The 117,438-nt window shown below is 46.5% G+C and overlaps 1 protein-coding gene across 4 annotated transcripts; it reads right to left on the bottom strand.

Moving 5' to 3' along the window:
• Positions 1 to 56,784: 56,784 nt before the first annotated feature.
• FBXW11 (F-box and WD repeat domain containing 11) lies at positions 56,785 to 113,861 on the bottom strand. 4 transcript variants are annotated; one of them, XM_063413285.1, is made up of 15 exons: positions 113,727 to 113,861; positions 105,542 to 105,621; positions 103,082 to 103,189; positions 80,513 to 80,575; positions 79,261 to 79,486; positions 75,900 to 76,086; positions 75,030 to 75,120; positions 66,306 to 66,443; positions 65,649 to 65,767; positions 64,858 to 65,107; positions 63,676 to 63,794; positions 63,044 to 63,154; positions 62,445 to 62,523; positions 60,810 to 60,998; positions 56,785 to 57,814 (listed from the first exon to the last, which is right to left on the bottom strand). In XM_063413285.1, exons 4-14 carry the CDS (start codon positions 80,561 to 80,563, stop codon positions 60,837 to 60,839), a joined length of 1,533 nt encoding a protein of 510 aa, XP_063269355.1. In that variant the 5' UTR covers positions 80,564 to 80,575; positions 103,082 to 103,189; positions 105,542 to 105,621; positions 113,727 to 113,861; the 3' UTR covers positions 56,785 to 57,814; positions 60,810 to 60,836. The 4 variants fall into 4 exon arrangements, with proteins under 4 accessions (XP_063269355.1, XP_063269354.1, XP_063269353.1 ...); XM_063413284.1 differs by lacking the exon at positions 103,082 to 103,189; XM_063413283.1 differs by lacking the exons at positions 103,082 to 103,189; positions 105,542 to 105,621 and having other exon boundaries at positions 113,727 to 113,857.
• Positions 113,862 to 117,438: the final 3,577 nt, after the last annotated feature.

The following is a 117,438-nucleotide window of genomic DNA, read 5'->3' on the forward strand; positions in this document are numbered from 1 at the left end:
TGCGGAGCTGTTGGGGTTTTTTTCCCTGAGCACAGAGTATGCCCCAAGCAGTCCCTGCGCCTCACTCCACATCTTTATCCACCAGAATATTCTGGAGTTTAATGGCCTGGACTGCTCCCTCTCCATTTGCTCCTCAGATGCTGCCTTTGTGTAGCAGCTTTGTCCCTACAAACCCCTCCAGCCCCAGACTCCCCTGCCCCTGCACGCTTTGGAGCGCTATTTTCACTCACAATTAACTTTAACAACTTATCACTCATCCACATTGGACTTAAAGTTTTATGTTTAGTTTTATGTAAAGTTATATTCACTCCCCCCGAGCCAACTCCAGCACCTCTTTAAAGTTCAGCCAATTTTCCTTCATAAGCCATTTTCTAATAAACAGTGTCAGTCTACTGCACTTAATCTGTTCCGTATTTTATCTGATTGGAAGCTTTTGAACCTTAATTCACCTGTTTTTACATCAAACCTCCTACCACGGCAGGAACTTGAAAGAGCAACCCCTCTCTACCTTGAGTGGGTCATGAAAGGTAGAAAATCCAAACATTTTCTTTGACATCTTTACCCATTGTTTACATACTGCTTTGCAATATCACAGTCCTGATGCACTAAACAAAGGGAATTTATTTATATTTATAACATACTGACAAGCTTTGTGTAAATGCATTGCAAACCATGTAAAGGCAGCAACATTATGATCACCATTCTGGATTCCTGCAATCTACCAGCTCTAGGCAAATAATTTTCCATTAAAAAAATATCATTGCCCCAGAAATCCCTCATTAAATAACTAACTACCTGGATAGAAGTACACCACCCAGCAGTTAATTCTTATTTTTCATTTCCATGGTTCTATTTCTACAAGGTCTGGGCAGTTTGGTGAGCACCAGTCCTGCCCTGGACCCCAGGATCCTTGGGAAGCCCTTTGCTCCCTTCTGTGCTGTGGGAGAAGTCAGAGAATCCCGGAGTCACTGAGGCTGGAAAAGACCTCCAGGACCATCTAGTCCAAGCTGTCCAACCCAAAATCAGGCCCCAGTAGGGATGGGGTTCACTCGGGCTGTTTCCTCACCCAAAGCCAGAATGCAGAAGGGTCTGAGGGAGTGTTCAAGCCACGATGGTGTTTATTTTGAGGAAAGGTTACTGCTGCTGCTTCTGAGGGCAGTTTTTGTAAAAGTGAAGTGTATTTTTCAGAACACATGGAAAAATGCTGCATTACCCAGCAGAGAAATTCCTTATAGAGGTATCAGTGCTGGGAGCCCCATTATTTCAGCAGTGACAGTCCATATGCACCTATGGACAGAGCTGCTCTGACGGCACTCCCTGTTCTTGGAGGTACCTCAGCTTCAGGAAGCTCCAGAGGGAGCAGGGATGTGCTCCTGACTCTCCATCCTGCATCTGCATTGCCACCTGCACCAGCCACGAGCAGCATTCCCAGCTTTCCTGCCTGCAGAGCCCATGGCCCCTGCCAGCACTGGCTTTCTGGGGACCCAGGGGCTGCTGCTTACCTCACACCTTGCTGTACTGACCCTCAGGAACGGGGGGAGGGCAGCAGCATGAGAGGACACTTATGACATTTTGTTGAAAAATCGTAATCCCAGTGTTGCAGACAGCAATGCAGAGATGGAAAACAGGCTGGGATGGTCATCCAAGGGCCCTCGCATCCCAACATCAGCTGGCACAGGCACAGAATGCCCAGTTTTCCCCCAGTTGCTTCCCTCAACCCCGTCAGCATCGCCTGTGGTGAGCATGTGAACCCACAGCAGGGCTGAACTCAGGTCTGAGATTCCTTCCCCTGAACAACCCTTTCCTGGGAGTAACCTGGAGTTTAAATATGACCCGGGTGTGGCCCTGCACATGGCACGGGCCAAGCCCGCACTCCGAGGTGGCATGGGCCCTCTCTCTGGAGAGGGAATGGCACCAGCCAAGTGAATTCCTGTGCCATGGCAGCTCTGCCTGGCATGAGAGGCAAAGCTGTCACACAGAAAAGCAAAGCCAGTAAGATTTTGGGAAGGAGTGGCTCTGGTCCCAGTTGTGTCCCTGCTCCCCTTATCGAGGTCTTCTGTTTGTTCTCAGGCTATGAGAGCTGACCACGGGCTTTGGTACCTCCTGCAGGGTGAAGTTACCCAGCAATTATTGAAATCAATTAGCAAGCTTCGTTTCCATTTCAACATCTAGCATCAGGAACTTTCCAGGAGTCTGCTTGTTCTCAGGGTCTTTCCCTCCATGTTTTTAATTACAGCCCATGCTAATTTTAACGAGTTGTCTGCCTTCAGTTCTTCGTGACTGTAATGTTCTCCAGCTGATTTTCAAAAATCAGAAAGTTTTAACTTTTCAAGCTGCCTTTTCAACAAAAAACAGCCGCCTGCTAAGCGGCCCGGCAGCTGGCCCAGCTCTGCGAACTGCAGCACCCTGTGCTCCAGGCAGGAGAATTCCCGAGCTCTGCAGCCCGGGATGGATCCAGGCACCGCTGCATTCCAGGCAGGAGAATTCCCAGTGCTCTGCAGCCCGGTATGGATCCAGGCACCGCTGCAGCAGCACTCCAGGGCATTAACCCCTCCTCTGCTGCACTGCACCTACACAAACACACCAGAGTTTCACAGCGCTGCATTTTTCACCTTCCTGGGCTGAGGAGCACAAGAGATATTGATTCCCAGAGATGACAATTCCCAAAATTATTTTGAAAGAAAATTTCTCAGAGTTTTCCACTGAGGTTTATAAAAGAGAAATATGCAATTAGATATCTAATTAATCATAGAATTGTAGAATTAATCCCACAATGGTTTGGGTTGGAAAGGATCCTAAAGCTCATCTCATTCCATGCACTGCCATGGGCAGGGACACCTTCCACTGTTCCAGGCTGTTCCAAGCCTTGTCCAACCTGGCCTTGGACACTGCCAGGGATCCAGGGGCAGCCACAGCTGCTCTGGGCACCCTGTGCCAGGGCCTGCCGACCCACCCAGGGGAGAATTTTTTTCCTAATCTGTGAGTGAAACCCACTCTCTTTCAGTTTGAACCATCTCCCCTTGTCCCGTCACTGCAAGTTCTTGTAAATTATCTTTCCATCCTTACAAAGGAGAGAAAGGAGCTCAAAAGGGAATCCTATTGGATTTAACCAGAGTTGGAATGGATTCTCTATCTGCAGTCAATTCTTGTCCCTTTTTATAAACACAGAGCATTCACCGAACTCCTCCTCCCTTGCATCTGAGGGGAAGCTGCAGCATTACAAATTAATGAATGATTTATTGGCTTGTCATTATTCATGGCTATAAAACATTAGCATGCTCTAAATAAGTAAAAACATTTTTGCAGCTGCTGCAAATGTTTCATTCCTAGCTGTAAGCTTGGCCCAGAGCACGGGGCCTTGTGCCTCAGTGCCAAATTCACAGTGAAGTAATTAGCACGTTAAAAATCCACACCTAATGCAGTGCTCTGCAGCCAAGGTTTTAGCACGAGCAGTGCTGATAGCTACCCAAAAACACAAATGTTTCCCAGGCTGCTCCATCCAGACAGGTAACCCTATCCCTCATCCCAAAGGTGTGGAAGAGCAAGGATGAAGTGTTACAGAATGGGAGCGCCGTCGCACATTACAGATGTGTAAAACAGCTGGGCAAATGATGTCATTAAAAATACTTTGCCACCTCTGCTACTTGCTGTTGTTATTAAAAGCAGACATTAAGTTTCTTTACCCAGTCACTCTGTGTGAACCTGTTGTGTCAAGTGCTGAGGTCCGTTCTGCTCCTAATTACCAGAGACAACCTGCAGCTGCTCCCAAAAACTCCTCCCCAGCTTTGAACTCGCCTTGCTGCAGCACAGATGTGCTTTGCTTCTGAAATGCACATTTTTATCTGGACCACAGAGCCTTCTGAAGAACTCAGAGGTGCTCCACTCTAAAGCCAAGGCCCACGGAGTGTGCACGGGCCACAATGGAACATTAAATGGAAATGAAACCATAAACACTTTCTTTCCATCTCTGAGACACAAATACAGAGAAAACTTCCAGGTCAAGTCTTCAGGCTGCTCCATTTCTCATGCTGAAGTCAACCAAACCTCCACTGAGCTTCTTGGAATTCCAAGGCCAGTTCCTAAAATCCAACAAGAATATCCCAGTGGCTTTCAAAATACACCTATTAATAAAGAGGAAACCAAGCAGGTTTCCTTAGGGAAACCTTAGGGGCCTTATATATTGGCCTTGTCTTAGGTTCTAAGGGTGTCATCTCTCCAGTGTGGGATGTCTAAACACTCCTGGGAAATCACCAAGCTCATCTTCCCTGTTACCCTCCTAACTGCAGTAGTTTTCAGATAAACTCCCCATGGCTCAGCCTTAGCAACACATTTGGTGAGTTTAAAAGGGACAAATCAGGTCTATGTGGAGAACTGAGCCTCCCCTCACAAGTGCATTTTTTTGTCTTAATTTTGTCATGACAGTAGCTCAAGACACCCCTGTGACAGGTTGAGATTATTCATTTACCCAGTGCCCCCTCAGAACCAGCCTACAAGATCCTGTGAGCAGAAAGGAGTTCTCTGCTGGGCTCTCTGTCCAGACACTCCATATTTTCTTTCCAATAACAGCATCGTTCTCCTGGACTGCTGTTAAAGAGGGGGAAAAAACCCCCACCTACATATTAGTAAACATGGATAAAAGTAGACTGTTTTATAATCCTATTACATTTCAATAGGTTTTCTCTAACTCCAGCTGGCAGCACTACAACTGTTTTACTCAAGTGTGCAGCAGGAGATGAAGGCAATGAACCAACCACTCAGTGTCTCTTTATAATGACTGGCAGTAGACCCAAAACAGGCAAAAAAGGGAATGTAATTAGCCTATGTTGGGAATACCAAAGAATGATCCCATCCAGATGGTAAAAGGAGGCATAAATAGGTGTATTTACATTTATTAAATAGGTATATTCTCTCTGCTTTGACATTACAGCAAGATTTTAAAAATTCCTACTGGCTTTGAGCTCATGGCTTCTTACAATGTCTTATAAACACATGGGATCACATCTGCTGCTGCCACACCTCTGCCTGGGCTGGATGATAATTTACATCCCAACAAGAGCTGGAGAAGAAAGGACAGGAGCTGCTTGGCTTTAAATGGCCTTTGGAAAGGATGAGAGATAGAGTCATTTCTAGTAAAATGCCAAGAATGGCTTTTTGGTGGGTTGTTTTCCTCTGTTTTCAGGGAGAATCCTTTTTAACTTGCAGTTTGTGGTTGGCTGGACAGCAGGACAGCAGCTCCTCCGGCCATGGGCAACAAGTCACTGCTCTTGGAAAGCTGGAGCTGCTGCTGAGCATCCCGAAGCAGGAACATCCTCACTGACAGCCCAGCTCAGAGGGCTAAACTCCTACAGGAACAGGGAGGGGGAGTCTCCTGGGCTGGTTTGGATAACCTCTGAAACATTCAGATGCTTCTCCAAATCCCCTTGGCCTGGAAACCTGGCTGGCAAACTCTCCCGGGCAATCTGATTGTTTTTCCTCCTTGGCAAGTTTTCCAAAGCTTCCCAGTTTTGGCTGGGATGGCAATCCCACAAGAATGGTCTTCCTCATGTATTCCAGAAGTTTCCTTTCCAGTCCCACCTCAGGCTGGGGTGTGGCGGAGCAGGCGGAAAAGACAAAATATTAGCCCCTGCTTGATCCCACAGGAACCTGGATGTTCTCCCTGTGTTCCCTGGCTGGAGGCTCAGTCCCTATAAAGACCAGCTTCTCACAACAAACCTTGCTGAAACCATTCAGTCAAGCATTAATGGACAGCCATGCATTTATAATATTTCTACCATTAAGGTTTCTGAGACCATTACAACCAAACTGGGTTGTCTTGAAACCATCCTCTTTGATTTGGGTTTTTAGACTTAATGATTCTGATATTCCCTCTTTACTTCCTTTGGTGAAAGTCCCTCTGCAACCTAAAGATGCCTTCTGCAGTGGTATTTACAGGGGTACATTGCAGATAGAACCTGCAAAGGAGACCAGAGGAGTTTTAAGGTCCCTTCCCACCGAGGCCATCCCAAGATTCTGGGATTCACCAGGACCCCACTGCAGTCCTGCAGGATATTCCTGCAGGATAAACCTGCTGGGGCCACTCACTGACTGAAGCGCTTCACTGCAAGGAGGGTGTACGAAAATTCCCAAAATATTTCTCCATTCAAATCTGCCTGTGTTCCCCATAGTAGTTCTTTGCTTTTTCAAAATTGTGATTCAAAAGCTTCTCACCATGGCACAAAATATCTCAGAGGACTTCTGTTCATATGATAAAGTGCAGGGTTTGTCCCTTTTTCATATGTTTAATTTTTAGCATTTCAGGCCGTGAAGATCATTATCAGCTCCTCACTGATGCTGGCAATCTGTAATATGTTCTCATAGTATTCACATTTATTTTTGAGTGCCAGAAAAGGCATTCTTCCCACCAACTAAAAAACACACCATGTGTTTCCCTGTCTTGGTGCCTTCAGTAGCGTATGAGAACTTGTTAAAAAAAACCTGCCAGCATTAGGGACTCTGATTGCAGGAGTGATAAGAACTTCTTCAAATTCCTTCTCCATACTTGCAAACGTGGGAAATTTGGCAAGCTCCAGAAACAGTTCTCAGAACTTCACAGATTTCCTCACTGACCCCAACAGTTGTTTTTTATCTTTCTGAATTGGCCTTTAAGTTTCTGTAAAGGTATAATTCATGGAGTGATAAGAAAAATTATATAAATTGAGGAATCACTAAAGCAGCACAAATGAGCAGAACTTATTTTAGGGGATGGTCTTGTTTATCTCAGAGTAGAGACGGAATATTTGACATCACCTCCACAAACATTTTATTCCTTCTCTCTGGCTGGCTTAGGACACAAAGAGGTTAAGCAGGAATGAATGCACACTGTGAGGGATGCACAGCAATTTAACCAGCACTTCAACATGTGCTTTAACTTTGAACATGTGTTCAAAGCCCCTGATCTCTGTGGGACTGAAGGACACGCTTAAGAGCTTTGCAGAGCAGGGAATGGTTATGGGATTACACATCCACTTAGGGCTGGTGTGTGTGCTCCAGTGCCTCCCAGCACAGACAGCAGATAAAGAGCCTGATAGCTCAAACAATCAAAGTGCTTAAGTTCTGTGTTCAGAAATATTTTCCATAATACCTGGCATTACAGAGAGGATGTAGGTTCTAATCTGTTCTTATTTTTCCTCAGCCATCTGTTGCTTCTTGGATTTACAACTTTTAAAACAGACTGACAAATTAAGGAAATTCCTGTCTAATTAACATAGAGACTTTCAGCCTTATCTGTGGCTTTTCACTGCTGTTAGCACAGGCAAGACATTCCCACTATCTAACTAAGCTCACTTTTCCCAGCCATTGTCGTGTCCTGTGAACATTCATTTTAGACCTCTGTAGAGTTTGGGGGAAGGGGGGGGTGGATGAAAAAATTTAACAAGGGAAAAATTTATTTAACTTTAAAAGTCAAGCTGAGCTTCCATAAGAACACTGGGCATGCCATGGCAGATGGATGAAGATGAGCTGTTGGTTTGGAGTTGTTTGTGGGGTTTTTTCACTGGAAAACAATGCAGGATAGCAAAAGATGCAGGAACAGAGCTGTTCCTCTCAGGCACTCAGGGAGTGAAAGATGATCTGTAACCAAAGCTAGGCACAGAGGGCAGAACACCACAGCTCCTTCACCTCCTGGTGTCACCCTCAGGACAGCCAGCTCTCCTCCTAGGAAAGGTTCAGGGATTTACTGTCCCAATTCTCTCCCTGCTGCATGAAGCAAACAGGTCAGCCCCTTCCCCAGCTCCGTTCCCTTCCATGGACATGCTCCAGCCCCTTCCCCAGCTCGTTCCCTTCCACAGACATGCTCCAGCCCCTCAAGGTCTTTCTTGAAGTGAGGGACAAGTTTAGAAGAAAACATTTCCACAAAGCCTCACCTGACTCTATCAAACAACAATTAATAAATCTGCCTCCAGTTTCTTCACAATAATCTATTGGCAGAAATATTTAAGGGAATTAAAAATAAGGACACTGCTATGTGTCCATAGAAAGAGGATTTTACATTGAGAATTATGTTCTTCTTAACAAACAAAAACGTGTTCAATCAGGAATTTTGAATAACCAAATGAAAGCCACTCTAAAGAACTGATAGACCAAACATTATTATACAAAACAGTGAGAGGATTTAAATTTACACTTATCTGAAGCAATTAAACTTTTCTAATGTTTACAGCAGAGAATAAAATGTGGTTTTCACTGCAGGATCAAAGAGTACACTGAAAAGAATTACAGAAAAATTTTCCAAAGTGTCCTTGTGACCTTAGAATCAAAACTGATTTTTTGAATGAGTTCTCCATCCCTCTCAACTGAAAAATAAGACTTTGATTCTTAAGTGATTTCAAAGTTATTATTTAATCTGCCCTAAATCCTCATTGAAAAGTCAGAAGAAAACACCAACTAAATGTTTTTCCCTGTACAAAACTGGTGGCTAAAGGCAAAGCACCACAACCTGGGTCATTTGTGTCTCCCCCTGAGGCGAGCAGCCCTGCAGGGCTCAGGCACAGCCTGTGCTGCTCCTGCCCGGGGCACACCAGGACAGGATGCAGCTGGGGCTGGAAATCCCAGCTGGAATGGGAGAACCTGGCACTGCTCAGCATCTCTTTCATTCCTGGTCCAAGATCGCACGTAAGCGATTGCCCGTGGTTTAATGAAACAATGAAACAGCGCGAAAAATTCACACCTCAGTTATCCTCAAAAAAGAGAAGAGATTTCAGGGGCATTGTCTCTATGTAGAGAATAAAAATGACAAATCTCTGGCCATATCTCTGCTCATATTTCTGCTTGTTTCTGCCAGTTTTGGTCCCTCCAGGTTAAAGCAGAAAAATAGAAAGAAAAACAAAGCATCAGAGGGTCTGGTGCGTGTTAAAGGCACTTCAGTGAATGAATGGAGGAGCAGAATATGACAGATTTTTATAAGAAACAAAGGGAAAATGCCATTTAAAGGAGGGAAGGCAAAGCTGGGCTATTTAAAAGAGCTACAAGGCTGGGAAGGTGCATTTAATGCAGCAGAGACTGGGAGAGGATTCCTGGCAGAGACATAAATTACAGGTGTGGACAAGAAGGTCAGCAAAGGGCAAATGTGGTGCAGGAAACTGCCCAAGGCTCAAAGCAAACTCCCCGCTGTGGTTTGCTCCCATTAGTGCTGGGACAACGACAATTTTTCATTAATATTGAAAAAGCAAGTTCACAAATGAGCCCTGAGAGTGTAAAGCAAAGTCAGGAGATTATTTTGGTGACTGTGCTCTGGGAGGTTTTGGTTCTCTGTGTAAGGAAACACAGGTGTGTGAGAGCTGTCACCTAGTCCAGGAACAACCAGCAGATCCCATTGTGTACACACACTTGGAGTAATTCCCATGCTGAAGCTCCTGCCAAAAAAAAAAAAGTCACTACAGCCTCTGTAGGCCCAGGTAATTTTTAGATCATTTTGTTGATATTGCTACAAAAGGAAGGAAGTGTGAGTTTTCCCACAAAGACTAATTTTTTTCCAAGTGATCACTTGGCCAGCAACATGATCAAGAAGTTGTTATTATTTAAACCATGGTAAAGGTGAATATCCCAAGCTGAGACCTCACTACACACAAATGTCTATTGAGTTTATCTGACAGATGCAGAGGAGTCATACAGGGTGGGTGGGGGGAAATTCTGACATGGAAAGAAATAACCTTGTTGTATCCATTCAGCCCCACACTGGCAATAAATACAGTTAAGACCTGCACATTAATGGATAAAGGACAGGGTATCCACTGGGTATCCACTGAGCTTCCCACTCTCATCTCTCCTGTTAAAGCAGAGAGTCACAACTCACTACTGAGTTTTCTCCTTTTGTGCTTTTCCTTGGCAGATGAAGAACCACGAGCTGTTTTCCCCTTGGCTGCTCTTTACAAATAACACAGGCTCAAAACCAGATAAACTCATGGGTGCACCTGGTGGCACATGGTCCCTCACCTTCCCAAAGCTCTGTTGCTCTGAAGGGCTGGAACTTTGCTGACCTGCTGCTCACTGCACTTCATTAGAGAACCTTATTAACCTGCTGCTTTGACTCTCCCATTCACCACTCACAGAGTGAAAATAGAAAGACTGAGCAAAGTACTTTGCTTTTTATTCAATTTTACTTAGATGACAACTTTTCCCAAATCGTTTCTCCAGGCCAATTTACAGCAGTCAAGCTAACAAGTGCATGGAGGGATATTAAAAGAAACCAACCCAGCCTCTTGAGGCAGCAGCCCTGCAGGGTCGACTTTTCCTGCTGCTGCTGACAGGTTGAGGTGAGTGGAGGGTGGCCTGTCCCCATGTCACAGTTCCCAGCAGCAGGAATGATGGTGAGCCCTGGAACACAGCCCCAGGGTGGCATTTCAGCCAAGCAGGCTCTGAGGAGGAGGAAAGCAGCTCAGTTTGTTCCTGAGTTCTTGCACCAATGCTTTCCAGTGCAAGGTATTTTCTGACACCACTGAACTGCAGTCATGAGCAGCCACCTCTCAACTGATTTACTGTGTGAAAAGAGCCACTGAGCAGAAAACCAATTAGCTTCTCACTGCAAATGAGGCATCTGGTGAGCCACTGGGAGGAAAATAAAGTAGTTACTACTCCATTTCATGATTATGTGTTCAGGGACTCTGTCAAGTGCTGCTTCTGCATTGAAACACAATGTATTTCCGCTTTGTACCCTCTGTCTTTTTTTAAAGCTCCCAATGTCCTTCTAATTAGACAAACTTTCACTAAGCAGAGAGAAATTGAATGACACATTCATTCCAGAAGATGCGTTACTAGTGGCTGCAGCTTCTTCATATTAAGCAGATGTTGTTTTTAAAGTTTCCCTCCCTTTTGTCTTCTGTAGCTCCCAGCACAGACTCTGCTGGCTTTGAGTAATCACCAGACTAGTTCATTTTGCCATTTGCAAAACACACAGCGAGTGCACTCCAGGTTCTGGGCAATTAGGAGCAGACACACAGCACTGAGCCATTGCCTCTGCATCATGTTTGTGCTTTGTATTTTTGTCAGCAGCCACTGCATTTGTCAGGGTTTCTCAGCAGCCACACGTTATTCCATACAGCCCTGGCAGGCTCCTGAAAGGAGCTGGATCCTCTACAGGAGATAATGTAAGCTTTCGGTTTGCTTGGAGCAGGTCGCTTTGGGAAGCCTCCAAACTCACTTCAAAATATTTCCTGCCTGTTCCAGAAGCTGCTTTTGAAGTGCAGTGCCCAAGCCGCAGGCGCTGGGGTGCCAGGACGCTGCAGCAGCCCAGGGCAGGAAGCGTGTCAGCACTATTGCCCAAAAACAGGGTGGGGAGGAGCAGGGAGTGGTGCAGACACCGGGAGTGGAAAATCAGCTGACACGGCCCAGCTCTAGGAGCAGATCGGGGATGGGTCAAATGACACCCATTCAACTCTCTAGATCAAACAAGGCTTTATTCTTTCACATTTTTGGCCCAGCATGTGAGAGCATGCTGCAATATCATGCTTTTTAGAGTGGAATATGCAGGAAATCATAATTGAAAGGCCTGGCATTTATGGTATTTTTACGAAGTTCTTTTTCCCCTTTTGCTTTTCATCTGTTTCCTACATTTTTTTTCAGCATGCTTTTCCTTCTGATTTATTGTTTTATTTTTCTATTTTTAAAATAAGAAATATTTCCACTCCAGAGTTTCTAATGTAATGCATATGAAAATTAATAGTGGACAAACCTCAAGCTTTTAGAGGTCTGATCTGGCTGGGAGAAACATCCAGAAGTTCAGAGGCTTATCCAAAGCTAATCTGAAAATTTCCAAACCTCTTCAGTCTAGACAGAGCTATAGGAACCCGCTGGCTCAGGACCCCACCATGGGCTGGGCTTGCCTCTCACTGGCTGCTCCCTCCCTGAGAATCCAGGAGCAACTTTGAACAATTCTATGCTGAAGAGCACACAAGGTGTGCAAACACACACATGGCTCTCGAGACACTGTTCCACAGAACAACAAACAGATTGTTTTGTTCCACAAAAACAACAAACTGGAAATGGCTTAAAACATCTGCCTGAGGCATTTGCTTACCAGAAATGCTTTGGCAGATTTAAGCTCCATGGTGTGATTACAATTTATCATCCCCCTTCATCTGAATCACAGAATCCCAGAATGGTTTGGAAGGGATATCAAAGCCCATTTTGCCCCCTGCCATGGCAGGGACACCTCCCACTGTCCCAGGCTGCTCCAAGCCCTGTCCAGCCTGGCCTTGGGCACTGCCAGGGATCCAGGGGCAGCCACAGCTGCTCTGGGCACCCTGTGCCAGGGCCTGGCCACCCTGCCAGGGAGGAATTCCCTCCCAACATTTCACCTGTCCCTGCCCTCTGGCAGTGGGAAGCCATTCCCTGTGCCCTGTCCCTCCATCCCTTGGAAATCGTCTCTCTCCATGTTCCCTGTAGCTCTTTCAGGGTGGGGAAGCCAGGCAGGAGGGTGAGGATGAGGAAGGACTCACCTGGAACAGGCACATACAAGGTGACACAGCTCACAGCTCAAATTCCACAATGATTATGAGGTTTTACTTCAATATTCTGTCCTAGGCAACATTCACTTCAAAACTCCCTGAGCTCATAGTGCTGAATGTATTAAAACATCTCAGTGAGCTCCACAGCTGATGAACCTTTAAAATTAGGACCCATTATTCCTCAAATAACCTACAGTTAATCACCAGAACTGCCATCTAGCAGACAGCCCATGGCTGGATTCTGAACTGGGGCCAGAGTTCTCTGAGCTTTGGCAACATTTCTGGTTATGCATTAAAGCACAAGGACCTTTTACCACCTGGATTCAAAGGCTGTCTCAAAGGCTTTGGTTAGGATTTTTAGTAGGACTGGGGGAGAAGATGGGCTGAAATGAGAATGTTTTTCTTGAGGCTTTCACGTTCTCCTCAGTGTTCACTTATCAACAATGCTCACCAGGCAGCTGCCAGGTCTGTGAGACCAGCAAGACAAAAAGCTCTGAGTCTTGCTCCAATAATCCAGAAAAATGTCATATACTGGATTAAACAATGGCCAAACATCTCAAATCTGCTTAAACAGATGATAAATAAGACCATTCCTGAATTCATTTACATCCACTCAAATTCAGAGCAAAGGGACTAGTACGACAAATACATGAAATTATTTTTCATTTCAGAAAAAACTCCTGTATCTTAGAAGAGCAGAGGGCTGGAATCCCAGCCCTTCTGCTCATGCTGTCACCCGGAAAGCACATTTCCTCCTTGCTCCTGGCCAAATTCCCTGTATCAAAGGGATTTGCTCAAGCTTTCCTTGGAAAAGAACTCAACCTCTAAAAGAGTTTTAGTTGTATTTAGGCAGTTTTACCCAAAGAATTTGATATTTAATGTTAAAAAAGGAGATCCTTAGGCAGATTCAGATATTTGTCCACAGGGAGATAATGAGATGTTGGAAATGGCAAAATTGACTCCAATTGTATTCTGATTATTTAAACAAACAAACAAACCCACAGAGCTCACTACTACTTGTTTTACTTTTTTTTTGTTCCTTCTCTCTTATCTTGGGCCATTACCTCTTCCAAAACCCAGTCCATACATCAGTTTTCTAAGACGCCTCCAGTGGTGGCGTGTGTGGATTCACTGCTGGTTTATTCCCTCTCCTGGGAACCAGGAACTGCGTGTCCAGCTCTAGCTGTGCTCTGTGCTCTAATGAGGTGAGCTTTAGAGGCTGCAGAGTTCTCCAGTAGTTGCATCTGCATGGAGTGCCATGCATAGAACCCCAAGTGTGGCTGCAGAGTTCCCAGGATCCTGTGGGGATTTACTGAGACAGACATTCTGGAAGAAAAGCCTCTAACACTGGCAGGAAGCCCAGTGGAATTCACTGAGGGCTTGGGTTGGGGTGGGTTTTTTTTCCTAAAAAGGTATTTTAAACATTTTTTGTTTTTCCAAATATCAACTCAACTTCCCCCCTCCTTTTCCTAAGGCTTTTCCTCTGAAGTGGATAACAGCATTATGTCTGATCCTGAAATTACAAACTGAATTATACACCCAGGGCATGGCTTCCCAGAACAGCAACTGGAAGAGCACTTGGCTTTCTCAGGAAGAGGCAATTTGGATGTCTGTGTATACCTTGGAGCACATCAGGTAGCAGAACTGCCTGTCCAGCCATGCTGATCCACACTCCAGGGATCCCTTTCCCAGGTCACTGTGTGGAAATACCCATGAGAGTGTTCCTGCCATGAATGGAGACTTGCTCCCCATGGAGGAAGGCAGGAATCACCAGTTCCCAAATCCTCAGGCTGCAAACATGCCGAGCCCCTGCCTAGGAAGGAAACAGCTTCCATTGCTCTGGGACAAGCCCTCTCCTACTCTGAGCAGTGAAACCACAAGTCCAAATGCTACAAAAAACAGGGCAAAGCATCCTTTTTTTGGTTGGGGCTTTTATGTGGGATGTGACTCCTCTCGAGCTCCACCTTGCAAGATTCTTCCAGGTACCTCCTGCTCCCAGCACAGGGGTGGCTCTGCCAAGGGCTCTGTGCACCAGGAGAGGCTGAGGGAGCTGGAAAGGGGCTCAGCCTGGAGAAAAGGAGGCTCAGGGGGGACCTGCTGGCTCTGCATAACTCCAGCAGGAGGGGATAGTTGGGGAGCCTTTTCAGAATTCACTGGCAAATACATGGAGCAAGACTTGTAGACTCCAAAGAAAAGTTGAATGCAGAGCAAAGGTTTTCACCTTGTTTTTGCAGGTCTCCAGGGCTGTACTCTCAGATCAGAAATGTGATTTCCATGCACAGTTTTAGGGTTTGTGCCTTTTCCTTGAAAAGGAGAATGACAGTTCTTTCACATCCACTTAAAAATATTCAAACTGACAGAAAAGCAGTTTGCAGAGAGAAAAGCAGTGAGAATGAGATGAGTTAACAGCACCAGAGGTATTCACAACCTCCACAGGTACAACATACCCTCATACAATCTGTCCATTGTCTTTAAAACTAAACTGGTATCTTATTGATTGATCCCAGATGGAAAAATCCCACACTAATCTACATCTGGTACAAGTCTGTTCAAGCAAATATTGATGAGGAAGAGCTTTTCCTCTGACTCAAGAGCACAATGGAAGTGTGATTATAAGCAAGGAAATGTGGTACATCCCAGAGAACACATGTTGGGTTTGTGATGGATTGTGTGTGACACTAATCCCCAAACACAGCAACCAGAGCATGGACCAGGCCCTGGAGCAGAGCAGAAAAGGAAACAAGGAGAACCTCTCTGGTGCACTGAAATCATAGACTTTTCACATAATCTTGCAATTTGCTACCTTCTCAAATTCCCCCGCACTCCCTTGCCAAGACAAATCAGGGAACATCCACAGAACCAGGGCCATGCAGCAGAGACCTGGGGTGTTCTTCCCTAAATGGGAAAGTCCCTGAATCTCTGGGGGTTTTCTACATACTGGCTCTTGAGAACTATGAAGTGGATTCCCTCCAAACTGGAATTCATTGCTGCATGTCTGAGGTCTAATCCAGCTTCCCAGGAAGGTGCAGGCTGGGTGACTGTTCTATATAAAGTCAAGGCAGAAATGCAGCCCAATGTCCTGTGTAAAAAAAAGCTTCATCAGATACAAAAAATTACAAGGTTTGGGGAATGATTTCCAAAGCTGATTTTAATCCACCTTTTGCTGCTGGTATATTAAATTCTAATCCTCCCTGATTTATTATGGCTCTCAAACACTTCAGAGCAGACCCTTAGTCCTCTGCCATTTCTGTCCAGGCTGTTGGAACATAGGATGTTGTTTTACAAAGAGAAATTTTACAAACAGAATTTTACAAAGAGAATTCTGCAAAGAGGAAAGGAGATAAAAAGCCACCACACAACACCAGGAGCTGCCATGGCCAGGAAAGCTCTAAGATGCACCTTCCTGACTCCTGTGGATGAGTTTGGTGGCCCCAGCAGTGGGAGATGCTCTGGTCCCTACCACCCATCCCACACCTCTTGACACTACAAACACTTCAAAGTGCCAGAGCAAACTGGTTCTTCTGACAGGGAAAAGGGGAGGCCCCAGAGCCTCTCTCAGTTGGGGAAACTTGGATTTCCCCAAAGCCCCACCTGCTGCAGAGGACAAAGGGGAGACATCTGCATGGGAATATTTAGGAATGAAGCTCAGCCCAAAGCAAATCCCTCTGTGTCGCACTGCCTGCAAGTCAGCTGCTCACCTGCCAGAGTTGAATCCCTCCCTGGGCTTCAGGGCAAATACAGCAAAGTTTGTGTGGCTGTGGTTTTCAGCTTGGCATAGAAACCTTCAAAAGTGCCATCTTGAGCCTTCTCAGAAAGAACTGAATCCAAAGCCCCTGGAAATCCATGGGAATGCTGCCATCTCTGCCCCTGCTTTGGAGCAGACTGTTCCTTTCTAAGAATGGTGCAGGAGCTAAACCTGGCTCAGACAGGGCTGGGAGCCCAGTGGAAAAACCTTGGCACAGCAGAGGGAGATGAGCCCAGAGCAATCATAGCCCTGATGCTACAGGAAAGCAGACGTTTTCCATTGAATTCAGATTTTATTTTGAAAACTACAGAGCATTCCAGGGCACTGGTGAAGCACATCCATTTATATCTGAACTGAAGCTCACTGGCTCTCTCCAGTATTTTTTTGGGTGGAAAGGGAAACTTTGTGGGTCATGGCAGGGTAATCTCTTTTTAATGTAGTCCTCTGTGCAAAATCCACACTGACCCAGACAAAGGCAGACAGATATTAATGGCATTATCTTGTCCAAATACAAAAATAAAACATCTATGATGTATTAATCTGCTTTGATGACTTGCAAGTTACCAGGTCTGCTAAAAGAAACAGAAAAGGTATTGCTGGAAATAAAATGCAATTTCAAATCTTGGTGTAAGTGTTTTTCACCCAAGATGTACTTTGACTTTTCTTTGAGATCCCACAGTCCCTAATAGGGCTGAATCTAAACTGAAGATCTGCTGGAGTTCTGGTTTACAAATGAAACTTACATTCAATTAATAAAGGACACACTAAGGCTGCTATGCAGTCACCAAGCCCATATATACAAATCCACATCACCTGACCACATGGGAATGTTTTTGCTGACTTTAGGGTGGGTTTGATGGAACATAAGGAAAGACAATACTTCAGACAGCCCTGAACCTCAGTTTCCAGACCTACTGAACAGCTTAATTTCAGCCCAGCTCACAGATAGCAACTGAAGCTTTTAATCTATTGCTCATCATGCCTCAGAAGTGTGTCCTGGAGATAAACCTGTCACTAGGAAGGTCTACAGAGGAAGAACTTCACTTTTCCTGAGCCATGGCCAGCATTTTCCAAGCATATGGTATCCAAATGCCCGTTTGGAAAGTGCATTCCCTCTCCTGGGGCAGGCACACACATACACCTCATAAAAACAGATTTACAAGTCAAAACAAGCCCTGGCTCAGAATGCAGATCCTTCCCTGTGGATGCTGCAGAGCACGAGGTGCTCCCCAGATGTGCCTGGTGTAATAAAATGCTCCCTTGCAGGAACAAGGACCAGCTGATTCCGTGGACCTTCCCACCTCTGTGTTCACACTGCAGAGCACAACGTGGCTCATCCCAAGGGTGATGGGGGCACTGCCTGCTGGGAACTCCTCATTCCCCCTAAACCCACCTCCCAAGGCAACCCTGGGCTCTGCACACCCCGCTCCCAGGGGTGAAAACTGTTCTCACATACCTCAAATTGTCACTGAATACAAAGAAAATGGGAACTTCCATTGGGACCCGGTTGTAAACTCCCCATTAAGTCTACTGATGAGACAGAATTGTCCCTCATTTGGACGCACCCACAGCTGGCAAGTATACTCTTTGGGAAATAATAGGAGCTATTCTTCATTCCCTCATTGAAAATAATTGTACTTGTTGTTCACAAAATGAAGGGAACCCTCTTTACAAGTGCTTTTATCCAGCTGCCATAGTGCAATTTCTATTTTGGTGAGTATTTTTTTCAGTTTGTGGCTCACTCCTCAAGGCTTAACTTCAGCATGAAAATGTTCACAAGTCATGACTGCTTCAGTCAGTGCTTTGACCTCTGACTAACACCCTGCTCCTTGCTCTGGAAAATAATGAATTGCAGGGAACCTTTTTCTAAACATAGATCCTCAGAGGGAGAGCAGCCACCCCTGAAACATGAGCACTAACCAAACACACCGGCGTAAATTACCTCAGTGGGCAAATGAGGAAGAGACAAGAGTTGTCAAAACAGAAAGTGAGTTGTAGTAGATTTACTAAGTTTTTCTGCTGTTTAACTAACTCTGCCCTTAGCATAGAGGGAGATATTTTTGGAAAGTCTTATAAAATCCATTCAGCTGTTTGAGGTAGATGAATGTGGAAAAAAAACCTCACAGCTGTCAACTTTATTTTTCAGATCTTTTTCTTTTTTCTTTTTTGGTGCTTGGATAATTCAAAAATGGCTTTGATTTAAAACTCCAGACTTGGCAACAGCAAAATGGTAGCCTTGACTGAAAAACAAGAGCAGTGCTTGAAGTTCTGAAATAACCAACTTATGGATGTTTAAAGCTGACTCCTGAGCCTGACAGGACACCAAAGACAATGCTCTGAACCTTGGCAGGTGCAAAGGCAGCCTTGGAAGGGCTGTATTAGAATTTGGAGGTGTGAACATGGAGTGTTCAAAGCAATCCCAGCTGTGAAATACAGCAAGGGACCATTTAAAAAATAATGTACTGAAATTGGTACCATGTTAAGTCCCACAACAAAATATCAGGGAAAAACATCATGTCCTTGAAACACCACATTTAATTTTGGTGTTGGTTTTTTTTTGTTTGTTTGTTTTGGTTTGGTTTGGTTTTGTTTTTGTTTTTTGTTTTTTGGTTTTTTTTATCTCCACAGAAAAACAGCCTTAGGTGTGAATGAAACTAAAGTTAATAAACTGACCATGCTGGGAATATATTTTCCCTGGCAGGATGAAGCAATTCCTGGACACCAATGGCTGCACTGGCTGCTCATTATCAGCTTTTGTTTGATTCTTTCCAGCTTAAATGGGTCTGTGTGTTAATACTATAATGGGAATGCGTGTTGAACATAAAGTTAACATCACAGGCATTTTTTACTTCTCTAAATTATAATTTACTCAAAATGTACAACCTTTGGTCAGGTACAGCTGTTGAACTCCATTGTTAACCATTGTCCCTCTGTACTCAGCACCAGAGGCCTCACCTCGAGGGCTGTGTCCAGTTCTGGCCTCTCCTGCCAGAGAGACCTGCAGGGGCTGGAGCGTGTCCAGGGCAGGGAACGGAGCTGGGCAGGGTCTGGAGCCCCAGGAGAGGCTGAGGGAGCTGGAAAGGGGCTCAGCCTGGAGAAAAGGAGGCTCAGGGGGGACCTTGTGGCTCTGCACAACTCCTGACAGGAGGGGACAGCCGGGGGGGTCGGGCTCTGCTCCAGGGACAGGGACAGGAGGAGAGGGAATGGCTTCAGGCTGGGCCAGGGGAGGCTCAGGGTGGACAGCAGCAGAAATTTCTCCATGGGAAGGGAGCTCAGGGACTGGAACTGCCCAGGAAGGTTTGCAGTGCCCATCCCTGGAGGTGTCCCAGGAAGGGCTGGAGGTGGCACTGAGGGCTCTGGGCTGGGGACAAAATTGGCATCAGGCACAGCTTGGACCTGATGGTCTGAGAGAGCTTTTCCAACCTCAGTGATCCTGGGATCCTGTGAACTCCACAGCTCAGATGATGAACTCTGACATCTGATTGCCTTTTTCCTGAGACAACCCAGTTAATTCATAAAGTCTTATGAGGGGATGGATGGTGGGTGTGGGGAGAGGAGTAAATCAAAGTAAAAAATAAATTAAATTAAACACAGGGCTTTCAGTAGCCTCCATTCAGTAGCCAAGAATTAGCAAGGAAAACACCATTTCCCATTTTTTAATTGATGGTTATGCCAAAAGGCCTAAGGTATGTACAATCCCAAACAAAAGTCTTGGGGGAATTTCAGCCTCAGGAAACAAACTCTCCTGGGCAAAATGTGATTTCCTGGAGTCAGTAGTTCTATTGCAGAATACTGGATGTTAACTTTGTTAATAAGAAAACATTTTTAAATGAAAAATGACTTGTTAAACCACTTTTATGTCACTTTTTCAGTAACACATTAAAGTAAACAAACCTAAGATGTTAAATAAAATAAAAACCCACTACACCTGCAGAGTTTTACCAGCTCACATTACAAAGTGCTCTCTGAAGTGGTTGGGGAGCTATTTCCATTACAAACAGCAAGTGTGCCTGAAAGTAATTCAAAGAGTCAAATTAGGCAGATTACATCAGAGTGTATTTCCCTGCAGCAGAAGGACTTTTGAAACACCTGCCTGACATATTTCAACCTCTGCAGAGAAATATGACATGGATGGGTTTCAGGAACAGCTACAGCCTGTAGCTGAAGGAGGCTATTTGATGTTTCATGCTCCAAAACAATCCTTAATTATCAAGCCCATTCTGTTTGCAATTTGTACTTTTGTTTTTAAACACAAACCAACAATAATAAGCAGTGACAAGAGGCCAAAAGCTGCACCAGCTGAAATTACAGTAAGGTTTGTACACTTCATGTTAAACACTGAACTACTCCTATCAGTCCCAGCATTTTGTTGCCTGGGACACATTTTAGTTAATTAAATATCTTACCACACACGCAAGGGACAAGATTGCAAAAGGAGAGCGACCAAGAGGTCCAGTTTAGCACCAGAGAGAAGGGCTGAGGACACATAAATGGACCCACTGTTGAAGCTGACCCGCCCCAGATGCATCGTGTCACAGGGTACTTGGCATCTGAAAATTCCAGAGACTGCTGCAATTGCCTTTTCACTTTGCTTCAGTTCTTGGAAAAATGCTGGAACAAATCATTACACAAACATTTGAAGCCAGAGGCAGAGATGACTGATGGTCAGCAGGCATTTCTCAAGAGCAAATCGTCAAGGAGTGCAGCTCCCTCACCACAGACAGGCAGGGGATGGACACTGGGGAAGAGCTGCACGTGGAGTCCATGCCTTAAATTCTCAAAAGCAATGAATACACCACAAGGACAGGCACGGGAGGTACCCACTGATTAGAGAATCATGGAATATCCTGAATTGGAAGGGACCCACAAGGATTATAAAGCCCAACTGCTGGCCCTGCATAGCCACCTCAACAATCCCACTCTGAGCATTGTCCAAATGCCCCTTGAATTCTGGCAGCCTTGGAGCTTTATCCTCCTACAATAACATTCTGATGCTGCCTGTCGGGGTATTTCTTCATCTTGATGTGCAAAGGCTGATCTGTGCTGGACTGGACTGCAGTGCAGGGACTTCCCTCAGGAGGGAAACCAAACCCTGGAGCAGATGGGAAACGCCCATGTGTTCTGGAGGCTGGTCCTGCCCCACCCAGGCCGGCGCTGTGTGGAACAGCATCGGTGGCAGCTCAGGACAGGGGGTGGCTGGAGCAGTGACCTCCTGCTTGGTTTGAGAAGGGCAAGGTGAATTTTGGGGGTTGAAAAGTCTGTGCCATGAGCGAGCTGCTGCTGGGGTGTGGATGGAGTGATGGGAGCAGCAGCTTCAACGAGGAGCCCCTTCAGGTGAGCAGGGGAGCAAGGACCTTTCCCATCACTGTGTGTTCGAGGTCTGCTGTGAGTGAAGGACACAAACCTCAAGCTGAGCTGAAAATTATTTCCTGCATTTCTTTCTCTTACAAGATCATTTTCCTTCATTTTTTTTCTCCCAAAACAAATGATTGAGTGTTGTGAAGCATTCTGTGCTGCTCTTCAAGTGATGCATTTTACCACATCCAAACCAAAACTTGCAAAAGAGTTGAGGTTCAGTGAGTGAAGGCATAGAATTGGTTCGGCGTTTGGCTGAATGGGGAGCAGGAAGGATCCCTCAGCTGTGACACACACGGTGCCCAACAAAAGGACCTTTCCGGGTCTCTTGGCCCCGGGCAATCCCGGAGCTCTGGAGCAGAGCCCAGGAGCAGCCCTGAGCAGAGCGAGCTCAGGGGAATGTTTGGGAGCAGAGCGGGACATTCCCAGAGCAGTTCCGTGCGGACAGCTTCCCCTGGAGCGACACCGGGCAGGCCGGGCTGCCGCCCCAGCCCGCTCCAGAGCCTTTCAAGCGGGAATGCCCTTCATTGTCCCGGTAATTCCTGTCTCCATAGGCTGAGCAAAGCCTTTATTCCTCTTTTTTTAATGCGCAGTGCTCCCCATTAGCAGACGGAGGGCTGCAGCAGTTGTGGGTGAGGGCAGTCACTGCCAGCCTGGGGGAAGATAAGGTTGTTTATAGAGATGTTCTTTTGCTGAAACTTCAGCGATTTACAGTTAATTTCACTTAAAGACAATTACACAAGAAGCTGTGTAAGGAAGAAAGTCTTGCCTTGGGCCTGCAGCACAGAGACAGAAAATTATTTCATCGTTGTCACAGCTCTTGCCAATAGAACAGAAAAATGGACAAAACTGGCACCATTTTTTTTTTCCCAGAAGAATTTCCTGGGCAGTTCGACTAAAAATCCCTGGCAATAACAATGTTAACACAACAAGTGATATAATTTCCACACCTGTCTGATTCCTCTTTAAAAAAACCCAATCCATCTCAATTACTTCTTGAACACTTCAACATGAAAGTTTCTTTTTTCCATTAAAAAATTGTATCCAGTGAGTGAAGTCAAAGATGCAAGTAAAATAAAGGTGGCCTTGAGGGCAGCACTAAAATAGATGTCCTTAACTAAATCACCTGGCTGTCAGTGGCACAAGTCACTCTGGGAGTTTCTGAGCACCTTCCCAGCAGCAGGAGCCCAGAATGTCTCTGCCGGGCAGGATGGACCCACACACCCGCACAAGCCCTTCCCACCCCCGTGTGAGCCCGGCTCTCCTCAGCCCAAGCACAGGCAGGGCAGAGGGAGGGGGATGATGCTAAGCCAGCCTTGAGCCAGGCTTTGCCCTTCTAAGGCTCAGCCTCCTCAGGCTTTAGTCCTTCCCTAAACTCCTGCAAAACTCCTCTTTCCAACTCCTGGCTGCTGGGGGTAGTCTTGTTTCTTTTGGGGAATAACAAGTCAAATTTTGGCTGGTAGAATCAGAGATGCAGCTAAAATCAGGTTTCTGTTTGGTCTCAGTATCTGCAGACACACAGGGCAATCAATGCCAGGGACAATGTCCCTTCAAACAGCCAGAGTCTGAGCCTCCTCCTGAACTAGAATGGGATGATAGGAGGGTGCATTCCAGCAAATCAAATCAGAAATACCTTGTAAACCTTAAATCAGCCTGACAGCCAGGGAGGAGGAGAGTATCCACCACACTTCGTATCTAAGAACTGAACTCAAAGTTAAATTAAGAGACCAACCTTAACTAATCCATAGTCCAGGCCCTAAGGAAAGATGGGCCTGTTGAAGTCAGGCCCCAAGCAATTTGCCCAGGGATAAATAATAAATCAATGTAATTAGATTGTTTCCAAACTAATTAAATTATTTACAGTTTAATGTTGAGTTCAAAGTTGGCTATCCAAATATACCCAGGTAGGCATTATTTTATAAACTTTCTCTTTCTGAAGGAAACATAAACATACATATATAAAAACATCAAGGTTACAGCCCCAGCACTCAAAGCTTAGAAATGCCAGAATCAAGTTTGCATGGGCAAAAGAAAATATTTTTCTCTTAATTTCATTCCCAGAAATGGTGAAACAATTTTTTGTTGAAGTTTTCCAAACAATTCATCTGAGGCAGACATTCAGCATGGAAAGTTTCAGCCCAAACAGTTAAAATCTGGCACAGCCACTGAAAACTGGGGCTTATAATGGGAAATGTGAGGCAAGCTTAATTACAGGCAGCACTACCAGCAACATTTATAATGTATTTAAGACTAAAATTTCATACTGCCTTTGCTCTGTTTTTCTAGGAATATTGTACATGAGTATTTGAACCTTCTTATATACCTTTAAATTTCAGACTGTTTGTGAGTCTGGGGTCTGCGACAAAACTCCAGCGCAGTTCTTTGCATCAGCCCTCAGAAATAGGAGGCATTGCTCAGAAAAAGAGCTCTCACTTCTCTGATAGGAAGTAGGAGAAGCCTTATGTTTTCAAAGGATCCCAGTACCCACACAAGGTTCAGATTTCTGTGGGCATTTTTTAGTTTGCATATTTCAGTCAGGTCTAGAGCTGGTCCAAGATGATGCACTTTTTTATAGCTTTTTTTTTCTTTTTTTCTTTTTTTCTTTTTTTTTTCCCCAAGGCACTGGTTTCCAGATAAAACCAAATTATTAATACAGAATTCTCAGCTAGTCTGCTCAATAATTAATACTCAGAATTTCAAAAGGAAAGGAACTAATTTCAAAGCATACAGCTGGACATCCTGATGTGTCAGGATTTAGCATCACATGGAGAGAGATTTTGTACAAGGGCCTGGAGTGACATGACAAGGGGGAATGGCTTTGAACCAAGACAGAGTGGGGTAAAAGGGATATTGGGAAGGAATTGTTTCCTGTGAGGGTGGAGAGGCCCTGGCACTGGGTACCCAGAGAAGCTGTGGCTGCCCTTGGGTCCCTGGAAGTGTCCAAGACCAGGTTGGACAGGGAAGAAGTCTGGTTTATTAACTTCTTAAAAGCACAAAAATAAATCTTCTATAAATGGTTGACAAGTGATGTTTTGTTCTCCCAGCAATCCAAATGCCAACGACAGAATGAGCTTTTGGTCTAAGCTCATTGAAGCATCCTGAGATGCAGGAGATCTGCTCCCAGCTCTTTACTGATTACAAACTTTGGTTTATTCATTTCCCTTTTTCAGGCCTCTGCTCCCCATGTTTCAGGTGTAAATACCGTTACCTCGTTCTCCTGGTCTTTTCAGGTAGCCAGGAGCCTCCTCCAGGCAGGCTCTGTCTCATTCTGGACATTGTCTTCTGCCACCTGTACAATGGCAGTGAATCCCAGGGAGATTTCAAGGTATTTCTGCTGCAGAAATAAATCCCAGCTCTCTGTGTTCTCAGTTGATTAAATGCTTTCTTTTCAGCAGAATTTAAACCCCATTCATTTTAATTAAACATTTCTACTTTATTTGGTGCTTCTTCAGTTTGCCTCTCTTGAAGCAACCCCCTCAAATTTATATGAAATGTTCTACCCAGCTGAACACACAGTGACTTCTTTATTCCCCTCAGCAGAGCACAGTGACATAAAGGAATCCTGTGAGGAAAGGCATCCATGGCAGGAAAAATAAAGGTTCTTGTAAAGCACTTCTCCAACTTTCCTAAAGACTTCATATTTATGACTTATAACTCAGGGAGGTTTGTTCCACGGGGGCCTTGCCAACGAGGCTGCGCTGCAGCGAGGAGCTCACGGTGACACAACGTCTTCGTGGCGTTTGCACAGAATTTCCTCCATCCATCACCACTGCTGGGGGTGATGTCATAAAGCTGCTAACAACTGTCCATTGTGGAACGGCAAGGGTGCCCTCAGCACACAAACACCTCAGGGATTTGTACAAAACTGCTGCTGAGGCTGAGCTTTGTGCTTTGCAGCATCCTCCTTCATTTGTGTGGAAGAGTTTGTTTACAGCAGCAAATTCCACTCTGCCCAAACCAGTGCCAGCCACTGTGATCAGGAGCATCTCCTGTAGTTCACTGCAGGCAACAAAATTGCTCCAGAATTGTAGTTGACTGGGGGGCTCAGCTCCAGCGGGAGAAGGAGTGTGTGCTGTGCTTCAGAGGAGAGAAAACCCTCCAGTTGTATGAAAAATTACAGAAAACATCCGCATTTCTGTGGGTTATTTGTACCACCATGGGCTGATATTACAGAAATGCAATTCCTCCCAGGAAAGCTGGGCTGGCAGAGCCACTGATACCCTGGCAAGAGCTGCAGCCAAGGTGTCTTTAACTCAGAGTATTTCATTTCATTTCATTTCATTTCATTTCATTTCATTTCATTTCATTTCATTTCATTTCAATCTAACACCAAGATATTAGGCACGTTCTTACTACCCTTCCACCTTGTGTTTTTATACATAAGACACATATGGATCTTTCCTTGGTTGATGGATGTAGTCATTACCTTCCCTCCTAAAAATCTGTGCTAATGTTATTTTTACTGCAGAACCCCAGCACGTTTTATTGTTTGTTTGTTTTCTCAATGCACTGCTCTGAAAATTCAGAGCAAAAAAAAAACCAATGATAATCTCTCCCTACCTGTATTCCAGGGAAGGTTTCTGAAGGAATGAGACTTGACCTAGCTTTAGATAAACAAGAGCTGCAGCACTCAACTTTGTAAAAATGTTCAGAAGCATCTTACAATATTCAGCTGGAATTAAGCATTTTTACAGTATTTTCCTTCATATCTGGTGTACAAATACACACAGATTTCTTCAGAATTTTCTTGTACATGGTGGGGTAACAGTGTCTTAAATCAGACCTCCATCTGTGTAGTGGTTCAGTCACAAGAGGATTTCCTTATGTAAGATTTAACATCCCAGAACAGGAAAGGCTTTGCAGAAAACTTTACTGTGATTGAGAACTATTGAAAATACACCAGCATGGCATCGAGAGCAAGGTAGACAAATCTTTGGAGGATCAAGGCATAGAAGAAAGTGTCAAAGCTGCATTTTTCCTTAAGAAGCATCAAGGTTGCCTGACAGCAACATGAGACATGGGGGATACTGCAGCTTGGGCTCCAAGAGAACAACAATCATGTAATGAGCAGAGAGGGACCTGGGGGTCCTGGCTGATGCCAGGTGAACAAATCTGAGTCAGCAGTGCCCTGGAGCCAGGAGGGACATCCCTGTCCTGGGGGATCAACCAGGGAGGGATTGTCCCACTCTGCTCTGGGCTGGGCAGCCTCACCTGCAGCGCTGGGGCACTGTGGGTGCCACAAGATCAGAGAGAGCCAAAGCTGTTCCAGAGTGTCCAAAGGAGGAGCCGGGGCTGGGGAAGGGTCTGGAGGGGCCACCCGAGGAGCGGCTGAGGGCCCTGGGCTGGTTCAGCTGCAGCAGAGGAGCTGAGGGCAGAGCTCAGGGAAGGAGGGAACGGCTGGAGGGGGAGCTTTGGGATGGAGAGCAGGGAAAGGTTCTTCCCCAGAGGGTGCTGGCACTGCCCAGGCTCCCCAGGGAATGGGCACGGCCCGAGGCTGCCAGAGCTCCAGGAGCCTTTGGACAGCGCTGCCAGGGATGCACAGGGTGGGATTGTTGGGGGGTCTGTGCAAGGTCTGGAGCTGGTCTGATGATGCTGGTGGGTCTCTTCCCACTCAGAATATTCCCTGATTCTCAGCAGTTTTGCCTCCACTGCCCATTTGTTTTGCAGTTGTGCAGCCCCCACTCTCCCATCGCTGAATCAGTCTGCAGCTGCAGCCTGGTTTGGGGGGAACTCAGTAAACGTGGGGCAATTTGGGAATGCTAACCTGAAATTCACATCTGCCAGCAATTACATTTGCTTACTGAAGCACAAAAGAATTCTGCTTATTTGTATTATGCTATAAATGCAACATGGCACCAGAGCCATGGGCAGGGGCTGAGCCCAGGAGCTGCCCCTGCACAGGAGGCACAACTTCTGCCCTGGGCAGTGCCAGCCCTGAGCAGATTGTGCACAGAGGCTGTGGAGTGTCCCTCCCTGGGACATTGCAGATCTTCCTGTGCCCTGAGCTCTGGGATGGCCCTGCTGGAGCAGAGAGGTGGCACCAAATGACCCAATCTGACCCATTCTGTGATTCTGCAATCCTGTAAATCTCAGAAGCCAAGAGAGGCTTCCAGAGTCAGGATCATTTTGGAGGTTCTCAAGGATGGGTAATTCTTCTGTGGGAATGAAATCTGACCTCCTCCTCAGGCAGAGCAGCAGTGTTGGCCAAAAATCCCAGCCAGCCACAGAGCTGGTGGTTAGGAAGGAGCTTTTAAATGGTTTTGAGAGACATGGAAAATGCCACAATTAGGGAACTGTATATTCCTTATGCAAATATTTTTCCTATGTCCTCCCATACCAGGAGGCAGTTGATTTTAGGTTCGTTTTCTTAGGGAAACAAGGTTTAAGCAACTGCAAAGTCTGCTTGCTCCACCCAACAACCTGTGTCATTCATTGCTACATCTCTATCACATTTATTTTGAACTGGTTGTCCTGCAAAAGTCAGGAAAGCACAAGGCCAGACAGAAATGAGAGATTATTTTTGGAACAGAGGGATGAAGTCAAGGTGCACCCTTTATTACATCCCACTCTCAGTTCATTCTGACAAAGCAGAGATTCCGGCTCTTGGAAACAAATCCTTAAGGACCTGGACTGGGTATCTGCTACACATGGAGCCCCATGCATTAAGGACAGGGGAGGAGAGGCAGACTCACTGTTTGCCCTGTCCTTCCCCTTTTGAGAAAGCAGCTCCCAGCAGCAGCCAGAGAGGTACTGGCAGCCAAAAGGTGCAACCAGCAAAACTGAACCCCCCAAACCCTGACAGGAGTCAGAGTTTAACGAATACAACCTACAGCTGAGGGATGCATTTCTGCACCCACACGAGGCAGCACCTGTGAACCCATCCATACACCTCTGAAGGATGGGGTGACATCCAGAGGGACCTGGACAAGCTCCAGGAGTGGCTCAAGGGAACCTCATGAGGTTTTAAAACACCAAGTACTGGTGCTGCCCTTGGGTTGGGGCAACCCTGGGGTCAGTCCAGGCTGGGATGAGCAGCTGGAGCAGCCCTGAGAGAGGGACCTGGGGGTGCTGGGGGTGAGAGCTGGACCTGCCCTGACCCAGAACCCCCAGCCCTGGGCTGAGCCCCAGCATGGGCAGCAGGGGAGGGGGGATTCTGCCCCTGTCCCCTGTGCTCAGGTCAGAGCCCACCTGCAGAGCTGCCCCAGCCCCGGGGCCCAGCACAGCAAGGAGCTGGAGCTGCTGGAGCCAGGCCAGAGAAGGCACCAGGATGAGCAGAGGGATGGAGCAGCTCTGCTGGGAGGAACGGCTGGGAGAGCTGGGATTGTTCACCTGCAGAGGAGAAGCTTTGGGGTGAGCTCAGGGTGGCCTTGCAGAGCCTGAAGGAGCTGCAGGAAACGTGGAGAGACAATTGCCAAGGGCTGGAGGGACAGGACACAGGGAATGGCTTCCCACTGCCAGAGGGCAGAGATAGGTGGGATATTGGGCAGGAATTCTTCCCTGGGAGGGTGGCGAGGCCCTGGCACAGGGTGCCCAGAGCAGCTGTGGCTGCCCCTGGATCCCTGGCTGTGGCCAAGGCCAGGAACAGGCCAGTTGGACAGGGCTTGGAGCAGCCTGGGACAGTGGGAGGTGTCCCTGACCATGCTGGAGTGGGATTAGATGAGCTTTAAGGTCCCTTCCAACCTCATTTATTCTATCATTTTATGATCCTATGACTCTATGATTTCATAACTATTACACACTCCTGGAAGACTGGTTTTCCCACAGAAGCTCATTAGCAAAGGAGTCCATATCACAGAACCCTGTAAGTCCAACAGGAATTGCCCTGCCCTGGTACCAGAGGGAGGGTGAAGGAATTACATCTCACTGCCCTCCCCTCCTTGAAGCAGACAGAGCAGGACTGAACCCTCAACATGATCCTACAGCTGCTGTTTGACAATACAGGGAATTAGAAGCACATGTGGTGTGGGAGCAGTGTAATGTCATTGGCATGTTCCAAACGTGAGCAAAGCAAGACATGGACTCTGAGATTAAATTACAAAGGTGTCAGATTCATGGCAGGGATGAAGGCAACAAAGCAGAAATTGTTGGCAAGATGGAGAAAAGAAACATTACATCAGAAAATATATTTTTTAAAAGAGCATGGAGGAGGACAGATTTCTAAAAACAGCAGAGTTTAAGGGTGAAAATAGCTGAAACACCTGAAGTGCAGACAGGGCACTGCATTATACGTAAAACATGACAGCAAAGAGAAAACTAAGGCAGGTCTTGGATCTGCTTATTCCAGAAGGAGAAGCCTAGAGAATGTTCTGGGCTTCCTTCTTGAAGACAATCCAAACACAGCAATGAAGACTTTGGTGAACATCCACCAAGGTAGGCACAGGGAATGGCTGTGATGCCACCTTGGCACCAGGACAAGGAAGCACTGTCTGAGAAGGGAAAGGAGGAGGAAAGGAAGGTGTGTGCATTTCTATAAAACAGAATCTCAATTAGGTCTACCTAGGCAGATGCTCTTATACACTAATTGGGTAATTACGTTAAATCTGCATAAAACACCTATTTGCTATCACTAAGTGCAAGATAATAGCCTTACAAGTCCCACTGCGCACAGAGAATGGGAAGTCCTGAGGTTACACAACTCCAACAGATGCAATCAAATCCTGACTGCACCAGCCCAGAGCAGGCTCCTGTCCCCTGCCAGCACTGAGTGAAGGGAAGGTTCCCTCAGGACAGGCTGGCTCCCCTCAGAGGGGCAGAGGCTGCCCACCATCAGATCTGCAGTGGACTGGAAATAACCTGTCTTGGGTTGTATAACCGAAAAATGTGGATTCTATTTCATCTGTTGAAAGTAGTTGGGGAGATGTTGTTCTTTACCTCTTGTAACTCCAGGGGGGGAGGAGGGTGGATGCCTTCTGATAACAGACCAGCTGTTAAACCAGGTGGGGCAGTGTTTCTTATTTCTTTCACCACTGCCCACCCTTGGGGATATCTTCTGTTAATGGGCCATTGAGGCTCACCAGTGACTGACACGTTCCATCATCCACTGGGAGATGCTCCACCCAGTGGGGAGGAGCCAACCATTCCTACCAAGATAAAAACGGAGGCCAAGGAACACCAGCTATCAGGTTTTCAACTGGATTCCTGAGGGAAAACTGGACCCATCTCACCATCACTGGACCCTTTTTCTACAGATTTATCTCTACTCCACAGAACCACATTTGTTACTCCAGGAGGTTTTATTTGGACTGCTTCCAACACCCTGACCAACAGGGTGTCAAGTTGTATCTCTGACTCTGTCAGGGTTTTCTAGGATTTTTGTTTGTTTTGCTTGCTTATTTTATTTTGTACTACTATATTTGTATTTTTAATATTCCTAGTAAAGAACTGTTATTCCTATATCTTTGCCTGAAAAGCCCCTAATTGCAAAATTATAATAATTTGGAGGGAGGGGGTTTACACTCTCCATTCCAAGGGGAGCTCCAACTTTCCCTGGCAGATACCTGTCTTTCCAAAACAAGACATAACAAAACACTGTAATGCCCCTGCACACAAAGCACCAGGGCTGAGGGTTCTGGCACTGCCCTGGGGCTGCCCTGGCAGTGGGAGGTGATGACGATGCCCTGGACTGTACCTGCTCCACTCCCAGGACAGTCTGGGCCTAGAGCATGGCTGGACAGGTCCCCACACACCTCCTGGGGATGTCCCTGGACTGCTCCCACCTGGCACTGCTCTGCTTGGAAAAAAACCAGGCATTTTCAAAATAGCTAGTGCCCTACACTCTGACATTCAGACTCTTCTGTTTGTTTCCTCTCCAGTTTGAGGCAGCTCTCCCAGACTCACCGAAAGCCTCACTGGAACAGAGGAATGGTTGTGATTTGGCATGAGGTGCTGTATGATGATACACGACTGCTGCTGTCCCCAGAACTCAGAGTTGCTTAATTATCTTCTATAATTTGCCAGTATTTTGTCTTTGAGCTTCTATTTTGCTGAAGCTCCTATCTCTCTAAGAGACCACTGATTTTCCTTCAAAACACACAACAGAATGGCTTGATTCCCACAGAGACGCAAAGGTATTTCCCAGCTACAAGGCTGTGTTCTTTCCCTCTTGCCTCTCTCCCATCTCACCTTTCCTTTTAGTTTCCCAGGAAAGGTCAGAGCACTGCCTGCTCTCCCCAGCACCCACCTGGAAGAAGGAAGTAGGAAAGGGATCCAACCCAGGCAGGGTTTTCCCCTAGGCAAGAGCAGGGTGTGATGACTGATGTGTTTCATCATAACAAATCAGCTCCAAGAGATTTGTGATGAAACGGTGAGAACTGGCAATAGTGGAAGGAATGAGTATCACAGAAGATCTGATAGTCAGAAGAGTTTTGGACTGGTTACTGTCACAATCCAACAGATGGTCGTGATGGTTCGTTTTGATTTCAAAGTGCAAAAAGAGGCAAGGAGAACTTAGTTTAAGTAAAATCAATGTATCTTCATTGATACCTACAATATGTGATAGAGGAAAAGGGAAAGAAAAAGAGAGAGAGAAAAGGGGGGGTTATAGCTACCAGCAGCCGATGCGAGTCCTCGTGACGCCGGGCCAATGGACCGCCTTGGCAGTCCCTGTGCCGCGCGTCAATAGATCCGTCTTGTCCCCTGGGGAGGCCTTGAAGGTGGTAAAGTTGTGAGGACTTATTATAGTCCTTTTTCAAGGTGAGGGGCAGCAGGCCAGGAATGGGGGGAGACCTTGTGAGTGTTGCAGATTTTCTCACACAATGAAGAAGCAGGGCAGCTGGACTTGGTGGTTCAGCAGAGCAGTCTGGAGCAAACAGCTCCACAAACACGGCCCAGATACCATGCCAGTCCCATTGTTTCTGCATAGGTCTCTGAGGGGACGTCTTGGTCCAGTGAAGGCACCTGCGGGAGAAACCTAGGTCCCATCTCAGTCAGGACAGAACTCCTGTGTTGTGGTTTTAGGGTCCTTGGGGTCTCAGCCTCTGTCCTTATTCGACAGTCGTGAGGCAGATGAGGGATCTTCGGACTGTCTCTTACAGTCACTCAGAGAGATAAGGACCAGTAGCTTCACTAAAAGACAAATTCATCCCAGTTGTGCAATGCTTTTGCTGCTGTGAACCAGGAGCAATTTGCACTGGGCAGTACCTGAAACAGGAAGGCAGCTGCTTCAGCCTGGTGTAACATGAGATGGAGCTTTGAATTTTTATGAACACAGAGAAACAGCTGCAGAAGTTAAAATTCACAGTAATCCTCCTCAGAGAAGTCTTTGGCCCAAAAAGGAGTTTATAAACTGACAGGCTTTGTGCATCATTTCTTATACGTGCTGTCCGGGTCTGCTGCATCCCAACACACAGCAGCACATCCAGGCACGTAAGGAACGGCAGATTTGACAAAAGGATGTAACCTGCAAGTGCTTCAGACATTTCCGCCAACCCCGCCTGACACAGCAGGTGGCCCTTCAAAGCACCTGCAGGTTGGCACAGAGATAACCCAGGAGGTACATGCTTGACAAATTAGGGGAGCGTCAAGCACGGAATCACATCAGAAAAAAAACCAGCCCCCGTCCATGACAAAGTACAAAGTGCAGAGTAGGTCCAGGCTACCAGGGGAGCTCCCTGGGCACTGCCCTGAAGCTGTGGGGAGGCTCAGAGGATGATGCTCACTGGCCATGTGCCTCCCTGGTGCTCTGATATCAGCTGCTGCCAGCAAAGCAGTTGCTCCTTGGCTCAGTGGAAAAGCACAATTTCTACATGAAAAGCACATTTTCTAAATTGGAGGCTGGGCCTCAAAGAGTAGAAAATGTGTCTGATTCCTTTGGGAAAGAGGGAGCCTGGTTGGAAGCCTGCATCATACTGTCAGAGCCTCCTTGATGAATGCTGTTATCAAGATTTTAGGATCCAGCACTAGCAATTCTGACTTACTCTGAGCAGCAACTTGTAATTTGAATAAAACCCGTGGGCTCAGGGGTCTGTGCTGGTGAGGGGCCACAGGCTGAGAGGTGCAGCTTGGCTTTAGCACTACCTGCTCCTCCTGTTCCTTCACATAACTTGAGAGCTCCTACACGATCTTCCAGAGAAGCCACAGAGGATTCACATGGTGTGTCTGGTCCTTTCACATCTAAGAGAAATTTATCACTGCCCTTTGCAGTCATTATCAAAACCTGGATTTAAGCCTCAAGAGTGACCCAGTCATTTTTACTGTTCAGCATATTTGGGGCTACTCTCAGCTTTGCCTAAGTTAATACCTTGCAATGGTTGGTCTGTTCTGGCCTCTCCCCCTACACTGTGCTGTTCACTGGGTCTTTTACCAAGCACTTGCTTCAAGCAATTGGATTTTAGGTGTTGGGAAAAAATCAAAAGAGCAGCTCCAGAGGGCACATTTGCTAGGTCAGAGCTCTGAGAAGTGTTACAGAGACCTCCTGACACTGAAATAGTTTCAGGCATTGGGAACAGGCTTAATTTGGGTAATTGAGTCTGACATGGCTGTGAGTGAACAGGGCTGAAATCCACTTAAGAGCCCCTAGAACAAGAAGATAAGTCAAATCTACCACTTGAAAATTATTTCTTTCATATCTTTCATTGGCAATACCATGAACTCCTAGTTAATGGAGTAGCAGCTGCAAAATGTCCAGGTCACACTGCAGTTTGGGGAAACAGGCAGGAGTTTAATTTGTTACCAAACAAGCTGAGGCTCTGAGCTGTTGTTCCCTTTGTCAGTGGATTCCTGCATCAGACATTCCCTCCGAGCATCCAGCAGGGGTTGTGGCTCCTGGGGCTGGCTCTGAGGCAAGGGGAGCTGTGCTATGAGACAAATTCAGCACGTGCAATGAGACAAATTGCCTTTAATTAACAAACTGCTTTTACATAAGCCCCAGCAGGACATGAAGGGGCATTTTTCAAGGCACCCAAAAGGAGCTGGGTGCCACACTTCTATGGAAAAACCAAAGTATTTAGTAGTGAACTCCTCCCTGGCACTGTGGAAGAGCAGAATAGACCCACAGCACCCAACGTCAGACATCCTGAGCTTCTGAGCATGAAGTTTTTCAGACGCCTGACACAGATAGCTTTGAGAAAGAGCAACTCCTGCTCACAGTGCTCCTCTGTTACACAAGGTGACCTCTGAGAGTCACTCTGAGGTAGACTTACCCATCCGAGATTCAGGGCTTACTGTTCCATCAGACACCCAAGCAGCCCCTTGTTCATTATTAATCCCATTGCCAGAGACACCATTCATCCAGATAAAAGATAAAATTGTGAGAAAGATATAAAATGAATGACCGTGGTGAAGGCTGAGCAGAGTACACCTTCTCTGCTGCAGCCCTCATGACAAAGTCAGGTAACAGGAGCACAAGTTACAAATATTTTTTCCATGTAGTTTTAACCCGAAGATCCCAAACCCATACAGATCATCACTTTAATTGGTAAGAATGTGGTGTCATTGCAGCCTCATTTGAAATTATAACACACTTTGATCATGAAACTCAAAAAAAAAAAAAAAATCCAGCTTGTCCAATCCCAAAAGACTCTGTGTGACATGCCAAGTCTTTTTCTTCTGTTTTTCTTTGGCAGGAAAATTAAGAATTAATTATAATTGATCTATCCTTACACTCTGAAGTTGCATGGTTTCATTACCTCACAGATATCCTAAATTTCTGTAGCCCACAAACAGCTCCATCGTCTCTCTTTTTAATTACAAATTACCTTCCATTACACCAAAAATCTCTCATGGATTGGATGTAGACTGTCTGACAGGACTTACTGATTATTTTCTGTTCCCTCTTTTCAAGGCTTTCCATCTCTTGCAGAGCTCTGAGTGAAACAAGATGCTTGAATTCCTTTCTCTTCCATGCTTTTGCTCACAGAGCAGCTCCTGATTTGGTGTAGAAAGAAGGGTGCACTCAGGTCCATCACTGACTGCAGTGCAGGCAGCCTGGGCCTGGGGTGCACCTCTCTGGAGAAGACAATGCACAGTGTGAAGTGGCAGGATTTATTAAAAAATGATTTATGAACAAGCAATGGACAGCTCATCTGACCAAGCAGGCTCTCACACCCCTGCAGGCCACCACACCTGAAGTCAGGAAAGCAGTCTTCAAAATCCCTCACGCATTCTACCTGAGCTGCTGGACACATAAGAGATACAATGGAAGTAAAAAGAACTGATCTGGTTTAGCAGAGTGATGTTCAAATGTGTTTTTCCTGTCTGTGGCTCCATGAATAATTAACTTTTTCATTCTAGGTAAGGACGTTGAGAGATGAGAGCTCTGTAAGCCTCCTGCTGGCACTGAACCTTGGCAGAGGATGTCAGGGAATGGCTCAGGGAAGATTTGATCCTGCTTGGGAATGCTCTGCCCCTGGTGTTTGGTTCCTCACCCTGCAGGAAGCAGATGTCCCAAATGTCCCCGGTGTCCTGGAGAGAGGCACAGAGAGTGGGGACAGCAGCATCACAGAGGGCACGGCAGCCTTATCACTTCATTAGCTGTGACTGCTTTAAAATTAACCTCTCCCAGCCCTTATATGTGCTCAGGTCAGGAACCAACAAGGTAAAAACCCATGTTCCTTAAATACTACCTATTATAAATATATTTATATATTTATAATATATATAATATATAATATATATAATATATATATATAAAATACTACCTATTATAATACCTATTATAAACATATATATTACATTATAAATATTATAAATATCTATATAAATACTAAATAGAAATATTCAAATACCAAACAGTTTTCATGTTCTGTGTTAGTTATACCTGCACAAATCTGAGTCAGCAGTGCCCTGGAGCCAGGAGGGACATCCCTGTCCTGGGGGATCAACCAGGGAGGGATTGTCCCACTCTGCTCTGGGCTGGGGCAGCCTCACCTGCAGCGCTGGGGCACTGTGGGTGCCACAAGATCAGAGAGAGCCAAAGCTGTTCCAGAGTGTCCAAAGGAGGAGCCGGGGCTGGGGAAGGGTCTGGAGGGGCCACCCGAGGAGCGGCTGAGGGCCCTGGGCTGGTTCAGCTGCAGCAGAGGAGCTGAGGGCAGAGCTCAGGGAAGGAGGGAACGGCTGGAGGGGGAGCTTTGGGATGGAGAGCAGGGAAAGGTTCTTCCCCAGAGGGTGCTGGCACTGCCCAGGCTCCCCAGGGAATGGGCACGGCCCGAGGCTGCCAGAGCTGCAGGAGCCTTTGGACAGCGCTGCCAGGGATGCCCAGGGTGGGATTGCTGTGGGGTCTGGGCAGGGCCAGGAGCTGGATGATGCTGGTGGGTCTCTTCCCACTCAGAATATTCCCTGATTCTATGATATATTTTGAGATTTTATAAAAAATGAAGGAGTTGTTGTGGAAAATTGACAGTGAGATGGGATTGGAAGCCAGTCCAGAACAACAAAAAAGCCAAGGTCGATGTTAAATTGGACAAGATTCTGGGTTATATTTATATTACTTGTTTACCCTTCTAGCTGACCACTTCTCCCTAAGGCTGATTTGCACCTGGAAGGGGCATCTTGAAGATAACACAAACAAGAGCAGAAAGAACATGGAAAAGCAACTGACGTCATAATTGGGTGAAATTTTCAAACCCTGAACTGAGCTGGAAAGGAGAAAAAAAGGATTCAGTCTGTTGTAGAGAACATTAAGGGAAAGGTGGGAGCCGGGGCACGAGGGAGGTGTTGGAGGAAGCAGGAAGGATTGGCTGCGCTGGAGGGGGCTCAGAGCAGCAGTCCGGGCTGGATCGCCGCGCTGTTTGCCTTGGCCCCGCCGCTGGAATCCTCCGAGCAGCACAATTTACACCAGCTGACGATCTGGCCCGGAGGCTGCGGGGCTGAGGAGAGACCGTATCCATCACAGGGCTGCAAACCCACCCCGCCCTAGCAAAACAAGAGGCGTAATCTGGTTCCTGGGCTTGCAGCAGCCAAGTGGAAGAGGTGCCAAACACCTGAATGTCCCACATGTGGGGCTTGCTATTTGGAGGAGAAAAAAACCCCCAGACAATAAAAACAATTTTACTGCCAAATAAAAGTGTCCCCGGTTTCTCTATAGGTTTCCTATAGAGAAACAATGACATCCAGTGGTGAGTTCATTCATCACAGGGATTTACATGAGCCTGAGCTCGGGAAATCCCATGTCATACCTGGCCCAGGGAAGGCTTCCATCGATCTATCCGTTACCCATGTGCTATTCTAGCCCTGGCAGGCTTTAACATTGTCTTTGGTAATCTTAAAAATGAGCCTGCCAGCACAAGGTCTCCAGTAGAGGAGGGGGTGCTGGTTATCTGTTGTGTTATCAGGAGGCTCATTAGAAGACAATTGTGATTTTTGGTCTGTAAGGTCTTGAGATAAAAACACCTACCTGATTGACATTTCCATCCATTCATGATGGACTCCTGACTGGATTTGGTCATGTGTTTTCAAAAGCACTTACAAAGTCACACAAAGTCACTGTTAAATATCTGAACAGTCTCAAGACTGTTCCAGCTGTTTCTGTCAAAGCCACACAAAAACTGGGCTAGGTCAGATCCCGACAAAAAGCCTGATGTTTGGATTGAAGCCTTTTGAGTGAAATGCTATAAAAGCCCTCAATTAAGGCTGATTTTCCTCTCTAATTCCCAGAATCCCAGAGTGGGTGAGGCTGGAAGGCCCACAGGGGCTCACCTGGAGCCACCTCCCTGCTCCAGCAGGGCCATCCCAGAGCTCAGGGCACAGGAAGATCTGCAATGTCCCAGGGAGGGACACTCCACAGCCTCTGTGCACAATCTGCTCAGGGCTGGCACTGCCCAGGGCAGAAGTTGTGCCTCCTGTGCAGGGGCAGCTCCTGGGCTCAGCCCCTGCCCGTGGCTCTGGGGCCATTGCTGGGCCTGGAGCAGAGCCTGGGGCTGGAGCAGAGCCTGGGGCTGCTCTGCCCTCCCTGCACACAGGGACAGACACAGGGACAGACAGGGACAGACACAGGGACAGACAGGGACAGACAGGGACAGACAGGGACACACAGGGACAGACACAGGGACAGACACAGGGACAGACAGGGACACACAGGGACACCCAGGGACACACAGGGACAGACACAGGGACAGACACAGGGACAGACAGGGACACCCAGGGACACCCAGGGACACCCAGGGCTGAGGGCCCCTCTCAGCTGAGGCTCCTCTCCAGGCTGAGCAGCCCCAGCTCCCTCAGCCTTTCCTGGGCATGGAGATGCTCCAGGCCCTTCCTCAGCTCCAGGAGCTCCTTGCCCTGCGGTGCTGAGGAGCCCAATTCATTTAAAACCTTCTCAGGCAAATCACATAGAGGGAAAACTGCTTAGGGGAACACAACAGTCTCAAACTCAATGGCATTTCTGTTAAATCAAGCTGTTTGTACCAGTTCTTGTCTTTGCCTTTGGGGATTATGACTTCTAAGTTGTCCAGTTAAATAGTCCACGATAAAATAATTTCCATTTCATTTTTTGCTAAATGACCCCTTGCTCTCATATTAGGGAGAACAGTTATCTTGAGGAGTGGATTCGTTTTCACAGTACCTTTCTTAAACACCTCACTCACATACTCTCCAACCATTTCTTCTTCCAAGCTAAACAATTCTCACTTTTGCACTCTGTCCTCAGATGTAAACCCCACCCAGTCTTCCAACCATCTCATGACATGCTTTTGGTGGGCTTCCAAACCAGAGAGGTTTCCAAACTGAACCTCCAAAATGTTTGAGGTTTCCCCATCTCTGCACAGCCCTTTCCAAGAGCACACTCCCATTGATCCTGGAGGCAGCTTCGGATCCAAACAAACCATAACGCCGTCAGGAACAAGTCTGGCTGCTTTTTAATGAGCAAATATGCTGTTGGGAAGTATCCTGCAGTGATGGGCAAACCTCAAACACATTGGAGGTTCTGCTTATAAAGCTCTTTGATGTAGAAGTCTCACCCAGTGGCAAACCCTGCTGGCTCTGCATGCCCAGGAGCACCCCAGCCATGGCAGGACAGAGCTGGCATCGTGCTGGGCAGCACTGTCCCCTGCACACCCATGTGGCTGGACTGGAGCAGTGAGGAAAGAATATTTCACTACCAAGAATCAAAGAGAAAATAGCCCAGAAGTCTGCAATTCAAGTTAACAACCACCCCTCCCACCCCACCAAGTCCCACTGCAGTCGTATCTCAGAGCCAGGCCTAACGCTGCTCTCAGGGCTGCAGCTGCAGAGCTCCCCGGCCAAGCCAGGCTCAGATGATGATGAAGCTTTAACTGCTCACTGTTCCATAGTGACAGAGAAATCAGGCTCTGCTGGGATGCAGAAAACTGCTGCATTTTTATTAATTGAAGCTAAAATACTTGAACTGTGAAAGAACAAATTTTGCTGTTGGTGCATGTCACAGTTCATCTGCCCCGGGGACAAGTCCATTAACAGCCAAAGTCACTCAAGGCTCAGCTTCAGGGCTGGTTTTTTACTTCCAGCTGCAGACTCCATTGTCCAGCCTACCCAAGCCCTGTTACATGTAAGTGGTGACCAATGCTGAGGTAAGGCACAGACCAAGGGCTCTCTCAGTGTGTGCCTGCCACCCTCTGCCTCTTCCCAAGATCCTGCACGTGAGGACGCAGGGGATTTCCAACCAGGCAGAGAGCTTTTCCGTTTTGTTGATGGGAGTTACGAAACAAAGACCCTTTTTGTGCTACAAGCAGTATTTAAACTTCAGAACTTTTCTCTAAGTCAGTTGTTTGTTGTGCTTGACAACTCCACAGGACACCAGGCTCTGCTGCTTGGCTTCCCCCAAGCTCCTCATCCCCTTTCTCTACATCCCCAAAGAGATAGAAGTAACATGTACATTAGAGGTTCAGTGCATCATCAAAACACTGTGAAAAAAGCTTTGAAGTAAAAATGAGACTCCCTCTTGCTTTTTTCATGCCCAAGTAGAGGCAGCATTGCGCTCCCCAGAGCCAGAGCCTGTGCTGGGCAGTCCTGAATTAGTAGAGCTGTGACAGGTCAGAGCAGGGCAGGTACCTGCAGCTCTGGAAAGGAGGGGAGAGAGTCCTAAACCTGTCAGAACCACCCCACGCCCGTGTGAGCCACTGCTCTCACTGTGCTGAGCAAGATCGTATTTCTAATTTTAATATTCAAGAGGAACTTTTTGTTTGGCCTGGCTGGGCCAGAGCTCCATTGGCAGTTGCCTGTGACTGGAAGGCTGCTATGTAAGGAATTCAGGCTGGCACCCTGCACCCGGCAGGGAGGTGCTGATTCCCAGGGAGCTCTCCCTTCCCAGGGAGGTGTGGGGACGTGTTGATTCTCTTCCCTCTGCTCTGCTGTTGGGTCCAGGAGCCACCAAGAGGGACTTGCAGGTCATGGCTCTGCAAACTCCACAGGCTCTTGCAAACTTTCAATTTTCTGTCTCTGTGGCTCCTTCTCACGTCAAACGGAGGTCACAACCAGGCCCAAAACCTCCCAGGTATCAGCGATTTTATTTTTCATCTGATACTCTGTGTAACAGGAAAAGCTGTGCAAATAGACTGGAGAAAGTCAGATGCGAATCAAAGTGAACCTTTCACTGTAAGGTTTGAAAAGATGCCTTTAACTTTTTGTTAGCAATAAAAGTTTTAGATTGTCTCTTCTTCTCTGATCTCTGGCCAAGGGGGCTGCAGTACCAAAGCAGAAACACTGCTCACATCTGCCCCTGCACCTTGGCCATCCTTCCCTCGGGAGCAGCAGCAGCCCTGAGAAACTCTGAGCAGCTCAAGACTGGAAGAATTGGTGAGGAGGGGAGGTTGTACCCTGTCCTCCAAACTTTGGAGGGAATAGGAATCCTTCCAGTGTCAGCCACTGCCCCAGTTAGAAAGTTCACAGCACTTCTACAAGAGAACTGAATAAGCCCCACTAAACCTGACCCAGCCTTTGGACCCGCTGGAGCTGGGACATGAAAACCCCGAAGAGCATCAGTGGGATGAGACTGGATCAGCCCTGAGCTTACAGACTGACCTCATTTCTGCTCTCTTAGCCCTTCTTCCTCTTTCTGTCCAAAGTTACTCCAGCAGCTAGTCCAGTATTTCCTGGTCCTGCCATGTCTTTATTTGAAATAAAAGGAAAGGATGGAGCAGCTCTTATGAGTGTTAAGAGGTCTCAGTCCTCTCTTGCTTGTCAACCTATAACTGTCTTTCCTCACACCCTTCAGATTCTCCCTCATGTGTTTCCCTGTGTGACTCCTCTTCCCTTTAGTGCTTTCCCATGTTTGAACTCCTTTACCTTTTCTTGTACCATCCCTTAGTCAAACTCTCAGTATGTACTTTCTTATTAATTATTCCCCCCATTTCTTTCCCAATTCTTTTGTGTCCCTCACGTGCTTATTTCATGGCTACTCAATCCCCACAACTCCTTTGTACCTCCCATCATTTGAGATGCACACAGCTGAACACAATATCCCAAATCCCATGCTGACAGTGCCATTTCAGCAAAAAGCCTAATTATCTGTTTAATATCTCTTTTTCTGTCTCCCTGTAACTCCCAGGTCATGTCTAACAACACTGTTTCCCAAATGCCTGTTTGATTAAGTACTTGCAGTTTCCTTTAGACACATTAGCTGCATTTTTCTAAACTGACTCATGTTTATTTTCTTCTTATTATAGCACTGATCTCTTGAGGCTTCTTTTCTACTAGTGGATGGAAAGACTTCTTTTTTTCCCCTTATTATTGCACAAGAGGGTTTCATGTCTTTGGATGTGTCATAATGAAATGGTTTTGGTAGCAGAAAACGTAATTCCTGTTGTTATTAAAACATAACACAATTCAGGAGAACTTAGTCATTGTGGAACAACAGCGAGCACCATGTCTACCTGCAGGAAGTGCTGAACTCAGAGGAAGTGGGCTGGAGGAGACGAGGAGGAAGGCTTTACAGGCTGAGTAAGACATTAAATTCAGCTTCTCTTACTAAATTAGTTGAGAAAATAAATAAACCACTAATCACTAACAGCTAAGTTTTTTCTGTTACTCAAAAAATTTTGCAGTGATTCCATTTTCTACTGTTGAAGGACAGCAAAAAGTATGGGAGGATAAAGTTGAGTTTTAATTGCACATATAAGCTTTTGTTGAAGAACATAGTCTAAGCTTCTGCTCAGGATGGGGACAGAATTGGTGCTACAGAACTGCTGGGGCACTTGGCCTATAAAGTGGTTGCTCTTTTCTTGACTCGTTTGTGGTCAATTTATTTTGTTCGTAAAGATGGGCTTTGAAGGATTCACAGCCAGTTAAGGACCGTTTTGTATTTTCTCCACATCCAAAGCTCACCTTCCCTCCTAGGCACTCAGTCCTCCTGCCATTTCAATTAACTGCTTGTGTAATCAGAGCTCACTGTGGTATGGTGCCCTTGGCCAGGGCAGGGGGCAGCTCTCACACTCCTGGGTTGTGCCAGGTCCCACACTTCTCTGGAATTAAAACTCTCTATCTGAAGAAAATCCCACACCAAATCAACCACTCTGGTTCCCTCCAGAGCACAGTGGAGTTTACCCCAGATCCTTTTCACCTCCCAGAGCCTGGGACAGATCACACAGCTCCACGGAGGAAGCTGGCAGTGCTTATACCTCAGGTCCTATGGATTTACAGGATCCCGTGGCAGCACGATGTGTTCATGCACAGAACCCAGTGGGCATCCGCAGGTTCTCTGGGCACCCTGTGCCAGTGCCTCACACTCCTACAGTGAAGGATTTCTTTCCAGTCCATGGTCCCCACACCCTGAGCAGGAGAGCATGGAAGTGCCAGGAAAGGAGGAACAGGGGAGAGAAGGAAGTGAGAGGAAGGGTGGGAGGAATTAACTGGGCCCAGGGAAGTGAAGTGGATCAGGAGTACAGAAAGTCAATAAACTGAGGAAGGAATCAAAGGAGAGAGACAGACAAAAATCACAGTTTATAGCAACAAGTCCTGGGAGAACTCTCGGAGTCTGCACCCCTTGGAAACGAAGCCATCAATAGTGCAGACCTGGAAAAGCACCTCCACTGCTGGGCTTGAACGGTATGGATCCAGGAAATATTAAATCCATCTGCTGTGGAGAGAATGTTTTATCAACAACAAAAAACCCATTTGATTTATTCTCTAGACACTGGGCCCAGCCCCAGCCACTGAGCTGTGCTATCTAATGTGGTCAGACAACTTCTAGGGAACCAACCTTGTGTTGCCATTACCCACAGTGTTTGCTTTTCCCTTATTGCCTTACTCATCTGATTCCTCCCTTCTTATTATGGCTCTAGTTGGGTTGATAGCTCATAATTTATCCTCCAGGCTGAGGCTTTCATGCCTTTGTCAGTAACTTGAGCCAGTGAAGTGAGTTATTCTTGCCTTTCTGTGTTTCTCTGTCTCAGTCCTGCTCTGGCTGGGAGTTTACCTGGATGTGGAACACACAAACTCTGTAGCACTGCCCATCGGGAGAGATTTCCCTCCAGTTCCAGTTACTCTGGGCATGGCTCTGGATGAGTTTTTTGCTGGATGCCGGGTGATTAATTAGAGCCTGCAGTGATACAGCACCATTAGTCCCCAAGTGCTTCCCAAACAGAAATTCACCCGTTCCAGTTGTGTTAATTAACATGAGAACAGAGGCATCACTGGGCCAGAGCAGACATACAGGAGACCCCTCCCCTGCACGGTGGGCTGTGTCTCAGGCTTTGAGTCCAGCCCAGCTCCAGCCACTTCAGAAAGCACCTTACCAACCCTTGGTGCTGGTCCAGGAGCTGCTCCTGTGTGGACAAAACCCGGAGTTTGGGTTACACTCATTTCACACCCACATTCCACACAGGACACAAGAGTAAACCCACTCCTGCCAAGAACTCCGATTGTTTTCCCTCCCACAGGTACCCACAGCATGGTTTTTCTCCATCCTCCTCATGGGCAGGAATCCCAAAGCAGCCACATTTCCTGCTCCCAGGCACAGGGATGAGGCCCTGCTCAGCTGCAGCTGCACTCAGGCTCCTCCTCACAGTGAGAAATAGTTCTCAGCAAATTGCCAATAACTTCAGCTCCTTCTACTGGGATAAAAAAATCATGAAGGAGTGGGGACAGGCTCAGAAATCACTGCCCTTCCAATTCTGTTCTTACATCCACACCAAAATGCTGGTTCCCAAGGGGCATGAGGATGTCCAGGTCACTTACTGGTAGAGAGAAGGTGAAGAAATCCCATGGGGCAAAAATACCCCTCTCATTCCCATCCTGTCCCGAAGGAGCTTTGCATTCTTGATCTTCAAAAAAGCTTCCCATTACAGATAAGGGAGGCTCAACCTCCTCTGAGCATTTTCTTATTAGAATTTAGGACATTCTCTGCATCTTCCACTGTCAGGAGTTCAGGATGTTCATTACCTGCAGCAGCCAGTTCTGTCCTAGGTGACATCAGGAGAAAAACTCAAGGATTCATTTGGAGAAGGAATCCTCAGGTAGCCACTTGAGATACATTAAATTTCTTCCCAGAAGCAGTTACATTTTGAGCTCACCTGCCAGCTTTTTCAATAACCAAAACCTTGAAACACGAAACCCAGACACAAAGCACCCTCCCCTTGCAGAAGAGAGAAACAGATGAAGGAATCTGAGTGAGCCCCAGCACTGTGGGCAAACCCGGAGCTGCTCCATTAAAATGCACTTTACCAGCTCCCTAAAGGCCCTGGTGGTGTTTGGGATTGGAGCAGCCCTTCCCAAAGTGATGTCTGGCAGCTGCCAAGGGTGGTTCCTGTTGCTGCTGAGTGAAGGGATGATTGTCCTGCCCTGTAGTGGGAAGCCTGGGACATGAAAGGCACATTAATGGAATATTATTGCTGCTATTACTGTTATTTCACTGGCCCTTTGCCTCCCTCTCTGTTGAGCACAGGAACAGGAGTATCCCTGACTATCTCCAGTCCTGCCTTTAGTCAAGCCTTGTCTTTAGCACTGCAGACCTTCAGATATAATTTTTTCCCATCATCTCATTTCACAGAGCCACAGACCACATTTCTTTACTTGGTATTAACTTCAAAGTATTCCTCCTTTTAAAATACAAATCAATGTTATTTGTGAAATGAGTGTTTTGAACTTGGATCCAATATTTTTAGTGAAATAAAAAAGAAAAGAAAAAGAAATTTTGTTTTGTTTTTTAACTGGAAGGAATCCAAACTATCCACAGCTTTTATAAACCAACTTCCTTATGAGTCAGGACATTTATTGCCAGAAAAATATTATTTTAACTTCATTAGTGCAATATAGCAGTGACATCTAGTGGCTTTCATCAGTGTCATGATGAGCAAGGGGCAGGTGGGACTGGCAGGATGTGGGAATGGATCCAGGTCAGGGGTTGTTACTCCACTGTTGAGAGACAGTGGAAGCTGGACAAGCTCTTCCATAGAGCTTATCAGAATTAGAAAACTCTCATAATATAATGAAAATAACTCTTAGATTGGAAAATCCAATCATGTAACACCCATAAGTGATTTCTTCAGCTCACATTATAAAGTACAATTTCTGACTTTCTTTATCCTGATGGAAATATTGTTCACATTAGGGAGCTCCTTCACCAGGAACCACAGAAACAATTATTCTCAATTTTCTACATCAAGATTCAGTCTGCGGCTTTTTACAGCCCAGGTCACCCAAATGCCCCTGGATCCCTGGCAGTGCCCAAGGCCAGGCTGGACAGAGCTTGGAGCAGCCTGGGACAGTGGAAAGTGTCCCTGCCCATGGCAGGGGTGGCACTGAATGAGCTTTAAGGTCCCTTCCAAGCCAAACCCTTCTATGATTCTACTCTAAACTTTCCATGTAGAAGGCCTATTTGACAAAAAGAAAAGGCTCTAACTGAGAAAAATATATCAATTATTTTTATATCAAATATATATATTATTTAGCTTTAGACACTCTAGCTACACACAGAAAAGGAGCTGAAATTTGGGGAAACTCATTTTGTAGAAGCACATCAACCTGTGCTGGGCTGGTTGTAGCTTAAATAAAGCCCCAGATTACTCCACAGTGCACAGAGACCTTCCAGGAGCTTTGTTGGGAAGGTTGTGCTGGGTTCTGCTGTGCAGGTGTGTGCCTGGGCTGGGGGGTTGTGTGTGTTTTGTTATGAAAGGATTTACTTTGCCATGTGCAGCAGTGACAGCACCCAGAGGAAGGCAGGGCTGGGAAGCACCTGACAGAATATTTGTGCTGCATCTACACTTCGTGTCCCCGTGCCAGCGCTGCTGCTCTGCTCCCCCTGCTCAGGATTACTGGGGAGCTGTAACAATAACCAGTGGTGGAACCACTGGCTTTCAAGTCCAGGCTTTAGAACTGGGCCAGATTTTCCACCTTGTCAGGGAAGCTGCAGCCTCCTTCCCTGGGTGCCAGGCCAAGGAAGCAAATGCTCAGCCCCCCCATCTGCCTGCAGCACCTCTGTGGAGCCACCCCAACCCTCCCAGCCCGGGGCAGCTTCACCCAGCCCTGCCTTGGCCCCAGGGCCTGCAGGAGGGCAGAGCTGGGGGTGTCCTGGGCACGCTGCCTCTGTCCAGGGCTGTCCAGGGCTGCCAGAGGGGCCAGCTCCAGGCTGGCAGAGCAGCTCCCCCGGGGCAGCGTTCCCTGGGAAGGGGTGAGTCAGACCAGCGGCTTCAGGGAGACTTCAAACACTCCAGTAGGTCTGGCAGGAATATTTATACACCTGCATGTTCAAATATGCTCCACTTCCTCACTTTATAAATACATGGGAGCCTGCTGAACACCGGCCCAGCAGAGCCAAGTGTGCCCCTCTGCTTTGATGAACCAGCTGTTTTTCTGGCCTGTTCACATAAGCATATTTGTGTGTGTTGATTTTGCAGTTTATTGGGGAAAAGAAGCAGATGCTAGATCATATGTGCATTTTTGTTCTGTGTAGAACTGCCACGAGAGAGAACATTCCCCACAGCCCAGTTCCTGTTTGTTTTGCAGGAAGGGAGGCAGCACAAAGAAGGCTCAGGAGGGGCATTGCTGATGGTTTTTAACCAAGCAGGTGCAGAATCAGCTCACACAGGTGAGGTGTTGCCATGGCTCTGTTTGCAGATCCAAGTCTCCACCTGGGACCAGGGATGCAGCCTGGACTGCAAGATCCCCCCCATCCATTCCTGGGTCTGGCTTCCACACCCCCATTTCCATGTGCAACCTGACTCTGGCATCCCAGGTTCAGCCCAGGCTTTTCACAGGAGCTGCGAGAGCCCTTTGTGGCACCAAAATGCCATTTTTGTGGATGTGTGAGTCCAGATCCCACCTGCTCCTCTGCTGTGTGTGAACAGCAGACACAGCTCAGTTCCTCCCTGCCTGGTGCTGGGACAGGAGCTAATGGAGCTCCACATCTCCACCAGCCCTGAAATCACCAAGGGCTGGCATGGAACTCATTGCCAGGTCTGAAAAAGGAAAGCATATCCACCATGGCCTCTCTGCAGCCCTGCAACCCACTGAGGGCTGGGCTTTAAACCGCTGCACTGGCCACTGCCTCTCAACTCTGCCTTGGGTTTGGGGACACTGTCTTCCATTTCAGTTCAAAGCTGAGCCCAGTGGTGTCCATCCCTTCCCTGGGCATGGCTGGGCCAGAGCAGCCCCAGCCCTGTGTGCCTGAGGGGCTCAGCTGAGGAGAATTCCCAGTGCCAGCCCAGACACGACCCGGACACCCCTGCTGCCACTGGGGGTTGTGTTATTGGGAATGAACGTGGCTGGATTTGTGCTCAGCTCTCCTCAGGAGTGGAAAAACAAAGTCCCTGATGTGGCACAGATGACCATGAACTGTCTGAGAAGTAGCTAAATTAAAGCTTGCCTTGGGTTTGTGTTGCTGTTGCCCTCAAACTGTGGCCCTGTGGCTCCCAGGAGCTCTGTGCTGTCCTCACACCACAGCCCTGGCTGAGGAAAAAGGACACCATGAGGTTCCTGAAAATGTTGATTTTCCTTAAAAAGGAAGATCATCTGGATGCCTGTTGTGCCTGCAGGAGCTGGGAAGGAGCATGGCCCAGCATGTTTGGGTTGTGTCACAGGGGACAAGTTAAACACTCAGCAGTGGGCTGAGGAACTGCCAGGAGGTCACAGAGGCGCTGCAAGAAGTGAGAGTCTCGCCAGCTCTCCCATGAATGTGTGTTGGCTCTGCAGTTCCTGCTGGAAGTCCAAGTGGCAACTTGAATTTCCTCATTTCACTGCTCTTCTTTCAGTTCTCCAGTCATGATGAAAAAAACAAAACAAGAGAAGAGCACCCAAGGTACATAATTAATCACCCTCAGAAAATAGCCAAGGGCAAGTCATAGCAAATAATTCACCAACACTCTGAGAGGGAAGCTCACTGGGCTGGGGTGTTCAGCCAGTTCTGACCAGCAGACTCCTAGAAATGAGTGTTTGCAGGAAATTATCTGCAGAAAACCTCAGGATTTGTTACTGGTGTCTTTTCCAGTTCTATTATTTGCCTAATAAGGCAAAACATGTTCAGGATGAAGCAGGAGGTGCAAACAAGCCATGTTATGCTCACCAAAACCCCAGCTGGGTGTGAGGATTGGAAAAGGGAAGTTCGTGTGGAGCCCCTGCCAGGGTATGAAGGGGCTGCAAGGAACCTGGAGAGGGACAATTCATCAGGACGTGGAGTGACAAGACAAGGGGGAGTGGGTTTAAACTGAGAGAGAGTAAGGTTGAGATTACTGAGGAAGAGATTCCCCCATGAGGGTGGGCAGACCCTGGCACAGGGTGCCCAGAGCAGCTGTGGCTGCCCCTGGATCCCTGGCAGTGCCCAAGGCCAGTCTGGACACTGGGGCTGGAGCAGCCTGGGACAGTGGTAGTTGTCCCTGGCACTGGGCACAAATCCTCCCACAGCAATGAGGATGCTGCTAGAGAAAAAACAATGGTTTTTTTCAGGATAGACAAGCACAGGCACCCCCCACACTGTGCCAAAGAAACTGCAAGGTCAGAGCTAGGAACAGGAACCCCTGACAGGAGACTCCAGCTGCAGCACAGGCTCTCCCTTTTCTTTTCACCAACAAGCACAGAGATGCCTCAGCCCCAGGTCCAGCCCGGCACTCTGTTCAACCACATGTTCGCCTGAAAAAGATTCTCATATGGGAAAACAACTCCACAACAACTCTTCCCAAGTTCTGCTTGTAGTTATTTTCCTGGATGTGGCATCACCGAGTTCTGGGGTCCTTTCCCAGCCTGACAGGCCGGGAGCTGCCATCAGGAACTTGGCAGATGCTGCAGCTGGCCCAGCTGCATGAGCTCTGTGGGCTGTGCCCAGCTCTGGGAGCTGTTCCCTGTTTCCCTGAGCCCTCCCAAGGCTTGGGAAGATGCACCAGGGCTGTGGCAGATCCCTGAGGATCTCACTGCTCCATCCTCTCCGTTTATCTTCCCCCTAGATGCAGGCATTTGCCTTTCCTCAGCAAATTTAAAATACTCTGTTGTGTAAAGGATCAGGGATGAGGAGCTGTTCCCTCCACACACCTGCCCAGGCTTCCTCTCCAGTTTTCATTCGCATTTGGGCTTTTCCTTGGTCAATTTGGAAAATTTTGCCAGGTTTTGACAGCAGCAGCACAAAGGGACCAACCCAGATGGAGGCAACTCATAGAAAGCATCAGATTTGCTTTAAATCTGCAGTTGAAACCCCCAATAATTCCAACCTGGGCTGGTCTCTCTGAAGGAAAACCTTGAGCAGTAACTCAGGACATGGATCCAGCTCAGCTGGATGAGCTTTAATGTCCCTTCCAACCCAAACCATTCTGGGATTCTGTGCTGGTGCCTCCTCTCTTTTTTGACCTTACCTGTTCAGAAAAATCTGGTCATTCAAGTACAAACACATCTTTTTTAAACTCTGTTTCTTCAGCAGATGCAGACTCAGCATTTGCTACATTTTCAAGATACTGCATATCAAGTTTTTCTAAAACAGATGATTTGGAATCCACAGCTTCACTGAGATAGACCAAAAAAATCAAGCTAACCCCATGCTGGAATGACCTCACCACCTAAAGCCATGTAAACCAGCATGGCAACACACCAGGAAGCCTTGGGAGCATGGTAAAATTAAATTTTTCCCAAGCAAAACATTTTTATTAATTTGATAACCACCAGCATTTTATTTTGACATTGAGATCCCAGTGTAGATAATGGGAAATGGCAGCTTTCTGTTAAAAGCTTTTTTTTACAGCACCGTTCAAAGGGCTTAGAAGCATTTGTTCCATTTCTGTTGGAGAATTTCACCTACAAGCAGCCCTATATGTTATGTGTTTTAAAAAATATTTCCATATGCTAAAGGAATGCAACTGGTTGCCAAGGAAAGTGGCTGTTACAGCAGCAGGCTAAGGCTGTTTTTCAAGGAAAAACTGCTGCAGAAACGAGGTATCCTCAGAGGTGCACTAAAGCAACACTAACTGCAGTGACCTTGAGATGACCTAGACCTCCTCATATTACAAAAATGAAAAGGGAGTTAGAAAATCTGAGGCCAATTAGGTGCTGCTTTTTTTTTTTTTTTTTTTTTTTTTTTTTTTTTTTTTTTTTTTTTTTCCTGGAGACATGATGAAATTTCCTGAAACAAAAACTTTAGCAAATTCTATAAAATACTTCTAGCTTTAGTGGAAAAATAAATTATTGCCTTTTTATCTCCTCATTCCTGAGGCACAGAACTGGCCCACTTCTGTTTGTGCAGATGGATTGGAGGGAAAACACCCAGAGAAGGGCCAAGTGGTGAGATTCTTGGCACGAGCAATTAAGTGTGAAGTTATTCTCAGGGCTGCCTATTTGTTATTGCAGCAGGAATCATTAAGATTATATGGAAAGATATTGTCTGGGAAAAAGTGTGAAGTCAGGATTATGTGTCCCGAGATGTGATTTAGGGGCACAGCATCGCCCGTGCCCGCGGGGCTCTCGGGGCAGCGCCGGGGCTGGCCGCGCTCAGGTGGCTCCCAGGGCTCGGCGTGGGGCTGCGCTTCCCTTCCGAGGGGCATCCGGGAGGAGCAGGGGCAGGGCCACCCCCGGGGAAGGGAGACCCCTCGCTCCAGGGCTCCACGGTCACTGGAGCTCCCCGGCTGGGTCCTGGCAGCCGAGAGCTCCCGAGGGGCTGCGGAGCCTGGGGCGCAGCAGGTCCTGACAGGGTTTGTGCTCAGCATGGTCCCAGCCGGGTGCGGAGCCAGCTCAGCAGCCCGGACCGGCTCTCTCGGGAAGGGGCGACCTGCCGCACTGTCACTGTCACTGTCACTGTCCCCTGCCTTCGTCACCCGGGACGTGCTGAGCAAGAGCCACGCTGACCTCGCCAAGAAATTGGTGCAGTCAGGACAGAGGAGATCTTCCTTCGCTGGCGCCAGTGCTTGTGACAGGAGCGGAGGGAGAGGGGCGGAGGGGATGGGGTGCCCTGCCGAGGAGCCGGGGGATGGGGACGGGACAGTGCCAGGGGTCGGACGGAGCAGGGGCTCGCCCATCTGTGCCTCCCTCCCCCTCTCCTAAACAGAGGCTCCACATGCGGAACCCGGAGCGATTTCTTCTCCTACCCAAGTGAAAGGAAAGGTCTGGGGCAACTATCCCCGCTGTCCCTCCTCTTCCTCACTCCGAGCAACCCCGGTCTGGAGGGACAGGTTTGTGTCCAAAGCAGATGCGGTGGTTTGGACCTTCCCTTGCGCAGCTTCAGTCCCGTGGCAGCTGCTGAGACTGGGGGCAGCCAGCCGGGCCCAGGGGTGCCCGGGGGGCTGGGAGGGAGCCAGCGGGATGTCACTGCGGGATGTCACTGAGAGATGTCACTGCGGGATGTCCCAGAGGGATGTCACTGCGGGATGTCACTGAGGGATGTCCCTGAGAGATGTCCCTGCGAGATGTCACTGCGGGATGTCCCTGAGGGATATCCCTGAGGGATGTCACTGAGGGATGTCCCTGCAGGATGTCACTGAGGGGTGTCACTGCGGGACGTTCCTGCCTGCTGCAAAACCAGTCCCGGCACTGGGAGTCACCGAGGCGTCTGCAGAGCTTTCCCGTGACTTCTCCCACTCCATCCACTCCCGAGGAGCTGCAGGGTGAGGAGTGCAAGACCTGCAGGGCTCATGAGGGGCGAGAGAGACCTGCGAGAACATCGGGGTCACCCGCGGGCGCGGAGCTGCCCTGTGCTGATACAGAAATCCCACAGAACATCCCCGCATTCCTGTGCCACGGCGGATTATCCGGCCGGAGCTGCTCCGGGCTCAGCCGCGAGCAGAGGGCGGGAAAGACGAGACGGGAGAGAGGGTGGTCCCAGCAAACCTTCCCACAGGCAGCCGTAACCAATTAGGGTTCCCAATTAGCGGCCAATTACCGCTCCCAAGCGCTGCTGCTGCTCAGGGCAGGCAGCGGGGCCGTTCCTAAGGGAAGACAAAAGGTGAAGACACATCTCCGGTGCCCGGCTGGATACACCCAGCTCCTGTGCAGAGATGTACAAAGCACGAGGAAAACTCTGCTGGATCTCTCTTTGGTTCAGTTGCGATTTTGATTTGTTCTATTACTGTTTACAATATTTTTTAAAAAATCTCATTGCTAAAACAAAACAAAAATCTAGGAAGGATAAAAGTGAATCATTTCAGTCAGTGCTCACAGATTTTAGTGGGCACGTGCCATGTGTTTAGTGATGATAGAAACGCCCAGGGAGACTGAGCGAGCTCAGACAGCTGAAACCAGAGAGGCCTCGACTCACAGCAGTCCCTCATGCTGCTACAATGCCTGGAGGTATCCCAAGAGGATGTTACCTACAGGCTTGGATAATCACTGCTGATTTTTGTCATCTCCTGCCCTGAATTCAGTTCTGCTGCAGAACAAAAAACCCTTCTGCAGAGGGCAGGAGCTCTGCCGTGGAGCCCCTGCTGCCCAGAAAGGTTTGGTCTTGGTGTGTGAGTGATTAACCAGTGGGTGATTAACCAGTGACTCAAGTCCTGTTTCAGCACCACGGAGCATTGCAGAAATGTGTTTAAAGTACCCAAGATAAAGCTCGAGCTTGGAGAAGCCAAAACCGGCTGCAACAGAAGCCGGGGCTGCGGGGCAGGGCAGCCCCAAACCCCGTCACTGTCACAGAGCAGGGGCTGTGCTCGGCACTGGCACAGGGACAGCCCCTGCATTCACCACGGAGAGCCTGGACCAGAGCAGCATCCCACGGGAGCGTTTCCACTGCAGGGATGAGCACAGCTGTGTCTGGCATGCTTGGAGACTGGGCCTGGCCTGGGATTTTTAGCAAAAGCTCTGCTGGGATGGGGAGCAGAAAAGAATTTTTTCCAAAAGGACATTTTTCCCTAAATTCTCTCAGTGTGGGCAGCAGGGGAGGGGATTCTGCCCCTGTCCCCTGTGCTCAGGTCAGAGCCCACCTGCAGAGCTGCCCCAGCCCCGGGGCCCAGCACAGCAAGGAGCTGGAGCTGCTGGAGCCAGGCCAGAGGAGGCACCAGGATGAGCAGAGGGATGGAGCAGCTCTGCTGGGAGGAACGGCTGGGAGAGCTGGGATTGTTCACCTGCACAGGAGAAGCTTTGAGGTGAGCTCAGGGTGGCCTTGCAGGGCCTGAAGGAGATGCAGAAACATGGAAAGAGACAACTGCCAAGGGCTGGAGGGACAGGACACAGGGAAAGGCTTCCCACTGCCAGAGGGCAGGGATAGATGGGATAATGGGCAGGAATTGTTCCCTGGGAGGGTGGGGAGGCCCTGGCCCAGCTGTGGCTGCCCCTGGATCCCTGGCAGTGTTCAAGGCCAGGTTGGATGGAGTTTTCCCTTTGGAACTGTGCTGCTCTAACGCCATCCATAGGCAGCTCCGGGACTTTGGGAAGGGCTTGGCAGGAGATGCTGGGCCTGAGTGAGACCCCAGTGCCTGTGGGGGCCCCTGGAGCCCTGCCCTGCCCTCCTTGCCCACCCTTCCAGGGCGCTGCCCAGCCCCACAGGCACTCCATGGTCAGGACAGTGTGTGGCTCCCACCCTCTGGTGGGAGGGGAGAGTCCAAAGGGGCCCCAAATCCCTCCAGGATGGGTGGGAGCACCCAAGAGAGCGGGGCCTCCACGACTTCTTTGGGAAATTTTCTGATGGGAATTAACAGCCAAGTAAAGGCTGCAACTGCAAGGGAAAACCCACAGAACAACCAAACCCAAAGGCCACCCAGGTGAGCTGGAATGTTAAAGGCTGACCTCAAGGTTTACACTGCAGATCCATCCCAGAGCTTTTGTGGCTTATTTGGATAATGATACCCAGCAAGGCCTGCAGAACCCCGCCACGAGGTCAGCCAGGCTGCACTTCCACACTGCACTCCTGGCACCAAACACGGGACTGGACTCACTCGGCTCCAGGGCAGCCTCAGCCTGACAGCAGCAGCGCTGCTTCCAACACTCCTACCCAGAATCGAGAGTGGGGCAAGGAGAAGTCATCTGCACTGGAGCCATTCCTGAGGCCTGCATTTGCCAGTGCTGAGCCAGAACTGCTCATATTTTTAGCAGGGAGTTTATGGCACCTCCAAAACCATTTCAGGTCTGTGCCTCCCACAGACACCCACCAAACCCAACACTAAACAACTCACTGCACAGCAGCTAAGAAAAGCCCAAGGCAAAGCTTTTCCTGAGTCAGAGGAAGCCCTGGAAAACTCTGCACAGCTCAAGGCACGGAGGTTGCTTCAACAAGCCAGGAGATGGGTAGTATTTTAAACATTCTATCTGCGTTCTTGGTAAAGAAAGAATCCTGGCAGTGTTCCTACAGAGGCAGTGGGGTTCAGATCTCTGTGATGGGTGAGCTGAGCTCCAGGCCTCTCTGTTCCTCCCAGTTTGTCCCCAGGAAAGGGCAGGGTGGAACAGCAGCTGCCACCCCCCGTGCCAGGGCAGGAGCTGGGCTGTGGCAGACGGGTTTGGGCTCCACCTGTGCCTTCCACTGCAGTCGGGCTGGAAGGGCATTTATTGGGCAGGGACCCCCCCAGCTCCAACCCATCCTTAACTCACACCCAAATTCTGCTGAGGTGATGTCACTCATCCATTCATGTGACAAATTAAGTTCAAACTTTTTTTTATTAAGCACATTCCACAGTACAAAGCTTTAGATCATGAACGATATCTGTACAATTTAACAGTTTCAAGAAGCTGTTCATACATCAACTTTCCAAACAGATAATTGGCAAACATAATTACAAGTTAGAATTAGACTATCCCAGTGCTTTGAAACATTAATATCGCAGTAATGTACAGTTGCTCAATTATGGTTAGCAAAACAAAGTCCAGAATGCAGCCAGGATCACTACCATGAATCCCAGGAGTCGAGTTCCTTGGGTGCCAATCACAAAAGTCCACTGCTATGTTACACAAAGCACAAAGAAGTTTAGACTGCATGTTCAAATACCATTATCTCCCAAGGAAAAACAGGAATTTAAATCTTACACATGCATTTTTAAAAAAAGGACTCCGCTCTCCAGAAACAAAGAACCTTTTTCTTCAGGGCCATGACAGATGTCTCTTTTTTAAACAGTTTAATATTAAAGCTATTAGATGAGAAGGGTAAAGTAAGACACTTGCACGAACTACTGTCAAGCTTACCAAAATGTGACCTCATGGACGCTCAGGAGCGAGTTTGTTCTTCTGGACTTCATCACATTCGCTCATCTGAATGATGAATAAATAGCTGGAGTAACACGGGGAGGGAGCTGGGCTCCCGGGAGGGTGGGGAGGGAAGCCCCTGCAGTGACCCCTGGGAGGGGCTGGCTGGTGACACCTCGAGCTCCCTGCTGTCCCTGGGCACCGCCCGGCCCCAGGACTGCACAGGGAAAGGCAAAAACCCAACAGAGCCACGAGCTGCTGGCAGCACAGAACAGCACAGACGGACACAGACAAGGAATGACAGCACAGCCGTGCCAGCTGTGCCCTCCCTGGGACAGCCGGGCCGCGCCGCCCCCGCGGGCACAGGAACGCCACGGGGCTGACGCCGACGGAAGATTCACTCTGCATTGCTCCACGTCTCCTCCTGACCCAAGGACAATGCAGGGCGTTTGTGTGACCACACAGGTGACAGGGGACACCGTGAGAACTGATGAAGCAGCTATGGAGACTCCCTAACAAAAGCATGGGGAGCCAGGACACGGCAGCCGATCCTCCTGGGACACCAGCACAGCAACGGGCACGGGAAGCAGAGCTGGACTGGAACAGGCTCCTCTCACCATCAGGAAGTGCCACAAATCAAACATAAATAATGGAACTTTGGCCCATGGTTTCTTCTCCGCTAAGCAGCCGAACTAACGCTACCGAGGACATCAGCGGGGGCTGCGAGGCCCCACTGGTGTTAGGGACACACAGCTGCAAATCCCGCGGCACAAAAATATAAGATACAGAACATAAATTAAACAGTTTTTAATTTTTAAAAAGTTTAGAAATTACATTTTAAAATATGTAGTTCCCATTAAAAAAAACCAACCAAAACCAAAAGCAAAACAAAAACAACCCAACTAATGAATACTGAAAACCTCCTTTTGCAGAGACAATGTCTAGGTACTCATGTCACCACCAGTGCCAGGAGTCAGGACATCCTGCTGCCAAGTGCCAGCACGCTGAGTGTTAGTGTGTAGTGTCAGGACGCCCTGAGGCTGGCACCAGAGGCTCTGCTGTATGTACAAGGTATCTACATGCTTACACAGTATCCGAGATGAGGGAAGCACACAGGGAAGGAGGGGGACTACAGCAAACATCAGGAAGCACAGGACGGCGAGTACAGAGCACAGGGCAAAGGAAAAGACAGTGCTACACAACTAGTTCAGATAACCTAGCCTGAATTACAGGGAATCTTTAATTTAAAAGAAATTATTGGTGCAGAAACAAGTAAACTGTAATCCAAAAATATTACTGAGCAAGTCAGAAATATTTCTAAGAGTCCAACGTACACCTACGGAACAGAACGGGCTCTGAACCTGCCATGGGGAACGCCTAAAGGACAGTGGTGACTGGAAAGCAAAGCTCTGTACATTCTGGGCATGTGTTTGGCACCCAAATTTCATTGGAGAATGTTTTTTTTTCTTTAAAGTCAGACAAAAGTGCAAAGCAATATAAATTAGGCCAAGTCCTTTCTTGACTTCTGATTTATATCTGAAAAACAAGCCATCAGAGTTCAGTTTCTACGGACAATTTACATGTGAAGCTTTGGATTTCTCACAGCAGGGAAGGATAGGCTTCTGAAATTCATCTACTCCAAGTCAGTGAATTTGTAGCAAATTCAAAGACGACCACTGAGAGCAGGAAAGATTAAGAAATTTAGATATAGAATTGTGCTGCTTTGCATCTATACAGCATCTAGAACCAATTCTGACTTTAGCTGTCAATCATCTTCAGGCATGTAGTAGCCAAAAATCCAGTAGTTCAAGACTGTGGAACCCTGAAAAAGACAAAAGACAAGAGAACTGAGAGGAGGCTCATGGCAAACAGCACCCTGAGGTGCTCAGGCCCACAGCATCCTTTGCATCCAGGCTGAGAGAGGACGGGCAGAGCACGTGCAGGAAGTGACACTTGTGCAGGACAGCCAGAACTGCTGGCCAGGAACTCCCTGGTGCAGCCCCTCCTGCAGGGGAGCTGCCCCAGGGGTTCTGGGGTGTGCTCTGAGCCCACTGCAGCAAGAGCCAGGCTCTGTGTGGCTCTGGTCTTTGGCAGTACCCACAGGCAGTTTCCTTACACAGAGCCGCAGTCCCAGCCTGGTGGGCACAGCCAGGGACCTGCAGCTCAGCCCCCCAAACCCAACCCAAAATGGTCAGGGGATTGTCCTTTCTTCCTCACACTGCAGAGGAAGAGTTCTGCACAGGAGTCAAGTGCAGCTGCTTAGGAAAACAGACAAAAACCTCAGATACTTTGATATTCCCATTTCCAGCCTGATGACCCTGTTATCAGCTTGGAGGCAGTGTAAAGTCCGAGTGTAATTAAATCTGAGCTTTGATTTTACCTGCCACTTCCCAAAACCATCTTTAATGGACTGGGGAGAACTTTCCTCTTTTGATATAATATTCCCATGAAAGGTTAAAACATCCTTAGGCACTTCCCTTTGACTTCCCTTCCCTCAGCCCAAGGCCTAATGCTTAATACCAGAATATTAGACTATCATATGGTAACAATTTTTATCATGTTACAATAAACAACAGGAATTCAACAGAAAGCAATAAAACTCTCACAGCCAACTGCCAGGACTGTCAAAACTGATCCACTTTGAAGAGCCTCACATTGCAAAGCCTGTAAAAACGTGTGCAGGGCTGCTACAAAACTAAGAAGGCTGTGATGTCTGAAAGCTTATAAAACCGTTTCATTAAATGTCATGATGAAATATTAGCTGTTCGACCATAATTTTATGTAGATTTAGGGTTTTTGGATTCTGAAGTCAGACAAACCTGTCAAAAAGTGACATCACAGCATCTCTGCATTAGAGGAAATAGCTGTTAAGGGACTGTCATTACCAACACCAAGACCTGGGGGCTGCGTAGTCCCAGCTGTGCCTCCTGGGCCAGGCAGACTGAGCTGTGCACAACTGCCAAGTGTGCAGGATGTGAGCAGCAGAATCCCCTGCCAAAGGCATCTCCCACTGCCCTGGCAAACCCCACAGACAGAGCAGTGTGTGCCACGCGTCCCAGTGACACCAGCACGGTGCTGCCCAAGAACTGACAGGAATTTCATACAACTCCTCATTTCTTGACCTGAGGGAGCAGCTGCAGCTGGAGCCAGGGCAGGCTCAGGCTGGATTTTGAGAAAGGTTCTTCCCCCAGAGGGTGCTGGCACTGCCCAGGCTCCCCAGGGAACGGGCACGGCCCGAGGCTGCCAGAGCTGCAGGAGCCTTTGGACAGCGCTGCCAGGGATGCACAGGGGGGATTGTTGGGGGGTCTGGGGAAGGCCAGGAGCTGGACTGATGATCCTGGTGGGTGTCCCCTAAACTCAGGCTAGTCTATGATTCTGTGTTTCTTTTGTGCTTAAGACACACTATATTGTGGCTTTTAAAGAACTCTGCCCAATCTGTAATTTCAAAACAGAATTTGTCCATCTCAAACTATCATTTTAGTTAACAGAAGCAAGCACTGATGCAGGACTGGAAGGCAGATGGAGACTGTTTATAAAATGCAGCTTTTCCAAGGTGTCCCTGTCCCTTCCCAGGCAGGATGAACAGTCCATGAGCTTCACTAAGTTCCCCTGCAGCAGGGGAGCAGGGTTTCTCAAAACCTGCTCCAAAGGGAAGGTTTAGCTGGGATCTGCACGTGGCTCGTGCTCACAGCATTAGAGCTCTTCCTTATTCCAGGAATGCTGAAAGGCAGCTCAGCCTGGCAATGGCCAATTGCTAGCTTAGACCCTCCCTGCAAAGCAATGTGCCAACAGATCCCAGTGTCAGATCCAGAGAAGGCACTACCCTGGCAGCTTTAAAAGGAGTTCAGTAGCAGGGAAGGCAGCCACCCCTTCCTGAGGTGAAAGAAAACTCATCCTCTAGCAGGAGCACCTCAGAGTGTGTCTCCACTAGGGAAAGGATTTCCCAGCCAGACAGAGATCCTGCAAAAACCTAAGGAATACATTGCCACAGCAGGGACAAATGTATCCAGAGAGAGAATGTAAACTCCTTACAGGAAGGCTTTCCACACCAGATGTATTCATTATCTACTCAAATAAAAGAAACCCTTCCTGCTGGGGCAGTGTCACTCCCAGCTCCTCTTGTGGTGTCTCCAGTTCCTCAGAAGCACTGGCAGAGCCTGCTGTGCTTTGGAGGGCAGTGCCTGTGTTTGCAAGCCCCAGCACTCACAGGCAGGTGTAGTCTGAAGTGCAATTGTTGGCAGCAGTATAGAGGAGAAGAATCCACACTCCCAACAAAGGGCTTTAAGCACTGACTGCAGTGACTGGGAAAGGGACCCAAACTCCAGTGAGTTCTGGGCTCTGTTTCAGACAGCTCTGAGCTGTGCTGTGAGCTCTGACATCTCTCCCTGCTACTTGTGCTCCTCACAGAGCTGCTTTTCCTGCCCCAGGCTCAGATCCCTGCAGAGACCCTGCAGTGCTCCTCGCACAGCTCCCCACAGCCAGCAGGTACATGGAGAGCTCCCAACAGCTCCCATGTCATGGGATAGCTGGGAATGCCTGTGCCACACACCGAGGCTCCTCAATTCCCAGCAATGCTGTGAACACATGACAGCTTTCTCTAACGTGCCTCAACACCCAATTATAACCAGGAAGGATTCCAGAAGGGGGAAGCCAACAGGACATGCTGGAGCATGACCACACAAAGACTAGGTAGGGAAAGAAGTGGCATAAAAAGGTTTTATTTCCTTAAGAAAACCTCAGCTTGTTTGACTAAGCCAAGCTGCAGGCGGAGGGAACGTTTCAGACATTTCCCAGATCCATCAAGAAGGGAGCCTTACCTTCTGAGGGCAGTAAAGTGCAGACTGTTATCTGGAGATGTAGGTGTATGTTCTAGATGGAGAGCGGGTCTCATTCTGGGCACTCGGTGGCACATTTAAGAAATCCCAAATCAGAATTGTATCGTCATGGGAACTACTAATGATCTGAAATTCATCAAACTGGAGCCTAAAGACACGTCCTGAATGTTCCTGTGGGCAAGAGGCAAGCAGTCAGTAAGGCAAGAGGGAAACACTGCAGTGCACTGGTATCACACAAGGATCTGGACACACAAGGTGTGTTCAAACTCTGCTGTGCTGACTAAAAGACCTTCATAATAACACACTGATTGACAAAATGCTGCTTTTGTGTGTAAATTCTTTACAGAAAACATGGCTCCCAAATCCAGTACTGTACCCTGAGCCTCCCTCAATGGGCCCAGCCCAGCCACAGACTGAGATTATTCCAGATGGAAGCTGTCTGTCCACCAAGGAGCAGCAATTTTGGCCCCTGGCTGGCACTGATGCTCTGCCAGGGCTCCTTCTCCTGCAGAATTCTCTATTGATTCTGTTTTTGTGCAGCCCCAAACCAGCACATCACAGCTCCACCCTGCTGAGAGGATCCTCAGGGCTCCCACACCAGCAGCCAGGAATTCAAACACTGCCATAAGAAGGAGAGCACATGTTGCAGCAGCTCTTCCAACAGATCTCTAAGTAGCACAAGAAGCCCAGAAAAGGCTCTCCTCTTAGTCCCCCTTATCCACTCTCATTAATTTTAAAGTGAGGACTCTGCCTTTACTGGAGAGCTAGCCCAAGCTGGCAGAGTAATCTCAAACTCCAACCTGAGCTACAGGATACCCACAGAATACAGGAACAAACAACTTTTTCACTAAAACTAAATAAAAGAAGAGTTAAATCTCATCTCCATACTGAGACTATTGAAGAGAAAGAAAAAAGAGAAGCATTTCCAGCCACATAAGCACTTCTCAAGGTGTTGGAAAGGCCAAGCACATGCATCACCTACAGTCAAGAACTCCGAGTTGCTATGGGCTTGTCAAACTGACTCCTGAAGTGAAGTTCCACACACATTTGGGTGGAAAGAACAAGGAATTCATTCCTCCATCTATTTTTAATTAAGTCTGCTGTCATAAGCCAAACCTCTCATTACAAAGAAAAATATAACTCAAGCAACTTAAGCCTTAAATGTGACAGTCCTTTGAAGGGCTGAGAGTTCCTGTGGCAATCTGTTGGACTCAGCCTCCCTCCTCCCTTCCCAGGTTTTCCTTCCAAAGTGAAGGTTTAGGAGAAAAGTTTGGGAAAGGCTCACAAGATTCTCGACCCTTTTTTTAATACGAGGAAATTTAAAACCAGCCCTACAGTGATATTAGGGAAACACACCAATAACCAGAGTGATGTGATACAGTATCATGATGATTTCTTTTTAAGAGTATCTGAGAATCTCAAACAAAAAAAAGTTGATCTTTCATTTAAGCTTAGATGCAAATCATAAAATTCAATTCAAAATTCAAGATATGACAATAAATTTTTCTTTGTTCTTAAGTCCTCTAGACTTCATAAACCATCCTGACATTCCCATCTATCCCACAATAATGTACTAAAACACTCCAGACAAGCCCAAATTAATTAATTTTTACTTACCACTAATGTACGCAAGCATAACGTACTTGCTGGAGCACGAGGGTCAAGAGCAGCTTGCAAGTCCCAAACCTTAATTTTCCTAAAAGTAAAAGAAGCAAATCATTATGAAAGCAAAGAAAATAACATCCAAAGCCCTGGAGAGCTTGCCAGGTTTTCCCTATAGCTACTTCCTCAGGATCAAGCACACTGTCAGAAATACTAATGCTCAAGCTTGTAAAGCCAGGTAGTTTTGTCTTTCTTTACAGCAGCAGTGATCACCCTGTGGTGGCTGTGACACACAAGCTGACACTGCACATTCCTCTTTGCAATGTGGGAATGAAGCTGGGCCCACCAACCCCAGGCAGACATTGAGCCCAAATAAAAGGCTATAGCCAAACCCAGTTCCAGAACTGATTTCAGTAACTCTCCAGGCAGAGAAAGAAATGGAGAATTTGGACATGGCTGTAAGTGCCATGAATCCATAATGCACTGCAGAGAACTGAGCAAGCCAGAGGTGCTCTGGAGAGGTGTCCTGCCCTCAGCCCCACAGAAATGGTCTGCAGACTCCTGAGAGTCCCACAAGAGAAAGGCTAAATTTTGGGAACTGCTTTCAGACCTACCCATCGTAGGCTCCACTAACAATCCTCTTGTTGTCGAACCTGATGCAGCGAACCAGCTCTTCATGGCCTTCTAATACTCTTAAACAGGCACCACATTCAATGTCCCAGAGCCTGGGGAGAACACAGGAGAAAGGCTGATTCCCATATCCAGGGTTATGCAGCTACAGCCTGGTTTGCTGTGCGAGGTATGTAATTTGCTTTAAAAGGTGTCATTCAGAGCAGCTGCAGTACACATATCAAAATTATTGTAATCATTCAAAATCCCATGCAAGTAAAGCTCAGATACGTGTTATTCTGGGAAATTCTAACATTTTTTCTGTTCTCTGTAAACCATTGATTAGAAGTTCAGAAAATAAGAAAATCAGGGAGCAATGTCTTCTTCATCTCTCCCAACAGATGACAAGGTGATGTAGCAGTAGGTAAGAGGTTTTTTTCACTCTGAAACCTCAGTGTCCCACTCTTTCATGGGTTGTGAAAGGTTTATTCCCATACTGAGGTGAGCCCCATTCATAAACCATCTGCTCCAATTGCAAGACATTCCAAGGAAGAGTGGCAGCATCAGAGTTGAGGGAAATCCTGTTTTCAGGACAGAAGGCCCCTGCTCCACACAGGCAGCAGCTGGTGGCACCCACCTGATGGTGTTGTCCGAGGAGCCGCTGACCACGAGGCGGTCCCGGTACTGCAGGCAGGCGATACCGCGCTTGTGCCCGTTCAGGGTCCGCACGAACTCGCACGTGCTGGTGCTCCACACCTGGGGAGGACACGGGACAAACTCCCTGAGAGCTGCACCAAACAAGGCTTCTGCGCTGCACAAGAAGCCACGAGGAATTCACTGACAGGCCTGAGGCTGACAGGAGTGAAAACCCACAGAGCATCTTCAGAGGCAAAGAGCAGGGCCTGGGCACCAGTGGGGACCCAGCAGGGACAGAGCCACAGGCACTGCTATGGCACTGAGAAGAACTGGGCACTATATATAAAATATTTTCAGGTGGCAGAGACTGCTCCAAATGATTTCAAAACCTTGATTACACTTCGTAAGTTAAGAATAATTTTTAAAATTGGAGTTATCAAACACTAAACCCTCACATTTTTTAACCAAAGAAATTACTAGGAAGCTCTTAGTAAGAGAAGGTCCAAATGGCCTTTAAGCTTGGTCTTAACATTAAAGGACTCAATCAAGTTTGCTCATTTTTAATGAACCGTAATTGAAGTTGTAATGCAGAGCATCAAGTAGCTCGTTTTCCAACACAGAGTGCAGCAGGATCTCTGGCAGAGACTTGGACATGGAACTACCAAGAACTTCTTGGCCCAAGATCAGGCAGCTCTGGTTCAGAGAGGGCAGGGTGGAAATGCCTTTGTTGTATTAGTGCACTCTGGGTAACTCAAATCTTCTGGTATGTAACAGCCTTCAAATCCAGCTTCTCAATACTTCAAACATGGCACTGCCTGGCTGAGCTGCTGGGAAGGCGTGGTGAGGAAAGGCACTGCTGAGGAATTTCATGTCTGGACAGAACTGCCAAGTGAAATTAAAAATACCACTGGAAAAAGACACAGGATGTGCCACATTTAACAAAGCAACTGATCTCAAGACTGAGAGCTCAAACTGGGCTTTGCTTCTCTCCAGTTGTACAGCAGAAGCCATGAACATATTCCAGTGCAGCTGTGTGCCAGAAGTCACAAAGAGCCAGCAAGAGGACGCTGCTCACTGAGAGACACCAGAAAGGCACGGGGCCAGAACCCCTCCTGCACCCCTCAGCTGCTCCAGGGCTTTCCTCGGGAGCCACACAGCCCTGGAGTAGAGCTCTGCCACGTACCTTGATGGTCCTGTCCCCTGAGGCTGACACAATGTACTTGTCATCGAAGTCCACCACGTTGACAGCAGCGCGGTGTCCCACCAGGACGCGGCGCAGGGTGATGTCGGTGGGGGAGGCCATGTCCCAGACGGCGATGGACCTGTCCTTGGAGCACGTCACCATCAGCCCGTTGCTGAACCTCAGATGGAGCACGGCCTCGTTGTGGTGGATCAGCGTGTTCAGAACTTCCCCGGTGTTCACATCCCAGACTCTGCAGGAGAGGACAGTGTTATCCCAAGGGATGCATGATGGCTCTGCAGGGTGTGAACAGGCAAAGCCTGCCCCAGTCCTCAAAGGAGAACTCTGGCTGGCTAACCAATGGCAGGGCTTGGGCAAGGCAGGAAGATGGGTACTGGAAGTGTTCTCAGTGCCAGCAGAACTGCAGTCAGGCAGTGTTCCACGTGTACTGAACACCCTCTCAATAACAGTCACAACTATAACATGGCAGAGGACAGTACAAGAAACCCTAACTGAAGAAATTATTGTATAGTTGGCCATCAGCCACTCCAAAACTTCAGGATATGCCTTGAATCCCTCAGGTCATATTCCTTCAAAATTCCTAACGCTAAAAGAACAAAATAGATTTGGAAAAAAAAACTATTTAATGTGAAGCTTTGCCAAGTATGAGTATCTTGCTTCTGGAATACAAATATCACATTCATTTTAGGGATGTTTTCTGATATTTAGAGATTACTGAAAATATTCCCAGCCCTGATACTCAAATTATTTTTGTGCAAGAACTTAACACTTACCTCACTGTAGAATCTGAAGATCCAGTTACAATAACTCTTTCATCATATTGCAGACAAAGAACTGAGCCGGTATGTCCCGTTAATACTTTCAAACATTCCAAGCTTGTTTTGTCCCAAATCTGTTAGAAACAAGAAGGATAAATGGTTTATCAACACGAAGAACATGGATCCAAGATTTGAACACTGTCACAGCTGCAAAGAAAGGAGAGACTCCACAAGGAGTGAGTCTGCCCCATCAGTGGGCCTTGTCCTTTAGCTTAAGGAAGTCTTGATATAAGTTTTTGAGAGAATAGTGAAATAACGGAGCATCATGATCAGATCAAATCCTGTCTGGCCAAAGGAAGTGCCAAAGAGGATGAGCGTGGAAGCAAAGTCCTGGCAATGAAACAGCCACAGCCAAGGCCAGTGGCACACAGACTTCCCCTCCTGGGGGAACACTGATTTCAGGGCACATCTTTGGAGTCAATGGAAATAATCTCTGACAGTGCTCCAAGCTTCCAGAGCAGAGTGCAGGTGAGGTTTTTGCCAGGCTCAGACATCTCACCCTCACCAACCACACAAAGCCACTATCCCATGAAGAGACAAGCAGGAAGCACAGGCAGCTTCCAGGCCAGAACCCTGCTCACACCCAGGGAAAGGCCAAAGGGAAGTGCTCACCTTAATGGAGTTATCTCGTAGGCCACTGATGATCTTCTCATCATCATACTGTAAACAGTAGACCCCTTTGCTGTTCTCAGAGCGGCACTGGATCCTTTGCAAGTTGTGCCTCCCACACCTCCAGTTGGATTCTATAGTCTGACACAGGGCAAAAACAGCAGTTGGGCCTCAGGCTGTCTGTCCCACACCCCCCAGCAACCCACTTGTACACACACCATCCTTGACTCTGAAGGACATAAATCTCTTCTCCTGCTCCCAATAAATACACAAAAGCCACAATGAATTACCATTAGCATTTCTGTAGTTTGTCATGACAAAGGCTATGCTTATGGAGGAAATCATGGTCAACCAGCCTTAATGAGAATTACCCAAGGAGCCACTACAGAGATACATTCCAGAACCCTTCCCCCCTATATTTATGTGACTAACCAACAAAAGCTGCAAGATTGAGACCAGGAGCTCACATAGTGCCTTGTTCAGCCTCACCTGGGTGATCAACATTACAGAACTGCTGAGTCCAATACATGGTTGAAGGGATTTCCTGGGCATCCCCTTCCCCTACCCAGCCATATCACCCATTAATTGTACTTACACACCTTGGAAACAGGTTTTGAGATATGAAACCCTCCTGGAAGTACCTAAAACTCTGATGAAAACAAAGCTCAACAGGAACTATAAGGTTTCAAATAACCCAAACTTGCTTTTCTCCCCCCATTTGAAATCTGTAGAAGAGTAATTCTCAACATTTTCATTCTGAGAGGTATTTTTAAGGAGAGAGACCTGGAACACCTTAAAAAGCTGCAAGGTATTTCACAGCAGAAGCAGCATGATTTTCAGGTCTTAATTAGTGTCGTGGTTGCAAGGGAGGTGAATTTTTTTCCAGGGGGATGTGGGCAGTCCAATCAGTAATCAGCTTTTCTGCTAGCACCTAGATTGGTCACTCGGAGGTTTGGACACGCCTCTGAGGACACAAAGAGTTAAAAGCAGGAGTCTAGGGGGTTCGCCCTCTTTTCAGATCCCGGTTTCAGCAGAGAGATGTGTCAGGCCTCCTTCCCCCGCCCAGCCACGAGGCTGGGTGGGGGAGGGGAAACACGTGGTCGGCTCAGGTAAGCCGGAGCCCCCCCCGGGGGTGGGGAGAAGAGAAGGGACAGGACTGGAACTGAGCCGCCCCGTCCAGGATGGAGGGGTGGAAAACTGTGGAAGTGCCCTCCGTGTGTGCTCACCCCCTCCCACCCCAAACTCCGGGAGGAGGTGCAGAGCCAGGTGGGAGTTGTGGAGCCTGGGAGTGCCTGAGCCTGCACCCTGCCGAGAAAAAAACTGTTAACCCTTGTGTAGCAGAAAGAAACTTTTCTTATACATTGATTCTCATGACTGGTGGTTTCGGAGAGAGGGAAGCGGCCTGAGACTGAGATGATAAAGCATGATTGGAAGGAACCCGATGGAAGAATGAGAGGAGTAGCCTTCTGAGCTGGACTTCTCTTGCATAATGTCAGCCATGGACTGAACTTAAGTCTCTTTTGAACATAAACTGCATTTTTGGGTGGATGCAGCTGCCCTTGCTTTTGCTACAGTGACTGGCACTTGAAGAGTGGAGCGAGCAGAGAAAAGAGGGGAAGGGTGAGGTGGTGCCCTCTGCCCTCAGGGCAGACCTGCTCCTGGAACCCCGGCCCCTGGGTGAAAAGGGGAGAGCTCGGCATGCAGCATCCTTAAAAAGCCCTGTATGTAGTTTTGGCCTATGAGACAGCGGTGAGAGCGCTGGACATAAGAAAAAGAGAGTGTCACCCTGGCAGACTTCTCTGGGCGGTGCCACGGGTGACATGGAAACACATAAGGAGTAGACCTGTGTGTTCTGGAGAACAGTCTGGGGTGCCAGAGAGACTCCTCTCTCCCTTGCTGAATTGAAGATTAGTTTTTTTGGTTTTTTTTTGAGTGGTGATTGTTTGATCTAAAACCCAAAGGTTGGTCTGTGAAAAGTGATGGGTGGGGAGGTAGAAACTGGGAGAAGAAATGTTCTAAGAAGTTTTTATTTCTGTCTCTGTGTGTGTTTAAGAGTATTTCTGTCCCTGTTCTTATGTAATTAATAAAGTTTTGGTGGGTTTTTTTGTTTTCAAGATTTAAGCCTGCTCTGCTCTGTTCCTGATCACATCCCACAGGAGTTGTTAGAGAAAAACATATATTCATGGGTGCATTAACATCTGGCCAGTGCCAACCCATGACAATTAGCTTTATTCCTTGTTGGAAAATCAATGCTGGATTCAAAGTAATGTAGGGTTTTGGACAGGAAGATCCTAACATAACCATTGCAGAATATATGCCTAAAACTCCAGGCCAACACCTGCAAGCACCTGGGCAGGCTGGGATGCTTTCACCACAACAGGCCATCTGTTAAGCTATATCCCTGGGATTCTCCCCAAATACTGCATGCAAACCTGGAGAGAAGCTGACACACTGGCAGTTTGTTTGGAAAAGTGTATTTATTATGTAATCCTAACTTCCAAAGCAGTAGCAGGCACCTCTGCAGCTCCTCCAAGATTAAAACTGACTGAATCCTCAGTAAAGACAGAAGTGGAGTGTGACTGTGACATCCCAATTCTAAGAAAACATGTCTGCTTCAAGGGAAGACTGATTTTCCACTTTGTTTACCAATTGTCTCCCATTATGCAGTTTGGAGAGAATTATACCCAGTCCTAATACAAACCTGATGTGCCCCAGGAATTTGTCTAAATCACAAATATGAAGAGATGCTTCTAGAGGAGCAGGTGAGAGATCACTCATCCCCCCTCATTCCCTCCCAGTTTGGTGGGGAAGCCAATGAAATCAGGATAGTGGGGGTGTCAGTTTGGGATCAGCTTTCCTGACCAGCCAGTGCCCTGCTGATTGTCACACTGGGAACTGGGCCCAAATCTGACCCTGCTCTGGAGAGATCAGCCCAGCTCATCTCCTTGCATGGAATGCAGGGTTGCAGGGGGAAGAACAGGCAACTGCCAAGCTTTATCTCATCTGGGCTACGAGAGCACGACTGCAGCTCATCCACTCCTCTGACCCTCAGAAACAGGAGAGCATTGCAGGCATTAACAGCAGGAACCAATATAATTATAGATCTGAAGGAAGCGGATTTAAATATGCAATAGTAACACTGGAGACAAGGCATCAGAGATCCCAGAAAGCCAATTCAAATAGTTTTAGAAACTATTTATGTTCGGATATACAGTTCTGAATAGTCTAAAGGGAGAGCTTCCCCAAAGCCCTGTTCTTGGAAAGGTCTACACTAAGCTTGCATGAAGCATGTATCAGAGGAGCTGTGAATGCTCTGTGAGCACTTCCACACTTCAGCTTCCTGTGACAGCCACTCCCAACAGCTCCAGAACACATGGGGAACCCCCCAAATCAGAAATGCTGCTGCTCACAGCTTCCCAAACAGAGCAGTGTGCAGTGGAAGTTTGCTCACCAGGCACAGGGGACACGAGCTGGCTCAGTTCTCACAGGTTCACTATAGGAAGCTACTTCAGCTGCTCCCCATAAGAAAATGCTGCCTTCAGATAAAGGAAACAAAAGTCTTGTATATCTCTGAGAGGGGAGTAAGGGACATACAGGTGCACATTTCAGTTCTGTGAGGAGAGTTCATTCCATGTAGCCATTATGTGGTGTGGCTACTGTGGGAAAACAGTGCCTGTTTTTGTAGAACTTGTACAATCTCCTCACGCTGCCTTAATTCTTGGGATGTTGGGAAAGCGGCCATGACACACAGAATGTACAGCAGCACTTCCCTGGGCAGCAGAGTGAAACCAGATGTGCACATCCAAAGAAATAACATTTGGGATGACTGAACAGACTGAGTGGGTGGGCAAGTGGAGGACCCTCTGAGAGAAACATGGCTAATGAAGAACTGGCAACCACATGAAAGCTTCTGCTGCAGGGAATTTCTGGTCATTGCTCCATGGTGCAGGGAGTGAAAGTCTTCATCTACACCCTCCTGGCCAGGAGATATCCTACCTGGGTATACCGAGCAGGGAGGACAGCAGGTATGAGGGGTGAGTAGATCACTGTGTCTGTGGCCTCTTATGAACATCAGGGAGTCAGGGCTGAAGAATTCCACAGTTCATGTATTTATGGTTCCAAACCAACACCAACACCCACGACTGTATTTTCTACAGATGCCCTCAGAAGTCTCCTCTGCCTCTGAACTTGGGTTTCCCAGTGAAAGGCAGAACAGTCTCCTGAGTTCACACCCACAGTTTCTCACACTCTCCTAAAAGCTCACCAGAGCAACAGCAGCGAAGAGCTCACAAATGCTGCACAACAAATAAAATCTGGACATACAAGAGATAAAGACCAAGCATTTAACAAAGCATTTGCCACAGCAGGAGAGCAATTTGGCAGCTGAAGAGGTGCACAAATGGATTGAAAGAAAAAAATGCATTTAGTGAGAAAAGTACAAACAGAAAATAGTCCAAGCTGTGGAGGTATAGCCAAGCCTTGACCATGCCAGAATACATTCATTGGTGCAAAGATGCACAGTGAAAAAAATGCAATTCATCTGCACTAACAGCTGGAACATTAACTATACATTGGAAGTGTTAAGGATAATCTACTAGGAACAGGTTTTTTGGGTTTTTTTTACCACTGGATAATGTACACTGTATTCATCTCCTTGGCTAACAATTGCATTTTTATCCTTGTGAATGTTATTGCAGAATAAGTGGGTTTATCTTAATCCCATAAACCAAGGAGTTTCTGTTCCCTCTGAATACACAATTCTCCTGCAGGACAAGTGGGGCAGGAAAAAGCAAAAGGAACATCCACATTTGTTACGTAAGCAGGGATTTCTCCTGACGCTTTAGGCCACGAAAATCCAACCCTTTGTTTTTGTCTTGCTTTCTTCAAAAGGAAAAAGGAAAATCTGTCCTGACCATGGCAGAGGGAAGGCACAAGTAAATGAACTTGTGTCACCAGGGTAGAGAGGGTTTAATAATTCATTCGTGATGAAGTTGAGAGGGTCTGATAAGCAAAGACTCCCAGGTCCCCTTCCAGGGCTGCTCTCCAGCTCTTTGTGTTAAAAAGCAGGAGTGACGTGGGGCAAAGGGAACCAAAGGAGCCAAGCCAGGGCCCCACCCCGTGGCTGGGGAAGCTGAAAGGGGAGTTCTGCCCTGCTCAGAGGAGAGAGCTGCAGTCTGTGCCATGCACCACAAGAACTTGGTCCCTCCTGCTCCAAAGCCTCTCCTCTCCTTGGCCAGCTTCATTTATAAGAAATGCTTTTTGGAAAGTGCCTGTGGAACAGAGATTTCAAAGGCTGGCTGAAAAAATTTCTAGGCATATAATGCTGACCAGATTCTCTCCACACATGCACATAAAACAGTACTAAACAAATCCATTTCCCTCAGAAATTATACCCTGCAACCTTCATAAACAGCCATTTCCCAATGCTGGCAGGGACTTAGGGCAAGAACTGACTTTTTCCCCTTTTCAAATGGTCCCAAGGCTTTAAAATTTCAGTTCTAGTCCTAAACCTAAATGTTTTCAGAAATCAGAAGAACACAGAGTGTTTATCTGATGGCCTGGCACCACATAACCCCACATTTTTATTCTCATCTTAATTAGGTGGACCCAAGTCTCCATGGAAATGAACTGAGGGCACTCACCATGTGCCTCAAGATAAGGAGAACATTTTTAAATAAAGTCTTCTCAACTCATCACCAGAAAGAGATACTTGTGCTAATCCTGAGGGGACAACACAATAGTTGGCCAAGCTTCACAAATAATATGGAAAAATTCCAGGGACTTGGGGTTCTGGAATCAGCAGGATTCAACTTCCCAGCCTGGCACTGTGCCGGAGGACAGGGCCCCATCAGAACGGCCAGCAGGACTCCCCGCTCCTGCCAGGGCCTCTCTACAAACAAGGGCTCACACCAAGTCAGTTTTTCAGGAAAACCCCCAAATCCAAAAAGGTTTCCCCTTTAAAAAAAGCTCCCAAAGAACCCTGGCAGTTCAACATGTGACTTGGAGACATTCAGAGGGACTGGACCACCTCTTGTGAAATGAACCCGAATTAAGTATTTGGCTTCACAGTGGAGGTGGGGAATAACCATCTCTTTCCAAGAATTTGGTTTCTGATCTCTAAATGTCCTCTTATTTTCAAATCAAATTACTTCAGAAGTGACATTAAGTTCCTAAAATGTGTTTGGCATGAAGTAAACAGAGACTGGCACTGCCACATTTCTGGGCAGGCAAGGGAAGCTCCCTCTGTCAAACCCTTGCCTGTGTTCCCTTCAGCCCCCACCACTTTGTGGTTGCATGAACTTTTGACCCACAACGCAAGTGGAGCCCAAGGGAAAGAATTCAAATTTGCTGTTTATCATTCCTTATTTCTCCTTCCAATTGTTAATTCAGGTTTGGGATTATTTTTCAAATTCTTACAGTCAGAGAGCACATTCTGCTTTAAGCTTATCTCTGCCCACAACTCAATTCAGCACCAGCTGCAGTAAATTCCTAACTCTCACTCTTGGAAACAATCTAACAGGATTTGGTCAATCCTTGTGGTAAAATACCAAATGACAAGATTTTTGTGCTACAGTAAATACATTTTACTGTATTAAAAAATCACTTTCTTTGGATTTCTTTTTAACAACAGGTATATAATTCTATAAATGCTAATATGGCTCCCTAAAGTCTGACTCTGTCAGAAACAGGAAGATCTTATTAAACATCCAGGCAAATATTTGAAGAAAAAACATTTTGGTATTCAGAGACAAAAAATTCTTCATCACATCTAAGATAAAAGTCTTATTTCAGATCTTCTGCATATTGCTGTGAAATACAGAAGAATGGGGAAAGTACAAAACTTTGGAAGAGCAACAAAAACAGGAAGAGGAGGAAAAAGTTAATCTTAAAGCTAAGTTTGGTTGTTATTGCTACTCACTCTCTACATTTTAAATAGTGTTAAAAGCTTCTTTTGACAACCCTTTAGGGAAGCAATTTGTGAAAAGTACTTTAAAGGTTGATTTATTTGAAAAATTCTAATAGACTTTGGAAGTGGAAGAATTATTGGGCCCTTGACTTTTAGCACAACCAACAACCCCACTCCAGGTCAGAGAACTGGCAAGCAGGAATATTTCAGAAGGTTTGAGCACATAAGTAAGCAGGGGGAAATCTGCTGTGGCAGACACACATATATTGCTACAATATATTTTTAAATCCTACTCTTTTCCCACTCTCAGCTATTCAAAGACTTGATCATTTTTTATATTATTGATATTGGGGATGAGAGAAGCATGAGGGGTTTGGGTTTTTCCTGCTTGTTTCATCCTAGCAAGAAGTATTCAATTCAGGAGCTTTGTTTCTGTGCACTGGAAAGCAAATCTACAGCAACTAAAGAACAAAAGCATTAAAGAGCAGATTGGGGTAATTCAAAAGCCCTCAGAACATCTTCAAAGAGTCCTTCCATCTCTAATAACAACAGTGCCTACACAAATGTTCCCCTTACAGAAATGAGTTTCAGAAGAATAACATTAAAGTGTGAGTTGCAGTAATGCCAAATTGTTTTAGTGCTCTATGCAAACATTTTCATGGTGTTTTTTGCCCACTTTCTTTACAGAACTAGGCCAAAACTGTGCAGAAAGCAAGAAAATATCACCAAAAGCTCTTAATCTGACAGGCTTCTTATCACTGCAGTGTCACTCTCTTTCCCTACAGGGAAAATACATCTCCCCTCCAATAACAAAGTGGATCATTCAGCTCACAGGTAAATACCAAGTTTGGTCATACTTTGCCTAGGGTGTATTTCATGCTCAGATCTTTATCTTTAAATGTCTATAAATAATGTAACAAGGTTTATAAAAAGGTATTTGAAAAATACATTACGGCTTCCAGCAGAACCATTTTACAGCTGGGTTCAGAGTTGAGGATAATTTTGTTTCCTGAGTGCCAAGCAGCACAAATTGCCATTCTGCAGAGTGATTCCATTAGTTCACATCTGTCTTCAACATCAAAACACATTTCCCCACTAATGAATTTCAGACCAATAATTTCCCATCCTGAAATAAATCCATGACAGGCTGTGGTGTAACTTCAGAGCTTTGTGGTGGGTATAGCAAACAGAGCAAGAGACATTCTCTCCTGCTGGCAGAACACTGGGATGATCCTGATTTAGCAGAAATATTTCAAAACCACTAAGCAAGCCCAGCTCTGTCAATCTCAAAACAAGATAGGCGAAATTTTATAATTGAAGCTTCTTTACCACTGATGCCCCTATGGGTTCATAGTCATAGGACTGATGATTGCTCCCATCAAACCACTGCAGAAAGGAAAAATCCCCTATGGGGACCAAAGATGTATTTGCAACATCCAGTCAATGCTTTAGAAGTAGTAAGTTACATTTTAAATAATTGGTGTTTAAGGCATCAACCTCAGATCACCTTCTAAGTGAGCGTGACCAATATACTGAACATTCAACAATACAGGGAATTATCTTGGAGCAGTGTGTCCTAAACCTGCTATTGTATTAAAATCCATAATCTCAGAAGAGTTCCAAATTCTTTAAATGCAAAAAGAATGGTGTTGACACCTAAACTGATGCACCTGCTGTGGCAGGGAGTTGCTGAGGGTGTTTTTTACATCATCCCAAGAGCAGCAGTGATACATATTCATTGCTCCAACATTCACCACCTTTGGAACCCCAAAATCAGCACCATTATCTGTCCTGCAGACAGCATGGATCAGAACACCTACCTCTATATCCTGGATTATCTTTGGGTATAAGGATCTGTAAAACGAATTGGGGGGCCCATCTGTTGGTCTGTTTTTGAACAGGTACTGATCCCTAGAAAGGAGAAACAGTTTTCAGTGTACCACAAAGAATCCAAACTTCACAGGAATTCAAAGCCTGCCCAGAACAAACCCTCAGCACATATTCTCAGAAATAATTGGAAGAATTTTTAGTATCACCATTACAACCCTTGTGACTTTGCAATTTGACAAATATTTAAAATGTCCAAGGTTAAAAAGATAACAAGTGTTTTCCAGTTCTGATTCCCTGCTCCACAAGGTCTCCAGGCAGCAGGGTGCCATCCCCTTGCTCTGTACATGCCTTTGCTCAGGCATACCACTAGAGAGCACAGGGAAACAGGTTTCTGAGGCAGAGCAGCTCTCCAGAAACTCGGGAAGGACAGGAAGAATCCACTGCCACAGACAGAAAGGGTTTTTCTGAGAGGCTTCTGCAGCCCAAGCTGCTATTTTACACTTTAAGCAAAACAAAACAAACCAACCCAAAAAAAAGTCGAATTGGAAATATTTCACTTGAGAAAAAGCCCTGCAAATGTGCTGCTACTGTTTTTTGTGAGTTGATGGAATTGATTGTTCTCCCTGCAATATAGAAATTCCAAATTTGCACAGACTCAAGCAAGAAAAAATGCTGATGGACATGGAAGCGCAACAGGACAGGGACAAAGCCGGAGCAGAAAGGAGAGCCAACAGCTTTGGCCTCCAGGCCCAGTAGAGATCAGGAGCTCAGCAATACCCATTTACTCTAAACTTCCTTTGGGGCAGAGCTCATTGGATTTGTACAGGAGGACACTGCAGCACGTGAGGTCAGGTACTTACCAACCCCTCCTCTCCGAGAGCCCCTTCCAGAGCGGGTCTGTGCGTACCATTCTCTCAATGAGCTTTTTCCATAGCATCCCCTCCGAGATGACCCTCTGCCACTCCTTACACACCAGCTCTGCTGCACACAGGGATCTGGCATCGAGATAGGAAAGGATGTTTTCTGCTATGTGATCTAAGCCTTGCTCTACAAAGAAATGAAGAGCAGTCAGTGAGTACACAGAAACAACCAAACCAGCTTTGCAAGACACACGAAGAATTCAGAGCTTCAGGGCCTGGCAGCAACAGGAGAACACGACCATAGGCAGAGGCACCAGTTACAGGTGAGTGCACACAGAGACACCAAAGTATCTCCAAGGTTTTATGTCTTTCCTGCCAGTTGGACTGTCCTGCTGCCCTGGAGGGTGAATCAACACAACAGTGGAGCAAAAGCACCGTGGGCAGGCCCAGGGAGGGGATTCTCCCCTGCTCTCCTGAAATCCCACCTGGAGCAGGGATCACAGCTCTGGTGTCCCTGACACAAGGACATGCAACTGTCGGAGCAAGTCCAGAGGAGGCCACTGGAGCCGCTCCCCTACGGAGCCAGGCTGGGAGAGCTGGGAATGTTCAGCCTGGAGAAGGGAAGGTTGTGTGGAGACCTCAGAGCCCCTGCCAGTGTCTGAAAGGGCTACAAGAAAGTTCCTCTCCATCAGGAACTGGAGTGCCAGGACAAGGGGGAATGGCTTCACTGGCAAAGGGCAGGGTTAGATGGGATATTGGAGAGAAATTCTTCCCTGTGAAAAAGTCACTGCTAAGTCTGTTCCTTATTTCAAAGGACCTGCAGTTTTGCTTTCCACAAAGTTTCCCTGAACCTGTGGTGTTGAATAACTTCATTTTCGTGAGTAACACACACCCCTTGGCCAAGCATGAAAAAAACCTTTCAAACCAGGAGATGACGACCTTTTTAAATTTTCCACTTTATCTCATGACAGCCCACTTTAGGCTTCAAATAGTCCTGACAAATCAAAGAAACTACTGTTATTTTTTTAAAGCTTGAAGAAAGTATGTTCATACAGTCCTCCACTGCACACTGAATTTCACATGGCCTTCATAAAAATGAACAGCAGCAGAAATCAGAAACTAATACATGTAAGTCTTACTCATTTATTGATTTATTCTACATAATTTAGAGGACTATAACATAAGTCTTGTGGGCCTGTCCTTCATGTCTGTGCTTTGGACCTGTTCCTATTATGTTAATTAGGGTAAATATTTCAGTTGACAGCTCTTTTGAATGTAGCAATTTAAATCTGTGCACTTCTGCTAGCAGTAAAATCTCAAGAATAGATTTGATGTCAGACAGCATGCAGGACTAAGTTTAAGAGACATTAAGGCCTGAAATAGCTGCATATCTCTGTTTTACATTGAAAGACAGTGATTTGTTTTAGGAGATTTCTGAAATAGGTACTAAAACCTATTCATTTTCTGAAGTAAAATGAGTTTGACATCTATTGGTAGACTTTTCAAAGGAAAACATGACACCCATCCCTTATGCCTCTACAGAGTCTTTGCAGTTTTACAGAAAAATGGTAAAAAAGCTGTTGTTGATTAGAGGGAGCAGCTGAAAGTTTGGTTGAATTTCAATAATAAATTCAAACAATTAAAATTCACAGGGATTTCAAAGGTCCATGTATAAATATCACTTTGTATGAAAATGAAACCCAAATGTGAGTTGTCAACTCTCTAAATGTGATCAACATTAGATACAAAACAGGCACTTAGATCAGGAAACACACCACAGTTACCACTCTGTTACTGAAAACAATGGAAGTCAGATTCCATCAACTCTTCTGTCATTTTTCCTACATTCTCACAGGTGTAAAATTGGTCAGGATAGGAGTGAGCAAAAACTACACCTGTTCAAAACAAAAGATTTTGACTTCTTCAAAACAAGTGAAGCAATCTTTCAAAAAGGCATCATGAAATATCCTTAGTTAGAAGGGACCCACAAGGATCATCAGCTCCAACTCCTGGCCCTGTACAAGATGACCCCAAAAATGTCTCCATGTTCCTGAGAATGGTACTCCAGTTATCCTTTAATGTGATTGCAGCCCGACACAGGACTGATTTCAATCAGCTGGGATTAAGTTCCTGGGTAAATTTAGACAGATGTTCTTCGCACGCCACAGAACCTTCAAGGAAGGCTGAATATGGGAACAATTCCCAGTATTTACATTGGGAAAAAGTAACAGAAGTTGTAATGATGTATTTTGATACATACAAATGTGGTGTAAACAAGTGTCATCTTATAAAGATCCCAAAATTTTCTTAAGCAGAAATAGGTAACATGAAAGATCTGTATAACTCTGTGTCAGCCCTGAGGTATAAAAACAAAATAAAACTAACTGAATATCAGATTTGCACATGTAGGGTCCGGAAAGTCAATCCTAGGAGAAGCAGCTGATTTGGATCTTTAGGATTTAGCTTTTAGGCTTGCATGGCCTCCTCTTCCACCCTCAGTGTTCAGCGTTGTCTGGCACTCCTGGGATAACCCCAGAGGCTGCTCACACACTGCAGGGTAAGGCTGGGCCAGTGAGTTGCCAGGGGCACACAGAACACACTGATCACTCACCCAGGCTGATTTCCCACTCCACAAACAATGTCCACGCATTTCCCTTTCCAAGAATCAAATGAATCACTACCTCCAGCAACAAGAATCCAGAGATACAATTTCTTGCAAAAATTAATGGAAAAACAAATACAACTTTACCATCGGATTACAACTTGGAGATTCTATATATCCACTTCTTGCTGCTCTGCGTTTTTGTGAAAAAATGCATACAGCAAGTGTAAAACCAGATTTCCTATCTGAACATATCAACACAGCCTGACACTTGTGCGTGTCAGAAGGGGTTGTGAGTAACTGAAAGGAGTGATCAGGACTGGACAACACAATAAAAATCCACAAGTGTTTCTGCTCCTATGTTAGCAACAAGAGTAGACAAACCACATGCACTCATCTAAGCAGAAACTCAGCACAATCAAAATGTAAGACCTGCTAAACTAAAATACCTCTGCAGTAGTATTTTCTGTATGAAAAAGGACTTCAGACCAAAGCCTGCAGATACACAACTCTTGTGACAACTCAGTTCCAATTCCAGGAGAAATTCTTTGGGATACACCAGTCCAAATATTTTAACATGGAACAACACTGGCATCCAGTGGCCAATTCAATTAATCACAGAGGAGATTCAGCCACCCTGCTGCCCTTGTCTGCACCAGGAAGGGGCACTGGATCTCTGAGGGACAATGGAAATGTGGAGGATGTTCCCAAGAGGCTGCACACCCCAGAGCAAACCCTTGCTCCATGCCTTGGGTTTACCTGGCAGCGCAGTGATGAAGTCCCGCTGTAACATGGGCTTCAGGTAAGAGTTAATATGTCCATGCTGATAGTGACACATTCGGGAAATGAGGTGTTCCACAAATTCCACTTGATCTGATTCAGACCACTGGTCAAAATATTTTATACACAAGTCTTTTTCCTTTTCGTAGTTTCCTTCCGATGGTCTTTTTCTTGAGACAATCACAGATGAAGTTCCATTACTTATCTGGGGTTGGAAAAGGAACATTATTGATATGTCAGTATATCTTTAAATATTGGTACTTATAAACTATAGGAACAGCTAATAAAAAGTCTCTCAAGGAAGAACATGTAAGAAGCTGCAAAGAAACAATCAAAACTGAATTTTAAAACACATTATTCAGGAAATGAATTACATCAGATGAATTTCAAAGACTTTTCAAAGTCTTTCATAGACTTTGCTTGTAAATTACTTCTTACACTGAAAGTCTCGAATTCTTCCCTTACACCTCTTACCACTTAAACCGCAAGGGATGTAATTGTTTTTAGAACTACCTTTCCCAGCTCAAAGCAGTAGTTTCTGGGCACGTTGCAGTTTGTCTCCACAAATGTTTTGCTCAGATTCTGGTAGTTAAAATAAGAATTCGAGACTCTCATGTCAGTGTTGCACTGGTTGTCCACAAATAAAGACTGAGAATCAAGGGCTCTGTTTGCTTTTGCAGAACAGCTCCTGTAAATGTTTAGGACATCCACATGAACACCTCATTAAAATCCTGAGAGCTTCAGCTCCACATCAGGATGGCCCAGAACACCCCAGCAGGAGTCACTGCTAATTAGTGAGCACAGCCTCAGAGTGATGCCAGCTCCTCTGAGGCCCTCAGAAGCCAAGGAGCTGCTGGGGAGCAACTAGCAGCTCCACAATATTCTCAAACTTCTTCAAATCAAATGGGTTGTGCATCCTTGCCATGCTGAACTTCTCTTTTTAAACAACAGTCACATGCTCAGAAATATAAATGAACCTTATTCCCAATGATGCTTTGACGCAGCATTGTCCATCCAAGGTCGGCACAAACTACAAAATCTGAGCAAAGCTGATAATTTCTCAAGAATTATCCACTGGTATCATCTTTCACTTAAGGCTGAGCTAATTTTAGGAGGATACAGCCAACGACATCCAAGGATGATTATGCAGGCCCAAGATTTGGACATTTCTCAAAAGCAGGAACATATAAAATCCTGGTACCTTCTCCTTCTACATCCATGTTAGGCCTACCTGCCACAGGGTATTTTTCTTTGGAGACTCATCTTCATTCTGATCCTCCATTACTGACGTGTTCTGGAAAAAAAGAACACATATTACTTCAGCTTTTTACTCTGTGACAATTTCTTGCTCTACAAGCATTACGGAAAAGCAAATCAATTAAACACATAAAATTCATTTTCCCAGTGAACAAAATTCTCAAAGACTTCTGGCCACAAAACCTGAGTATTATAAATAAATTCCCCTTTTAACTGACATGTTTATCAATTCCATTTACTGTAAAGATAACTCCCCAACCCCGCTTCAATTTCCTTTGACAGATTTTCATGCAGCCTTTCAACGCTTTTCTCACTGGGAAATAAATTCACTTTCATCCTACTCAAGCCAAAGCAATTAAACCTGTCAATGTATTCAACCAGCACTTTCTGCCAAAGTTAAATTGCATACAGCTAGGCAAAAAAAAAAGAAAAAAAATATCACTATGTATTACTTACATGCAACAAAATATACTTTTTTCCCAGCTCTAGGAATAGGGATCATTCTCTGCAGATCATCTCTGCAATTCACTGCCCAGGCTGTGCCTACAACCCTTGGCAGTCACCTCTGCCTTTATTGCAGAGCTCTCTCCACATCAGAATTGCTCCTTACTACTGCTTCCCTCCCTTTCCTTCACCAACAAAAGATGGAAGGATTTCTATAAACCTTCAGCTGCAAATGTTTCTCTGAGCTCACCTCTGTCTCCCAAAATCTTTCCCTCCTTTCCACCCCTGTTGTTGATGAGCTGCTCCCTTTTGCCCCCTGGCACAGCCACCACCTCTTCCTCCCTGCTCCCAAATCCCCCATTCCCAGGCAGTTCCAACTTCCCCCAGCCCTGCCCTCCCCATCGCTGTGCCCACGGGACTGGCAGAGCGTCCGCAGGACAAACTGAGTGTCCTCAAACACTGTCTGTATTTATTTCAGCCTTCTTCCCTTTTGACTCAACAGAAATGGGAACAAGGGGCTCAGGTAAAACACACAATGGAATAAGTCACACCATTCCCTTACTCCTGCCATCCTGGATTATGGGTAACTCCTTAGAAACTACATCCACTCCCACTCAAAACACAATTCCATCTCAAAAGCATTCATCTCTTCTTTCTTCCATGAGGATATGCTGCAAAAACCCAGCGAACCTGGAAAATGGGCAGCATCCTGTCTATAGCAACCCTTCTCCCCCTGCCCAACTGCCTTGGCTCAAGCTTACCCTGAGCCCTCCCTGAAGGTGCCACATGCATTTTGGATGGCAGGATAAAAACTGTGACCACAAGTGATGGGAAGACTCAACAGAACGTGTGTGTTCTGACACACATGACAATGATGTGTACAAGCCCAGGAGGTGGCTGGAGGAGAATCCAGAAAGGGATAAATGCAGGACATGTTTGAGGTGACTCCACAAAAACATGGATTTTAGTGTTTCTGGACATACACCGAACAGACAGCCACACCCTCCATGGTTTTTGAAGCCACAGCCTCTGCAGGGCCATCCCACTTCTCCACAAGTCCCAAGCAGCCCCTCTCACTGGGGGTGCAAGGGGTGCTCTCCCACAGCAGGGAACACACAGCAGCCCCTCACTGACTGGCTAGCCCACATTCTGGAAAGCAAACATGCCACCAGGGAACTATGCAGGGTGTCTTTGACTTTACTTTATTTCAATATGAATAGCTAAAAATACTCATTAGAGTGATTATACGTTGTTAACGGTGCATCCAATTAGTGTGTCCTTAAATGAGTAAGGAACATCTCATCTCCTTTGGCAGCTGAAGGCTAAATAAACCCGTGGATCCTGGGAGCTACAAGCAAGGAACACTGAGAATATCGAACAGGTGGTTTGGGTCAGCAAATTCAGCAGAAATCCCACATTTTATCCATTGATCCCCCCTAACTTTCCTTCAACAAACTATGAGGGGGCTCTGCCATTGCATTTCTCTCTTTATCAGAAAATCTCAGAGATCTTTGCCAGCTTTCCCAGGGATGGAGACTAAGAACTGCCTCCTAAACACAGTGTCATTCTGGGAACAGCCAATAAAACTACAGCACAGCAGCACTGTGACACAGAGTGTAGGGACACAAATGTCATCAAAATCAGCAGACTTCCACACCAGCAGATTGCAGAGTGAGTTTCCCTCTGTGCTGTGCCCCTACTCAATTCCACCATGCCTTCACTGCTACCCAGGGAAATAACTGGTAGGCTTTGGGGAGAAGCTACAGCCTTGAAATGTCACAGGATCACAGAATCACTAAGGATGGAAAAGACCTCAAGGACCATCAAGTCCAAGCTGTGCCCAAGGTCCACTGTGTCCCCAGCCCAGAGCACTGAGTGCCACCTCCAGCACTTCCTTGGACACCTCCAGGGATGGGACTCCAAATGCACTGCTGCCCTCTCCCTCTCATGGGAGAGACACTCCCATGTCCTGTCACCATCTGAGCTGTAACTTTGGGGGCACATAACACAGCTTGATTTTTAGGCTGGAAATGAACACAGTATTCAGATATTTCACCAGGAAGTTGGCAGCTGCATTAATTTAATGGTATCTACTACTACAGCTTCTTGTGTTCTCTCTTTTCCCATCCTGACTCATTCCACACTTTCTTACTGTATTATAGAGCCTTTCAATCCTTCATCCTTTCCCTTTCTGCTCCCAAATACCTATTTTGTTTTCCCTATTATACCTTTTCTTTCTAATAAACTCGTTCTGCTTCTCTCTTAAAACACTTCATTTTGGGGTCATCACACAAATCCCAGTTCAGACTCCAGTCTCTATCTCCAGCACTTAAGCCTACTAATTGGAGACCAGGAGATGATGGGTGGATCCTGCCCTGTTGTCTGGAAGAAGCAATTAGACAGCTCTGATCTGCCCTGTCCATTCCCAGCACTAGGCAGATGAAGGATTTCAGAATTCCTGACAGCTGGTGTCACCAGTCCTGGCTCCTGGGCTCCAGCCCTTGTGCAAGAACACCAATAGGCATCTGCAAGTCCAGCTCTTCCCTTTCCTCAGTGGCACCTCTTGTTCACCCCATCCATCTCCCATACAGCCAGCTTCCCAAGTGGCTTTGAAGTGGCATTACCACAGATTTCACCCCAATTCCCTGCAGCTCTGCTGCTGAACAGCTCCAAGGCCTGATGGAAGCACTGACATCTCATCCCAGTGATCCCTGCAAGGCCGAGCTGCCCTTGCAGACACTCCCCAGGCTTGATTTCGACCCCCACAGGAGCCTTGAAACGTCTCACAGTGCAACCAGAGCTTCTAAATATTGTCAATTCATCTTGTTTATATGTTCATTTTTTCCAGAGATTCTTGTGAAGTTGCTCACGGCTCTTGCAAAAGTAGAATGATTATTTCCAACCAGCTGTCATTCCTTAATTAGTCTGCCTGGAGTAAGTGCTCTCTATCCCTACTGGGAACAGCAGCGACAGCCAAGAGATAACAATGGGTCCAAGCTGGGATGTTTTGTTGCTTCCTCACAGTTGTTAAAATCCAACTAAATCGAGGTACACTGAGCAAAATCCCAACCTCTATTTCCACCGACTGTAACCAGAAATGGCAGTAAAATTCATACATTGCTCCACAAGCTGGGTAAGTTTAAAAGCTCATTTCCTGGAGATTTGCATCCCACATTCCTTGCTTAGTCCTGCAGAAACTTCAGGCTTTCTTTAGTCTTTCTGCTCCACAATACCTCATGTTTGTGGGATTTCTATGGGGTGCAGAAAACCATGGCAAAACCAGGTTCACAAGTTACTTGCAGAGAAAGAGGTTCTGACAAGCCTAATTACATCAAGCTAATTCCCTCTGGAGATTATGAGAAGTTTCTGAAATAGAAACAACTATGAATGAATCCCAAAGGCAAAGAAATCATAGGTACTCTAAAACTCCACAAATCAGAGAATCAATTAAGATCCTTGGATACCAGGTAGCAACTGATACCTGAAGCACATCAGTTCCATATATGTGAGGCTGTGAGGGGCAAAAGCACCTCATGTTTTCCTGCAGGTGAGCAGCACTGCAAGGCTCCCCTCCCTCACAGCAGGTGCAGGAAAAGCTGCACCTCTTCCAGCAGAAATCCATCAAACCTGGACAGGCTGCTCCAGATTTCCAGCAGGCTGGGTTTGCATCAGGCTCCAGGAGCTGGGAGTGCCTTGAGTCACTTAATTGCCTGGGCAGGGGAACAGCCTGGTGCAGCTTTGTTCTTAACCCACTTTGAGCTCCAGTATCAGGAGTGCAATTATGGAAGTGATAGCAGGAAATCCTGGGAACTGGGGCAGGACACACAAGTTTCAGCACTGAGCAAGGCTCATAAGACTGCTAAGTATCTCTAATGATAAGGTTTTCCCTGACAAAGAAAGGATTCACAGAATACAGAGGATGAATGGACCGCACAAGACAACAGCCGTGTTGCCTTAAAAAAACAGAAGAGTGTCTTATATTTGAGCTTCAATGAAAGGAAAAGGAAGTAAGAACCTCTGTGTCCCACTGCCCTTGAAACTACACCAGTAATTCTCATCTAAGTTAAAGACCCAGCTAAATCTTCAACAGTCCAACTTTTCACAAGATTCCCATTCCCTGGGAAAAAAACCCAGGAAATTTTAGTTCAAGTTACAAAATAAGCAAAACAAATTAAAACAGTTCAGCTAAACAGGCTCTGATGTCCTTTAACAAACCACATCTGACTTTGAAGAAGCTGAAGAACCAACACAAAATAACTAATACGTACTTGGATACCTCAGAATCAAACTCTGCAGGTGGAGTACGCCGAGCTGGAGCTTCAACCCCTTCCTGAACCCAGCTCTGCCACACAGGGACTGCTGGGGGTCCCAGCACACATTTCCCAGGGAAAGTGAGGAATCCACCATCCTCTGAGACAACTGGAGCCAGCAGCAAGGGAGGAAGCTGGGCAGCCATCTGCACCAGCTAAAAGTGATCAGCACGTGCCCCTCATGGCTTCCTGCTTTTATTAGAGCCAGAAACTGCCAAATGCTTCAGAGCATTTCCAAAGGAATGTGAGCCTCTCCTTGGGGAGAAATGGGCAACATTTGCTAACCCAGGAACTTGTTAAATCATGTTTATTAACAACATCTTGACAGTTGATCAGGGATAGGAGGAGATTTTGCTCTTTGAACTATGAAGATGCTCTTAGTAGAAATGTGCTGTAACACAAATACAAAATTAATTTGGAGAACTGCAAACCTTGACTGCACAAGATGGGAAACAACCCCTCTCACAGCAAGGACCAAATCTCTTCCTTCTCACCTTCCTCAAGATCTGTCTGTGAAGAAATGCAAAAACTCTGATATACCCAGGTTCTGTTGGCCTCCTAGGCCCCTAGGGACAGCTGGTTCTCCTCCAAACATAAAAGTTCACTCTGCTGACCATGGTCATGTCTATATTTGATGTCTGCATTAGTAACTGCTTGCTTCAGCTTAAACTAAACTATTTATGTAAGCACTGGGGATCTGCACAAATTAGGCTGAACATGCTTCAATTCTTACCTAGCTCACTGCTCTCCCAGTTGCCAGGTTTTATTTTAGTGCAGCTATTGCTGGAAGTTCAAACAAAAATATACTTAAAATACTTAAAGAGTCTACCAAGAGCCAACAGCTGAAGGCAAAATTAGAAAAAAACCCCTCATAACTGAAAATAGGGCATCAATTCTTATTTGGCCTCTGACTAACCACCAAAAAGTTTCAAGGAAGACATGCTGAATTCAGCACCACAGTTCCCCAGTTTGTGTATCAAGCTGCTACAAACTCTAAATTTGATCACAAGAAAGTTTTTAAAGGTGGTAAGTTTTTAAAAGATATCTAAGGCTCTTCCATACCTCAGTTTGACACCTCTCAAGGGTTTCTTTTGCAGGAGGTTTTGGCCAGAGCAATAAATTCCCCAAAGCTAGAACTGTTTGCTCTTGCATCTGTTCAGAGAAGGAAAATCTCAAGCCATTCCTCACCTAAATGTTCCAGAACAGTTATTTCTGCTGGTGCCAAAGACTACAAGCAGTCACTAAGCAGATCACTCTGCTTAATCACCAATGCTTTGATGATTGGTAATTAGTAGCACTATTTTTCACTCTGTTTCAAGAGTATCAGTCCTCACCTTAAAACTCATTACAAATTAGCTTGCTAATCTTGTATGTATGTGTGTGTGTGTATATATATACACACACATAAAACTGTGTTTCTTTGAGTATTGAGTATGTCTGACTTCACATGGAACTAATAAAATCATGTAAATCATCTCTCTCTGTGTTTCTTGTCAGCTCTCCCTTCAGCTCCTGGAAGGCCAGACTCAGATCTCCTCTGAGCCTTCCCTTTTCCAGGCTGAACAATCCAAATTTTCTCAGCCTTTTCTCATGGGAGAAGTGCTCCATCTCTCGGATGACCCTGGTGGCCCTCAGAAGTCAGGTCAGTGTGAGCTGTGGCCAGAGTCACACCACATAACTTGTTTTTAAACTGAAATTACACATGCAAATGCTCAGCAGCGCAGAATAACTCTTCTGATCCAATTCCATGAAACACTAAGCAAGGACTCCAACTGCACCAGTGAGCCTTTGGTGATGGTACATCCTTTTATCAGGCAGCTCTGTGCCCAAAGCACAGCCTGAGCCTGCCTGGCAGGGCAGGAATTTAATCCTTATCCCAGCCTGTGAAGGACCAGAGCCGATGGAGAACTGTAATAGCGAAATCACTCTGGGGCTTTCAGAACTTCTGAAATAACGTATTACATGTTCTCAAAAATATTCACATCAAAAATTGTCACTGTTAGTTCAGTTTAGGTTGTCATAAGAAACAAAACAATTGCACTTCTGTCCAAGTTAGAGATGTTTTCCAGCATACCTCCATTTCCACACAGCAAGCTGCTGTCACCAGAAAACCAATGTAGTTACTGCAATCCCAAGAGACATCCAGTGGGGGTTTGGTTTGGTTTTAAATATGCAGAAACTGGTTAGTTCTTAAGGGCACCTTATCTCAACAGGTACTGCAGGATCACATTAACAATACCTTCCTTGCAGAACTGTTTCAAAGACACCCTAAACTCTCCTTTAGTGTTCTGAATGTATGGAGTAAAGAGTCAGTAACCCAAACCTGCCTGTATCCATCCTGTAAAAAGCATGTTGTATTTACAAGGACAATGAGCAGAGAATTGTGTAATTGTAGCAATTTGATGACTCATCCCTGCACCAAAGCACGGCCTGCAAAACTCACATGGTGCAAACCCTTGTGCTGAATGGAAAACCAGAGCCCAAATACACTGAGAAACCACTCACGGTCCCCCTGCCCCTCAGACAGAGAGCACCACTGATGCAGGAGCAGGAGAAATGGTAAAGGCAGTTGGCTCATCAGCCAGGCCAGGGCTGGGGGCTATGTTAAGGTGCTCATACTCCGCTTGTGTTGCCAGGGGGAAATAATAATATTAATAATATTCTTAATATTATTAATATTAAGAATATTATTAATAATAATAATCTCCCAGCTTGTGCAAGAGCAGCCAACAATAAGAGGAGCCAGCAAGGCTCCCTGCAAAGCCTTGCCTGCGGCTCACTCAGATGAAAACTGGATTCATTTTCCCACCCCTGTCCAGCCCAAGAGGAGATTTAACTGCACCTTCAACCTACAAGCGGTGTTTGTTTTCCAGGTGTCTCAGTTCCTGCCTTTCATTGTCCAGTCACTCAGCCTTCCTTGGTAGACACTAATGTGTGCAGGAAACCCAAGCCACATTCCTGCCAGAGCAGCAAAATCTCAATACTCCAATTGTGTATCAGAGCATCAGGCTTATCACTGATATATCACTGCCAACACTTGCAGTCATCACTTGCCTAAAACATCTCTCAGTTGACTTTCTCTACTCTAGAGGCCAAATACCTCAAAAGAGAAATCCTTTCTGCCTAACTTTTCTTAACTGCAAAATATTTACACCAGAAACACGGCCCGGACAAACTGGCTGTAGGAAGGCCCAGAGATGTCAAGAGCAAGGTATTGGTTTGCTTTTTCAATTGATTTTTTAAAATTAAGAGAAGTTACCACAAGTTCTCAGCTACAATTATTAGTAGTAGTTTTGCACTAATGGTTCATCTATTTTCCACATAAACTCATTTAGGTACAATCGGCACTTTTAATCTTAATTCATCCCAAAGTAGAACAGTTTTTCCTCTGTACTTGTAAGACTCAGAGCAAACTTCAAACCACGTTACTTATACAGTGAACTCAAAGTTCTGAAGGAAAAGAGGAGTTTTTAAAGTTTAAGGTTTTAAAGCTTTGACTACACTGTTACACACTTGCTCAGAACATCTGCACCTATAACTGTATGAAAAGCTACTCTAAATAATTGCATTTTGTTATGCAGTTAGGAGGATTGGGTATGTCAAGCTTTTGGGATTTTTTTTTTTTTTATAATGAAAACATTAAGTCCTATTTACCACCTAAGAAACTGTCTCCAATATCTAGTGAAGAGCCTCTTTATATTTTATTTCCTGTATTAAAAAAGCATCCAAAAGAGAAAACTTGAAAGGAAAATACTGGCTCAAGATTATCATCGCTTTTCTTCCTTTTAGAGCAGATACAAAGAGACCTCTTCAGATCCACTCATCTCATCATTTACAGGACTTGTAAAAGGAAAACAAACTATTTGAAGTTGCATTTCAGTGCTGACTGCTTAGATTAGCACATCTGACCGAGGGTTGAGCACAGAACAACAGCTGAATTCCAGGGCTCCAGGAACAGCCAAGACACTCCAGAGGCAGCTGAGGCATCCCTGCAACCCAACTGCTCCATCAAGCACTGCTGTTCCACAGCCCAGAACCTGCCCCATCCTCTCCTACAAGCTCTGCCATTCCCATGGAGCACCCTTCCCAAAATCCCAGGGGCTGTGTGTACACCCCCACGGCAGGGCAAGGCAAAATCAAATCCCAAAAGCTCTAAAAGCTGGACATTTCTCTCTGCACCACACTCATGGGTAAACAAGGCAGAAGACAGCACTCTGCCCCACACAATTAATAAGTGTTAAGAGTATCCCAGATTAAAGGTAGGATAAGTAACATCTGGGAAGCAGATTTCAGGCTAAGCTAGTAATTAGACCAGTTCAAATTCATCAAAAATAAATCAGCCTCTCTTAAGATTAACTACACATTTGCAACTTGGCTGCCTGGTGCAAAGTTAAAATACTTCAAAGGTTATTCCTGGTTTCCCAGAGGAAATTTAGGTTCAGATCTCTCCTGCTGTTTCCATGTCAAACCAAAGGGAGTTACCTCAAATTGCCATCCCAAAGCGTAACTCTCAGCACGAGGGGTTTGAAGAGCTGTGAAAGGGAGGGAACACTCAAGGGCCTCAGACACTGCAGAACTTTAAGCAGGTTTTGAACAGGCTACTATACAAACTTTTACAGTAAAAGCTACACAAAGGTTACTCAAAGCCACTGAACAGTCTGAAATAATAAACCTGCAGTGAGCCTCAATTATTCATCTTTTGCAAAATAGAAGGTATTTACACACAAAAGAAATACAAAAAAAGCAGCCACCACAATGAAAATTCAATAAAACTGCAGCCTAGAACCAGTGAGCTACTCCAAGAAAGAATCCTATCCGGTCTAAAGTTCAGTTTCCTCCAGAGATGTATAGCAGTGTATTCCAGACTTGGTAGCTCATGAAAGTGTATCAATCTTCACAACTCAGGAAATTCTAATCACTCACTAATTGTCTGAAACACAAGCTTGTTTATGCACAAGTGTGGGTTTGGAACTGCTGATATCCAAGCAACCCAGAACCTGGAGAAAACCTTATCTCCACAAAGGCTGCAGCCTAACTGCAGCTAAAGGAAAAATAATAATTCAGTAATACAAGATGTAAAAAAATACTCAATTTTTTTTTATTATCCACCCAGCCTTGCCTGGGGTTAGGCAGACATTCTGCACTCGAGTGCTGATTTTATCTGGCTATTCAAAGGCATGTGCAATTGCATAATTTAGATTTCACATGATTTATATAATAGATGGTAAATGTTCCAGACCCGGAAGGTCGGCACCACTTCTCTCTCTACAACTTCAAGATCCAGTTGATGAATACAAAAGCACCTCACTGTAAGACTCTACAGAACAGGATTTGCAAACAGCAGGAACAGTTGTCCCACATCTCAGATTCCTGGGTTTGGAAGATTATTTTCAATCCATACCACATCAGTGCCTGATGTCACAGCACAGCCTCTTGTGTGAGAGAAATGTGGCAGAGCTGTGGCACAGGGCAAACCAAAGCCAGGACCAGCTACACCTTGTGCACCCCAACCCCAGTGCTGTGCCCATGGCAGTGCCAGCAGCACGCCCTCCCCAGCGCCTGGGCGGGCTGGCACTGAGGAGGGAAAGCTGCCGGCCCTCGCTTCTGAACACAGGAATAGTCCCAGAGAGTCCCAGCTCTGCTTCCTGGGGCCTGACCCACAGTCTGAAGGGGCTTTGAGAAGGGTAACTCTGGAGTCAGCAAGGCTGAAATAGAATTTCACAGATACTGCAGGATAACACAGATCAGTTACAGCATTGCTCCCCGAGGGCAACATCACCTCAAACTTCTGAGGAATCCCAAATCCCAAAGCCAAGCCTTTCCATAGTGAGCCTTTGCAAACAGGACTATTTCGCCAGAGAAATATTACACAGAGGAGTAAAAAGCTCAGGTTATAGTTCCTTCTTTCTCTGGGTAGCACTTCCAGCAGCGCCCTGTCAGATGGGGATTGGTATCATTTGTTCAGTGCCCTGTTCTGTTTGTAGCCAGCTGTGCTACCCTTGACTCTGATGCCTCCCCTGATGTATTTCGATTCCCCCACCACTTCAAAGGATTACAAGAAACCAACCATCTACGTGAAGACTCTTAAATGTCAGTCTTGAAAGCCCACAAAACAACTCATTAGATGCAAATCACAAAGGCTCAGGGAAAGCTGGTGATGGGCAGCCTGCCACGCACCCAGGAGTTTGTCACATGGAAAGGGTAAGTGTCCTTCTGATGGTGACTCAGAGCGGCACCATCAGTATCAGCGAAACCATCAACACTGGTACCCACACAGCTGCTGAACTCTCCTGAGCAAGGGACTCAGTGGGGTCTGATGAGGAGTCTGCAGTGCAAAGATGCTGCACAAATGTAGTTTCAACCTTGGTGGGAAGTATTTGATTCTATACTTCTGTTTCCTAGAAAATTCCTCTGTGGGAATGAGACAACATCTGCAAGGAAGAGGACTGTCACACACACCCAGAACAGACTGCATCTCCTCCTCTCCTCGGGCAGATTTCCCTCCTCCATTCCTCCCAGCATGAGCATGGCACTGCCAGAAGGCAGGCAGGGAGCAAGGCACGTTTCCTAACACATTTCTTTCCTCCGTAACAGGAACAGAGAGACAAAAAATCCTCTCTTCCACAGGAGGCTGAGAAAGCATCAACACGAGGCAGTGGCTAACAGCACCCCTTCTACAGATGCTTCGGAAGGGCCATCAGCAGTAACAGCTCCTGCCCACCACTTGTGAAACCTCCCAGGTTAACGGGACTGTGCTGCGATTTCTGAGGGACACAATCAATGTCTGACGCTGCACTCACTGCTGCCGCTCTGAGCAATGGGCACTGGATTTGCCAAGGCAAGGTCCAGTGCCTTGCGGTGATCCATGAATTCACCATGGAGAACCTGCCTCTACAGGGACACATCCTGCCCAGTGTGGAATGGACATATTGGGATCTCTGAATGGAACAGGAGAGAATCACTAACAAAAGACAGGCCAACACGTCACCCAAAGGCGTAAGGACTGCATCTCAAAGCTCCAGTGACTTTTGCTGTGTTCAGAAGTCTCTCCTGCAGCAGCAGCTCAGTGACATATCTCAGAGGGACTAATTTCACCACTTCTGCCTCATCTGCCTAATAAAGACAAGTGATTAAATCAACTACTGACTTCTGAATTCTAGCAATTCTTAAGAGAAGACCACGATGCCCACCAAGAGGAGCAGGCTCCTGAAAAGGGTCATCTTCTGTTCAAGCACACTTGGCAGAGCCTGGAGATGAAGAGTATCACCTTTAGTGTTCTCCAAAAACCACTGAAAACAACAAAGTTCAAAAAAAGCACTCGTGTGTATCATGTTGTTTGTAGCAACAAAACTCTCCCCACAAGCAGAAAGGTCAGTGCTTGGCAGTACCCAAATGGTGCAAACCAGGGGAGGCCACCACAGGTGATGCCAACCTGCCATGAGGTTTCACAGGTTCCTCCCCTCTTCTACTGACCACAGGGAACACAGCTGGAATCCTCACCCCCTTTTGCTGACCACAGGGAACACAGCTGGAATCCTCACCCCCTTTTGCTGACCACAGGGAACACAGTTGGAATCCTCAGCAGAAGCCCCAGCCAGCTCCAAGTGACGGATGTACGCCATGTCCTAGGCAAATCAGGAACTGAAACTCACAGATATTTACTCCATTTTGCTGGTTCTCACACGTAAGAGACACATTTCTGCTCCTCAGCTGAGGAAAGCAAAGAGCAGAGATCTGGCTCAGAGCTCAGTCCTGCAATTTACTCCAGTGAGTAACCATCCACGTCCACTTCCAAACACTAGGAACTGACCCAAGACAGAGAAGGTCCTTTCTTGCCTTTAGGAATGAACAGGCTCAGTTAAAAACTAAAGTCATAAAGCCCAAAGCACTTAGATACACGAAGGACACCAGAAAAGTGCTTATCAGAACCCTTCCCTTTGGATAATAAATCATACTTGGAAAAAGTAATCCCTGCCATTTCACATTTCCCCATCCTCCTGGTGTCTGGATCCAGCATCAAGCCATGGCTGGCCACACCACCAGGACACACTACAAGAAGTTGCTGTGACTCTAAGGGATGTCCACACTGCATCCAGAGTGCTCATTCCAATTTAGGCACTCCAAAGGAAATAGGCTGGCAAATGGTGGAGACAACCAGGATGGCCAAGCACTGAAGCACCAGGGTGAGTAAAATGCAATGTTATCCTTTGCAAAATACCTGCAGTAGGTGCAACTGCACCCAAACTGAGCTGTCAGATCAAGCCTCAAAATCTCTAACACCAAAATGAGAACTAAAAAGTTATTACAAGAAACTGCTGAAAACAAACCCCAAACTAGTGTCGCTTTTCAATGAGAGGAGACTCCAGCCAGAAGGAACAACACTGGAAAGCACCACTGCTGATTACCAGAGGGAAAACTGGACATTTTTACCTTGCATTTAGGGACTGGGGAATCCAGGCCATCTCCCTGCCCACACTGTCCCCAAACCCACCAAGGGTAGCCTTAATTGCTTGTACAATGATTGCCTTCGTTTGAAAGCTCTGTGTCTCTGAAAAATCTGTTTAAATACAGGGAACAAGCACAAATATTTCAGATATTGGAGAGAACATCGTGTTCCTTTAAAGAAAAGGAATCAAATATGTATTTCTTTTTAACGGATCTGTTGGACTGTTTCCAAAAAGAAATGGTAACAGTTCCACTGTTTTGAGGCAAAATACCAGAAAACATGTCAAAGAGGTATTTGTAAATTACTTCAGACCTAAGAGAAGCAGCAAAGCAGTTGTCTGGTTATGACAACTCATTTCAACAGCTGCAGCAAATAACATTTTCAAAAGGATGCAGGCTCCAGAGGAACAGGCCACTCATCATTTCCCATTTGTGATTTCATGCTCTGAAGGAAAAGGTTTGAGCAGAACTCATCTCTGGCACTCGCTGTCATTTTAAGAAAACTGCATTGTGGCTGAATTTGTACTGGGAGAAGAGAATGAAGAAGATTTCCTGTTCAATTCTTAGCTTTCAGCTACAAGTTTTTCTAACCACACTTTCTGTTGTTGTGCTTCCCTCTGGTATCAAAATAGAAACATCAACAGAACTCAAAATTAGTAAAGAAAAACAAACAGAGGCTTAAGCAAGTTAATGCTGAATTGTAACATCAGTAAACAGAAAGATAAACTTCCTTCTGGAAACTTCAGTGTTCAAACTGAAAGAAGGGAAATTTATGTTAGATACTCAGCCCAGAGGATTGAATGCCACCTCCGGGGATGGGGACTCCATGAAAAGGAAAATACAGATCCAGGAGCACCTATGGAGCTGGACATCCCACTAGGCAGAAGCCAAGGATAAAGGACAGGAAAGCCAGGGGTGCTATCCCAAGCCTCTGGAGTACTGGGAGAACTGGGAGGAGTCAGGGGAGTCTCAAGTCTGAAAAAGCCACTGCAGGAATGCCAAGATCTGGCCTGTGGAGGAACAAGCTGACATCTCCCACTGGCAGCTTGGGAAGTGAGACATTTGTTGTTCCTGCAGTGAATGAACTCTGTTAAAGCTTTCAGGCCACACGGCCATGTGTGACCGCAAGAAAGAAAAAGGAGTAGGGCACAATAGGCAATTAAGCTGAAAACTTCAAGAATAGATGGAAAGATTAGGAAAGAACCTTTTCCAAGAACCCCAAAGACCTTGGGAAGGTGTAAATAAGCACAACAAAACCTAAGCAGAGTTTCAGAAGAGATATAAAATGATTAAAAAAAAAAAAAAAGTGGAAGAAAAGTGTAACTGAAGACAGGGAAGAAACTCGGTGGGGCAGTATTTGGTTACTGGGTTGATTTCATTATATCTCTCTAATAATTCATTTCCCAAGACTTATTTCATCACCTCCTCCATTATGCAACAATTCAAGTGATGCCTGGGCTCTTATCTTGTGCTGCCTAATGAGCAGTGCTCACTTCACACTGGAGATGTTTAGTCACAGAGCCCAGGACCCTGCCTGTCTCTGCCTGGCAGCCGTGCTGGAGCCATTTCCCAGATCAGCACCACAAAACACACCCAAAACCCTGCCGTGCTCCAAGGATGAAGCCACAGAAGGTGCTGTATCCACAGGGTTGCATCACACACCTGCTAAAAGAACCAGTTTCTCTAAAGACCTAAACAAGAGTTTTTATTTCAGTCTTGCAGAGAAATCCATATCAAAGCAAATGAAAACAGGAGCGATTGGATACCAGAGTGTTCGTGTACAAAAACATTATTAGAGGTAACTAAGCAGTTAAGAGTAAGGCCTTGTAGCAGTTTCAGGTATTATGAACTGGCATTTAATATGTACTTCTCCATGCAACTAGGGTTAAGTGTTAGGAACTTTATTTCCTAATAATATCAATTAAACTAAAAGCCAGAGTAAACGAGAGCAAACCTCAAGTATCACAAATAGGAATAAATATTTTTTAATAAATTACCTGATTCTCTTCTGCATTCATTAACAGCTCACAGAATGCAGAAAGCAAGTTATTTCTCCAGTAAACTGCAGGCACTATGAAGCTGTTTTACTGCATGAGGAAAAGCACAAGAATACACACCCAGACTGAGAACTGGAACACCTCCCCCAGTCCATGGGCAGAGGGGATTTGCTGAAATGCTCCAGCATGATATTAAAGCCTTGTTAGCTTTGATGATTGTTAACAACACCACAGAAAGGAAGAGCAAACCTAATACCTACTTTCTTCCTTTAGGTGGATGGCAGGTGACTGCTGAAACCTAAATGTTTGAAAAGGCCCCAGGTCTGAGTAAGAGCTTTGTGAAGAGATCCTCCAAGGCTCCGGAGTGAAGACTGCTCTTCCCACTTTCTGGCCTGTTCACTGGTTACTCTACACACACACACACAGCAGATACAATCCCAGATAACTTCTGTGAATCACCCAAGAGCTTCTTTATTTCCCTTCCAGCACTTCCTATCAATCATTTCACCCTAACTGAATGTGTGCTACAGAACCAAGAGCTCCTGCTATCTGTGCCCCACCTGATTTGTCCGTGGGCTCAGAGCTCAGGAAACAATGAAGGGCAAGTCACAGTTCCAAAAATAATATAGGGAAAGCAGCTGGTGCCACTTTTGCTTCAAAGTTCCTCTTCAGGCATCACTGAGTCACACACCCAAAAAGGAGAACTTTTTTTTTTTTAAATAATCCTTCATGGACACTTCCAAAAGTCTCAAAGCCTCTTCTGGTTGCAGCTCTACAAAAACAATCCAACCTTAATAATAAGAAAAAGGCCTTAATTTTGGGACAGTATTTCATTGAGCCATGGAATATCCTGAGCTGGAAAGGACCCACAAGGATCATCAAAGTACTTCCCCTAGCCCTGCAGACACTCCAATAATCCCACCCTGCTGAAATTAGAAGTGGCTTGCAAATATTGCCAAGACAGACACCAAACCTGTGGGACTCCACCCTGGCATGACTATAGGCACTCTTCTATAAGCATTATTTGGCCATGAGACTGTTCATTTCCATAAAACTGAATTATCCATCTGTGAATTTGTCTTGGACATGAGTTTTTGTCCTTTCTTCGAATATTCTTTCAAAATTTGAAACATTAAGAATTCAAATGGAAAAACAGATTTGTATTTTAACAAAAAATTTGAAGGAATTTCTGCTTCTGAAAATCAGATTTGCTGAATTTCAGGTGGCCAAATCTTGCAGGTGAGAGGAGAGGTTTTGAAATAACTGATTACTCTCTAAGATAAGACACTGATGATCTCCAGGGGCTGACCTCAAATGGAGTGACACACAAAACTCAATTGTTCACTTTCATTCACAAAAAAAGCAATTTCTTTTAAGTACTCATTTTATACACATGAAAGACTGAACCACTGAATAATGCTCTTATGTTACCAAACAGACTAATGTTAAATAATCCTTGCGTTCTGCTAAAAAATGTTACATTCAGAAACACTTCGGGAAGTGCCACTGTTGCTACACATGTTCAGCATTTTCCTTCCAAGGTAAATACCCTGGGAGTTCAAAATCATTAGTTGCTCCCCAAAGCTCCCTTTTTATCATTTTCAATCCCTCCCAAACCAATGAAGCAGCAATTCCCCATCTATAAATTACGCAGGCTCAGCTCCAACAGCTTACTAGAAGAAAAATAACAGAGAACTTAGGATTTAGTGGTTTTCTATGCAGACCCACTCTCCCCCCACCCCCATCCCTTGTTCTTCACTTCTTATAAGTTAAAACAGCTAACAGGGCATCCCAAAGACCCCAAGGTTCCATGCTCACTCTTCTGCATTCAAACACGTGCAAAGACTAAGGTAAGGCTACACCCAGGACCACGCTTAGGAGCAATAAAAAGCTTATCCTTTCTAAATTAAATCACACAAATATCACAGGCTGGTCAGTTCATTGCAATTTAAGAGAAACGGCAAAGCTCATTATGTTACTTTTAAGTTAAACAAGAAAGCAAAACGTAGCAGGCAACATGCAGAACTATGCTACTGATATCACAACTTCAGTAAACAGGCAATAAAACACAACAGCTCATCCCCCCAACCCTACTGCACAGAAGCCCTTAAAGAGTCACTCCTACAATGCAGTTAAGTAGAAGATTTCAGAAAAGGATGCACAAAAAACATTCAGCAGACATAACAATTTGATTAAACAGAGTCCTGAGAGTTTAACAAGTTCAACAGCATAACATTTACAACAAGAAAGAAGAAAGGCACCTGGAGACATCTGACACTGGGCATGCTCTGCAGGCATCTCAGTGCGCACATGCTCTCTACCAGGTTGGAGCAGCCTAGCCACAAAGACCTTGGCACAGAACACTGCAGGGTGACAAAAAGGAAGGAAGAGAAGAAGCAGTTAGATGCCACAACAAATCACTCAAGGCAGGCAACTCATTAGTATGTTAACGTGGGTACTTATCTATGTTATTTCTACATTCATCACAGTTAGCCGCCAAGGGTAAAATAACCACTGAAGATCCTGTACAGCAACCAAGGACAAGCCATCCCTCTGGCCTGAGCTCTTCTTCCCCCTCTGGAACCTCGTCACTTTAGTGCCCAGCTGAACGTTTTAACTGACTGCCAGCAGCAGGAGTTTTAGTTCACCCACACTGCTGCCCACAGCAGAACTGGGCCAGAGACTTCACCCAGCAACACAGCCTGGCCAAAAGCCCTGCCCAGCTGTGCCCTGCATAGTCCCCCGTGGGGAAGGAGGCCAGGGGGCGCCACTGGGGTGGCAAGGCTTTAGAATCCACCTGAAGGAGCTTTGGGAATGAAGGTTTGGCACTCCCAGTGTCTCAGCTTTCTCAAACAACCTGTGGTTCTTTATTCTGCACTGGGACAGACAACCTGACAATGGGAGCACATTTTAGAGAGGAACCACATTTAGCTAAGTTCAAAATGCACGACCAAATTCTGCTTAGTCAAGGAATCCTAATGATCTGGGGGAAAATGTTGGAATTATAGTTGAAGATATCCTAAAGCCAAACTATTCCCCGGCTACATTTATTACTCATCCTGCCACCCCGACCTAAACTACCTAATTCCCCACTGCTGACATGAGAAGTTAGGAAAAGTTTGGAGATCCCTTTTGTTTCTTTTCTAAAGCTGAAGAAATTTGATGCACACAGACTCCCCAAAACTTGTAGCTCCCCCATATTATTTCCCAGTTCCTTTTAAGGACAGAGTAGTACATACACCAGATAAAGTTAGGGAAAAGTATTCGATTCATCAACACTGCACAAACCCAGCTCCAATATTTGGCACAAACTAAGCTTTTACTATTTTCCACACAGGCTTCCAATTGAGTTACAACAAACACCAAAACTTTAAAAGAAAAGCCCCACACAGGTCAAAGCCAAAAGTGGAATAACTGGAGGTGAAGCCTCATGGAAAGCAGTTTGTGGCAGGATTGAGGAAGGGGAAAGAGCCCAGAGCACCTGAATGGGTTAAAACCTTTTTTTTTGGTTTCATATCTTATGAACAAAACAAAAGACTCATCTTTTCATCTCCATGCTAAGGAGAGAAATTACAGCAAAAGGAGCACAAGAATGCCCCCAGTAGCGCCAAAACACATTGAAGTTTCTGAACGCTCCTATGCAGCAGGAAGGTGTTGATTCCATAGGGATGTCCTGTGCTATGCACTTGGCATGGCAGGAGTGGGAGCAAATACCTTACGGACAGGGGTAAAAATAGTCATATTTATGTTTTATTGTATTATTATTTCATTAAGAGTAAAACAAACCCACAGTTTTCAATTACGAAAAGTTTTTAAGTTTATTTAATGTTTAGAGAAATGGGATTTAGCTACAAAGTAATTACTCCACTATATCTGTAATTACTTTGCAGTACTTAACTTTGGCATGTCCTCACACTAACACTGGAAATTTAGTTCCCAGAACACTTCTAAGACAGTCAGCCAGTGACAGCAGGGAAACTACCTAAACTTCAACCACACACCAAAAAAAAAGGTTTTCATATTTTAAAAAAAAGGTGGGATGTACTGTTAAAACCCACTGATTTAAGATACACACTTTTTATAGGTCTATATTTAAAAACAAGAGTGTATAATTCAAGACACTCCAATGTGTTTCATTCTTTGTTCTTTGCTCCTATTCTTTGTTCCTACAATATCTTCATGATGGTTCTGCAACACTGAACCAGCAAAATTCAGGGTACTGCAAGAGGTGTTGATTAAAGCCCAAAACTGTTTTTAAACATACACGTCTGTTACAAACAAGTCACTTTGCTCACATGACTTTATAAAAGTCATTGATAAAAAACACAGCAAACTCCTCTCCTGAGATGTTCAGATCAGGTGTACAAAGCTGAGTATAATGTTCATAATGAATCTACACCTGTAGGTGTCCACAAATTGTAAGCTAAAAATCACTGGTTTAGAGATTATTATGTGTGTGTGGTGGGGATGGGCGGTTAGGAACTACTGTAGCTAAATAAACTGAATTTTAACTGCTTAAGAGGAAAATGGGTAACTGGAAAACATTTTAAAAATTTTAATTCAAAATGCATTAAACACCAAGGCCACTTCCACGCCAAGGTTAAGCCACACAAAAACCTTTTCACAGCATTACAAAACCCTGCATGAAAGGGTTTAGAAAACTCCCCTGGACACTCAGCTGCAGCACTGCTATTGCACAATGCCACAAATTAAATATTGTGTCCCACTTCACACCAAAACAGGAACGTGCAGATATCTGTGTGCTTCCCCGACATGTTATTGCTTGACCCTGTCGTGAATAAAAGCTTAACAATGTTCCAAGAGCTTCACTTTGCACCAACCTTTCTTTCTCCAGGAGCCCAGGGAGGTGCAGCACTATTTAATCAAGTCTGGGAAGGGGAAGTGCCAGTGGCCAGCAGGCACAGAATTAAATGGGAACACAGAGAACAGAACTGCACAGGTTAAGGAAAGGCCAAATGAAACTCAGATTTTAAGGAATAAGGTAATTAGCAATGCAGAGCTTTAACTGCCTCACATTCTGAGGGCTGTGGATCACCTGGAGGACCTGTTTGCAGAGCTGAGAGGGGCTTTGAGCTCCAGGGCAAGGAGAGAACAGACACATAAACCCTCATTCTGATCTCTTCAATGCTTTGTGCTTGCAAAGATTTGTACTTAATTTTATTATTAGATAATTGATGTAAATTCTATACACAAAGAACTGCTTTGGTGGTCTAGCCCCAGGAATTCCATTTCAAGCTTTATGTTTCAATCTTAAATCTCAAATTTAAGCAGCCTATACAAAATGCTGCATTCCCAGTGAAACCTGTAAATACTCAGCAAAAAGGGAAGATGCTTTAATGTCTTTAGGGCTTAAATGTTAGGAATTTCTTATATTAACAGCAAAGCACACACCTGTGTGTATCCAATAAACGAACTTTGCAGCTGGGAACTTGTAGGATGGAGGTATAAAAAATACCCTCTTGGGCCCTGAACTATGCAAAGTTTTCCCTCACTCTGGATTTCACCCAGGTTACAGCACAGCCTGGTCAAAGCAGTGTAAAATGCCCAGATAGCGTTTCTTTTGGTGCATCTGATACTGTCACACAGAAATCCTCACACTTTTGTATCCCTTAAAAAAACCTCACCCATTTACCCTCTAAAGCCCAGAAAATTCCTCAAGAAATGCCGATAGCCTGTATTCCTGATGGAATTAGAACACCTTTGCAACCCAGGCATGGCAGTGTTGCAGTGTCATAATCAAGACTGACAGCATTTACATAACCCAGACTTATGCTGCAAGTTTTATAAAATATTAAAATTATGACCTTGGAAGTTTTCACTGCATTCATTTTATTTATGCAAGATAATCTAGGGGATCCAAATTTACTGATGTGTTTACAGCTTGGAAAATTCTGGTCTTAAGGGAAAAATATGTAAAAAAGGTACAACCAAATAACCTTAACCTTCACTGTGAATTTTCCGATTTTTAGCTATGAGAAACTCACACGCTACTCAACATTGGTGATTTCCTTGTTAGTTTACTTTGATTTAGGCCTGGACCAACAAAATTGGTGTTGCTTTATTTCCATCAACACTTAATACTGATAATTTTATGGGTAAGTGGTGCTACTTAAACCCCTCTTCATGGCTAGGGGCTCAGTTCAATGCAGCCCAAGGCATGCTCTGAAAAGCCAACTTAGATTTGAGGGTAGTCTGATAGCCTGAGAAAGCCTTATGCTCCCACATCCAACTTAATGGACTCAGATCTCCTCAAGAATCAGCATTAACCACACTAAGACATAAAAAGTACAAGCAGTACCACTGTTTCAAGGCCTTCAGTATTATTTTACACTCGGCAGGAACAGCAGCCAACACCAACTCCCTCCTGGTCTGCAGGCTGGGATTTCCTCCAGATCTTACCTGGTATTTTTCCCGTTAGGGTTTTACTCAAACAGTGCCCAGCAGAACAGTGGTGAAGCCCTGGGCTAGGAAGGAGTGCCCCAGGTGTGCACAGGTGAGAGAGCAGAACATCCAAGGGTGTGTGTGAACACTGTGTGGGACATGCAGGGAGCAGTGACACAAGGTCCCCCAGGGCCAGCCCTGCTGGCAGGGGACAGTCACTGCCCCTCGGCACAGCACTGCCCATCTCTGGAGGCGCAGACAGGGCTGCCCAACCAACAGGAGCACCCCAGGACTCCTCCTGCTGCCACTCCACTGCCAGGCTGTGCCCGGGGAGATGCCCTGTGCCCACCTGCTCCACACAGGTCTGTTGGAATCAGTGCTATCGTGTCACTGCCTTTCCCACAGCCAAATGCAACCTCACCGGGCCTGGGGAATTCAGAAGGCTGTTGGAGGACCGTCCATACAATACATTTCCACACTCCAGGGAGTTTTACACGGGCATTCCAGCAATCTGCTTCAATTTCAGCAGAATTGGAATCCTAGGTCAACAAAGTTGTTTTAGATGTAATTTACTCTTGCATTTATTTCTGTCCTTCCATGAACTACAAATGCAAAAGTGAATTTCTCAAAAAGAAAAAAAAAACCAAACCCCACAGAGTGGAAAACTCATTTAAACTTGTGAAGAAAATTTTGATTATTCTTTTACTGCTATCAGATCATTCTAAAAATAGGTAACCAATAGCTAAGTCACAGGGCCATTAGGAAAATCAATTAAGCCAAATCATTGCCATTCACAATAAAAACTGCTCAAAGGAACAACCTTCCAACAGCCATTCGAGATCTGCATGTAAGCACTTGCATTTAGGGAAAAACACTAAGTGAGGAATCAGGAAATTTAAAGCAAGACAAGGGAAAATAATTGATCAGAGAAATTCTCCTCATTACCACAGCGATGCTCTAGATAGGACACTGAATTCACAGGAGGCTGATGGATAACGTTGTCCCACTCTGCTCCTGAAGATCAAAGTGTGTGTTTGCTACACACAGTCAATGCTACAAAAGGAATATGGGTTCAGTGGAGAGAAGATTAAATGTTTTCTTTGAATAGAATAACCATCTTACTCCATTATAATTTATTAATCAGGATAAGACTCATGAGATGCAGCAGCTCGTTTTCAAGAAGATACAAAGGACTGGCAAGAAAATCTTAAGATGTTTGCATAAGTCACTCTGAACATTAACTGAAATAATCTCAAATTTCCAAAATACACAGCATTTAGGTTAGCCCTTGCTTTCTTCATGTACATATACCCCAACTCTCACAGCTGTGTGATACACCTTTCGGCATTAACATCCCCTGTGTTACACAAAAAAGGCCATTTCTAAAGCAAAACACTTTCTTCTGCTCTCCTGCAGCAGAACAGGGACTTACACACATCTCCAGCTAACAGCTCAGGGCAAATCCTGAGTGGGGAACACAGACCCAGCACTGCCAATCACACAAGAGAGACTTGCAGGAAGTCAGACACAGAGAAAAGCATGGCTGAAACTTGTCTAACATGTTAAAAGCTGTCTCAGATCCTTCTATATTAGGTTTTCAAGGCAGAGGTCTAACACAGATAACAATAAATCCCACAACAGCCAAGGCAGGGTAGAAGCACTCAGCAAGTTCCGGTGCCTGCAGAGCCTGGGCTGCCAGGGACAAGGCCAGCATTGGCAGGCAGGGGCTGCACAGGAATACTGACACAGCTCTGAGAGCTGCCTCACACTGCACTTTCTGAACTCAAAACACGGGCAAGAGCAAAGCCTCCAACCTGCTCAGCTCTACTGCTGCCTTTGTAGGGCTGGCTGATATTTCCAAAAGTTAAGCAATATTAAATAACATTGAGGATCTTGATCAGCAGGAGCACTCATTTATGCTTCCTCTTTTTTTCCCTACTCAATGTATTTTAAATGATTTCCTCTTTTTCAGTTTTCATCACCAAAGATGCCAAGTTCACTTCTGCCTCCTTGTTCTCTCATTTTAGAAAAAGGCACACCCTGAACAGCAAATATTCCACAGAAAGATGTTATTTTACAGTTTTAACTCCAAAGTGAGTCTGATGAATATGTGGAACAAATTCAATTTGATACTAGATGAGAATGCAAGAAATGTGTCAGTCTAAGGTTAGTAAGTATTTTGCTCAGATTCTCCCTCCGGTTTATTTTAAAGAGTCACACTAAAACAGACTTCTCCACCCTAAGCAAATAAAATTTGACTACTTGAAAAATCAAACCAGGAAATAGCAGCACCCTTTCCACAGGTAATTCATTACAAATGTACTTATCAATTAAATTCAAATATAACTTTGGCACAAAATACCACACCAGCAAAACAAATGCAGAACTAAAACCATGCATGAAGTCAACACCACCAACAGGAGTTTCTGCTACAGAGGTTAAATACTGAGGCCTTGCCATTCACTGCAGAACTGCCTACAAAGGAGAAGACAGAAAGGCTGAGCATTACTGCTGTCACTGTCCACATGAATCCAGGTACATTGTGTCATATGACTTTAGAAATAAGTTGCCAAGTCCATCAAAGCACCAACTTACAGTGAAGCTGGGCACTGGGAGATGCAGCTCTCCCATTTACACCAGATATGATACTGAAATTACATAACTTTGTTTTTCTGCCAGTCAGGGACCTAGCTTGCCTTCCTGAAGCACAGAAACACCTTCCAAACTCATCTCCAAGATAACCAGTTGTAGCCTTTGCAGGCATCCCAAATCTCAGAGCAATGTGACTCCAACTACAATCACTCTCCCTCACTCTGAAATAAACCCACTGTGGCTGTGAGGCTCCTCCTGCCACCCCTGCCCTACATCTGTCCCAAAACAGCTGGGGCCACATTTTCACACTGACAACTCAGGAAGGGTTTAGGACACTGACTCCAACTGCTGCCCACAACAATTTCAAATGGCATTACAGCAGGAAAAGCTACAGGAAATTGCCCTAGGAATAACCAGAGAGAGAAGTTCCCTCCAGTTCTGATGGACCCATCAGAGGACAGAACAGAAGTCGGAGCTGGGACCTCCCTGAACTCCACGGGGAGCCCAAGGCAGTCACTGGCAAGGCTGCTCTCCCCTTTCAGGAGCAGGATGTGGCAGCCAATGGCTCCGTGCCCATTCCTGCACACACAGCTCACCTTGTGTTCCCAGGCATGTGTTCCACGGCAGACTGGCAATGCTCTCCAGAACTGCTCCTGTATTTCCTGGCCATGCCCTGTCTGACTGTAAGCTCAGCAGCTGATTCCCTGGGCCCTAGCACTTGGGGGCCATGAAGCAGTTAAAGCAAGAGACTGAACGTGTGGACAAACTCATCTAAGCAGAAGCAGCAAGAGATAGTACAGGGTGACTTCTTACCTGAAACTTTGTTTCTGGGCTTCAGATCCACCAATCCAGAATGAAAGGGGATTCGAATGGGTTTTCCTTCTCAGACTTGTCTGTTAAAAGAGAGCAGCCAATCATCTTCAGCTTGGTGTATCTACTTCTTTCTTGAATGAAATCCCAATTACTGCTAATGCTGTTAGAGACAAGGCAGCCCAGGCACCTGCCCAGCCCAGGACCAACTACGTTAGTGGGGTCGTCGGATTGGTGGATCTAAGACAGAGAAACGCATTTACAGACAAGAAATTGCTCCTTCCCTTACCCTGGGTCACCCAAACAAGTCTTTTGGGGCACAGCTCACCTTGCTAAGATTAAGGAAGATGAGAAGAAGCTACAAAGGAAATAACAAAGCAAGTCCTAAAGCTTCAACCACCAGCTCACACCTCACAGGCCTGCTCCAGGAACACAGTTTTGCACAATAGCTCGATGCAGTTCTCCCAGTCTGCCATAAACATCCTCTAAAGCACTTTAATGCAATGATTATTTCCCTGTTTCCAGGCTCAAAATGACCTCATTTGCCTTACATATCTGCAGCACAAAGATGGATTTGTCAAGACACTCCTGATCTGAACAACAGCACTGAATTCAGTATATTTCGGTATACTGCTGTGTCTCCAGAAACAATCTAGAACCAGAAGAGAGTAAGACACTACACTACTCCTGAGACAAGAAACAGTCCCCTCTTGCTAAGCAGGGACATAAAAGGCCTCCAGCCAGTCCTGCCAGCAGCACAGTGAGAGTGTGACTACTTTAACGCAGCTGGTACAGTGACATCTCAGAGAAGATGGGGTCTGCAGAAAACTCACACTCTGTGTGCAACAGAAAGCTCAGCCTACACAGACCAAACCGTGCAACTTCCACCAAGAGCTTCAAAAACTTTGGGCCATGGCCTACAGAGCTTCCCCCACCAGCAGTGAGAACAAAATGCTGCAACATCCCCTGAGGAATGCATCACCACCAACTCTCACCCTCTCTCCTCTGTTCTGCAGCCCCTCCAGAGAGCTGAAGCACAGCCTCCACTGCTGTGCGCCACATCTCAAGCTCCAGCAACTCACAGAAGGGTGGAGAAACTGCCACCGCGTCCATGAGGACACGTTTGTCCCCGAGTGCCCACAGCTCCCCAAAGAAAGGGGCATCTCCATGGTGGGGTGGTTTCCTGCTTTCCAGCCACCGGCTAAGGCGGTCAAGCCCAGGGCAGCATTTCAAGGACAAAGCAGCGCTGTAGGCCCAGTACCATGTCCAATGCATGATTTTTAAGGCTGCCAAGGAAAGTGCTAGGATGTCAAGGCATATGACTCAGAATTTTCAGAGTACAATATAGCTCAGCAAGAAGCCAGCTATCAAATTATATAAATGCACTGATTTGCTAAGTCACTGCAGAGCCAGCAGGGTGCTGGAAGGAGAGGCACTTCTCCATGAAGCCAAATCTTAACATTATTTGCAAGTGTAACAGCACAGGTCTGATTTTTGTCTCCAGAAGGACTGGTGTGCTGGAGATAGCCTGAAAAACAAGTTTTCCTGGCTAGTCCTCCCCTGCCCTAAAAGAATTACCAACGAGATTCTCTATCAAGTCCAAGCTGGAATTTACTAAGTTTTGCAAATTCTGAGTATAGATTTTCAAAGAGCTTTAAACATTTTGGTCTGAAAACTGAAAATTGGCTTCATTGCAAAGGTTGGAAGACTTGAAAACAGCCCCATCGTGCAAACCATGCTGAAATACAACCTCACACCTCTCAAAAATGCAAACAGTGCACATTGGCACAACTTTTGTACCAAAACTCCATATTCAAGAACTCCTCAACAGAATGAAATTCGGAAACTTGCAACACTGAATATATATATATATATATATATATATATGTATATGTGGTGAGTCTCATCTTCTCCTCTAAGTTAATGAGTAAACCAAAATTCTGTAGTGTTGCCAACAGCTTGAAGTTGACCCAAAAAGCTTTTTTTTCCCAGAAAACACACCACTCCCTACTCCTAGCAAGTAGGTCCCTACCTACACCTTACAAATTTCCAAATGGGCCCCAGGAAGCTGAACTACTCTTTGATCCCAAACAAAACTGTTCATTTCCTGGGGTGAAAGTACAAGGATGCAAGTCCTGCAGGGATGTGGATTAACAAAGCACCAAAGAAACAACATGCCTTCAAACATTCCCATTGTTAATTTAGCCTGCATGAGAAGCAAATTAAGTTTTCAGAAAGAGTCAGTGCTTTTTATTGTCAAAATACTAATGGCATTGTGTTATTTTAGCATTATCTGCTCTTGCTCGTGCATTGCTCATATTGGGAAATGTGGGGAAGTGGTACAGGAAAACGGAGTAGGCTGTCAGATGTCACACCACTGAGCTCATAAATACATCAATAAACTGGGGAAGGAAGGGATTTTCCAGAAAAAGTGGATTTTCTGTGAATAATGATGCCATAAAAAATCAAACCACTAAATCAGATTATGTAACAACATAAACAGTGGCATTTGTATAAAGAAGATGTCACCCAAGGAAAAAGCTGGAAGGAAAGGATTGTTACCCATCTGCATTAATTTAAACAACTCAGTCAATACTCTCATTCCCCTTCAACTCATTTTTTGCCCTGCAACAAAAAAAAATTCCTTGTCACGGAGCAGCCCTCATAAGCACGCTCTCTTGTTCTCTCCCACACACAATTCCTCTTGCATTGGCACATTTGCTGCAACATCCATTTCATCTGAAAGCCATCAGCAATCTCCCTGAGCATGCTGCTGCACAAGCACTCTGAGCTGCCCAGGGACGGGCAACTGGAAACGCCAAAGCACAAGCAAGCTCTGAACTGCACAGCAATAACCCAGCACATCCACAGACACACAGCGAGTTGATTTAACAAGCAGCAGAGGTGTTTTAGGAAACATGAAATGAAATGGTACATCCATCCTTCAAAGAACATTCCCAGGTCTCTCTGAGGGTACAGCTTGTAACAAGACAGGTTGTTTTGCTGCGATGCTGCTCACAACACTCCTCGGTGACCCAAATCTTAGCAGTGCTCAAAGCTCTGTATCCTGGGGGACACAGCTGGCACCGTCTGACACGCAGCAAAGGCAGAAGGGCATTTCAAAGCAGCAACCCCAGAGCACTTCAGAGAGGGCAGCTGCACCCACGGCAGCTGCCTGCAGAGACGGATCTCGTTCCGCACGGACACCTGGACAGGGATTGACTCCGGGAGCTCCCAGCCCGAGGCAGAGCTCTGGGACAGCCCGTGGAGCCCAAAGCTGCCCGATCATGCTCACACAGAGGAGCCCTGCACGTGTTCCAGGCTGCATGGAACTTCCTCTGCTGCACCTCATTAACTCCGCAGCGGGCAGAGCTTGAAGAATTTTGTCATGTTAGAAAATGCAACTGCATTGTAAGGTGAGAAATCTCTGAGTCTCAAATGAGATTTTAAAAGCTTCTGGTGAAACACCAGGATTGAGTCTCCTCAAGAACTGGTAACTTCCTTTTATTAAGAACCAAAAGCAATTTAGTTTCAGAAGCTCCCCCACAACTGGCACATCTGCAACTCTCCTTCACCTGAATAATCTGATGGCTGCTGCTACCATCATCACAAACCTCAGATAATTTTCCTTTACACACTTCTGCATCTTTACAGCCTCCTTCCCTCTGCCATCTCATTTCCCCAATCAGGCCACTCCTTCAGTTTTCCCATCCCGTAAGATAAAGCTTTCCACACTTCTTTGTCCACTTCCCTCCTTTCACCGCTCTGCTGCCTCTGAGTGCAGTTGCCTTGCTCTAACTCATGCTCTTAAGCTCTTCCCATTTTCTGCACCACTGCCAAAGCCACAGCACCCTCTTCTCTTCAGATCTGCATCCTTCCTCTGCGAGGCCCTCTCTGAAACTGGACTGTCACTCCAAAGGCCTGGCAGGAGCACAGAGCTCACATCCCCTGCCCCAAGGCCCATCCCAAGGCTGTGCCTTCCTCACATCCATTCCACCACCACCTCTTTAGCTGTTTGCTCCAGCCATGCCTTTTTCCCCATGTATGAAACCCTGCATGCTTTACTGTCCAACATGCAGCTCTCAACTCTGCTCACTTTAGCTGAAGATTAAAAAAAAGACACCAGAAAAGCAAACAGATCGTTACCCTGCTAAAGAAAGCACACCTAGGTTATACACAGGTTTACAAATGCCTCACTAACACTCCATCTACTCCCAGGCTTCAATTAAGAACCACTCACATTTCAGCTAGAACAGTACCTCCTTTGTTTCAGCTGCAAAGATGATCATTGCCTGTATCTGTGTCACTACAAAAGTCAACTCTTTGAAGGATTCCTCTAAGAATATGTGGAAAAAAATAATCCCACAAATCCAACTGCCTGCTTGGCTTGCAATGTGACAGGGAAGAAAAAAGCCAGAGCACTATAGCCCTACTGAGATATATATACAGCAGCTGTATTTTAGCTTCCAGGCAGAATGTTGGGATTTATTTTGCACTTTAAGCTTTAAATAGTTTGGGGGCACAACCATCTCCAGTTGCAGTAACCCAGGGAACTTCAGGTACGCCTGGAGTGATTTACAGCATGAGCTGCTGCTGCTCAGACAGGCCTGTGTGAAACACTTCCTTCTCAGACTGGTACCTCTGAACTGAACACCTCCACCTCACATCAAAGTCCTGTCAGGAGAAACAGAAAGATTTTTGGCAACATATTCAATTATATTTCTTCATTTATTATTTACCAAGGTACTTAAACACTGGATGCTTTTATGAGAGTCAGAGAGAGGCATTCTAGATACTGAAGGCCGTGTTAGGAAGATTATTTCCACATATATAACTTCAAGATACAAATGATAATGTGAACAAGTGCTTGCCCATTTTATTCTCAGACATGGCCTTTCCCAAACCTTTTCATGCTCCTACCACAGAGTTCTGAATGCTGAATTTAACCTGCCAGCACAGGGACCAGTGTTTGGTGAGCAGCTGGGGCAGCAAGGCCACAGTGAAATATGAGGATCATAAGCTCAGTGAGTGGGAGAATTTCCACACAGCTGAATTCTTGCTCAGGAGCCATCTCCCGTAGGTGACTGGTGGGTACAGGAGCCTAGGAGCAGCAGATTTATTTTGTTGTGCCATCCACATTTCATGCTGCCCATAAACGTATAAAAAGCCCCCCAGACTACTTGCCACACTCATGTATTCTGTTACAACCACCTCAGTACAACCTAAGCAGCTAACCACCCCCACCCACACTGTGAAAGCTGCTGGTAACACTAAATAACAATTATGGCAAACTTCCTGGGAAAATGAAGAACACAAGGCTTTTAGCAGGTATTGAAGGTAAATGCAAATCACAGGGTTGATGCAACTGTACACAGATTTGATACACAACTCGGACCTGCAGGTAAAAAAACTTATTTACAAAGCATTGCTGTTGGTTCTTTAAAAAAGAGCAAAAAGGTCACAGTTACCTAATTTCACCGAGAAAACCAAAACCAGGGCAGAAAGAGCCCTTTCAGTGACTGTGGCTGGCCCTCCATCTCTTCTGGACTATTTCCTCACTGCTCAGTCACCTACTCACACCCAGCATTTCCCTGAGCCCACAAAGCAGCCCCAGCCCTTCCAGACACTTCCAGTCAGTCCCAGTTAACCTCGGCGGGAATCTCACCCATACAGCTGAGCACCACCCACACACGGAAGCCGTGGGATGGCACCACTCAATGCTCATCCCCCCGGGAATGACTAACAACAGGATCCACAGAACCACACACGGCACGGGCAGCCTTCAGCTGTCCTGAGGGACACGGCAGCTTGGGAACACTTGCTAAAACTTCACACAGAAAATGAAAGTTGTTACTCTGAAACCTTAAAAAACTTCTCTGAGATCCCAGCTTTAAAAATAGAACAGAATTATTTCCATGACTGATTTTCCTTTAAATAATTGCAAATGATCTATCCAGTGAAGGCACAGTTGAGGGCTAGAATAGGGTGTTCTGAAACTTCCATGCAGTTAACATGTTGATACATTACCACTTGTTTATCAGCCCCTCAGAATTATGGTGTATTTGCTCCTCAGAACTTTCACATCACACGTTTGCTCCTGTATTCACTACAGATTCATCCCTGGCACTGGAGGAAGTGACTGAGCAGAAGTGCACCAAACTCCATGTCCCCGATCAAAGAGAGGCATAAAACATCTGCTTTCAGGAATGTGGAATGCTCTTAAAAAGAGCAGCATCCCCCTAAGTCTGCCAGGCAGGGATGATCCTGGGTTTGGGATGTTTCCCACAGCACTGACTCCCACGTTCCCAGGTCACACAGAAATCCTCAATGGGGAAGTCAGCCCAAATAGCTTCTGCCCTGTGGATTCAAACAAATCTCCCGGAGAATCCCCCCTTCTGCACCATACCATACCAAAACCTGCACGTCTGCATTTAGGAGTGATTTTTCAATGATTTCAGGGAAACATCTTCACTCAAACACAACTGATCCTGTGGAAGCCTCCACTAAGATTAACATTAAATTCAGCTACCAGCTACTTTATACAGAGCACCATCTTCTCTCTTAGAAGTTACAGAATTAATTGTTAATCTTATTCAATTTTTATATTTATCCCTTTCTTGAGAAAGAGAGAAAAGTGTATTTCTAAAACCTCCTACAACATATTAAAACTCCTACTAACCCCACTTTGCATCGATTAGCACATTTCCCAGCTCCAGCAAGTGGAGGATACAACACTCACCAGTAAAGTCCCATTTGCTTCCTCCTGATACAACCTGGCCGCAAAGAGGAGAGACTAAAACGGGAAAGCACTTGCAAAAACACAAAAAAGTGTGGGGTTTTGAAGCTAACAGAATCAAACCTTCTAGTTCCAAATGCTATTTGAGCACCTCACAGAACCCAAAGATGAGGAGTGTTGGTGACTGTTCCACAGAAGGAAAAATCACCAGAGCACACTTCCCACCTCGGGAATTTGGGAGGCATCTCTCTGGGAGGCGGGTGCTGAGCCGGATCCCCACAGAGCTGCCCCAGCCCTGCCCTCTCTGCTGAGGGCCCCCATGTCCCCCAGGGCAGCTGAGAGATCTCAGCACAGGGGAGGAGGCTCCCTGGGAACAGCTTTTAAGCCCCTGCCCTCAGTGATCAGTAAAAATAATGAAAGATACATGAAGGCTTTGTAGGTTTCCCCTTTTTCCTTTCCATATTATTGCTGCTTTTTGAGACCAGATGGTACATTTAAAGAAAGTTCATATTTTCTGGATCAGGTAGTTGAGCAACAACTCCACTGGCTAAAAAACCCATTTATGTCTCCACTGAATCCAGCCCACCTTCAGAGTGGCTTGAAGGGAAATTATTTGCATTTTGCCCCTCAGTTCCTGAGAACTGCATGAAAATTTGTATGTGAGAGAAAATTACGCTTAGTAGAAATGGCAATTATGCTTATAACAAATAAACTAGAAGATATTTACCGATTACTATTCTCTCCCAACTCTTAACTCAGTTTTATTTATGCCTAAAGGCAGTAAAACGAGAGGCCTCTGGTATTTGCCCACAGAGATCTAATTTGCTTATATTAAAAAAAACACCAAAAAAACAACACAAATCTCTTTCTACTGCTCCCACCTGGCTGCCTCTCTAGTAACACGAATTTAGCGGCGTAAACGTTAATTAGGGGTATATCCAATACACCAATTAGGTCTCGTTAGGTAATTCCGTGTGTGCTGGACCGGAGCTGCAGCACCGGTGCTGCCTCGGCCCCGAGCCCCGGGCGCCCCCGGTGGGGCTTGAGCCCCTCACCGGGGCCGCGGTGCGGAGAGGCCGGGCCGGGGCGGGGCTGGAGCCGGAGCCCCCCCACCCGGGGCATTTCGCTTTCGGTTCGCGCAGCACGGCCGCGCCGCTCCGCGCCCCCGGACCGGCTCTGCCTCCTGCGGGGGGTTAATTGTTGTTAATTATTTATTTTCAATGAAACGGAGGCGCTCGTGGCACCCCGGGCGGGCCGCGGGGCCGCGGCGGAGGCGGGAGCGAGCGGATCCCCCCGCGGGGGCTGCGCGGCCGGGCCGGGGCCGAGCGCGGGCTCGGCACAGCCCCCGCAGCGGCATCGCCGGACCCCGCGGGCCGGGCGCGCCGACGGGGCCTGCCCGGGGGGGGGCCGCAGGGGGCGAGAGGGTGTGCGCCGGGGCCGAGGGTGACTCACCATGAGCTCGATGGTCTTGTCCTCGATAACCGAGTCGGGCTCCATCGCGGCGGCCGCTCCGCTCCGCCCGCCCGGCCCGGCCCGGCCCCGCCGCCGCCGCCCCGCGCCCGCCAGGCCCCGCCGCGGCCCGCCCGCCCCCGCCACGCGCACGCGCAAACGCACGCACGCTGCGCCCGCCGCGACGTCACGGCGCGCGGAAGGGACGGGGCCCGGCGCGCCCGGCCCCGCCCCCAGGAGAGCCCCGCGCGGCCCATTGGGCGCGGCTGGCGCGCGGGGGCTGCCGGGAGCGGCGCGCGCCCGGCGGGGCGGCCTGAAGGGCCCCACACGGGAGCGACGGGAACGGAGAATGGGAATGGGGAATGGGGAATGGGGAATGGGGAATGGGGAATGGGGAATGGGGAATGGGGAATGGGGAATGGGGAATGGGGCCGGGGCCAGGGCCAGGGCCGGGAGCGGACCGGGAGCGGGAAGCGGTGCGGCTGCGAGCGCCTCGTGGGGCGGCAGAAGCGCCCGGAGCCGCCCCCCGCGGTGCCTGGGCCGAGCGGGGCAGAGCCGTGTGGGAAAGGCGGAGTTCGGTGCTGGACGCTGGGGAATCGAAAGCTGTGAAAGCGCTTTTGAGACTCCCCTGTCAGCTCCCTCCGTGCCCTGGCACAGGGTGCCCAGAGAAATTGTGGCTGCCCCTGGTTCCCTGACAGTGCCCAAGGCCAGGCTGGACACTGGGGCTTGGAGCAGCAGTGGAAGGTGTCCACTGTCCACTGCCCATGGCAGGATGTGGCACTGGATGGGCTTTGAGGTCCCTTCCAGCCCAAACCAGCCTGGGGTTCTGTGATACATGGACTCATGAGATGGTTCTTCATGTTGTACTTTTTACTTAATAAACAGTTCTAGTTCGGGCCTTAGGCCTGGTCTTGCTGGCACCACTGGGCATTTCCATGTAGCTGACCTCAACCCTTGGCCACAAGCAGCTTTTTCAGCCTTTGAGGTCTGGATCCTGCTGGCAAACTCTGCCACAGGAGCCACAGAGCATCCAGAGCCATCCAGAGCTCAGGTGCTCTGGGGACCAAGGACACTCAGGCTGCCCTCCGACCACAGGGAGGGACCAACTGCATCCATAGGCTCTGGAAATTGGAAGCAAAACTTCGAAGCAGCAGTATGCTGTGACAGCACAGCACTGGGCTTGCCATGAAAATGGACCTGCAGCTTCCTGCTAAGCATTTTTTTCTGTTACCTCTGCCAAATAGTGAAGGGATGGAGGATGAACAAATAGAAATGGTGCAAAGTCCTTTCTTATTGACAGCTGACCTGCTCCACAGGACATTGGTGTCAGCAGAAAGGTCCTTCATCCACTCAAAATTGTTTAGCACAATGCTTACTATGAGGTCTTGGCCCTTTTCAGAGCATGTAAAAGGTAAAGGAAGTGGTGCAAGTGTTCCTCCCCATCCAACCCTGCTGCTGCTCCCAGCCTGGGGGTGATACTCTGATGTGCCCCAAAAGCTGCCCCATTTCCATCTGTGGGGACAAAGCCAAAGGCAAAGATGCCACTGCCCCAAAGTCCTTCTAAGCAAGACCACAAACCCACACAGGGTGCCCACACCAGCACTGCCCCTCACCCTGACACACCATTGCCATGGAGAATCCATCCTTTCCCTGCCAAACCTGGGCCCCTGCTGGCAGCTGGATCCTCCCCACTTTCCCATCACGGCCCCTGAGGAAGGACTCGCAGGTGGAATTACACCCACTGTGTAACACCTTCACGCAGAGGTGTCACTGAGAAAGGTGGGACAAAATCCAGCTCCATTCTGCTGTCCCAGGGATCAGCCATTGGCTCTGGATATCAGCCAAGGCAGCAGAGAGTTGTTTGGGACACCAAAGTAAAAAATCAGCATGTCTCAGTCTAAATATACCCAGGGCAGGGATTTGCTGACAGCATAATGCTCCTGGTACTTTCCAAAGTACAGTCTGGTGTTCTGAGTATGGGAAGGATTCCCAGGGCAGAGAAAACGAGGAGAAATCAAAAAGATAAATAAAGGAGGGGAAATCTTCCATTAATCTGTACAAAGAGCAAATCAGTGTTGTTATCCTGGCAGTTCCAAGGGTTCCTGCACCACAGCAATGGATGTTGCACATCAGGAGGGGACTCACTCTGGAAGGAGACGTCAGGTGAAATTGGAGTTCCTGTAAACTGCTCTTAATGGTGTGGTAAAAGCAATTCCTATGATGGGAGAGAAAGAGAAAAACATAGAAATTAATTTAGGAAAGCATTACAAAAACATCAAGTGTTTTGCCTTTAGTGTGGAACACCAAGGAAAACAAGAGTGGGGATATCAATTTCTGTACCTGTAAATTGAGATTGCTTCTGACCAACTCACAACTTAAGACCTCATGAGGACTGAGCAACATGTCCAAGGCATAATAAAACGAAAAAAAAAAGTTTTGATAAATTTATTCTGAGATAGAAACTCACTGGGAAAGAGTAAGTCCTAGGATGAGCAGCTGAGGGAGCTGGAAAGGGGCTCAGCCTGGAGAAAAGGAGGCTCAGGGGGGACCTTGTGGCTCTGCACAGCTCCTGACAGGAGGGGACAGCCGGGGGGGTCGGGCTCTGCTCCCAGGGACAGGGACAGGAGGAGAGAGAACGGCCTCAGGCTGGGCCAGGGGAGGCTCAGGGTGGACAGCAGCAGGAATTTCCCCATGGAAAGGGGGCTCAGGGATTGGAACTGCCCAGGGAGGTTTGGAGTGCCCATCCCTGGAGGTGTCCAAGGAATACCAGGGGTGGCACTGAGAGCTTTGGGCTGGGGACAGGGTGGGGATGGAGCAGACCTTGGATTTGATCTTGGAACTCTTTTCCTCCCTCAATGATTCTATGGTTGATGCACAATATTCCCATGCCTACCTGGCTGCAGGAATTTGAGGAGCAGTCTCTGGGTGTGCCCTGCTCAGAGAAGGCTGTGCCAGTGACTCCTCCCCGGGTGTGTGACAGATTGGTGTCACACATCTGCACAGCAGCCACACAGAGACATAGCTGCCAATTAGTGCTAATGAGGCCCCTGCTGAGGTGGAGGCAGAGCAGGGCAGGGGCGGGGGGGGGGGGCAGTTCCAGTCGAAGAGAACTTGCTCTTGCCAGTTTCCCTGCGAGGATGAGAATGAGGGGGATAGTGGGGGGAAAGTCCCAGCACCACCAGCCTGAAGATATCTCTGTGTTGTGCCACAAGGTGGGGATTCCGAGAGGGTCATCTCAGCCTCACTGTATTGACGCAAAAGTAATCCCGTGCTTAGAAAAACCCTGGAAACCCCTGGGCTGGCTCCACTGGATCTCAGCCATGCGTTCAGTCCATGTTTTCTGTCCATCCATCGTCCCAGGGAATGTGCTCCCTGCTCCTCCCCACCCCTATTCCCAAACAGGCTCTGTCTCACCTGCCCACCACAGTACACCAGGGGCAGGATTTTGGTGACACCATTTGATTTTGTCTCACTACATCTTTTCTGGATAATGAGCTAACTATTTCTCCCGACACCCTCCCACACTGGGCTGTCCTGGAGCCAGCCAAGCTTCCCTGCCAGCTGAACAGCCCAGAAAAGCCCAGTGTCACCAGGGTCCTTCCCGGAGCCACTGCCCCTCTTACCTCCATAGGCTGGGAACAGAGCAGCTCAGGGGGAGCTGATTGAAGGTTCCCCGCTCCAAGAAGTCCTGGAGTCCGGGCACAGAGAAGCAAAG

This window comes from Prinia subflava, chromosome 16 (genome assembly GCF_021018805.1).
Source record: "Prinia subflava isolate CZ2003 ecotype Zambia chromosome 16, Cam_Psub_1.2, whole genome shotgun sequence".
Lineage (NCBI taxonomy): Eukaryota > Metazoa > Chordata > Aves > Passeriformes > Cisticolidae > Prinia > Prinia subflava.

Coding starts and splice junctions, on each gene's coding strand:
- FBXW11 (XM_063413283.1), bottom strand. CDS start 113,771: ATGGAGCCCGACTCGGTTATCGAGGACAAGACCATCGAGCTCATG. Junction 63,795..64,857: donor CAGGGGACAGGACCATCAAG/GTACGTGGCAGA, acceptor TGTCCTCCCCAG/GTGTGGAGCACCAGCACGTG. Junction 62,524..63,043: donor GTTAGTGGAGCCTACGATGG/GTAGGTCTGAAA, acceptor TTTTACTTTTAG/GAAAATTAAGGTTTGGGACT.